Source organism: Oryza brachyantha, chromosome 2 (assembly GCF_000231095.2).
Source record: "Oryza brachyantha chromosome 2, ObraRS2, whole genome shotgun sequence".
Taxonomy (NCBI): Eukaryota; Viridiplantae; Streptophyta; class Magnoliopsida; order Poales; family Poaceae; genus Oryza; species Oryza brachyantha.
The window spans coordinates 25,103,836-25,240,683 of NC_023164.2; the positions used below are offsets into that span (position 1 = coordinate 25,103,836).

The 136,848-nt window shown below is 41.1% G+C and overlaps 18 protein-coding genes, 1 long non-coding RNA gene and 2 pseudogenes across 34 annotated transcripts; 15 read left to right on the forward strand and 6 right to left on the reverse strand.

Annotated features, from left to right (window-relative positions):
* Positions 1-1,148: 1,148 nt before the first annotated feature.
* Positions 1,149-12,235, forward strand: LOC102719934 (isoleucine--tRNA ligase, chloroplastic/mitochondrial). Its single transcript, XM_006649031.3, has 22 exons — positions 1,149-1,251; positions 1,349-1,514; positions 2,696-2,850; positions 2,931-3,032; positions 3,501-3,570; positions 3,739-3,851; positions 4,068-4,136; positions 4,490-4,597; positions 5,089-5,233; positions 5,824-6,055; positions 6,145-6,431; positions 6,528-6,664; positions 7,029-7,176; positions 7,972-8,103; positions 8,712-8,840; positions 9,207-9,334; positions 9,411-9,575; positions 9,910-10,035; positions 10,402-10,475; positions 10,610-10,859; positions 11,235-11,414; positions 11,697-12,235. Exons 1-22 carry the CDS (start codon positions 1,228-1,230, stop codon positions 11,937-11,939), a joined length of 3,183 nt encoding a protein of 1,060 aa, XP_006649094.3. The 5' UTR covers positions 1,149-1,227; the 3' UTR covers positions 11,940-12,235.
* Positions 12,236-12,413: 178 nt separating this feature from the next.
* LOC102720213 (protein FIP1-like) lies at positions 12,414-17,837 on the forward strand. Of its 3 annotated transcripts, none has more exons than XM_006649032.3 (15): positions 12,414-12,575; positions 12,712-12,863; positions 13,284-13,371; positions 13,589-13,697; positions 13,822-13,871; positions 13,960-14,026; positions 14,266-14,338; positions 14,561-14,616; positions 15,389-15,485; positions 15,735-15,816; positions 16,244-16,306; positions 16,449-16,508; positions 16,853-16,945; positions 17,065-17,127; positions 17,196-17,837. In XM_006649032.3, exons 2-15 carry the CDS (start codon positions 12,799-12,801, stop codon positions 17,292-17,294), a joined length of 1,065 nt encoding a protein of 354 aa, XP_006649095.1. In that variant the 5' UTR covers positions 12,414-12,575; positions 12,712-12,798; the 3' UTR covers positions 17,295-17,837. The 3 variants fall into 3 exon arrangements, with proteins under 3 accessions (XP_006649095.1, XP_015688872.1, XP_015688873.1); XM_015833386.2 differs by having other exon boundaries at positions 12,414-12,546; XM_015833387.2 differs by lacking the exons at positions 12,414-12,575; positions 12,712-12,863 and having other exon boundaries at positions 13,292-13,371; positions 13,593-13,697; positions 17,196-17,834.
* A 2,322-nt stretch (positions 17,838-20,159) lies between these two features.
* LOC102709434 (UMP-CMP kinase 4) lies at positions 20,160-23,976 on the forward strand. The gene is made up of 10 exons (XM_006647938.3): positions 20,160-20,347; positions 20,517-20,563; positions 21,281-21,335; positions 21,496-21,613; positions 21,761-21,917; positions 22,076-22,156; positions 22,261-22,368; positions 22,617-22,688; positions 22,794-22,851; positions 23,596-23,976. Exons 2-9 carry the CDS (start codon positions 20,519-20,521, stop codon positions 22,800-22,802), a joined length of 645 nt encoding a protein of 214 aa, XP_006648001.1. The 5' UTR covers positions 20,160-20,347; positions 20,517-20,518; the 3' UTR covers positions 22,803-22,851; positions 23,596-23,976.
* A 3,172-nt stretch (positions 23,977-27,148) lies between these two features.
* LOC102709712 (fatty-acid-binding protein 2-like) lies at positions 27,149-31,207 on the forward strand. Of its 3 annotated transcripts, none has more exons than XM_006647939.3 (11): positions 27,149-27,458; positions 28,030-28,597; positions 28,720-28,930; positions 29,112-29,187; positions 29,291-29,393; positions 29,916-29,984; positions 30,097-30,133; positions 30,217-30,291; positions 30,371-30,422; positions 30,508-30,552; positions 30,665-31,207. In XM_006647939.3, the coding sequence occupies exons 2-11, from the start codon at positions 28,116-28,118 to the stop codon at positions 30,763-30,765; spliced, it is 1,251 nt and encodes a 416-aa protein (XP_006648002.1). In that variant the 5' UTR covers positions 27,149-27,458; positions 28,030-28,115; the 3' UTR covers positions 30,766-31,207. The 3 variants fall into 3 exon arrangements, with proteins under 3 accessions (XP_006648002.1, XP_015688875.1, XP_015688876.1); XM_015833389.2 differs by having other exon boundaries at positions 27,149-27,361; XM_015833390.2 differs by lacking the exon at positions 27,149-27,458 and having other exon boundaries at positions 28,155-28,348; positions 28,422-28,597.
* A 1,118-nt stretch (positions 31,208-32,325) lies between these two features.
* LOC102709993 (endoglucanase 8) lies at positions 32,326-34,252 on the forward strand. Its single transcript, XM_006647940.3, has 4 exons — positions 32,326-32,617; positions 32,737-33,147; positions 33,235-33,312; positions 33,396-34,252. The coding sequence occupies exons 1-4, from the start codon at positions 32,375-32,377 to the stop codon at positions 34,161-34,163; spliced, it is 1,500 nt and encodes a 499-aa protein (XP_006648003.2). The 5' UTR covers positions 32,326-32,374; the 3' UTR covers positions 34,164-34,252.
* Positions 34,253-37,654: 3,402 nt separating this feature from the next.
* Positions 37,655-40,779, forward strand: LOC107303558. The gene is made up of 2 exons (XM_040520297.1): positions 37,655-38,090; positions 39,841-40,779. Exons 1-2 carry the CDS (start codon positions 37,816-37,818, stop codon positions 40,319-40,321), a joined length of 756 nt encoding a protein of 251 aa, XP_040376231.1. The 5' UTR covers positions 37,655-37,815; the 3' UTR covers positions 40,322-40,779.
* A 1,808-nt stretch (positions 40,780-42,587) lies between these two features.
* Positions 42,588-44,738, reverse strand: LOC107303559. Its single transcript, XM_015833266.1, has 3 exons — positions 44,712-44,738; positions 44,041-44,097; positions 42,588-43,423 (listed from the first exon to the last, which is right to left on the reverse strand). The coding sequence occupies exons 1-3, from the start codon at positions 44,736-44,738 to the stop codon at positions 42,845-42,847; spliced, it is 663 nt and encodes a 220-aa protein (XP_015688752.1). The 3' UTR covers positions 42,588-42,844.
* Positions 44,739-50,055: 5,317 nt separating this feature from the next.
* On the forward strand, positions 50,056-52,768 carry LOC102710273 (subtilisin-like protease SBT1.4). The gene has a single exon (XM_040520582.1). The coding sequence runs from the start codon at positions 50,190-50,192 to the stop codon at positions 52,629-52,631; it is 2,442 nt and encodes an 813-aa protein (XP_040376516.1). The 5' UTR covers positions 50,056-50,189; the 3' UTR covers positions 52,632-52,768.
* Positions 52,769-53,471: 703 nt separating this feature from the next.
* Positions 53,472-55,418, forward strand: LOC102720773 (annotated as a pseudogene).
* Positions 55,419-57,188: 1,770 nt separating this feature from the next.
* On the reverse strand, positions 57,189-59,834 carry LOC102710559 (subtilisin-like protease SBT1.4). Its single transcript, XM_015833758.2, has one exon. The coding sequence runs from the start codon at positions 59,778-59,780 to the stop codon at positions 57,456-57,458; it is 2,325 nt and encodes a 774-aa protein (XP_015689244.2). The 5' UTR covers positions 59,781-59,834; the 3' UTR covers positions 57,189-57,455.
* Positions 59,835-64,072: 4,238 nt separating this feature from the next.
* On the forward strand, positions 64,073-64,829 carry LOC102710847. The gene has a single exon (XM_006647942.3). The coding sequence runs from the start codon at positions 64,211-64,213 to the stop codon at positions 64,580-64,582; it is 372 nt and encodes a 123-aa protein (XP_006648005.2). The 5' UTR covers positions 64,073-64,210; the 3' UTR covers positions 64,583-64,829.
* Positions 64,830-67,917: 3,088 nt separating this feature from the next.
* LOC102711129 (protein SEMI-ROLLED LEAF 2-like) lies at positions 67,918-79,241 on the forward strand. 4 transcript variants are annotated; one of them, XM_006647943.2, is made up of 20 exons: positions 67,918-68,081; positions 68,411-68,628; positions 68,966-69,040; positions 69,474-69,589; positions 71,054-71,168; positions 71,294-71,422; positions 71,768-71,815; positions 72,824-73,026; positions 73,118-73,311; positions 73,464-73,753; positions 74,702-74,851; positions 74,925-75,353; positions 75,453-75,602; positions 76,110-76,182; positions 76,627-76,754; positions 77,439-77,624; positions 77,717-77,854; positions 77,933-78,058; positions 78,268-78,414; positions 78,810-79,241. In XM_006647943.2, the coding sequence occupies exons 2-20, from the start codon at positions 68,488-68,490 to the stop codon at positions 78,963-78,965; spliced, it is 2,994 nt and encodes a 997-aa protein (XP_006648006.1). In that variant the 5' UTR covers positions 67,918-68,081; positions 68,411-68,487; the 3' UTR covers positions 78,966-79,241. The 4 variants fall into 4 exon arrangements, with proteins under 4 accessions (XP_006648006.1, XP_006648008.1, XP_015689588.1 ...); XM_006647945.3 differs by lacking the exons at positions 67,918-68,081; positions 68,411-68,628 and having other exon boundaries at positions 69,023-69,040; positions 69,481-69,589; XM_015834102.1 differs by lacking the exons at positions 67,918-68,081; positions 68,411-68,628; positions 68,966-69,040 and having other exon boundaries at positions 69,481-69,563.
* Positions 79,242-83,053: 3,812 nt separating this feature from the next.
* On the forward strand, positions 83,054-87,350 carry LOC102711777 (polyadenylate-binding protein-interacting protein 7-like). Of its 2 annotated transcripts, none has more exons than XM_015832879.2 (6): positions 83,054-83,412; positions 84,123-84,847; positions 85,543-85,912; positions 85,994-86,064; positions 86,348-86,472; positions 86,683-87,350. In XM_015832879.2, exons 2-6 carry the CDS (start codon positions 84,191-84,193, stop codon positions 86,876-86,878), a joined length of 1,419 nt encoding a protein of 472 aa, XP_015688365.1. In that variant the 5' UTR covers positions 83,054-83,412; positions 84,123-84,190; the 3' UTR covers positions 86,879-87,350. The 2 variants fall into 2 exon arrangements, with proteins under 2 accessions (XP_015688365.1, XP_015688364.1); XM_015832878.2 differs by having other exon boundaries at positions 83,054-83,296.
* A 2,635-nt stretch (positions 87,351-89,985) lies between these two features.
* Positions 89,986-93,203, forward strand: LOC102712055 (mRNA cap guanine-N7 methyltransferase 2). Of its 3 annotated transcripts, none has more exons than XM_015833364.2 (12): positions 89,986-90,172; positions 90,660-90,749; positions 90,856-90,934; positions 91,018-91,112; positions 91,211-91,282; positions 91,379-91,476; positions 91,831-91,947; positions 92,030-92,122; positions 92,235-92,303; positions 92,420-92,508; positions 92,584-92,681; positions 92,761-93,203. In XM_015833364.2, exons 2-12 carry the CDS (start codon positions 90,669-90,671, stop codon positions 92,884-92,886), a joined length of 1,017 nt encoding a protein of 338 aa, XP_015688850.1. In that variant the 5' UTR covers positions 89,986-90,172; positions 90,660-90,668; the 3' UTR covers positions 92,887-93,203. The 3 variants fall into 3 exon arrangements, with proteins under 3 accessions (XP_015688850.1, XP_006648009.1, XP_006648010.1); XM_006647946.3 differs by having other exon boundaries at positions 89,987-90,172; positions 91,367-91,476; XM_006647947.3 differs by having other exon boundaries at positions 89,991-90,172; positions 91,367-91,476; positions 92,764-93,203.
* Positions 93,204-94,480: 1,277 nt separating this feature from the next.
* LOC102721055 lies at positions 94,481-99,020 on the forward strand. Its single transcript, XM_040520377.1, has 8 exons — positions 94,481-94,871; positions 95,069-95,499; positions 96,056-96,253; positions 96,384-96,656; positions 96,792-96,894; positions 97,456-97,574; positions 97,874-98,050; positions 98,144-99,020. The coding sequence occupies exons 2-8, from the start codon at positions 95,188-95,190 to the stop codon at positions 98,948-98,950; spliced, it is 1,989 nt and encodes a 662-aa protein (XP_040376311.1). The 5' UTR covers positions 94,481-94,871; positions 95,069-95,187; the 3' UTR covers positions 98,951-99,020.
* A 51-nt stretch (positions 99,021-99,071) lies between these two features.
* LOC102721341 lies at positions 99,072-103,297 on the reverse strand (annotated as a pseudogene).
* Positions 103,298-103,694: 397 nt separating this feature from the next.
* Positions 103,695-112,245, reverse strand: LOC102721621 (ATP-dependent DNA helicase Q-like 3). Of its 2 annotated transcripts, none has more exons than XM_015833824.1 (20): positions 112,141-112,245; positions 111,337-111,500; positions 111,078-111,185; positions 110,961-110,968; positions 110,792-110,875; positions 110,430-110,570; positions 110,283-110,317; positions 110,056-110,139; positions 109,861-109,949; positions 109,481-109,633; positions 109,289-109,385; positions 108,545-108,548; positions 108,315-108,464; positions 108,155-108,247; positions 108,001-108,066; positions 107,783-107,910; positions 107,475-107,566; positions 107,265-107,395; positions 107,020-107,129; positions 103,695-104,656 (listed from the first exon to the last, which is right to left on the reverse strand). In XM_015833824.1, the coding sequence occupies exons 2-20, from the start codon at positions 111,491-111,493 to the stop codon at positions 104,116-104,118; spliced, it is 2,271 nt and encodes a 756-aa protein (XP_015689310.1). In that variant the 5' UTR covers positions 111,494-111,500; positions 112,141-112,245; the 3' UTR covers positions 103,695-104,115. The 2 variants fall into 2 exon arrangements, with proteins under 2 accessions (XP_015689310.1, XP_006649097.1); XM_006649034.2 differs by having other exon boundaries at positions 112,034-112,245.
* Positions 112,246-114,100: 1,855 nt separating this feature from the next.
* LOC102721904 (probable polygalacturonase) lies at positions 114,101-117,267 on the forward strand. Its single transcript, XM_006649035.3, has 5 exons — positions 114,101-114,786; positions 115,179-115,299; positions 115,744-115,992; positions 116,154-116,307; positions 116,503-117,267. Exons 1-5 carry the CDS (start codon positions 114,337-114,339, stop codon positions 117,026-117,028), a joined length of 1,500 nt encoding a protein of 499 aa, XP_006649098.1. The 5' UTR covers positions 114,101-114,336; the 3' UTR covers positions 117,029-117,267.
* A 496-nt stretch (positions 117,268-117,763) lies between these two features.
* On the forward strand, positions 117,764-120,373 carry LOC107303625. The gene is made up of 4 exons (XR_001549583.1): positions 117,764-117,902; positions 118,629-118,727; positions 118,855-119,052; positions 119,960-120,373. It is a non-coding gene; the product is annotated as an uncharacterized LOC107303625 (long non-coding RNA).
* Positions 120,374-122,958: 2,585 nt separating this feature from the next.
* Positions 122,959-134,015, reverse strand: LOC102722190 (20 kDa chaperonin, chloroplastic-like). Of its 5 annotated transcripts, XR_005811166.1 has the most exons (7): positions 133,750-134,015; positions 132,751-132,930; positions 132,131-132,286; positions 131,928-132,005; positions 131,613-131,793; positions 129,000-129,059; positions 128,698-128,893 (listed from the first exon to the last, which is right to left on the reverse strand). XR_005811166.1 is itself a non-coding variant. In XM_040521263.1 (6 exons), exons 1-5 carry the CDS (start codon positions 133,921-133,923, stop codon positions 131,620-131,622), a joined length of 762 nt encoding a protein of 253 aa, XP_040377197.1. In that variant the 5' UTR covers positions 133,924-134,015; the 3' UTR covers positions 122,959-123,183; positions 131,613-131,619. The 5 variants fall into 5 exon arrangements, 4 of the variants coding, with proteins under 4 accessions (XP_040377197.1, XP_040377193.1, XP_040377194.1 ...); XM_040521263.1 differs by lacking the exons at positions 128,698-128,893; positions 129,000-129,059 and adding an exon at positions 122,959-123,183; XM_040521259.1 differs by lacking the exons at positions 128,698-128,893; positions 129,000-129,059 and adding an exon at positions 129,518-129,910.
* On the reverse strand, positions 123,367-124,240 carry LOC121053526 (ethylene-responsive transcription factor ERF015-like). Its single transcript, XM_040520651.1, has one exon. It carries the CDS (start codon positions 124,238-124,240, stop codon positions 123,572-123,574), a length of 669 nt encoding a protein of 222 aa, XP_040376585.1. The 3' UTR covers positions 123,367-123,571.
* Positions 134,016-136,848: the final 2,833 nt, after the last annotated feature.

The window sequence follows — 136,848 nt, forward strand, 5'->3', positions numbered from 1 at the left end:
CCCCTTTAAATTTCTACTACACCTAATATTGTTGGTAGTATAACTTAATCACAGCCGTCCGATAAAAATACATCAACGGTGTGGATTAAATTCTACTAACAGTAATATGCACCAGAGTCGGCCGCAACTTTTATACATGTGTTTATAGCGATATAAAAACCAAAGCTGAAAAATAAACGCATTCGATGGAAAAACTCAAAACCAACTTCAAATTTAAGTTTAATAATTTAAATTTTGGCTTATATACATAAGCAAAAGCTAAATGATATGGGTGACCATCTTTTGACTTGTTGGTAAAAAACCAAATAACATATTTACGAGATGTATAAAAGTTTATTTACCAATTTTGGTTTTTAAACCGTTATGAACATATATATATATATATAAATTTTATTTGTAAATTATTTTTATTTATAAATATGTCATTTGCTGTTTTGTTTTAAAAACCCAAAAGATAACACCAGAGGACAAGTGTATTGGAGTTTTGAACTACGAACTCCTTTCATTGGCACCATCTTTGTTACAAAAATACTTTATTTTTAACTCTTTCTACAAATACTTTATTTTTTGAGTAATTTTTGCATTGAGGTTTGGTAAAATAAGAGATAAGTGCATTAGAATTCGAAAAGAGAGTACTTGTTTTTTTTGTTAAATGTTTGATAGACTCGTAAAAGAAAAAAAAGTTCAAGGTTTAGAGAGGTCGGTGCTTTAGTCTCGGAACCCCCTTGAGTTCGGTATATCATTTTTGATAGCTCCGAAATGAAAAAGCAAGACCAAAGGTGGGGGTAGTATACCTTTCAGCTATAGAAGATGGACAAAGCGTTAGACATGGGCTGCGTCCAACCCAGCCCAGTAATTCCCGACCAAATCGTCATCTGCTGTGCAGCAATTCAGCCCACTTCATTGAGCACCGGCCCATGGCAGCATCGGCAGCTTGAGCGGCCGCGCCAAGTGTTCGCGGCCCAGCCACGAGTCCCTCGATGTCACTGAACAGAGGGCCCCACGGCGACCACGCGCTCAGGGCCCCACCCTGCAGCGTCTCCGGCCCCCGCGAGCGACGCAGGCAGCGAACCCTCCTCCCCACACTCCCCCACTCCTCGCTTCTTCTCCGGTGGTTCTCTTCTCTTCTCCCCTCGCCGACCTTATCCCCCGGAGATGCCGCTGCCGCGCGTATAAAACCCTTCCTCGCCGTCGACCGCGTGGGGCCTTCGGAGCTCGTCGCGTCGGATGGACGCCGCCTCCTGCTGCCGCGTAAGCTGCAGTTTTCGATCTCCATTCGCTTCTGGAACATTCTAGAGCCTTCTACGGAGGGGATCCGTGACCCGTCGTCGCTTTCTCTCGGTCGCAGGTCTTCTCGACGCAGAGATGTCGCTTCCCGCTGAGGAGGCTGGCGGGGCCGCCGCTGACGCGGCGGCCGTTCTGCGCTGAGTCGACGAGCGAGCCGTTCGCGGGGTCGTCGGCCTCGAAGAGGCGGTCCAGGGGGCCCGTCATGGCGGCGAAGAAGGCCGCGCAGGGTGAGTTGACTCGAGGACGTTGCTGTGTGCTGTTTGGTTTCAGTTGAGGGGTTTGGTGAGGGTTTTAGTTGGGGGGAATTGGTGGTGCCTCTGTTCGGTGATGCGAGTTTTGGTTGTGGAGTAGGCGCATTGGGCGTCCAAATTTGCTCCGTGGCTGTGGTCAATGTATACCGTGTTTGCTCTGTGGATTGTGGCGATGCCAGCCATTTCGTTCCGGTGAAGGATAGGAGATTGGAGTCTTGGAGCTGGTCTATTGTCTGGAGATTATCGTTTTTCTTATTCACGTTTTGATAGGATTCTGTGAGCACATTACAGACATGAACTTTTGTAATGTGCAGCTTAACCTGTTTGGTTGATTTTGGTTCAAATATGTCAATATATTGTATAGCTGCCACCTCTGCAATTTCTATTGATTATTTTTAGCTTAAGCACATACTCATTACTAAACGTGTTTTACTGCATGCTTGTTGCTATATCTGTGTAGTGATTATTAAGCTCAGTCTGCTTGGTTTAGCTTGAAGTATGTTATAACTTGAACTTTTGTATATGGTGTCCTTTTCAGATTTTTTAGAATTTAATTCTCATTTGGAATCACAACACATATGCACACACCTATTCAACTTCTGATCAAAATGCAAGCATTGGGCCTCAGATAGCATTGTTGATTCGTTGGAAGCTTATTCTCGTTTCTCCACTATAAGTAGAATCCGTTTGGCTTATTTAGATATTGGACAGTGCAATTAATGCTCAAACTTGATGCTTATGCCTGTGACAGTGAAAGCTGTTTTAAGCTTAATGCAGTTGATGTTTTATTCATTGTTTCAGAATGAAAATAAGTACTCCCTCTGTTATTTTAATTGATGTCGTTGACTTTTAAATCTACGTTTGACTATTTGTCTTATTCAAAAAAATTATATACTTATTGATTATTTTGTTATGATTTGATTTATTGCTAAAGTAACTTTAAGTATGATTTTTAATTTTGTATATTTGGACAAAAAATTTGAATAAGACGAAGGGTCAAACGTAAATCCAAAAGTCAACGACGTCAATTAAAAAAAAATTGCAGGGAGTAGTTGGTTGATGTTTGACAAGTCAAGTTCCAGTTTGACGTTCAGTACTGCTTGCAGAGTTAGATACACTGAGATAATCAATACATTTAGCTACTTGATTCTGGCTAGGTGCGAAACAAGAAGAGGGGAAATACAAGCACACGGTGGATCTACCAAAGACAAGTTTCAGCTTGAGAGCTAATTCTATTATGCGGGAGCCAGAGCTCCAGAAGTTGTGGGAGGAGAACCAGGTGCTCAAGAGGGTATCTGAAAGGAACACTGGGGTGAGTTTATTTCTTTGAGTAAAGCCAAAAATAAAAATTAACATAATGTGACTTTGCTGGTTTCTTGACTGTTTGATTAGGCTACATTTGTTCTCCATGATGGTCCTCCTTATGCTAATGGCGATCTTCATATGGGCCACGCACTGAATAAAATCCTTAAAGACATTATAAACCGTTACAAGGTATCATCTATCCTTCAATTTAATCTGAATGATAGGTTAATGCTTCTTTGGAAACTGTCGGTATATTCTTCTGGGTAATTACTGATGCAGTTTATAGTATGTTGTTGTCTTATTCAGTTCAATTCTTGTTTTTGAGTTCTACGTTCCTGTACGAATGATTGGTGTATATATTGTGCTGCCTTTTCAGATGCACTGCAATTTCTGTCAGTCTTTATCTTCACATGGTAGAGCCTCCTCAGTGTAGTTCATTATGTATGAGTTTGCATGATTAAAATGAACTTTTTGTTAATTCTTGTAGTTGTTCTTTTTCCTGATAACTATCTGTTGAAATGTTTTTAACTCATTTTTATTTGACAACTAGTGCTTTTTTACATTGGTCAATTAAATCTGCATCAATATTATCAATGATTGGTAATTTATATCAACCGACACAAGTCACACAACATTTTGCTTTTCTTCTGTATGCAGCTGCTTCAGAATCACAAAGTTTCTTTTATTCCTGGGTGGGATTGCCATGGCCTTCCAATAGAATTAAAAGGCAAGTTCATCTTTATATCCTATGAAAACACCTCCCATGTTTATTAGAAGTTAATGTAGTTATTGTCGTATGGTGGATGGGTGGATTTTGGTTTTAACACATTGCTTGCACTAGCCAAGTAACTGTTGAGTATCCCATAAAAATATAACCATTTACTATTTGCTGCAGTTCTGAAGTCTATGGACAAGGAAACATTGAATGCTCTGACACCTATCAAATTAAGGCAAAAGGCTGCAAAATTTGCCAAAGCGACGGTTACTACCCAAATGAATTCTTTCAAGGTAACATTTTCTTCATTTTGAAGTACTTTAGTGCCATCATGATCTAATTAGTGAGTTGCCGTTATCTATGTTTGTGGGTATTTCCTGCTGTGTTTGCAGTCATCTAATATCTGGAACTTAGGCTCATGTTTTTCTATTCACTGAAAGCTCTTGACACTTTTGGCCTTTAGTTTCATACTTGTGTAATTGTACTAACCAATGGCACTGTACCTGCAGCGGTTTGGTGTATGGGCAGATTGGGACAACCCTTACCTAACTCTGTCACCAGAGTATGAAGCTGCTCAGGTTTTCCTTCTGTTATCTGCTCATATTATTTGTGTTATGTAATTATGGCATTGCACTCAAAACTTATTTATCCATTTCACATGAATGAGAACTTGGAGTTATAGAATTACCTTACTCAGATCATCGGTATCTTCTTGGTCACATGAGCAGTTAGCTCTAATAAAAGAATAGAACAATTAACTTTGGAGTTCCTTTAGTCCATTTATCATTGTTGATATAAGATATGATGGGTGTATATTTTATGTTGTGAAAATAAATGCCATTAAATATTGATACTGTCCTTTTCATCCTTATGATATGTTCCTAATCAATGATTGGAGTAACAACTTCTGTTCACCATTTTGATGTGCCAGCTAGAAGTTTTTGGTCAAATGATTATGAAAGGATATATCTATCGGGGACGAAAGCCTGTCCATTGGAGTCCGTCATCACGTACTGCTTTAGCAGAAGCTGAGTTGGAGGTATGCTTGAACTTTCTACTTGGTGCTAGTAACTTTTAGGTGACTATTAAATATGCTAGTATTAAAAAGTTGAAAGTTCTACTCCCTCAGTCCCAAAATATGGCAGCCTTTCTAGTACAAATTTGAACTAGAAAGGTTGCTATATTTTGGGATGGAGGTTGTTTCCTGCTTAATTTCAATTATTTTTATTTATTGTGCTTTAGTATGCCTTCTCATTGAGAAGCCACTAGATTTGTTGCCTATTTCTTTTGGTTAACATTAGGCCTAGACTGCTTCAGATAAACTACTGAACTATTTTGTGAACTCCTTTCATGTTTAAGACTAGCACAATTGTTCATTAACAACCATAAGAGTGTTTTATGTCTTACTACATATAGGACATTACTTAATCTCTCACTTAATCCATGTGTGATTGTATCATTTGAATTCTTTGGGTTTATCCTTTGAATTTGCTTCCTCCTATCATCATGTGGACTCTTTTATTCTTCCAGTATTCGGAAAATCATATTTCCAAAAGCATATATGCAGCATTCAAGATCACCAATCTGTCTAAGCCTGGGTTGTTGGAGGAATTTCTCCCTAATTTGTGCCTAGCCATATGGACCACTACTCCATGGACGATTCCTGCTAATGCTGGTGAGGTGATGCCTTGATTGCTTTAATGTAAGGGAAACATCCACTAGTTTCACTCTTGTAATAGGATTTCATGGGAGCCAACATAATCAATTTCAGAACGATCCAATTGTGTTGGGTATAATAGCTAACTTTGAAGCTATATGTATCTGTACATGGAAAATAACTGATTAAGAATATGAAATGTCACATATGTTTTGTAGTTCCTAGAAAATTTGGTTACTGGTAATGAGGGTAAAGTAATATTAGTGTTATCAGTGCTATAACATAATTTGTTTGTAATAAATCATGGTACACATCTTGCCGCCAATGATAACACTTTCTCCATTTATCCCTTCATAGAAACAAGATGCTTAATTTCATGCATGGGTATGATGGAATAGTTGATACTGCTAAGCTGCACAGCATTTGAGGTTTTTGTTGCACAAGCAAGAAAAAATGTCTTATTGTCTCTGCTATTCTGAAATCGGAGTACATAGCATTACGTTCTCGCCTATTCTCGTGTGTCTGCTGCACATATTCTGGATTTGCTTGCAACTCATTGGATCCTCTATATATTAACTTGTCTAAGAAGCCCTTTCTTCTTTAACCAGCTGTTGCTGTGAACCCTGAGCTTACTTATGCAGTAGTTGAGCTGCAATCTGTACTAGAAAGTGAGTCAACATCTGGTGGAAATCAACGAAAGCATGGGAATATTTTGAGCCCTGGGAGTGAGAAACCATTTATCATTGTGGCTGCTGATCTTGTGTCTGCTCTTGAGTCCAAGTGGGGTACGAAGCTTGTAATCCAGAAATCATTTCCTGGGTCAGCATTGGAGCACTGCAGGTATTTGTTTGTCACTTCTCACTTCATGATTATTGTGATTGACCTGTTTCTTTTGGGGGGTTTATTTATGTTATAATTTGTGCTTTCAGGTATATTCATCCTGTGAATGGCAATGAATGTTCTGTTGTTCTTGGAGGAGATTACATAACAACTGAGTCTGGCACTGGCCTTGTTCATACTGCCCCTGGCCATGGTCAGGAAGACTACCTAACGGGTTTGAAATATGGGCTTCCTATTGTGTCTCCTGTGGATGATGAAGGAAACTTCACTGCTGAAGCTGGACAATTCAGCGGTTTATCTGTTCTGGGAGCTGGTAATGCTGCTGTTGTGAAGTATCTGGATGAACAGTGTTCGCTCATCTTAGAAGAGCCTTACAGTGAGTAGATTGACAATGATCTCCATAATCCTTGTTTCAACTTATGAATACAGAGGACCTTATTAAGTTTGTCTACCTTGTATCCCTTGTTGACAGAACACAAGTACCCCTATGACTGGAGGTCTAAAGAACCAACAATATTCCGAGCAACTGAACAGTGGTTTGCCTCGGTGGATGGTTTCCGTAATGCTGCAATGGATGCAATAAGGCGAGTATCTTGGATTCCTTCTCAGGTGTGTAACTGCTATACTTTATTTTCCTTCTCTTTTATTGTCTCACTGAACTTGTCTGTTTGAACTACCGTTTACAACTGCTTTCTAAGAGTGTTTAGAATTTTTGTTCAGTCCTATTTCTCTTCTGCTTTGAATCTTGGCAAGCTTTTGCTTGATTTCACATATTATGGTCTAGCAATGGCATATTTTCATGCATGGTTGATGTGATGTGATATGATGTTGTTGAGAGAAATCCTTTTGGATCCTTTAAAAATATATTTCATGCTAATATGTAATGACCTGATCATATTGTCTGGTAGTTAAGTTACAGCATCTTATGTTGCTTGATAAGAACTGTTGCTTGACTTTGTCTTAACATTCCCAGGCTGAAAACAGGATTGTGGCCATGACTTCAAGCCGTTCTGACTGGTGTATTTCACGGCAGAGAACTTGGGGGGTTCCTATTCCTGTTTTCTATCATGTTGACTCTCAGGAGCCTCTTATAACTGAAGAAACTATTGAACACATCAAGGGTATATCTATGCCTGTGACTTTTATTGGTTGAATACTTGAATGTTATCATGGTACAGTAGTTAAACCAAAATGTGATTAAAAGAGGCACGTTAAATAATGATTCCATAAATTAATCTTCTGATGTGCAAAGCATAAACTGAACATATGGAGAACACATAAATATGACAGAGAAGGATTCACAAGATTTAGTGATATAGATTGCATAAAGAGCATCAGGCAGCAGTTTTAGCTCTGTTAGAATTTAAGAGCTAAGCAGGAACATTCTTTCTTTGATTTGAACTTTGTTAGGGTAGATGCAAAATTTGCGTCCCACCTTTCTGCCAAACAAGCATCTAGTTGTAACATCGGAGTATCTAGTTCATGTCACTGTGTGTGTTTACAGCATGGATGCTTCCCAGCTGTTTAAGCAATATAACTCTATAAATTCTTGGATTGAATAAAACTAAAAAAAAAAAGAATGCCATCTTTTAAAGTTGTCTCATGTAAGCGTCTTTGCTGACCTGTATTTCCACAATACGTTCATTTTAGAAAACTTCTGTTCAAGGAAAGGCCAGAAGTTCTTGTATCCAATGTGTCTCTTAATATCATGATTCATGAAGCTGTGAACCATTTTTGCTTGCACCTTTTCTGAATGAGCATAGGATATGCTTGTGCTTGACAATGCTTCCCAAGTGTTTAATTTCGTTGGCCCTGTTACCCTTTTCTTTGTGTGTGTATAATAGTATTTAGGGGTTATTTGCTTGGGTTTTAGAATCCCAAAATGCCTGTTAATAATATACTTGCCTGTTATGCAGGCATAGTGTCAAAGAAAGGCAGTGATGCCTGGTGGTATATGACCATCGAGGAACTTCTTCCTGAAAAATATCGTGATAAAGCATCTGAGTATCGTAAGGGAACTGATACAATGGATGTTTGGTTTGACTCAGGTAGGATTATATTTTCATTCTTCCTCCATTAATAGTTTTTTTTTTTCTAAAACAAAACTCAAACGTATGATTCTGGTCACAATGCCTAAAATGGCAAAATCAATGTTCTTCTGAGAATTTTTCCATCAGAGATACTATCTTGCTCTGCTCTTCTCTCTCGTCAACGTTTGCAGTTTGCAGATGTTTGTACTTGTAATTGCTTTAACCTTCAAATTGAACCAAACTGCAAAAGACATTTGCCATAACCATCTCCTTTTTTACTGTGGTAGTGTACGGTGTACCGTCTGCTTTGGTTTTGGCCATAGGTATCACAATGTGGTATAGGAAATAAACGAATTTCAAGTGGTAGTAATGGACACTTTTAGTAGAGGCATAGGGTTGACTTTAAAATATCAGATAAAAAGACTGTAGGTAATTACTTGTTATGGAGCTGTCACGCACTGTTTTGTTTGTTATGTCAAATTTGTTTACAGACCGTAACTTCAGTTATTGACTTTATTAGGGGCTCAAGGATATAGCTTTTTTTACAGTGTTTTCTTTATTATTTTCCCATGTTTTCTTATTTCCTTGATTTTTTTTTTCACATCTGCATCTTTTTCCTAATTTAGGTTCTTCATGGGCTGCTGTTTTGGCAAAAAGAGATGGCCTCAATTTTCCAGCAGACATATACCTTGAAGGTTCAGACCAACACCGTGGATGGTTTCAGAGCTCATTGTTAACCAGCATTGCTACTACAGGTAATTGTGGGATAATATTTGCTACAGCTCTTTCTAGAAGCTTGAATGAAAATCCTTTTTTTTTGTAAAAACTAGTTTTTTCTGGCATTAACTGTGCAAGTCATGGTTCATCCATGATGTTGTTTATTCTACATATAGAACATACTTTTGAATGATATTTGGTTTGGTATCTGACATTTCAACCACCAGTTATGCAAATGGTGAAAAATTTTCCTTTGGCAATAATTCTGTATTGCTTGATTTTCTCATGATATAGTTGCATACTCTGGAACCACCTGTGCATTTTGTCTTGATATATTTGGAATATTCAATTCTGCTGGCTGACAATAGGTTAACTGTTCTTAACCTTTCCAATTGAAAAAACAGGAAAGGCTCCATATTCTAGTGTTATAACCCATGGTTTTGTACTGGATGAAAAGGGTTTCAAAATGAGCAAATCTCTTGGTAATGTGGTGGATCCTGAGAAAGTGATTGTTGGTGGGAAAAATTCGAGGGTATGTTCCTAGAAAAACTTCTATCCTTTCTAGACTTCTACTTTTGCCTAATGAAATATCAATCAACCTTTTGTAGCAAGAACCTGGTTATGGAGCAGATGTTCTTCGGTTATGGGTTTCTAGTGTTGATTATACTGGAGATGTGTTGGTTGGTCCTCAAATTTTGCGCCAGATGTCTGACATGTACCGAAAGCTACGAGGCACAATGCGATTCCTGTTGTCAAATCTCCATGATTGGAAAGTATGTGCAGTTGAACTACCATAATTCATTTAATTTCCTGATAAAAAGTATTTTATATGAATCTGCAGGTGTCGTTTCATATCTTTTTAATATTTCAATGCACTTTTTACTAGTTTTCATGTTGCATAACTTTCTCCTGGCTTTATTCTTCCCTTTATCAATGCAAAGTACTGAAGTTATCTCTGTTTGGAGAATACATTGTGGTGAATACTTTTACTGCACAGAATTTTAATCTCTTGTCTATGTTCTATCCCTACACTTTGTTTGAACATCTGTTTCTATGATCATTTAGTTCTCTTTGTTCTTATCACCCTTCTCTCTTTCCTGTCTGTAGCCAAAAAATTCTGTCCCCTACAGTGATCTACCAAAAATTGACAAGTATGCGCTTTTCCAACTGGAAAATGTTGTGACTTCCATGAAGGATAGCTACGAGAACTACCAATTCTACAAAATATACCAGGTGGGTTAACACTGTGCTATGCTTCTTTCCTTTTATTTTACAATATTAATTGTGATCTTTTTTTTTTTTTTTGAGATTGTGTGATTGAAGTTTACTGTATGTTAGCCATCTTTCTGATAAATGAAAAATGTGGTTATGATTATGATTTAGTAAACAGGAGTTTGATGATCAAAAGTGAGCTTGTAGCCTGAGAGTGCAAAGATTTTTCCAGTTACTCCCCCTTTTAGTTCTGCATGCTGGATCCTGAGTGAGATGCTTATTTGATTCTGAAATTACATGCACACGGAGAGATTATATTCTGCCATTTTATATGCTCAGAATGGTGTTATATACATACATATTTATGGACATATGTTTCTATTTCAGATCCTTCAAAGATTTGCTATTGTTGATCTCTCCAATTTCTATTTTGACGTTGCAAAGGATCGACTCTATGTTGGGTATGTCATATTGTCATTGATCTCTTCTTCATTGATTATCTTTTGTTAGATTGAAACTCACCCAGTGTTGTTTATTAATATTGCTTACCAGCTTCATAACTTTGATGATATCAATTTATCTGTCTTCTTATCAGTGGCCGAGTTAGCTTTACAAGGAAAAGTTGTCAGACAGTCCTCAGTGCGCATCTGCTCTATCTTGTTAGAGCAATCGCCCCCATTATGCCACATCTAGCTGAGGATGTATGGCAGAACCTACCCTTTCAACACACATTAGATGATGGATCTGTTGCCGAGTTTGTTTTTAATCTAAAATGGCCAGTTAAGAATGAAGAATGGCTCTCGGTTTCAAAGGATGATGTTGATTTTCTGAGTGTTATCCTCGAGGTACGCAAAAGTTTCAACATAACTTTGAAGCGATTCTTATAACAGGCTTCATAGGCTATATAGCTTTACAATTTTTTTTCTTTCAGTTGAATGTCTTTTTTTTTCCTACTTAAAAGTGAAACCCTTCCTTCAACTTGGAGAAATGCAACGCAGACTAGATTCATTGTATTGATGATCTGATACACAAGTAGCTACTTGTGATCTGAAATAGTACCATTTCTGATAAGTTACCTGATCCTATAGTTTATATGATATTGTAGCTATTATTAATTTCATGATGATCCTCTTTATTACATTTTTCATGAGCATACTTGCATTTATGCTTCATAGTGAGGTTGATTTCTATGATATAAAATCCCATTTACTTATCGACAGTTGAGATCGGAGGTGAACAAAATTTTGGAGAGTGCTCGAACAGGAAAGCTGATAGGCTCTAGCTTAGACGCAAAGGTCTATCTCCATGCGGAAAATGGTAACACAGTGTCCAAACTAAAGGATCTAGCTTCTGCAACCAATGATGCGGATGCTCTGCACCGCCTGTTTATCACATCTCAGGTAAACTCAAAATTAGAGATTGTTCTTCCGCATTCAAGTTTTTTTTACATTGGGGGTGGTTGTTTGGCTTTTTCACGGCATATTTATAAACTAAAAGTAATTTGTGAATAAAAAAAATTATGTATGTGTTCTTAGCGAGCTATAAGCCAAGATTGGAAAATAAACCATGATAAAAAAGCTCCATAATCAACTTTATATTTAAGATTGAAAATACAAATTTTGGCTTATAAATATAAACCAAAGTGAAAAGAAAAGGGTGATAATCTTTCTTTCTTTCTGCAGGTGGAGATCCTTCCGTCCGTAAGCGACGAAACCACATCTGGTGTGACGTACACTGGAACTTTTAGCAGTGAGCGCACCGGCAACATCTGGATCGGTGTGACTCGTGCTGATGGTGAAAAGTGTGAGCGGTGTTGGAACTACACCCGGGACGTTGGATCTTTCGTTGATCATCCTACTCTATGCGCCCGGTGCCACGGTGTCATTGATCTGCCACCAGTTCCTGCTGCTGCAGCTGTCAGCTGAGGCTGCTCAAGAGTCACAAGGACCCTGATCGAACTATCAGCTTCATTTGAAGATTATTGGTGGAGTTGATTGATTTTGTTCTACTTTTTTTTTCTTTGCTTTGTCCGATTATATACTATAGGAAGGGGGCAACTTGAAGGGGTTCTGAAACTTAGTTTCTAACTTCAATTTTTGCATGTACGACTACAATCAAGTCGTACCTTGATTCTGAAGTTTTGATTGAATGCTTTCTGGAGCTGTTAGTCTGTTACTGTATGGCAGAACTCACACAGATTATAGTTGAAAACAGTTTTGCACATGAACTCTTGGTGTACACATCTCCCAAATAGAACGTCAGCATTATGAAAAGTAACCAGCAATAAAGGGGCATTTATGCAAAAATCATGCTACTGTCAGCGTCTCAGCGATTCGAATCAGGGGTTATTATGAAAAGAAATTACCAGCAGACGGGGGACGTTTATGAAAGGGAAATCGTGGCCGTTGGATCTAAAACGCATCGGTGAAATCCCCCGTCCAGTCTATTACCACGGGAGGCCCGGTCGCCGGAGATCCACCCGCCGTCGCCCCCACTCCCCGGCACGCGAGAAACCACGCCGCCTTCTCCTCGGTGACCTCCCCTCGCCTCGTCTCCTCGTTGTCAGTTTGTCACCCACCTCCACGCAGGATCGGCGCCCGCTGCCTCTTCTCCGCCGCGGCGCCGCTCCCTTATCCCTCGCGAGAAACCCGCCGAGACTTGCACGCTTAAGCCTTAAGCTTCTACCATTTGGATCAGGAGACCGGAGAAGGTGGAGGGCGCGGACCCCTGAGGCGGAACCAGCGAGGTGCGATCCCCCCTACATCGGAGGCTGCGGCGGCGCTGATGGCGCATGAACGAGGTGGCGCTGCGTCGTCGGCTGCGGGTCCCGCCTCCGAGGAGGATGCGCTGTGAGTCTGTTGCCCAAATCCCTAGGTCTCGTGAGTGTGTACATTCCCTGACGCTTCAGACGTGCTTGTGGTGTAGTAATTTGATCTGAAGTCCGCGGCAATTGCAGCGGAATTTAGGTCATTCTCGTGTAGAGTGTTCGTGTGATGAGTTCAGTGGAGTCGAAAATTTGGTGGATCACTCTGGCTTTGGCATGCGCCCGCGATCTACTACCAAATTTCGTGTGGGTACGGTGAATTTGAGAGAAACGAAGAGCACAGTGCTGTTTGCTTGTGGTACAAGCAAGGGTGACATGAATACTAGGAGACTTAGTTGAGCTGACTTGGCATTTACATGATTTTTCTATGACATTGTTCAGTTTGTTCTACTTTTTTTTTCAATCTCGATATATCTTCAGGATGTATAATCCTTCTTCCATGTAGGTTTATTGACTTACTACATGAAGCTCCCCTATCCAGTCATCGAGAGCCTAGAAGCATTGTTGGTGGCACCTTATACTGTATCTTGTTGGTTAGTTCAAATTTCTTAATCACCCATCGTATTTATTGTGATTATACCTATGAAGATTACATTGAATATATGAGTTCATTCAATAAATATAATCTACAAAAGCTGAAACATACATATCTTTTCTATCTCTGCGCTATGTTACTGTCATTACCCATCAAGTCCTTGTTTTGCTTCATTTGTCCATTTTGTGGTAGCTGTATTTTATATTTCTCTCTAGGCAGGTTATGCAGCTGTGGCAGTGTCAGCTCCATGGATATTTTACCTTGTACCAGATATGATCCCTCCATTGCTATGCAGCTCCAACGTTATCCTTCTGGTTCTAACAGGTTTTCTTTCATATTAGCCGTGTCATGTTTCTGTTGCTGTTTTCTGTTTGGTACTCTATTTACTTATGTGTGTTAATTATTTGTCTCTTACTATGACTTGTTGTTTACATGGAACATAATGCAGGTATTTTTCAACAATATTGGGTTCACCAGGTCAGAAAAGTGAGATTGCAGGTGTTTAAATAAAACAATTATCTTTTCTTTTTACTTCAACAGGAATCTTATTTGAACTTTGCATATTAAGTTATCCTCTGTGATGCAGGGATATTATGATTTTAGTGAGAAACTGAAGCGTATTGCTCGACTTCCATTTGCCACCATTGCTAGTGGTAAGTAGTACCAAATAAATTTGCCTGATGCTGTAATACTAGCATCTTTTCCATTTTTTTAATGTTTATAGCAAGTATGTATTACTTAACTGCACTTTTTTTCAACATGATTATCCTATGGTCTTTGGTATTGATTTTTAAGGATCTGTTTAGGAATTGAGATTTTGAGATATTCATATGTAAAATATTTTGGTCATTGGAATGACCCATTATTCATGTTCTTTTTGTTCTTTTGGCAGGCATTGCTTCGATGCTCTTAATTGTAGTCTGGCAACCTCTTGTACAGATACTATCAGTTTCTCTATTGCTAAGGTATACCTTTGTAATTGCATGTAACCTCTGTATATTTGTCTGTTCTGTGTTGAACAGAAGTTGAGGTTTATCCAGCATCTTTTGTCACGAGGTTTGGTCATATACAATATGCACACTTTAGATGAATTCTACAGATTAACAATATTTGTTTCTCTTGTTTGGTAACATACATTAGTCTTTTTTTGGGTTCATTTCTCATTTCTTTCATTTGCTTTTGTGCAGGATTACTATTGTGGTTGAATCTGTGTGTGCTGGATGTTTTGTGAGCTTATACTTATGTGAGTCAAGTACTCAAGTTGTTTATGTGTCTTATTTTATTTTTAGATACTTCGTTTTGACTTCTAAAATTGCAGCAATTATGCTTTGTTTCTGCAAACGTTAGAATTCCACAATTTTGAGTTTTGTTTAAAATATTTATCTTGCATCCTGAATTGTATAAATTAAGCAAATTCCACCATTTGATAGGATATTCCGCTTGTTTCTTCATGAAATCTTCAGTTGATCTACTTAATGAGAATATGGTATAGTCACAGGAAATGGGTTGAATGCAACGTTCCTCGACCAGAATGTGGGGACATTTTTGTTCCCACCTTGTAAAAACCTCTCGCAAGTAGCGTGTTATAGAACAGTAGAACTGTTAGGGAACAATGCTATGGCCGCAAAGGCACAAGAAAACTCCTAAAGCCGGTAGTGATAAGACTAATCTTATTTTAGCATATATTTTTAGTGGTTTATGTGATTTTTATTATATCTTTATTTTATGTTACCAGCACATAATATATAATGGTAGAATCCTTATGTCAGGGATGTAATTAATAAATAAACTGTAAAAGGCCTTTTCCCAAACTGTAATCATCCAAGCAGATCCTTAGCCATGCAGGAGAAACCTTGCATGATGGAGGGTGCAAGGCCTTACTGACTTCTGTTTCAATCTCTTCTTTCTCTTGTGCTGCTACTAAGAGCATTGTTGTTTTTACCTTATAAATGAAAGTTTCAAGCCCCATTATTTATTTTTTCTAATATGAAATGTCCATTTGGTTCTTTTTACAGGGCACATCCACAAATACAACTCTTTGAATGGGCGCCCTGACATCTTGCGGTCTTTGTATTCTGCACTCCAACCATCTAGTACTTCGGAAGATCGAAGGTACAGCATTAAGGGCGTACAATAAATGCGTTGAACTCTTCCTTGATTACAATTGCCTATATAGTAGTCTGAAGACACATAGGTTGCTCATATCTCTCTATGAACATGTTCTATGTACAGTTTCTACGAACTCTTTGCTTCATGTTTATCAGAAAATAAGAAGAGTTACAAGTGTTGATATGTTGCCAAATATTCTTACTTGATGTACTCCCAGTATAGTTTCACAAGTGTTCTTTTTCTTTTCATCAGGTATTATGATGGTCGTCTTTCTGACCAGCAAATGGCACTGCTTCAGTACCAAAGGGAGAATATTCATTACCTGAGTGAGGAGGTACTTGGAAGATGAATGCAACTGTAAACTTGTAGTCCATTTAAGTTTTGCAAAATTATTTTTTAAAAAACAACCTGCAGCGTTCTTAGCAAATCCATTCTAAATGTTGATTATATTATATTGTGATAGTATTTGAAAATATTTGTACAAGACAAACAGCAGAATTACCAGCCTTACTACTTATTGGAGGAATTTGCTGATCCTTGTATCTAGTTCTACATTGGCTTACTTGGCTAGTTCAGTAGTCAGTGATGAAGGTCTCAACAATATGTGGTACTCCCTCTGTCCTAAAATAACATCATCTTTCTAATTCAAAATTTGAACGAGAAAGATGAACTTGGGACGGAGGAAGTATTTTGCATTAGTTGGAACTTCCAGAAAATTTCTCGCTGAATACAGAATAACCAAACCTTTACTTTCCTGGAAGGTGCTCCGCCTGCAAGAATGCTTAAGCAAATACCAGAGAACTGATGTTGGGAGCACTCCTCAGGTCTGCACAACACTGGTTGATTATTTTGCATGAATTAACTGACACTTCATAGGTTCAAAATTGGAGAGCGAATCTCTGTATTTGTTATGTGACTTCGTGGAACGATGGACTGCCATCAAATTACCCCCTCTTAATTCTGCAGGCCGATCTTGCCCATCTATTAGCATCACGTGATCAAGAACTGCGAGCACTCTCCGCCGAGGTAATTAAACCTATATTTTAGTGTTGTAATGCCTCTGATTACAAAACACAATTAATTTGCATACACTTCAGGCCTGCCTTGCGATTTTGACTGTGTTGTTAAGCTAGGCTGGTGTCCAAAATCTCTCCTCTCTCTGGCCCACTTTTTATGAACTCGTGCAAAAACTATTACTGTAGATGTTCATAGTATGGGAACTTTTGAAATTGTAACTCGACTTTGTAGCTGTAAATTATAATTTGAGAGCCATCTGTTTAGGTTGTTCATCTTTAGCGCCATAACTCAAGCTGTAAAGTTTTTATTAATTTTTTTATCTTGAAATAATACCATACTTATTGAATTCATAGATGAATCAAGTGCATTCAGAGCTTCAACTTGCACGTGGTCTGATTGATGAAAAGGATTCAGAAATCCAGCGCATTCGTGTGAGCAACAATCAGGTATTTTCACAAATAACAATCAAGGGATGTAGCTTAGCACGTGGATCAAGTCTTTTTTGCTTATGTCTTCTTCCAAGCTGTTCCTGCTTGATTTATGATTACAAACATGCTGGATGCAGTATATTGAAGAAAATGATAGACTCAGAGCTATTCTTGGAGAATGGAGCGCTCGAGCAGCAAAGGTACAGGCTAATGTTCTGTTGTGTGTTGACTTGTAGCATTATTTCATTGTTTTGCATTTGCTCAACAGCTTGAAAGAGCACTGGAGGCAGAGCGAATATCAAGCATCGAATTACGAAAGAACAATGCAAAATTACGAGGGCAGACTTACAAGGAGCAGAACACCTGATTTCCCTTGTTTTCAGGATATATTCATCTATTGTCATGAATGAGCAGGTTTATCAACTCTTCGACTGCTAAAGGTGCTACCTGTTACATCCTTCAATTCCGAACCTAAGAAGACAACAAAGTCCGGTTTCGCTAACAAAACAAGGTACAAGACCAGCGTAATCCGAGATGCATCAAGCAAAGGAAAATGCCGACTGCACCTCTCCTGTGAATGTACAGTTTGATGTTTGTAAATGTTGCAAGGGAGCATAGTGCAGCACTTGTTTTGTGTGCTTCTAGCTGATGCTTCTACAGTGACATCTTATCATGGAAAGAGTTTCGCACCACTTGCGAAATGAAAATTGACCCATTGCATTTGTGCTTAAGCCCACCCCCACCCTCCAAAAAAGGTATCAGACGGCAGACTTTGAGACAATCACTAAAAAATTCTCATGAGTTAAGTGTTTACTCCGATGAGAGACATGGGCAATGATATCTTTTTATCTCCTGGGTATTGTATTTGGCTGGTTATCCATTTTTTTTAAAAAAAATGCGTGATATGCGAGATCGTACGGCAATCAGAAATGCTTTGCTCTCAGATCTAGTACTGCATACGTACCCTTATATTTTCACTTTTTATTATGCTTATAAGACCAAATTTGAATTCTTAATTTTAAATTTAAAATCGATTTTAAATTTTTTTTATTTATTAGTTTTTCACCTTTTGCTTTTAGATTACTAAGGACACGTATATAAAAGTTTTATTTATAAATTATTTTTTGTTTGTAAATATGTTGTTTGACTTAAAAAAACAAACAATGACCCGAGCTTTATATTACATATTCATCGGAGATTGCACTGAAAAGTGGAGTTTGCAAAATAGTACTCCCTCCTATCTTTAATATTTGACGTTAGGAAAAGTTAGTTTATTTCATTGTCCAAAACTTCATGTATTAGTAACCGGAGGGAGTATTGCAATCTGAGATTCTTTATTCTTAGATTCAGTATGCCTTTTTTTCACTTACACTTTAGTACCTTTATAGTATTACATATGTATATTTCTTTTAGTTGTATTGCATGTGTATCGGAGATTGTGCGCCTCATGACCAGCACCCAATGTGCAAAGGTAGCGAATAAATTGGTCGAGTTTTTCTCCCTCCTTTTCCTATCGGACAACTGGTTGGAGGAGAAAGTTAACACCGATAAGTTCATACAGCAACCAAGGAATGTTCCTGATAATAATTTGGTTAAAATTCTATCCCCGCCATTTGGCTCATTATTTATCTACTTGCAAGTTGTAAGGTGGAATATCACATGCCATTAGGCCCCATTTTTTACTTCTACTGACACTGCCATGCATGATGCTGCCTTCTTTGATCTCCACAAAGAAACTTGTGGGGGCCTTTGGTTGTTGAAAATGCAACAACAAACGATCCTGAACTAGACCAGGTGCTTCAAATAAATTAATACCCGCGAGAAATTAAAAACACGACGAAACCTGGCTATGGTTTATAATGGCATATTCTTTTGGTACGTATTATGTATTACTACATACATATTCTTCTAACTCCTAAACTATATATCATCCCCATCTTTCTGCTTCTGTTTATACTTATAAGCCAAATTTTAAATTTTTCAACTTTAAATTTAGAGTTGATTTTGAGGTTTTTTATTGAAATTTATTTTTTTGTCTTGACTTTTAGATTAATAAGAACATGTATATAAATGTTGTTATTCACAAATTATTTTCGTTTGTAAATATGGCGTTTGTTTCTCCATAAAAAGGACCAAACAATCACCCCCATATGTTCATAAACTGAGTTTTATCGCTCACAAGTCTAAAATATACATGTGTTATCATTTGCCTTTTCAGGAAAAAGTCAAATAACATATTTTTTTAAAAAAAATATGAATACATTTATATATATTTTTTCTTAGAGATCTAAAAGTAAGTGTAAAAAAATAAACTATGATAAAAATAGCCCAAAATTAACTATATATTTAAAGTTAAAAAAATAAAATTTGACTTATGAGCGTAATCATAAGAGAAACGTGTGCCTGATATCCCATAGATTAATCAAATGGATCTATATAAGAATATCAGTTAAGGGTACGTTTGAAGTGCACTGTACACACCTTTAGTTTAGTTTCACAAGTTTTACCGATCCTGAAAATTTTTCATTCTTATCGTGAAAAAAAACCAAATGACATATTTGCAAAACAAAAATAATTTTGAGTAAAACTTTTATATACATATTCTTAGCAATTTAAAAAAAATATTGAAAAATAAACTACGAGAAACCTTATAATCTAATCCAAATCTAAGATTGAAAATTAAAATTTTGGCTTATAAACAAAAGGAAAAAAGATGAGAATATTTATAGTTCTCTATTATCACTTCCATTTCATAACATAAGCTTTTCTAATATTACCTACACATGAGCTGCACTCACGTGGATGTTAATGACTTTTTATTTCATATTTTTTAAGATACTAATAAATCTAGATATATATATAAACAACATATATTAATTATTAGATAAATCTACACGTACAGCTACCTCAAAAGTCCAATAAATGGAGAGAGTATGGAATTCTGAAGTTGCCTTTTCAAACTCGCGGTAGCATTGACCTCATTTGCACCGTCCGACGGGATCTACCGGCTGACCATCCATCCTTCCGGGGGAAAAAAAGCGCGTTGGGTTCCAACCGTACGAACCACGAAACATTTCTCTTTCCCGGCCACCTTCCTCTCGCGTTCCCTTTGCTTCCTCGAGTCGAAGCCCCCCTCCCTCCGCCCGCTGCGCCGACGACTCCGGCCGCCACCGCCGACCGCAAGCGGCGGCAGCCTCGCGTACCGGATCTTCCACCACCCACCCACCCGCCCGCCCGAACCCGCGAACCCGGGCGGAGCGCACCCCCGCTTGGAATTCCTTCCTTCCGGTGCGCGCGCATTAAAGCGGCAAGCCACCTCCCTCCTCCTCCTCCTCGCTCACCGCACGGCACACGCGCCCAGGAATTGCGATTTCAGATCTCGCCTCCCTCGCGGCCCGCCAGATCTCGCCCTCCGGTGAGGTGCGTATCCCGTGATCGCTCTGCCGAGTTTCGAAATGTCGCGGCTGCGGCTGCGGCTAACCAGCACCGGATCTGTTGGTTGCCCTGCGGGTTTGGGGCTTTGTTTTGTTGCGCAATGTTGCGAGTGTGAGAGTACTCGTAGAAACTGATTTTTGCGATGGTTTTGCAGCCATGGGTTCGGTTGTGGAAGCTCCAACAGTTGTGGCTGGGCAGGAGGTACGCATAATGCTCTTGCTGTGCTAATTTAGTAACTTTTCCCTACTATTTTTGTTGGTTGAACTTAACGACTGTTAGATAGTTTCCCAGATTAATTGAGTACGTTTTAGTATAAAAATGTTACGTGGTATTTGAGAATGTGTAACATGTTTTCCATAAGGCATAAGAGCACGTACTAAAGCGATTATTAGCTGACTTTCGTCATCGCCACACAAACAAATATATGATAACAGTCGACTCTTACTATTTATTTATTGAGAGAAATTTAGTTGTACGGGGACGGATAAAAAAGAAAGGATGATATTAAAAAAATATTTTGTTGTATTCTACGTTTGTACATGTCGTTATAAGATGACTTCTTGTTACTGATGTGGATCAGAGAAGAGTCGATCTTAGGTTTTACCATTTGAACATGCCTTAAGAGGTTATATCATTAGATGGGCTTTTAGTTTCACTACTGTCAGTTTCTGGAGCCTGATATCTTGCTTCTTTTTGTCTATAAATTTCGAAACCATTTATTTATGCTAAAATGCTTCGATGTCTTTCTGTTGCGTATGATTCATTTAATCTTCGTGATTATTGTTATAATTATTACTCCTACCAATATAAATTTGACTCCTTCCGTCACAACTCACAACCTACAACTCATGTATTTGTTCATTTAGTTTACATCTTTGCCTCGTGCTTGTCTTATGGGTAAATTTGCCCTTCATGCAGGAGGTCACTGACAACATGTTGGGTGACAAGAAAGTTACAGTTGTATTTGTTCTAGGTAATTTCTTAACTTTGACTTTATGTTTGATTATGCTGTAAGTCTCATGTGACAGGAAAATGATCTTATAGGTAGCTTTAGATATGCAATGAATTCATATGAAAATTTGAGTATTTAAATAGATGTTTTTGCTTCTGTTTGTAACCAAGAATTTACACAGGTGGTCCTGGAAGTGGAAAGGGTACACAGTGTGCCAACATTGTTGAACACTTTGGATTCACCCATCTTAGTGCTGGAGACCTTCTGCGTGCAGAGATCAAATCTGGCTCTGAAAATGGGTATATAAGTTTTATTCCATAAGAAACTCGATTGTTTCCTTTTCCTTTGGAACAAGTATTTCCAAAATTTAATTTGGTTGTGTTTCCTTCTTTGTTCAACGTCTATCTGTTACTAAGTATTTGTGATTACACTTCCATGTGTTACAGAACTATGATCGAGAACATGATAAAGGAGGGAAAGATAGTTCCATCAGAGGTGACTATAAAACTTTTGCAGGAAGCCATGATTAGAAGTGGAAATGATAAGTTCCTTATCGATGGATTCCCACGGAATGAAGAGAATCGTGCTGCATTTGAGAACGTTGTAAGCACATTTTCTCCTTGCACTTCAAATTCTCTACTCTTTAGTAGGTGAACAGTCATGACTCATTACTAGAGTGTTTCCATCAGGGGCCATTAGCGACTTGTGTACTCACACACAATGACCATAATCTAATAGTGTTGATATGTCAATTGTTTCAGACAAAAATATCTCCTGCATTTGTGCTATTCTTCGATTGTTCTGAGGAAGAGATGGAAAGACGTCTTTTGGGACGCAATCAGGTTTTCTTCATCACTTAAGTGTATTCTACATGCCATTTGAAGCCTTGCCACCTTATTGCCACATGAATAACATGTTCCTTGCTTTCAACTTCTTTCTTTTCTAGGGAAGAGTTGACGATAACATTGAGACCATCAGGAAAAGGTTCAAAGTTTTTGTTGAATCCAGTTTGCCAGTCATTGAGTACTATAATGCAAAGGACAAGGTTAAAAAGGTACTAGTGCTTTTGATGATGCAAAACAACAAAGTATGGATAGCAATAGGGTATTATATGCTATACATATGAAGTGGAAATACTAGGAGTATAATAATATGAAAGACTATTCTACCAAGACATTAATGTTTCCCATGATCATTATGAGTTTCAGACCATAGTTTTCTTTGTGCACTTACATAAATTACAGCCTACTTTTATCTTCGAATGGCTTTTGACACCTATTGAAAATCTTGCTATCTGAACAGATTGATGCTGCAAAACCAATTTCTGAGGTGTTTGAAGATGTCAAAGTCATTTTTGCTCCATATGCGCCAAATGTATGTTTCCACTTTTCTGGTTTGGCCTTATGTTTCTTTTGTGTGTATCACATAGTCAATTAATCATTTGCATTTTGCATCTCACATTATGGCCTTATCTATCAGGCCGCTTAGAGCAACAGAAAGGACCATAAAGGTGATTCGTGCTAGAACTTCAAAGAAGGTATATCTTTTCTCTATGCACCTCTATGTCAGTTAGAATACCTGATTAAAGAATGCGCGAAATAAAGTAATGAGAAGTACAAACCATGCCTGTTAGACCCTATGTCGATTCTTTTCCTAGTGCTTTTGGTCAAAATAATAAATTTGTGGATTGCTTGCCCTTAGGTCTTGTTTAGTTTCCAAAAAATTTTCTCAAAAACATCACATCGAATCTTTGGATATCTAAATGAAGCATTAAACATAGATGAACAAAAAAACTAATTGCACAGTTACGAGAGAAATCGTGAGACGAATTTTTTGAGACTAATTAGTCCATGATTAGCCATAAGTACTATAGTAACCAATATGTGCTAATAGCGGCATAATTAGGCTCAAAAGATCCGTCCAACGGTTTCCAGACGAGCTGTGAAATTCGTTTTTTCATTCGTCTCTAAAAACCCCTTTCGGCATCTGGTCAAACGTCCAATGTGACATTTCTACCAAAAATTTTTGCCATCTAAACACCCCCTTAATCAATTGATAAAACTTAGAGTCAGAGACGTTCAAACGAACCCTTGCATTACCTTTGCAGTCAGAATATGTCAATGTGACTGTGAGGCCGTCATTAAAAGATGTAATAGAGAACTTCTGCTGGCTTCACCAATGAACGAGCTCTTGTGCTATGCAAATTCTTCACCGCATTCAATATTCCCCTGCTCTGTTGTTACTTGCACCATGTATTTTATCTTTTTCTGGCTTTGCGCAGGTGTGACTACAGATCTGTGATTATGAAACCGTTAATACAGAAGAGTTTTGGCTCATCCGATCTACCTGCATACCCGTAGACAATTTGATTTGTTACCTGCAATAATTAGTTTTGATCCCCATTTTCTGCTAGAGTAACTTCCACCAGCTTTGGTGTATCCTATGTAATGCTGTACTTGTACCAATGTATCATTTACTGCATGGACAATCAAACCTTGTCCTCCCACCAGTTTCCGGTGGTATATATTAAAGAAAGCAAAACTTGTATCCTTTTTTGGACGTTTTTATTAACACAATGCTCACGAACGAATGATGATCATTCAATTTGTTCTAACAAACCTTTGCAGACTATGCTAACTTGATTGCAAGCACATTGTAGTATGAATATGATAGCAGCAATATTTCCTTGTTTGAAATTTTGGTGGTATAAGATTTTTCTTTACTATTCTGTTTGATCAGTTTGATGAGTAAGATTTTTTCTGTTCGGTGTATGCCATGTAACTGTTCTCCCCTTTTTTTCTGAGGTCAACGTAAATTAACTTATTTTTTCACCTCATAATCAGTTGCGGCATACCAAAAGAAAATGACTCCTTTATTGTCCTTTTATGGTGCCCATTGCACCATCCCGCTATTTGGAGTTTTTAGGCCAGGTTCAATGAATATAGTTCTTTGGTACGAGACGAAGCAAATCATGTCTTCTACCTCTTGGGCCCCTCTACAGCGATTCATCTGAAATTAGATATGCATCGAGTGAACGAAACCTGCAACTGCATGTCACATTGGCTTGATTAATAGTAAGGCTTGAAGCATTCATGTTGATATGTGAACAGCCCAAGAGAAGGAAATGGGCAGCGGTGCCAATTTGCCGAACACTAAGGCCAATGCAACCACTGTTCTTTTATGTGTATTCTTTATTTTGCTTGAAAGAAAGAAAAAAATCCTAGCGACGACAGTTTCATGTCCAGGGAGACAGGGAAGAATAAAGCAATGAAGCGTCCCATTGTGCATTCCCTTTCTTTCTCTTCTCATACGTGGCCCTGGATACGTCACAATCATAGGCTTCAACGAGATTATGGTAAGCATGTGGCACTGCGACATGGTAGGCAAGCAATCCATGTGAGCGGCAATGAACCACGAGATGTCATACTCCAATCACACCGCTAGCCAGGCCAGGCCAGCATTACCGGCACACCGGCCGTCCTGATTCCGCCGGCGTCCACCCTTCCTACCTACCGGCTACCGGCGCTGTCTCGCCGTCCGGCCAAGGCGCCAAGAACGCCAAGGCCACGAGATTACAGGGTTCCATCGGTTGGCCGGTTACTCATGTACGCCACAAAATATGGCTAAAACATTTATCTTTGTACGGTTATTGATGTATGCCACAAAATATGGTTAAAAGTTTCATACATACATACATACATACATATATATATATATATATCCTTAGTGACTTCGTCAATATTAAAAAGAAGAGCAATTTTAAATACATCTTGATACCTAGATATCAGTAGGTATCAAATTTTATATTAAAATTTTGGTATCTTTTGGTACCTACCTAAGGACTATAAAATTGTTCTAAAAAGAAATCTTGATGAGAAAAACTCTAAAGCAATTTTAAAAATAAATTTGAGAATTTAAATTTTGACAGTACATACGTTGCAAAAGATGGGGCCCATAGTCTCCTCCAGTCCATATTTCAGCATGAAAATTCACATGATCATCAGAGGTTGCGTGCATTTTCATCTTCTTGAGTTGGTTGCTACGAGGTCCCAGTTTGCATCCAGTGGTCACACTGTACTCTACTGTACGTTGGGCACGCGACATCAGAAAGTCGGAACAGTATGAGTCGAATCATGGATTCATGGATTACCCCACAAGCCCGTCCAACGTGCATGCCACCAACAAGAAGAAACCTAATTAGTGCAGTTCTAGATTTGCCAGACAAGGGCCCTTTCAGCATCTTGTTCCTAATCTCTGCATCAGACATTCACATCTTTATATCGTAATCAGACGGTTCAGATGGGATTGCAATTACCAGTTTAGTTATTTTGCATGGATACTCATGTCTATGCTTCATTTAGTTGATATTATAAGTTACGTTGGTTTTATCACAAGTTAATTCAGAAAAAAACAAGCAAGTTTATAAAAAAATAATAACATTCTCAATACAAAATTAACATACTATAAAAATATATTTAATAATGGATTTAATAAAACTAATTTAATATAGATGTTAATATATTTTTATACTCCTGTAAAAAGAAGCTGTGATGGTGGTGGGTGAATAAAAGTTCTATTTTTTCGCTTCTGTTTATACTTATGAATCAAAATTCGAATTTTTAACTATAAATTGGAGTAGATTTTTGAAACTTTTTTTATCATAGTTTATTTTTCAGCCTTTACTTTTAGATCACTAAAAACACATATATAAAATTTTCTTACGAATTATTTTTCATTCGCAAATAAGTCATCCACGTACCCACCATCAACTCCTATTTTTTTAAAAAAAAATAACCATGGAACCCAAATGTTAACCATCCCACTGATTATCTACTTTTTTAAAAAGAAAGAAAGATGTGAAATGAAACTAATAAACTAATAGACTGATTATGTAGAAAATAATGCAAATACCATGTTAATGATAGTTTCCAAATCCGGTTGCACTGTTACAATTTGTATACAGCTGGTTAAACTTAAGATTTAGGACAAACTTTTATAATATATGAATATGAGGGAATAGTTGGTCGTGTTGACAAAGAATTCTCCGACCAGGCCACCATTAACAGTTTGACACAGTTATAATCATTCTTCATGTTGGGTTTGACTGGAAGCGTGAAGCATGGTTAAGCCGCGAAAATGCGGATGGATCGTACATAGTGCGTAGAAAATAGTGAGGATGAAGAAAAATCAGAGTTTGGCCGCCGGCGGCCGTGCGCTCTCGTCAACGTACCGTCCGTGGTCGGCGGCGAGCATCCGCACGATTCTCGGAATCTGTCGAACCAACGGCCGGTAGAGCTCCACGTCCGACCAAAGCAGCATATTCCATGGTTCCCCCGGTTGAAGATTCCCTGCTCAAATCACAACTCGGCCTATTTGCACAACACATTTGCATTTCTTTTGAACACGTCGTTGTCTTTTCCCTTTTCACATATGTTCTTGTCAAATCTGATGAACGCAAACACATGCTTGTCCGTTTCAAAATATAAATAGTTTTATAGAAATTAAAAAAAATACATGATAACTTGTTAAGAATAAATAAATAAATTAAATAAGTAATGTTGGTGTTTGGTTGGGAATATGGTAAAATAGCTTTATATTAATACAGCAACTCATTTGTGAACAACGGAGTACCGATAATATAGCAACAGTAGATGCAAACAATGCACACAACATTCTAACATATAAAGATTTTGTGTTTATTATCCGTAATGCTCATCTTAACTGGGTTTATAATTCGTCAAGGTCTGAGGACTTTGGATGAAAAAGGCGTCCAAAATTACCCAGCCTTTCCGCCGGGGAGCCATAAATCGGCGCACGTGTTGCTCGCCTCGCACCGTCGCACGGGCGGAAAGGAGAGAGAGCGGCATTGTAGTTGTGGCTTGTTGTGTGGGGGAGAGGAGTAAATACGGAAACGAAGCCGCTTGCTTTCGGTTTCCTTCCTTCCTTTCACCACCTCCCTCCCTCCCCCCATTTCCTTGGATTTTGCGGGGTTTCCTCTTCCTCCACGCTCGAATCCAACGAGAAGGGGGGAAAGCACGGAACCCTAGGTAGGCACGCGCTCCCTTTCGTGCTGCCGCTGCTTGCCATCGCGGCTGCATCGTCGTCCCCCCCGGCCCGATCCGCGGCCCACCCCCGAGAGGCGAGGTGAGGCGCTTTCGCGTTCTGTTGTGGGTGTGGGTTCGTGGTTTGGTGGTGGGGATCGCGAATGCGGGTGGGTTTTGGGTTTTTTTTTTTTTTTTGGCCGAGGGAGGTGGGATAGGTTTCGGGGAATTTGGGTGCTGTTCCGAGAGGTAAGGTGGGCGGTGGGCGGCATTGGGGTTGGTTGGTGCTCTGCGTGAATCTGGTGGGAGTAGTGAGATCATGGTGTGCTTGGTGCTAATTTGGGAGTTTTTGGGTTGTGATTTTCAGATGGTTTGCTAAGGTGAGGTGAGGTTTTGATCGAAGTATAACCACTCGGTGTATTCGGCCTTATTGGCGAGCTTCAGTTTGTGAACGATTTAGAGCTGTTAAGGTTACTTTCAGATGATTATTTACTGCGTCATTACATGAACAAATGTGAATGTGTTGGTAGAAATCAGGATTTATGTAGAGGGATTGGCTTGTTCATACTTGTCCCAGTAGGAAACGTCTCCAGGAGTAAGTCATTATGGATGTAACCACTATCTAGTACTAATTAATACTGTCTTCTTATTCAGTTCCTTTCTTCTATTGACAGGTTATACTAGATTCTCCACCTGATAAGCTCTGCAGATCGTTTTAAAGACGTTTGGTGTTGCCAATAGTTTGCCAAGTGAAATCATCATGAAACCTGACTGGTCAATTAAACTCCCAATAGATTCTCCAATCTCTCATGATATTGGACTAGGACTGATAGCACATTTCGGAACCTTAGTCGAGAGTTCCTTTCAGCATCCCAGGCATATATGTTCTACAGGGAATGGAGCAGTTCAGGAAACATTCAGTTGCTTCAACAAGTTTGCTGGTGCTTTCTATTTCTGGCTTTCCAGAGCATCAAATCCCAAGATTTTCCACAGGTTGTCAGCTATTGCAGTTTCAAGTTCTAGAGCCTGCCGTTCGCAAATAAAGCAAGTGACCTCCTGCATGCAGCATTTGGCTGGAGTGCGGTTTGGTTCTCAAGTAAGAGAAGAGCATGCTATACAAATGCTTTTAGCAAGGCTTGCTAACGCAACTTTTGGGCGATTACGGAACGAGGTGGAGGAGCGCCATGCCTGTAACATTCTTATGTTAGCTGCGGCTACTGTAATACCACCATTTGAAAACATGTAAGATTCTTCTATTTATTTTGTTCTTGGATTTCCAGTGCCTCTTGCATTTGTTTTATTCCTGTCTTTTGGTTTTCATTCAATTTTAACTTTGTTGACTGCTCATTTCTCGCATGCACAAGATCGCCGAAGATGCTTGCAGACTCAATGGCATTGGGACGAGATGGTGGTCATACTAGACAGCCACAAGATCGACATCCTTTGGAGGAAACACGTTCAGGCTGTGCTTGTGTTGCTGTGCCAAGAATAGTCTTACCAGGAGACGCGACTGAACCAAAAACTGGGATAAAGTTCCCTACTCTTCTTGAGGATAATTCCAATCCAACTGCAGAGGTATTTTCCAATTTTTTATATAATTGTTCTGCTCCATTTTATTTCCTTATTCTTGAGTGTTGATAAAAAAAATTGACATTGTCTTAGCAATGTAGTCTTGAAAATAGTATCACAATGTTTTTGCCATCTTGACCCCCTTAAGCCCTTATTTAGTGAATTCAACTAACGGTTAAATTTACAGGTTCTTGTTGGGATGGGTTTCAGAAGCATGCGAATAATGAGGGTCAAAAACTTGAACCTCTATGCCTTTGGATTATGTGAGTATACTTAATTGTCATTTTTAACATTATTTACCTATGAACCTCTTAGTGTACCACATAAAGGATGTTTTTTTAGGTTACTGATGTTTTATTACTGTAGATATACAGCCAGATTCTATTTGCAAAAGGCTGGGCCCGAAGTATGCTTCTGTTCCAGAGTCTGAACTGAAGGACCACCCAGATTTCTATGAAGATCTTTTGAGGTGTGTATGCTCTATTTGTCATTTACCTGTCTTCAAATTCTTGTGTCAAGATCTTTCTCAAGTTCTGGTACTTCACATATACTCCCTCCGTTTCATATTATAAGATGTTTTATACCTATCTAGATTCATCCATGGATCAATGAATATAGTTTAGATATGTGTCCAGATTCATTAGCACTTATATGAATATAGGGAAAACTAGAACATCTTATAATATAAAATTCAGGTAATATGTGGTATCTGTGTTAGCCAGGTTCTTATTGAGTAATTTGGCAGAAACTGTGGATCATTATAATTATTGGTTGTATTATGCTTGAGGGTTAATGGAACTATTCCGAACCTGCAATCATTTGATGTGGTTTTGAGGACATCGTTTGTGTAGTTATTTTTTTTAAAAAAAAAAAACTGCATAGGATAGTGCAAGAGCAATCTTAGTTCCCCCCCCCCCCTCCCCAACACACACACACACCTGCATTCGGTTTGCTCTGATACTAATAGATTTATTCCTATCATCTTGTGCAGAGAAAATATTCATATGACAGTCAGGCTGGTAGTTAGCTACAATGGTCTTAGCATTGGCACAGTGCGAGAGTATGTTTTTTTTTTCTTGTGCTAACATCAACACACACTTATCTTTAGCTATAGTTCAGAAGATGCAACCTCTGCAATGTGAGCTAATAGTTTTCTTTAACATTCTTTTCAGTGCATTTGAGAAGTCCCTTTGCTTCCGATTACAAAAGGTACTTGTTAATTCATGAGCTAGTCTTATATTCTTGGCTAACTATACAAGCCTAAAAGAACTCTGTTTACCCTCTCAAACCAGATGAATCCTAATACTGACTATCATTGCTTGAAGACGTTCGGTTCTTATTTTAGTGAAGATATCTGTATACCTGCAGTAAGTTCCTATATTTTGTCTGGCCTATATAACTTGCTACTTTGAACCATATAAGCTATTGAAGTCAATATAATTGCAGGGCACAAAGATTGACTTCCGGCAAACCTCTGATGGCCAGCTCATAACTGAAAGTTAGTGTCATGACTGATTGATTGGTTTGGTATGGTTAGAATTTTCACGCTGCAATATATATTGACAAGGAATATCTTTGTGCAGTTGATGGCAAACAAATTGGTGCTGTTCGGAGCAAAGATCTTTGCAGTAAGTATATCCTGAGTCCAAGGCATTGTGCGTTCATCCAATGTACCCGAAAGGGAAAAAAACAGAATTACTATGATCTGTCAGTGTTTATTAAAACTGTCTTTGTGAACAGGGGCTTTCTTCGATATGTATATTGGTGATCCACCTGTTTCGTTGGAGACCAAACAAGACATTGCACAGAATGTGGGTGGACTCATTAGAAGATGCTATTGAAAGTCAGCATTAAATGACAGACTGGTCACAATTACTTCATTCTTCGATACAAGGATACATGGGAAGGGGGGAGCATATACAGACAGGAATAGGAGAGGATGAACTTTGGACTGTATGTATAGTAATAGATCTGTAACTTGTAAACTAAAAAGAGCCTTAGCATCTTTCTCCTGAGCAAATTGCCTCCATGCTTTTCTTATGGATTGGCTTTGGCTATTTCCTGTGTCATGTGCAACGATTGCTAGAATGTAAAATAATGCTTCTTTCCCAGCTTTCGTAGTGTAGATTAATCCTTACTAGTGCTATTTCAATAATCTGCCATTCTAGGTTAGTACTGTTCAATACAAATTGTGTACCTCCATATAACTATGTCGATGAGATTAAACAGCAAGAATTGTTCTTTTGCTTGAACATCTCGGTTGAAGAAAGAACATTAGTTTCGCGAGAACCCCTTTTGCCTGTATTCACCGAGTTCTTTCCTGCTGTTTCTAAGAGGTCAGTAGGATTACATGGTACTTCCTTGTTTCGTATTGTACCTGGATAAATTTTAGCGTATTGTAGCTAGATAATGTATAATGAAATAACCTTAAAATCAAGACTAAATTTAAGATTAAAAATTTAAATTTTGACTTATAAGTATAAATAGAAACGAAAGTATTGGGTGATCATATTTAGACCTTACTGTGGTCTACGTGACAGCAACACTTGCCCTAAATACATTAGTAGAGAATCCCATCACTATTTCAACATAACCATTTAACAAAACTACACTATAGACAGGCAGACAGGTGGTTTTATGTTACAAACTTCATTTTAGAGGGAAATGCACTCACCGCTTACTGAATCACTGTATTTAAATACAAATCATATGTTTGGCATCATCTTCGTTCTAAAATAACTTTATTTTTAGTTTGTCTTCTTTGTGCCATAAGGATTTTTGTCTTCGTGAAATTTTTGTATTAAAATTTGGTAGAAATAAATTTCAAAAAAAAATTGGTAGAAATAGAAGACACGCATTGGGATTATCAAAGAGTGAAAACCTGTAGTAGACGTGTATTGGGATTATGAAAAGTGAGGATATTTTAGTTTTTATAGACTTATACAAATATAAATGAGAAATGTCAAAAATATTTTTTTTGGAAAGGGAAAAGATTATAATATTATTGATGTAAAATATGCACTTCCCACGATGTATTATTACTCCGCCAGCCACATTGGCAACGAATTATGCTAAATATTCTAGCACCAAATTGGCACATTAACTCGAAGATAAAATGGGAAAAGTACAAACATCACATCAACAATAGCAATCACTTTACAAAAATACGCCAAATCTCGTTAACCCTGGCTGTTTTTTTTGCCGTGCGTGACAGAACACAACGACAGCTTATTATTACCTGCATAGTATCTCCTAACCTGAAACTGAAGAGCATTCTGGGCCGAACACTTCGCCACCTCCTCCCTGTCTCCTGAATCCAAGCGCGTCCTTCCCTTTTCGTCGCTCCTCCACCTCGTCCGCGATTTCCATACCCCCTGCCTGCTGCTTGCTCGCATTTGCCTTTCTCCGTCGCGTTGCTCCCCGGCCGGGTCTCCCTGCCTGCCAAACGCCATGAAGCCCCGCTCGCCGCGCGGCCACGGCGCCACCGCCGCCGCCGCGCTCCTCCTCGCGGCGCTGGTCCTCTCCGGCGACGTCCTGCCAGCGGTGGGGGCCGGAGGCCCATCGTTCAACTACAAGGACGCGCTCACCAAGTCCATCATGTTCCTCGAGGCGCAGCGCTCCGGCAAGCTGCCGCCCAACAACCGCATCAAGTGGCGCGGCGACTCCGGCATGGAAGACGGCAAGCTCGCCCACGTATGTTCCGCGAGCGAGCTTTGATTTCGCTGCATGCCTGCGTGCGTGCGTGCTCATTAATTTGATTAAAGTGACATCACTTGATGCTAAATCTGTCAAATGGTTTGGAGCGAGCTCAGGTGGATTTGACCGGCGGGTACTACGACGCCGGCGACAACGTCAAGTACGGGCTTCCGCTGGCGTTCACGGTGACGACCCTCGCGTGGACGGCGATGGCGTTCGAGCACGAGCTGAAGGCGGCGGGTGAGCTTGACAACGTGCACGCCGCCATCCGGTGGGGCACCGACTTCTTCCTCAAGGCCTCCGCGAAGAAGAACCACCTCTGGGTCCAGGTCGGCGATCCCAACGCCGACCACCAGTGCTGGGTCCGCCCGGAGAACATGCCCACGCCGCGCACGCTCTACGAGATCAACGAGAAGACCCCCGGCTCCGAGATCGCCGCCGAGACCGCCGCCGCCATGGCCGCCTCCTCCATCGTCTTCCGCAAGGACAAGTCCTACTCCCGCCGCCTCCTCAACAAGGCCAAGCTGGTAACAAAAACAAATTAACCACATCTCCAAATCCCAACCACGTTTCTTGCTCAAATCTAACGATCCAATCCGGAAATTTTTCACCAGCTGTTCCAGTTCGCCAAGACGCACCAGGGAACGTACGACGGCGAGTGCCCGTTCTACTGCTCCTACTCCGGCTACAACGTACGTACACACGCACGCATGCATGGGGCAGCCAAGCCGGCCACGTGGACTGACACGTGGCGATGATGTGATATGCACTGCAGGATGAGTTGCTGTGGGCGGCGACGTGGCTGTACCTGGCGACGAAGAGGCAGGTGTACGCGGACTTCATCGGGCACGAGGCGATCTCGTCGAGCGTGGCGGAGTTCAGCTGGGATCTCAAGTTCCCGGGGGCGCAGGTGCTGCTCGCCGAGCTCAACATGACGTCCAATGGCGGGCTCCAGAGCTTCAAGGCGCAGGCCGACAACTTCGTGTGCGCCGTGCTGCCGGACACGCCGTTCCACCAGGTGTTCATCACACCGGGCGGGATGATCCACCTCCGCGACGGCGCCAACTCCCAGTACGTGACCAGCACCGCCTTCCTGTTCGTCGTCTACAGCGACGTGCTGAGGCGGATCAACCAGCCGGTGATGTGCGGCGCGCAGGCCGTGCCGCCGGCGCGCCTCCTCGAGTTCGCCAAGCAGCAGATGGACTACCTCCTCGGCGCCAACCCGCGCGGCCGATCCTACGTCGTCGGCTTCGGCGCCAACCCGCCGACGCAGCCGCACCACCGCGGGGCCTCCACCCCGGTTCTCCCGCCGGGGTACCAGGTGAACTGCGGCATGAGCTTCAGCGAGTGGTTCACACCCGACCGGCCCAACCCCAACGAGCTCACCGGCGCCATCATGGGCGGCCCCGACGGCGGCGACAACTTCTCCGACAAGCGCGGCAACTCCTCCTGCACCGAGCCCTGCACCTACATCAACTCCCTCTCCATCGGCCCCCTCGCCGCCCTCGCCATCCGCGGCGCCAACCTTCTCGCCACCCACTAATTAATCACTATTAATTACTAATCACTCAATTACTGTAATTAATTACTCTTCTGCATCAATACGGACGATAAAATATGGATCCATTTCAATCGAAATTATTAACGATTTTTTAGGGCGGAGGTAGAGTGTTGGCCCCGAGATTTATACCGCAATTTGCAATAGTCAAGTCAAAGCCGACTATTGAAGCTGTAGAATCTCAAATAAAATTAGACAAGTCAGATTATCTCTCCTTAGCGGTATCTCCCTATTTAAAAAAAACATTGATAAACCAAAAAACCTATAATATTTTAATAAATTTGATAAAAAAAGTTTGAATTGTTGTTTAGCTTGGCAAAAAAAAAAAAACACGTATCAATCCAGTCCCAAAAAGTTCGGATTTCATGAAGCCCATACCTATTTCCATCAATTTTGTAAACCCTGAAACTTGTCATAACTGCATATACCATCTCTCAATTACTACTTGGATTTGAATATAAAATATGACCTATTATTCACATAGTTTTTTATTATCACAAAAAGTAAAGTTTGTGAGAGTTGCTAACGTACGGGTCTTATTTTTTAAAAAGAAAAATAGTGATTTCTGGAAGGGTGGTAATATATTTAACACTCATCAACACCATTATTTTTTATAATAGTATGAAAAAAGCAGATAGCTAATGATAGGGTGAGTGACAGATTTAACACCGATCATCCTTGCTTTTTATAAAGTGACTTACTCGTGACAAACGAGATACCCAACTTATCGCGAAGTAGATGTAACTCAGTTGGTTAGATTTCTTACCGTGGAACCTGTCTAGATAGATAAAAATTATAGATTTAACAAGTGTGTTCGTATTTAGCGACTTTGATATACCCTTGGACATACCCCTCAAAAACGAGGTGCACATGCATGCCTTTGTTAATCTCAAGATGTGGCCGGCTCAGCATCGCACGTGTGTTTATAGAGTTAGCGTACGCGCGTTATGATCACATACGTTCCTACATACGGAATATTATGTTTAGTAAAAAAACCTACTCTACATTAATCTGAACCATGCGATTTCTCTACTAATGCATCAATCGGAACCTAAATTACTCCACGAACAGTTTCTTTGGGCGGAGGCGGCGGAAAGCGTAGTACGTGTATGGCGTTGCATGGACACGTGACAGGATCGGGGGCCGGCGCACACGATCGATTGGAACAATAATGCGCGGCGTGTGGAAAAGGTTCGCGGTTCGCGCGATCGAGTTGGTTGGGGTAGGTTTCGGTTGGCTGTTAGGTTTTGGCCCAGCTTCTTTCTGGTTGCGCGCACGCGCGTACCGGATCGCAGCCGTGCGACCGATCGATCGATCGAGCGGTGCGCGCGACGCGAGCGCACGTACCGATCGATGTCGTGTACGAGCCCTTTTTTTTTCCTTCAAAGTGATGATGTGATCACGACATCACACGTACGCGGTACGCCGCGGTAGTACGCGCTCGCGGCTTTTTCGGTGGCGTACGACGTGTTGGTTTCATTGGATCCAACATAAACACGGGTGTTTAGTTGGTGAAATGAAAATTTTTGTATATCATATCAGATGTTTGATCGGATGTCAGAAATAGTTTTCGGACACGAATGAAAAAACGAATTTCACGGTTGGCGTGGAAACCGCGAGACGAATCTTTTGAGCCTAATTAATCCGTCATTAGCGCATGTGGGTTACTGTAGCACTTATGGCTAATCATGTACTAATTAGGCTCAAAAGATTCGTCTCACGATTTCTCACATAACTATATAATTACATAACTGTGTAATTAGTTTTTTGATTTATTTATATTTAATAGTCTATTTAGGTTCGAAAGATTTAATGTGATGTTTTTGCGTGAAAATTTTTGGGAACTAAACTGGGGCTAAGTACGAGCCGGGAGTCGATCTGCGCCGTTTAATTAATGCATGCATACGGTTCCTGCAGTGTTCGTATTAGTTTGATTAATGTAAAGTGTACTATCTTTTGGATTGTACGAAGAACATCGCTGCAGCTGTATCCTGTGTTGTATACTAGCTACGAGTGTTGATCACAAAAACGCACAATTATTATGCATTCCCTTTCGAGAATTTAAAAAAAAACGCATGCATATAGCTTGGGCAAATTATTTCCATGAATTACAAAAAAGGGTCCATGTACAGATGTCCGAACTAACCCCATCTGCAACCCTTTATATTTTTTCTTATTAATTCCAGGTACTTGTCTAACAAGTTGCCTAATATAACTGCCATACTTAACATAAAGATGCATTTCTTGTGCTGATGGTCTCAACAGATATTGCGTGTGTTCTCGCACAACACTTCCACAAAACTTTAAATTTTCTAGAAAAAAAAACATTGACGTTCCACTAATATCGTGATAGACAGATGAAATAAACTTAAACTAAAAGTGCCACACAAAATAAACACCACCAGACAATGTCTCAAAAAGGGAAAAAGAAAAGCCGGCAGACATGCCTAGCTATTTCATCAACACCACTTGCAAAACAATTAGAGGAACAGGTACACTCATGGTAAATATGGTGGTTATGTTGCGCAAAGGTAAAAACCTATTCATTTATGACAAAAGTTAAAATTATAGAGGTAGTGACCTTAATGAACATCAGGTAATGGGAACATCAGTCCAGTTAGATGCAAAAAAAGGGTTAACATCGTATTATTTGTTGTGATTGGATCAATTATACTCTCCCACGGAAAATGCCAAGCGACATCCTTTCCCGTCGTCCATTTATCATCTACTACTGGGAGTGCATAAAGCAGAATAAGCTTAATAGTTTCTAGTAGCTGAAAGTAGTCCACTATGTTTGTTATAACTTATATGCAACAAAACAAAAAACATTCGATTTTTATTGAGATATAATTATATTTCCCCAATCAAGATTGGCTATGGCATTCATCGAGATATAAACGACTCGATTTGTTTTATACCTAATCGTCTGGAACTAGATTGGTCATGTTGGTAACTTATTTATTACGTTGAATCAAGAATCTATTGTCTTCTTCTATGATCATATTGAGCGGTTATACTAGCCTTTGTCGTAATTCACTATTGAAGTCATCTCTTGTCGGCTATTGGCACTAGCTAATCCGGACCGTGAATTTAGTTAGCCAATGTGATGCATAATGTCTCCGATAGAAATGTGCATTATTTTTTATGTAAAGATTATCCAAATATATGAAATATTGTCTTTGAAGTTATGGGTGGAATTTCGCATTATACATTTTTAAAATCCAGGGGAACATTTAATATTATTACCTTTGTTTTAGTTATGAAACTTTTTAATCCTCCATATATTAATATAAATACTAATAATCTAAACACATATATATACAACATTGATTTATCAATAAATAAACCAAAATAACTAATAATATAAAAAATAGAGTCTTTCTTTGGACATTTCCAAATTCATGCAGAAAAGGGAAATAGAAAAGGAAACCGCCAAACCGGCGTGCCCCCCTTTGGCAGGATAAATACCACGCGAACCCAACGCAACCCGTCACTCCATAACAAACGCCACTGCTCCCCGAGTCTTTCGGTGCGCGTGCGCGTGTGAAGGCGAGCGAAAGAGAAGCAAGAGGCGGCCTCCTTTGCATGTGAGCCGAGAGGAGGGGGGGCAGCGGGAGCGGGAGCGGGAGCGGGGGCCATGTCGATCGCACTGGAGAGCGGGCCAGGGCTAGGCAGCGGTGGTGGCGGGGGACCCCGGTTCGGCCGCGTCACCCGCTGCGCCTACGCCGCCTCGCCGCCGGCGTCGGTGGGGCGCAGCTCGTCGTCGGTGGGGCGGGACAGCGACAGCCCCGCAGCGGCGGCCAAGTGGGAGTGGGACGGCGAGGAGGTGGAGGGCGGCGACGGCGAGGTGCAGAGCTCCTACAGGGGGCCCTTCGACACCATGGACGCGCTCCAGGAGGCCCTGCCCTTCAGGTAGGCTCCCCAATTCGTCACGGCCCACGGATCTTGATCGGTCCCGAGGTGTTCTTGCGTTTCGTTTGGGTGATTTGGGGGTAATGCGTCTAGAACTAGCGGGTGTTCTTGATCTCGGTGCGCGGGTTTCTCTAGGGAGTTTTCGGGGATTTCTTGGCACGTTTGGGTTGGGCCAATGCAGTGGAAAAGATTGGTTCTTGATCGGCTTTAGTTGGCGAATGTAGGCAAGATTCTTGATTCTTTGTGGAAGTCTAGTAGTCGTGGAGTAATTTGAGTGGAGCGGTTTGGTCCTCTATCCTTGTGTCGACGCTCCTTGGAAATTTGGGAATTTGTTGGTCGGTCTGAAGTCAACTGTAGAAACTTGGGGTAACTTGGGGTTCTAGGTGATTCTTTGTGGTGCCTTGCATCCAATGTGGTGACTAATTTATGAAGACGGGTTTCCATCGATTCCTGAAGTTGGGATGTTTGAGGTTGAGAGAAGACAATGAAGTCACTGGATACCTGGATTCAGCTGCGTATGGTTTGATCATACTTGCTTATTATTCTGAAACCTAATACTTCTGATCATGTTTTAGTTATACTTGCTTAGAGGTCGATTTTATTTTTATATGTAGTCATTAATGTTCATGTCATGCCCATGATTCTCGATGCTGAATTTTGTGAACGCGAAAAGTTCTGATTAGGCCTTTTCTAAGGCGTTTGTAAGGCCTTAGAACAACTTGTGATTATTACTATTTTGTTAGCGTCAGTTCATACTTACACTGAGGAATCAAGTATCCTAGCACCTGAATATTTCATCTGATAAGTCATGCAATCTTGTAATTTCAGAATGATCCATTAGTTGTACTTCCACAGAAAGATCGAATCTCCATGATTCATTGTTCCAAATGTATGTGTTGAATTAATTATATGGCAGCAGTATTTTGGGATGCAAGATTGGCTTTATCAGAATTTTGGAAGTTTTGTGGTTCTTTGTTAATGAGCAATGCAATAGCTGGTGTAAATTGCAGATATATGCATCTTTGACAAGAGTAACGAATAATCCTTCACTCGCAGTAATGAAGAGAGTTTGTTTGTTTGTGTTGCAACCTGACTTTTGTATACAAGGGGTAAGCATAGCTCTGAGAGCGGTGGATGGATAAATCTTCAGGAATTTTTGGTTTCACTGAAAACAATGTGTCATGATTCATGAATCGTCATAGTTTTTGCATGGAAACATTTTTTTTTTAATCTTTTGAGCATGGACAACTATTGTTGAATTTCACTATTGGTATTCTTTCATTACTAGTGTACAACTAGTCTAATGCAACTACTACTAGTAGCTGTGTGTCTTTGTAGTTCATACTAACCCAGTACCGGTTATTGGCTCTTGTCACTTGTAGTGGCATAGAATGGTGCATTCGAGCCATATGATAGATTGGATAATGTGAACTTTACATCTTGAACACATTAAATAAAGCTACATGCGATATAAGCAGGAACAGGATCAGTCAGACACCACAATCTTTTTGACATGTTTTTTGTTAGCTAGCTTATAGCAGGTGTAATAATTTGTTGATCTGCAACATTAAAATATTCAGTGGCCTGTCCCTGTCGTTGATCTGGCAAACTTGATTGTCTGTTCCTTGTGAACAGCATGTATACTGATGATCTTTGTCGAATTTTTGCTTAAGCATCTTACAATCTTCTGTTTTATTGAGTAGTTTCATGCGAGGGTTTTATTGAGTAATTTTGTTCTTACCCATGGCAGGAAAGGGGTGTCCAAGTTGTACAATGGCAAGTCTGGATCTTTTGCAAAGCATGAAGATTCGATGATCCCATCTCCACCTGAGAAAGGCCTTCCTAAACCAGAAAACCCATCCCCTAGGAAGCGGAAAGGCCTTCTTCCGTTCAGTTTCAAGTGGGGCAAGCCACAGAACAAAGAGGTGTTCCCTGAAGATGTGGTCATCAGCCCTACGAATTGCAGGAGAATGACATTGTCACCAGCTGCTACAAGTAGTTCGGGGAGCAACAGCGGCAGTGACGATGAACAGTACCGCTCTCCGAAGCTGCATACCCGTCAGCCACTCCGAAGGCCCAGCAATGCCTTGGGTGTCTTTGCATCTCCACCAGCACCTCGTCCACCTCAGGTGTTATCAGCTCATATGAGATCACACTCGATGCTTGATCTGCAGGATGTGACGGAGTCGACCGCAATGTTTTCTCCGAGGGACAAGCGGCGGAAGAATTAGGAAGGTTGGATCTTGATGCATTGTCGGTCCAACTGCTGGTGCCCATTTTAGACTGCGGAATCCAGTGGCGAATGCCGTCATGGTAGGGCGCGCGATGCTATAGGGTGTCTTTTGCGAGGTCAAATGGACTCGTATTCATAGAGCATGCTATTCTCCTTATACTTGGATGTTCTGGGTTATATACAGAGAAACTTGAGAAGCTGAGTGTCGTTACCTGAGTAATCTGTGGGTAGCATGCGTTGATTACATGTTGACTTGTAAATGCTGAACTCTGCTTTTCTCGATTAATTCAACCATGTTACCCACTCTATCTGCACATTTTGCTCTCTGTTTTGAAGTGTAACTGTAGCCTGTAGGCATGAATGCCCCTGGTTGTTATTTTGTTGTTAGCTGCATTTCCTTCCGGTGAACTTGTTGACCACACAACTTTGGATTCAATGGTTTTGAATTACTGGTGTGCAAGCAGGAGCTAGATTTTTTTATAAAAGGCACTCTTATATTTTTGCTTATGTTTACGCTTATAAGCTAAAATTGAATTTTCAATCTTAAATTTGATTTTAGTTTTTTCATCATAATTTATTTTTCAGCCTGCTAAGAATAGGTATGTCAAAGTTTTATTATAAATTATCTTTTGTTCTCAAATGTGTTGCTTTGTTTATTCATCGAAAAAGTCAAAATGACATGTGAGAAGGAAAAGGAAAAGGTCACAGTGCAGTGTGCAGGTAAGCTGTGTGAACGCCTTTGCTAGATCCTGGACCTAGATAATAAAACCTATATTAATTTAACGACAGATTAGCTATAATGTTACTACAATATTTATTTCCTATCTTTTTTCTCTCACTTACGTATTTAATATATTAGAGTACTTTGGATTAGAGCCGACCCTATTTTATTTTTTAAGTTCACTCAGGTTTATAATTGGCTTACGGACTGCTGCTGTACTTGCTTTTCTGCCCGGAGACTTTTCCGTTTACTGGCACACGTTTGTTGCTGTAGTTCGAGCTAAAGAAATCTGGCATCTCAACCCTGTGAGCGAAGGCTGACAACTCCAAACAGTGGTGATCTGCTCGCAGATGTCAATCATATCCTCTGATATTCTGATAAGCAATGCGATGATGCGAGTGCAGTGCAGTGCAGCTCCAGTTCAGGCACATTGATTCATCTGTAAACAAAGCAGACATACGGACGGACAGCGATGACACAGGGCACGCGAGTCACGAGTAATTTGGCCCAAAGAAGAGCCAGATCGAGTGACCAAGGCCATTTTCATGAGGTGGATGGAAGAGTCCATTACGGACGGACATCACCGGCCCACGGAAGTACGGCAAGCCGCCGACGCCACCGGATCATCACATCCACATACGTTTGGCGTTGCACTCGCATCATCGCACTGTTACTTTGGACTACACTGGAACTACACTACACTGCACCAGCATCATCGCATTGTTTATCAGAATATCAGAGAATATGATTGGCATCTGCCAGCAGATCACCACTGTTTGGAGTTGTCAGCCTTCGTTCCCAGGGTTGGGATGCCAGATTTCTTTAGCTCGAAGCCTCGAACTACAGCAACAAACGTGCGCCAGCGCACGGAGAAGTCTTCGGGCACAAAAGCAAGTACAGTAGCAGTCCGTAAGCCGATTATAAACCTAAGTGAACTTAAAAAAATAAATAGGGTCGGTTCTAATCCAAAGTACTCTGATATATTAAATACGTAAGCTAAAGAAAAGATAGGAAATAAATATTGTAGTAACATTATAGCTAATCTATTGTTAACTTTAATATAGGTTTTATTACCTGGGTTCAGGGTTTGGCAAAGGCGTTCACACATCTTACCTGCACACTGCACTATGACCTTTCCCTTTTTCTTCTCACGTGTCATTTTTGACTTTTTCAGTGAAGAAAACAAAACAACATATTTGTAAACAAAATTTAATATATAAATAAAACATTGATATATATGTTTCTAGCAAAGTAAAAGTTAAAATATAAATTATGCGAAAAAACAAAAATCAACTCTGAATTTAAAATTAAAAGTTCAAATTTTGACTTATAAGTATAAGCAAACAAGATAAGGGTCCCCTTTTTAAAAAAAAATTCTAGTTCCTGCTTGCAACATCAGTAATCCAGAACCATTGAATCCAAGGTTATGTGGTCAACAAGTTCAGCGGAAGGAAATGCTGCTAGCAACAAAATAACAACCCGGGGCATCCATGCCGACAGGCTACACTTACACTTCAAAACAGAGAGCAAAAGGTGCAGACAGAGTAGGTAAGATGGTTGAATTAATCGACAAAAGCAGAGTTCAGCATTTACAAGTCAACCTGTAATCAACGCAGGCTACCCACAGATTACTCAGCTAACGACACTCAGCTTCTCAAGTTTCTCGGCATATAACCCAGTACATCCAAGTATAAGGAGAATAGCATGCTCTATGAATACGAGTCCATTTGACCTCGCAAAAGACACCCTACAGCATCGCGCGCCCCTACCACGACGGCGTTCGCCACTGGATTCCGCAGTCTAAAATGGGCACCAGCAGTTGGACCGACAATGCATCAAGATCCAACCTTCCGAATTCTTCTGCCGCTTGTCCCTCGGAGAAAACATTGCGGTCGACTCCGTCACGTCCTGCAGATCAAGCATCGAGTGTGATCTCGTGTGAGCTGATAACACCTGAGGCGGACGAGGTGCAGGTGGAGATGCAAAGACACCCAAGGCATTGCTGGGCCTTCGGAGTGGCCGACGGGTATGCAGCTTCGGGGAGCGGCGCTGTTCATCGTCACTGCCGCTGTTGCTCCCCGAACTGCTTGCAGCAGCTGGTGACCATGTCATTCTCCTGCAATTCGTAGGGCAGATGACCACATCTTCAGGGAACACCTCTTTGTTCTGTGGCTTGCCCCACTTGAAACTGAACGGAAGAAGGCCTTTCCGCTTCCTAGGGGATGGGTTTTCTGGTTTAGGAAGGCCTTTCTCAGGTGGAGATGGGATCATCGAATCTTCATGCTTTGCAAAAGATCCAGACTTGCCATTGTACAACTTGGACACCCCTTTCCTGCCATGGGTAAGAACAAAATTACTCAATAAAACCCTCGCATGAAACTACTCAATAAAACAGAAGATTGTAAGATGCTTAAGCAAAAATTCGACAAAGATCATCAGTATACATGCTGTTCACAAGGAACAGACAATCAAGTTTGCCAGATCAACGACAGGGACAGGCCACTGAATATTTTAATGTTGCAGATCAACAAATTATTACACCTGCTATAAGCTAGCTAACAAAAAACATGTCAAAAAGATTGTGGTGTCTGACTGATCCTGTTCCTGCTTATATCGCATGTAGCTTTATTTAATGTGTTCAAGATGTAAAGTTCACATTATCCAATCTATCATATGGCTCGAATGCACCATTCTATGCCACTACAAGTGTCAAGAGCCAATAACCGGTACTGGGTGGCGTGAACTAGAAAGACACACAGCTACTAGTAGTAGTTGCATTAGTCTAGTGGTACATCCCAATAGTGAAATTCAACAATAGTTGTCCATGCTCAAAAGATTAAAAAAATGTTTCCATGCAAAAACTATGACGATTCATGAATCATGACACATTGTTTTCAGTGAAACCAAAAATTCCTGAAGAAATATCCATCCACCGCTCTCAGAGCTATGCTTACCCCTTGTATACAAAAGTCAGGTTGCAACACAAACAAACAAACTCTCTTCATTACTGCGAGTGAAGGATTATTCGTTACTCTTGTCAATGCTGCATATACCTGCAATTTACACCAGCTATTGCATTGCTCATTAACAAAGAACCACAAAACTTCCACAATTCTTGTAAAGCATATCTTGCATCCCACAATACTGCTGTCATATAATTAATTCAACACATACATTTGGAACTATGGATCATGGAGATTCGATCTTTCTGTGGAAGTACAACTAATGGACCATTCTGAAATTATAAGATTGCATGACTTATCAGATGAAATATTCAGGTGCTAGGATACTTGATTCCTCAATGTAAGTATGAACTGACGCTAACAAAATATTAATAATCACAAGTTGTTCTCCTTAAGCCTATAAAAACGCCTTAGAAAAGGCCTAATCAGAACTTTTCGTGTTCACGACATTCAGCATCGAGAATCATGGGCATGACATGAACATTAATGACTACATAAAAAATAAAAAATATTATATATATATAATTATAATTTATGTAACTTGGAAAACATGCTCATTAACTCATTCATCCATTAAAAAATAAATTTAGGATTTTACAGTACATCATGTAGCTCTTTTGGTGTTGCTCAACTATCTTCCTGGTTCTCTCTCATGCTGAATGATAGGTGAAATTGGCGCTAAATCTTTTCTCTCAGTTTTTTACCTCCAAAACGCAGCTGCCAGAGGTCATGCCGTCACTATCGTGACTTCACCGGATCTTGATCCCTCCCTTCATTCCTCACTAATTTCTTTTTTGTCACAAGTATATTTCTACTAATTAAAAATGGAGTCCTCCTCACTATAAACGTTAAAAAAAAGTTATACGAAAAAAAAATCACGCACTCACACATGAAAAAAAGAAAAAGAAAAAAAAAACCGCACGCAACGCACCCCACCCGCTCACCATGTCTTCATCCCACCCGCCGCATGACGCCCCGGTCGCCCCCACCACCAACGGTAGCCGCCGGTGCCACCGCCGCCGCTCTCGCTTTGCTTGGCAACCCGTAGCCGATCTGCCGTCGCCCCCACCGCCAACGCTAGCCTATCCGTCGCCAGCGCTAGCCGCCGGTGCCGCCGCCGCCAGTGCTAGAGAGTGTACTTGTAATTAAAGTTGCGAGGATGAGCCAGGGGCAGGGGAGGAGGCCGTCGGGGCAGGTGGTCGGTGGTGCGACCAGAGCATCATCTACAGCGACGTCTTCCCGGTGAGCGGCAGCCTAGGGGGCAAGCCCATCGCACCGCGAGACGCGGCCAAGATGCAGTCGGCGGATACCCTCATGTTGGGACAGATTCCCAAGGGTGGCACCGCCTCGACCATGGAGCCGACGGCTATGCGCGGCAACGAGAAGATGGGCGTCATCGACCATGACCAGGCCACGGACGCCACCGCCGGGCAGGGCGTCACCGTCTCTGAGACCCACGTCCCCGGTGGCCGCATCATCACCGAGTTCGTCGCCGGCCAGGTTAATCACACGGTTACAACTTACACATGGTAGTTGTGTCCCGTGCAGCACGAACAGAACAGCACATGGCGCATGAGCGATTCGATTGGTCCTGTTCGTCTCTGTGTTTGCGGGCAGTAGGCATATTATGTCTGTAGATGATTAATTTCAGATCCTGGACTGATTTTGTCCATGTTTTTATCCAATTATGGTGGTTTGAGTGTCTATCAGCTGCTTTGGGTCTTCCATGAAATCTGAAGATGTGTGCAGTTGATTGCCATGCTCATGTAATCTTGTAATCTGGTAAAGAAGGATTCTGGGATGCCCTTTATGAAATGTGTCCTACGCTAGGGGAAAAGAGAAAATCGCAATTTTATAATTATATGACACGAAACATTATCTTCGTAAAAATAACCCTCGATAAATGTATTTGCTTAGCATATTTCCCATATTACCCTTCCACTGTATTTCTCTAACCTTATATTGTTTCATCGTATCTCGTTTTTCCATAGATCGGTTCGTGACGTTCGTCTCCCTCTCCTGAGAACGACGATCGCGTACGCCATCCACGGCGCCACGGCTGGCGGCGGTCGACCCTGCCTGTCCCGTGGCCGGGCCGCCCTGCCCGTCCCGAGTGCAACGACGGAGACAAATCAGGTACTAGGTACAGTGTGCTCAATTCGTAACTGACACACGCATGACACGAGGAAACATGGAAGCTCCCCTACCTCCACCACGAGTGTTGCGTATCCAATCATATCAGTGAGCAGTTCGAATTTAGCAACATGGAAATATCTAATGCACATCTGGAGATTCCAAATATCTATTTGAAACTAAGAAAGCTAAATATTTAATGGTAGAATATCCTGATTAAAAATTATCATATGACATAGTCAAAGGTAGAAGCTATAACCGACTCTTCTCTGATCTGCATCAATAGCCATGAAGATATGTATAAAGGTATAATCATATATGATTTCTTAATCAATACAACAAAACAACTTTTTATTACTCGCATTTCCTTTTTATCCATTACCTGCAACATAATTTTCTTCAATACATACTAAGAGTCTCTACCCTAGGCCATTATCATATATAACAACAACTTTTTCTCCACGTCATCATATCTATTTGTAGATCAAAAATGATTTTTGCATATCCTACAAAAATGATCTTGCGTATTAATTTGTAGATGTATATTTAAGGCCATGATCTATAGTATTTGTTCTTCATATTTTTTAAATTGTTTAGACTGCAATGAACAAAATCCACCTCCAAATAATGGAACCATACATCACTACATAAATAGTTTTCGAACACGTGAATACAATTACGATGACAATTATGATATTCATTGGTCCAGATACAAGGTCTACCTCCTAAACCTACCACACCAACCACTATTAGGTATTTTTTTATTTTGTGATTATATATATGGTGGACACGTACATACGGATATATCCTCTAACACACACTCAAAGGTAGAGACCAGATATATTTTTGCCCTCACTAAATACATATTGAGATCACACTTACTTGTATATAATATTCGTGGGTATCAAGATTTAAACCTTGGTGGATGGAGTCATGCACCCATGCCTCGACAAAGGGGTCAAAATTCCTGTTTCGGTCATTATTTTGAATAAATTCCCATTTGAATAAATTTTACTAAATTAAAAAATGAAAAATTCAGCCAAAATAGTTTCCTGCTGGGAGGAGGTGAGTGGGGTGAAATTTTATTCTGAATAGATCAACGACCACACAACAGTGCTGCTTCCCACAATTATGTGTGTTTTCATCGCTTCAGCTAGACCTAGTGACCCAATGACCCATTCATTTTAGAACCCAGTTAGAACATGTACGAATTGTTTATGCCACGTTTCAAAAAAATAAAATTTATTAAAAAAAACCTTCTAATTTAGTGTTTATTAGGTAACTTGTTCCGAATTATTTGTAGCTTTATAATAATTTAATATTTAATTCAACACTATAGGTAATTGTCCAGAACCCGTCAAATCGTCAATCCATTTCAAACGCCCTAAATGATCATAACGACATATATAAAGTCGGAAAAAAAAAGCTGTATTCCTGGAATAGACATGCCTAGATATTAATACAGCCGTTTCTATTGAAAATACAGCTATATGTAACTCTTTGCTTAGTTGTAAGAATACAAGCTCCAAGAGCGCTCTCTCTAGTGTGTGTACATTAAATGAAGCTATATTACTATAAATAGAAATACCAAGATCAATCGTGTAAAATTTTCTCAACATGTTATTTTTAGGGATCCCTTAGTTTTATCCTTTGAGGACGAATGTTTTTTTATAATGGAAATTGCTTTATAGTACTCCATCCCAATATATAACTATTTTAGCATTTATTCGGTTCAGAGAAATTTCAACCAATAACAACAGGAAAAGTAAAGTAATATGATTGCATGTCTATATTAATATATAGGAATTTTTTCAATAGGTTTGGGTGGATGAAAATTTTCATATATTTTATCACCACAGCTTGTAGGGAAGAAAATTTTCTTTGGTTTTTTTATATTTCGTCACTGCCAACCGAATGACTTTAAAAGAAATGAAATCCTTTGTTTTTGCTTCAAACTGAATAGAGTTGGGCATGATGATTAAAAAAAAGTTAGTGAAAATGATTGAAAAAACTATTATGACTGGTTAATAAAAAATATATGTGAGAAAATTAAATAAAATTGGTTATGATTGGTTAAAACAATGAGGTAGGTGAACAAATAGCTAGCTTTTATTTTGAAAACTTTATTGAAAAAGGGTTGACGGTAGGAATAACTTCATTTTGCAAAAGAAATTAGTATGTTCAGTCTCTGCGCTAACTGACACGTAAAAAAATGAGATGCTAAAGTTAATAATGAAAAAAGAGGTTATAGGACAAACGCATCTCCCCATCTCCCATTACTACGTAGGACCACAAGTAGTTGGTACGTAGGCAACGGAAACATTTAAAGTCAGTGGCCATGTTCTTCTTCAACCAAGATAAAAGACACAGAATTAGGGCATGTATAACTATTCAGATGACTGCTGTCTATAAAATATACCACATCACAAATAAAGACGGCAAAAAGACATATAATACAATGGTGGTTGATTAGTCGTTGGCGTGCTCCACTTGCCAACGCCTGCACCATCGCTGTCACCATCCATCCCGCCAGCGCAAGGCAGCACAAAGCTCTCGAGTTGTCCCGTAGATAAACGAGACGATGGCAGGCAGCAGCCTCTTTCTTCATTTAATAAGGGCCACATCATCCGAATTTGCTGAGGTGTACTCAAATAGACGGTTGCTGGCTGTCTTATCTGATTTTTATAGTTATTTAATATTATAAATATTAGAATTAACTAGTAAAAAATTAAAAATCTATTTAATAAAGCTAAGATGAAGAACTTATAGAATTGTTTTTGCAAAAGAATACTGTTTTGTATTGTGAAAAGTGTGCAAGAAAAAAGTCTAAGAATAATCAGGAGAAAAACAACATAGCCAGCTAGTGTGATCGAATGAACAAATTTGAACGATTTATCTATTTTAGACGAATCTAAATGTAAAGTTGAAGCTGCACATTACCCTAGGCCAGTCGTTCGTTACGTCAGGCTTAAATTACGAACGACTGGATCGATCGGTTCATGCATTATTCGGAGCAGTGCGGACCATACGCGAACGTTAGTATAAGAGGCTCCGTTTAGTTCTAAAAGTTTTTTCTATAAACATCACATTGAATCTTTAGATACGTAAATAAAGCATTAAATATGAGCAATTTTATCATTTTTAAGGAGATATCACTGTTTTCTATGTAAAATTTGGTACCTTTTGGTATCTTAGGTATTAGAAGGTACCTACAAGGTACCAAATTTTAGATAGAAAAGAGTGATACCTCATGGTACCTTCTCAAGGATAGGAAAAAAGCTCATTAAATATACATGAATATTAAAATTAGTTACACAGTTATAAGAAAAATCGTGACACGAATCTTTTGCGCCTAATTAGTACATGATTAGCCATAAGTGCTACATTAATCAACATGTGCTAACGTATTGCGGTTTCCAGGTGGAGTCTGAAATTTGTTTTGTAATTAGACTAGACTATATTTAATACTTCAAATATGTGACCGTAAGCGTCGTTATGACCTCTCTCCTAAAAAATTTTGGGAACTGAACGTAACCTAAGTACTGGCTTGACTCTGTATTTTAATAGGTTGATGACATTTAACATACGATTTGATTATTCATCTTATTTAAAAATTTTGTGCAAATATATGAAAAATTAAGTTATAGTAAAAATATATTTAATAAATATGATAATAATAAAATAAATAATATATACAATGATAATAAAATAAATAATAATTAAGTACATTTTTTAAAATGAATGATTAAACATATGTAAAAAATTAACGACGTCATCTATCGAAATACCAAGAGATTACATCATTACATGCACAGGGGTGTTACTGGATTTGTCTTGCATGCCTATAGAAGTAACTTTTTAGATATGGATTAAAAACCGGCCTCTACATCCATTGGGATGTACACAGCCAGCCTATAGAAATAGCTAGAGTAAAATTTTTATGTCAAGATAATTGTATCAGGAAATAACATGTTTTTGCACTTAAAAAAATATTTTACCTCGAGGTACGTACCTTCTAACGAACGGTGAGAAAGCTCGTTAGTCTATAAATGCAGTGCCTTCGCCTCTCCATTGATCTCCACACACAACTCAGCAAACCTAGCTTAATTGCAAACACTAGTCTCATGATCATAACGATGGGTAAGCAGCCCGTAATCATCGTACTCTTGTCATGCTGCCTACTCGCCGTTGCTGCAGCTGCAGCTGCAGCCGCAGCCGCGCCGTCATCAGCTGCAGGCCATGACGAGGAAGCCGACGAAGGCATGTCCACCTACATCGTGCACGTCATGCCGGCGCACGCACCGCTCCGCGGGGCCCGTGTTCGCCTTGCCCGCACCCACTACTCCTCGTTCGTCCGCGAGCTCCTCCCCCCGCACATCGCTCGCCCGGCACCGCGCCTCCTCTACTCCTACGCACACGCCATGACAGGGTTCGCGGCGCGGCTGACGGCGCAGCAGGCCGCTCACCTTGCGGCGCAGCCTTCGATCGCCGCCGTCGTCCGCGGCACGGTCTATAAGCTCCACACCACCCTCTCCTCCACGTTCCTCCACCTCTCGCCGTCCTCCGGGCTACAGGCGGAGTCCAACGGCGCCACCGACGCGGTGATCGCTGTCCTAGACACGGGCATCTACCCAAAGGACCGTGCCTCCTTTGCCCCTCTCCCGTCCCTGCCCCCAACGCCACCCCCAACCTTTCGTGGTGGATGTGTTTCAGGTCCCAACTTTGATGCTAGAGTCTACTGCAACAACAAACTTGTGGGAGCGAAGATGTTTTATCGGGGATACGAGTTTGCAAAGGGGCCAATGAATGAGACGGTGGAGTCCAAGTCACCACTGGACACTGATGGTCACGGCACTCATTGTGCTTCCATTGCAGCTGGGTCTCCGGTTCCCGATGCCAACCTCTTGGGCTTTGCCACTGGCGTTGCCAAGGGCACGGCCCCAGCTGCACGCATTGCCGTGTACAAAGTATGTTGGAAAGGCGGATGCTTCACCGCTGACATTGTGGCGGCAATCGACGCGGCGATTGCCGACGGCGTTGATGTCATCTCCATGTCATTGGGTGCCGTCCAAAAGACTCTTTTGGACCCCGAAGCTATTGCCTCATTCAATGCTGCCCGTCAAGGTATAGTTGTTGTCGCAGCCGCTGGTAACGACGGCCCCGGGGGTTCAACTCTCTCCAACGTGCCACCGTGGATGCTGACCGTTGGTTCATCGAGCATGAACCGACAGTTCCCGGCGATAGTTGTTCTTGGCGATGGCCAGACCTTTGTTGGCAGCTCGCTCTATCCCGGTGACCCACACAGTTTCATGAAATCACTGATCCTTGCTGATTCTGCCGGTTCCGCTTATTGCGAAATCGGGAAACTTGATGCTAGTAAAGTGGCTGGCAAGATCGTCCTGTGCAGGGGAGGAAAGGTTGGTTCTGCGGACAAAGGAGTTGCCGTTGATAAGGCCGGTGGATCAGGTGTCATTATCGTTGGCCAAGAACATGATGGTGAGTATGTCAGGGCCATTGCCCATCTTATCCCTGGAACGATCGTTCCTTTTGCAGCTGGCAAAGAGATCATAGGATACGTGGGCTCAACTCCATATCCAGTTTGTAAGATCCTCTTCTTTGGCACACTTGTTGGCGGCTCATCACCGCCCGCGCCGAGGATCGCGACCACCTCAAGCCGTGGCCCCAGCATCCCCGCACCGGGCATCCTCAAGCCCGACCTAATCGCCCCCGGCGTCAACATACTCGCCGCATGGAGCGGCGTCAGCTCGCCGACGAAGCTCGCTGCTGACACGAGACGTGTCGAGTTCAACATCATTTCAGGTACATCCATGGCGTGCCCGCACGTGAGCGGCATCGCCGCCCTACTCAAGAAGGCGCGGCCAAGCTGGAGCCCTGCAATGATCATGTCGGCTCTGATGACTACGGCCTATGGCACGGACAACGCCGGCGATGAAATCGGGGATATGGCCACAGGCAAGGCGGCCGGGCCGTTCGAGCTCGGGGCCGGCCACGTCGACCCAAACAGCGCCCTTGACCCCGGCCTCGTCTACGACGCCGGCGAGGATGACTACATCGACTTCATGTGCTCGATCAAGGCCTCCTCGCCGTACAACTGCTCCACGCGGGTGAGCATCACGGGGGCAGAGCTGAACCGCCCATCCTTCTCGGTGAAGTTCAAAGCATACGGCGAGAACATCACGCTGCAGCGCACCGTGCGCAACGTCGGCAGCAACGTCGACGCCGTGTACACCGTCGGCAAGAGGACTGGCTTCCCGCCCGGCACGCGGCTCATCATCTCGCCGGGCAAGCTGGTGTTCGACGCCGAGCACCAGACAAGAACCTACACCATCGTCTTCCAATCCACGCTGCCCCCCGGCAACTTCACCGAGTACACGCACGGATCCATCGTTTGGAGTGACGGCGTGCACAACGTGAGGAGCCCAATTGCTGTCACTTGGCCATTTCCGACCGCCGCACTCTCGGTCATGTGAGCTGCAGCTCTAGCCCTCTCGATCGCCATGCATAATCCAGCTTCCAGTATAACAATATCCCGCTGTGATTGTACTACTAATGTATTGTCGCTCATGCACGGTGATAAATAAAATCGGTTGTCTTGTGGTTTATTTCATGAGATTTGTTTCCGTCGAATAAAAAGTAACTCAAGATAATAGTATCTCGCGATACCAAATTATTTTTAATCGTTGAATCTAACCGTACATGAGTTTTACTCACATCTTTTCTTTTGTATCTTGAGGTACATCACACATCATACTCAGCTAGATTCAATGGTGTTCAACAAAAAGTATCTCGAGGTACCGGTATCTCAAGATACCAAATCATTTTCTACCATTAGATCTAGCGGAGTAGGATGTGTACGGTTAGATCTAACGATCAAAAACGATTTGGTACCACAAAGAGATTTGCTCCGATCTAACAAAAAGTAACTCGAGGTACCAAACCGTTTCCCACTATTAGATCTAGCTGAGTAGGATGTGTATTGTTATATCAACGATCAGAAATGATTTGGTACCGTACTGGTAACTCGAGTTATTTTTTTATTATTTTTATTGGACTGAAGCGAATCTTTTTTCGAAAGACAAAGACGGTAAAAAAACTCTTACCAATAAGCTTTCTGTTGTTTTTTGCATAGCTCCTGCTTCAGTCCTGCAAACAACTCTGTTTACTACGCACGTTACACACAGCACCACCATTACTTGTCTTGTTAGCCAGCCAAGGCCTGTAAGCTGTATAAATATGCTTCGCCCTCGCCTCCCACTCATCACACAACAACTCACTAATTAAACCGCTTAACATTTTGCATGGTCACACCGATGGTCAGATCACCTGTAACAGTACTGTTTCTATGCTCCCTCCTCGCTGCGTCTGCAGCAGCGACACCGATTGGACACGAGCAACACGGTGTGTCCACCTACATCGTGCACGTCATGCCCGAGCATGCACCGCCTCACCCGTGGGCGTGACCACCACCACTACTCGTCGTTCGTCCGCGAGCACCTCCTCCCTCGCACGTCGCCCACCCGGCGCCGCGCCTTCTCTGCTCCTACGCGCACGCCGCGACGGGGTTCGCGGCGCGGCTGACGGCGCCGCAGGCTGCGCACCTCAGGGCGCAGCCCTGCATCGCCGCCGTCGTCCCAGACACGGCGTCCACACCATCCTGTCCTCCTCGTTCCTCCACCTCTCGCCGTCCTCCGGGCTGCAGGCGGAGTCGAACAGCGTCACGGACGCGGTGATCGCCGTCCTGGACACGGGCGTCTACCCGAAGGACCGTGCCTCTTTCGCCGCAGACCCGTCTCTGTCCCCAACGCCGCCTCCCACCTTCCGTGGCGAATGCGTGTCGACTCCTGAGCTCAATGCCAGCGCTTACTGCAACAACAAGCTTGTGGGTGCGAAGATGTTCTACGAGGGGTACGAGTTTGCGACCGGGAAACCGGTTAACGAGACGGAGGAGTCCAAGTCACCGCTAGACACGTCCGGTCATGGCACTCCCACTGCTTCCACTGCAGCTAGCTGGCTCTCCTGTCCCAGATATGCCAACCTCTTCGGCTTGGCGTTGCCAAGGGCACGGCTCCAGGTGCACGCATCGCCGTCTACAAGGTGTGTTGGAATGCCTTTGGCTCCGATGTCCTTGCCGGCATCGATGAGGCGATCGCCGACGGTGTTGACGTCATCTCCCTCTCACTCGGTGCCCCAAAAAAGACACTTCTTAACGATGCCACGGCCACTGGCGGGTTCAGTGCTATCCGTAAGGGCATAGTTGTTGTAGCATCCGCTGGTAACAACGGTCCCGCAGAAACGACCGTCGCCAACGGGGCGCCATGGGTGCTGACAGTTGGTGCATCGAGCATGAACCGCCAATTCCAGGCGATCGTTGTCCTCGGCGATGGCCAGACCTTCTCTGGCACCTCGCTCTATGCCGGTGACGTAGATGGTGGCATGAAATCGCTGGTCTTTGGTGGTTTCGCCGGCTCTTCCGTTTGCGAAATTGGGAAACTTGATGCTAGTAAAGTGACCGGCAAGATTGTATTGTGTGAGAAAGGACAGGTCACTGATGCGGCGAAAGGAGTTGCCGTTGATCGGGCTGGTGGGTTTGGTGTCATCATCGCTAGTCGCAGTGACCTTGGTGAGTTTGCTAGCGCCACCGCCCACCTCATCGACGGTGCCGCACGCCGCCGGCCTGGAGATCTTGCGATACATGCTCAAGACACCATACCCAGTTGGTAAGATCCTCTTCTTCGGCACGGTGCTCAGCTCGTCACCCTCCGCGCCGAGGATCGGGTCCTTCTCAGGCCACGGCCCGAACCTCGCCGCACCGGTCACCGGAGATCGTCAAGCCCGACCTGGTCGCACCCGGCGTCAGCATCCTCGCCGCGTGGAGCGGCTTGATCTCACCAACGGAACTCAGCGTCGACACGAGGCGCGTCGAGTTCAACGTCTTGTCAGGTACATCCATGGCGTGCCCGCACGTGAGCGGCATCGCTGCGCTGCTCAAGAAGGCACGGCCAAACTGGAGCCCCGCAATGATCATGTCGGCCCTGACGACGACGGCGTACGATAAGGACAGCAACGGTGATGCCATCAAGGACATGGCCACCGGCAAGGCGGCTGGGCCGTTCGAGCTCGGTGCAGGCCACGTCGACCCGAACAGCGCCCTTGACCCTGGCCTCGTCTACGACGCCGGCGACGACGACTACCTCGACTTCATGTGTGAGCTCGGCTACTCCGATATGAAGACATCGTCCGCGTCGGCATCTTCTTGAGAGACGGCACCGTGACCAAGTGCTCGACGCGGGCGAGCACCACCGCGGCGGACCTGAACCGCGCCTCCTTCTCGGTGGTGGTCAAGGCGTACGGCGACAACATCACGCTGCAGCGCACCGTCCGCAACGTCGGCGCCTTGTAGTCGTGTACACCGTCGGTGGAGTTCCCCCGCCCGGCACGCAGCTCCGCGTCAGGCCGTCCGAGCTGGTGTTCGACGAGGAGCACCAGACAAGGACGTACACCGTCGTCATCCGCACAGTGTCCTCCGGCAGCTTCGACAAGTACACGCACGGGTCCATCGTCTGGAGCGACGGCGTGCACAGGGTGAAGAGCCCCATCGCCATCACCTGGCCGTCTCAGAGCGCCGCCGTTGCGGCCATGTGAGCAGCTCTAGTTACCCCTCGCCATCAGTATGCATGATCAAGCTACGATGCCCATCTAGCACTTAGCTTCATCAGTGTGCAGTATGAATAAGAAACCTGTTCTGCTTCCTCGCTACAAAAATTCCGGCGTGATGTACTATACTTCTGTATCGCGGATGCATGATAAATAAAATTCTGCGAGAATATATATGGAGTATTGCACTGAATTATACTATTTTAGTAACTATTCCAACAGTGTGTTTGGAATGTTTGCACTGAATTATACTGTTTTAGTAACTATTCCAACAGAGTGTTTGTTATGTTTGCACTGAATTATCTGTAGAATATAATGAAGTCCGCGCGCTTCCTTGCTAAAAATACAAAATGAGCTCTTTTACACCACTATACCTGTAGGTGCTCAGAACGACCCTAAAAAGGTGATACACCAAAAATCATAATTTTTATGATCAAAAATTTATATAACCGTATAAGCTTTTGGGGGACCAACTCCAATATAGAAATCCATACATTTTTATTCCATTATATGCTTGGGGAGAAATTCATGCAATTTACAATTTAAAACTTTCGTGCTAAGATAGACGAAAGTTATTTTTCTAAAAACAATCTAGATATACGTAACTTTAAAACGGAAGGAATCCCAATACGCTTGTTCTGGTATAAGCTTGCACATTTTTCAAGAGATTTACGCAATTAACAACTCGCGGAAAATAAAGCATTAAATGAAATTAAGAAGAAGAAAAAAACATTGTTCAATCTGAAAATGGGGGGTACCTGCTCAATCTCTTGCAAGGATAAACGAAGTAAACTGAACCAATGAAATGAATCGACGCCCAGAAGAAACTGCTCAATCTCTTGCAAGGATAAACAAAGTAACCTGAAACAAAGAAATGAATCGACGCCCAGAATAAACAGCGATAATGGCAGCCTACCCAACCATTTATTGATCAGATAAACCATACACTCGTGCACCGTGCGTCTTAATAAAGAAGAAAACACTACCAACATGTTCCGTAATAAATGATGGTAGAATAGATTGGAGTGCAGGTGGGGTAAAATAAGAAAAAGTAAATAAATTATAAAGTGACTGATGAAATAAGCAATACCATAAATAGTTATGGAAACATTTATAATCTTTTATAGTATTGCAACGTCATAAATAATTTTATTTTAGAACAGATAAATGCCATAAATATTCAACTTTGGAATAGAGAAATACATAAATGTTTTTATTTTAGAACAAAGAGTACACATATTAAACATAAAAAATGGAACATATGAATAAAGATGTACTTACTGAAATTATCTAAAGAAAGATACTTGTTATAACTGTGAAGATCAATTACATGCGCATCATTCAGTATTCCTATCTCATAAGTACGTGTCTAATTTTATTTAGCCTGGATATGGAGCTAGTTTAGGATATAAGAAATTATTCATCATTCGATGGAGTAAGTTACACAGGTGCATAGAAGTAATCAGGCGACCAATCCAACCATGATCAGATAAATGAAACCATGGGATCACTAAGCTCCAGTGGTAGCTGGACCAGGGAAGGATGCAGTCTCACGCGTGGAGATCTCTGTCCAAAAAGGACCTATACAAGCTGCCCCCATTGCCACCCATACCACAGACAGATCAATTTCCATCACTACTCTACATGGATGCTGCTCCGCCGTTCGACGGCCATGTCACGGCGATGGGGCTAGTGACGTCGTGCACGCCGTCGCTCCAGGTGACCGACCCGAAGGTGTACTTCGAATCGACGATCACCGGGTTGCCCGACACGGCGACGGTGATGTCGTAGGACAGGCTCTGCTGCTTCTCGTCGAACACCAGCTTGCTTGGGCTCACCGTAACATCCACGCCGGACGGGCTGTCGATCTTGGCTTCGTAGACTGCGTTCGTGTTGCTGCCGACGTTGCGCACCACCCTGTGGTAGGTGACTGAATCTTTGTAGGAGGAGAGGACGACGGCGAAGGCGGGGTAGTTGAGGTCGCCGGTCCGGGGGAATTTCGTCGAACAGTTGGCGACGGAGCCGTCTGTTGTGAAGAGGGAGATCATGGAGGGGGAGTAGCCGAGCGTGCAGAGGAAGGAGATGTAGTCGTCGGTGCCGGCGTCGTACACGAGGCCAGGGTCGAGCGCGCGGTTGGGGTCGACGTGGCCGGCGCCACGGACGAACGGCGTCGACTCGAGCCCGGTAGCCAGGTCCGTGATGGTCGCGCCGGAGTTGTCCACGTTGTACGCGGTGGTCATCAACGCCGACTTGATCGCCGCGGGGCTCCAGTCCGGCTGCGCCTGGCGGAGCAGCGCAGCGAGGCCGCTCACATGCGGGCACGACATGGACGTCCCGGAGATAATGTTGAACTCCACGCGCCTCGGGTCGATGTCGAGGTCGGTGGGAGCAGCCTCACCGGTCCAGGCCGCGAGGATGTTGACGCCGGGAGCGATGACGTCTGGCTTGAGGATTTCCGGCGCGCGGTAGTTGGGACCCCGGCTCGAGAACGCCGCGACGCGCGGCGCGGACGGCGACTCCCCGATGACCGTGCCGCGGAACACGATTGTCGCCGTCGGCGACGGATCGCTCTGGACGTAGTACTTGATCTTGTCGCCGAATTTCTCCCCCACCATTGTCGCCGGGACGAGGTGGGAATCAGCCACAAGCTCCTCGCCGCTCTCCGCCGTGTTGACGAGAATCATGCCGGCACCGCCGGCCACCTTCACCGCCCCACCTTTCGCGACACGGGCGTTGCTCCCACGCTCACAAAGAACGATCTTGCCGGACACCTTCGCCGGATCGAGCTCGCCGATTATGCAGAGCCGGGAGCCACAGTCCCCGGCGTACACCACCGGCAGCTGTGTGGAGTTCAGTGGTTCCCCGGAGTACAGGGACACGCCACCGTAGACCTGGCCGTTGCCTAGAACCACATCGGCCGGGAATTCGCGGTCGATGGTAGACGCGCCGACGGTCAGTATCCATGGCGCGATGTTAGTTGAGGTGTACTCGCCGGGGCCGGAGTTGCCGGCCGATGCAGACACCACGACCCCCTTGCTAACGGCATGGAAGGAGCCGATGGCTATGGAGTCGCGGAAGAAGCTTGGGGCGTATCCGCTGGCGCCAACAGAGAGGGAGATGACGTCGACGCCGTCCGCGACTGCCTCGTCCATGGCGGCGAGGATGTCGGAGTCATAGCAGCCGGACTTCCAGCAGATCTTGTACGCCGCGATGTGCGCGGCGGGGGACATGCCCACCGCCTGGCCACGCGCGTAGTCAAAGAATCCAGCGCCGGTGACCGGCGACCCCGCGGCGGTGGAGGCGGTGTGAGTCCCGTGGCCCTCGGTGTCCAGTGGCGACTTGGACTCCTCCGTCTCATCGATGGGGTGGCCAAGAGCAGCCTCGTATCCCTTGTAGAAGAACTTGGCGCCGACGAGCTTGTTGTTGCAGTAGGCGGAGGCGTTGAAGGAGGCGGTGGAGACGCATCCACCGGAGAAGGACGCGGGGGGCGGGCCGAGCCCGGCGGTGGGCAAGAAGGAGCCACGGCCGATGGGGTAGATCCCAGTGTCGAGCACCCCGACGACAGGTGACGACGAGCCGCCGGAGGCGGCGGCGGGCAGGAGCCCAGAAGCCTGGTTGAGGTGGAGGAACGCCGGGGTGTGGGTGGTGTGCAGGTGCCGCGCCTGGTCGGGGTGGACGGCGAGCACGCCGGGCTGCGCCTCGACGTGCGCCGCCTGGTCGGGAGTGAGACGCGCCGCGAGCCCCGTCGCCGCGTGCGCGTAGGAGTAGAGCAGGCTCGGCCGCGGCGCGCGTAGATGGCGCGGAATCAGGCGGCCGAGGACCCCGCCGCCGCCGCGAGTGGCCTTGAGCGCAGGGTGCTCGGGCGCAAGGTGGATGATGTACGTCGACTGCTCCGTCGCGGAGGCCGCCGCCACTGCGGTGGCGACGATGAGGAGCAGGACGGCGAGACGCCGGAGGCTAGCCATGGCGCAGTGGAAGCAGATTGGATTGGTCAATGAATGACTCGACGCCTATATGCGGCTGGACAGGTACTACTACCGTTACTCATTCCGTAAAAAAAAAAAAGTTAAACTCTCCAAAAAAAACTTAGGCCTTGTTTAATTTCTAAAACTTTTTCCTAAAACATCATATCGAATTTTTTAACACCTAAATAAAGCATTAAATATAGATGAAAAAAACTAATTACATAGTTATGGAAGAAATATTGAGACGAATCTTTTGAGACTAATTAGTCTATGATTAGCCATAAGTGCTACAGTAATCAACATATGTTAATGATGGATTAATGGCTCAAAAGATTCATCTCACGGTTTCTAGCCTAGCCATGAAATTCATTTTTTCATTCGTGTCCAAAACCCTTTCCGTTCCGACATTCGATCAAATTTTTGATGTAATGTTTATGCCAAAAATTTTTTGTCAACTAAACCCCACCAACTCTTACATGGTAAACTACGAAAAGATACTGGACAAATCACAGCGAATATGGACATAATTTTGTCCAGATTCGCTGCATTATCGCTCCTACATTAAGTTTTTAAGACGAAGGGAGTACTAATTAAGTGGTGGGCCCGTGAGTAGTCCGGAATCTGGATCGGGATTGGCCAATGGCGATGCTGGCGTGAGCTCGTGCGACACACCTTCCCTTTTGCGCGAGAAATATCGCGGCGTTCGATTGGACACGTCGGGCCCTCTCAACTCTCGACCTGTCTATCTCATTTTTATCGACTTTTTTTTCTCCAGTTTCTTCGCGACCGCTGCCTCAGTTGGCATTGGTTTTGTTCTCGTTTTCAGGGTGTAGTACGTGAGTACTTCAGCTGTTGCACTGCAAAGCAAGAGATTTTGGTGGTGTTAGAAAATTTTTGGGAGAAGTATCACATCAAATATTTGATCGAATATCGGAAGAGGTTTTCGGACATGAATGAAAAAACGAATTTCACGGCTAGCATATAAACCGCGAGACGAATCTTTTGAGTCTAATTAATCCGTCATTACCACATGTTGTTTACTGTAGCACTTATGTCTACTCATCGGCTAATTAGGCTCAGAAGATTCGTCTCAAGATTTCTTTTATAACTGTGCAATTAGTTTTTTGTTTCATCTATATTTAATGCTTTATTAGGTGTCTAAAAATTCGATGTGATGTTTTTGGAGAAAAATTTTGGGAACTAAACAAAGGCCTTGGTGATGCAAATCTGTTGACACGCTAGATGGATTTTCTTGTTGTCAAGCGCATCCACGTCCATGTACATGTGCTATGCCAATATGGTGTCACGGGGCACCCTACCGTCACCTGCCATCAACATTCCAAGCATAGCGGGGAAGAAACACCGGACGTCGAGCTCAGACAATAGTTGACACGCAACAGGGTTTTCCTCCTCACCCCCAAGCAAAATCCGTGCGCCACATACTTCGCCGTCGTGCACGATAACATCTCCGCGAGGACGCATGATGCTTTACAATGAGTAGGCCGTGCTCTTCGGTAGAGTAAGTAGCCGACGCATAAAACGTATTATCGAATTAGCATATGATTAATTTATTATTAGTTATAAAAATGTGAATAATTGATGGGTATGATCGGGAGCCTAATCGGTCCAGTCTAGGCCTGCTAATAGGTTGGATGGAAATGAGTTAAATGGGTTGGTTTTAATTTGAATTGTGTTTGGTTGGGTGTAAATAAATTGTAACTTCAAATGGTCTGGATTGGATTGAGTTAAAGAGACAAGTGGATTGACATGGACTGGATTTGGTTAGATTATTTTAGGTTCTAAATGGATTTAAACCGTAGAGGGTAAATGGATCTTTTAATTGAATAGCTAATGGATAAAATAATAGACATACGTGGGGTCCACATGTAGAAATCGACCAAATTTTGCATAAAGTTGCTTTTATACATAACAGATCATTCCACTAAATTTCAGTCAAATTTGATAAACTTTTATAGTGTGAACGCGAGTTTTAAAATTTTAGGTCCGAGTTTATACATATCAAATGGTGCATCCATTTTGCAAGAGTGAGTTGAATCCATTTTAACCAAATGGGTTGGTGCGGATTGAGCTAAAATCAAAATTGGATTGATTTGGATTGGATCCTAATAAAGAATAATTGATGCGGGTTGGTTTGGTAAACTAATTAGAAAAAATGTATTAGAGCGGATTTAGGTTGGATTACAATCCACTTAGTACTCCAGCCCCGGTTTTGACCCAATATCTAGCCCTCCACGCAGCTGATCGATCCGCGTACGTGCAAAGACAATGTTGGGCAGAAACGGAGTCCTCTCACTTACCTGACCAAATTTTCCGTGAGAATACAATTTGGGCCAGATAGAATGGGATTCAAGTTAACGGGCCACCAGGTTGGACCGGTACGGGATTACGACGACTAAATTTAGAATAAGTCCACATAAGATCCCTCAACTTATCGCGTAGTTGTTTTTCGTCCTTGGACCGTAAAACCGGATACAACTGGTCCCTAAACTATCAAAACCGGTGCAAAATAGGTCCCTCGACGGTTTTGAAGGCGGTTTTGGCCGACTTGGCGCCAAAATGACTAGTTTGACTAGCTCTCCATCCCACGTTGCATTGACATGACGCTTACGTGAAAATTATATATCAAAAATACAGTGAGCCCACCTGTCAGCTGAGAGGAGAGAAGGAATAACATGTGGGACCCACGTGGGCCTCACTATATTTATTTCTTTGGGTTAGCTAACTGTGGGCATACGTGAGCCTGTTATTTTTAAATCATTTTTTGTGTGTAGCTGATAGGTGGGCCAACTGCTTTTTTGATATATAATTGCCACGTAAGTGCCATATCAATGCCACGTGGGACAGAAACTTAATCAAACTAGCCATGTAGGCGCCAAGTCAGCCCAAACTGCCTTCAAAACCGCAGAGGGACCTCTTCTGCGCCAGTTTTGACAGTTCAGGGACTGATTGTATCCGGTATTGCGATCTAAGGACGAAAAATAGACTGGATGATAAGTTGAGGGACCTCAAGTGGACTTATTCCACTAAATTTTCCAAAGTGATGGGCTCTTCAATGCCTCTGGATTTAGTACCTAAATCGGCTAATCCTTTCTTGGCCTGATGTTTTCAATAATACTGGTATGCTCCAATTAATGATTTGTAGGACAGTATCACTGAAATTGCAAACCATAGAAGATGTCAGATTAGGAAAATGGAGTAATACAACAGTTCTATATTTTTGCTCCCTAAACTATGCTGCAGGTAACAGCACATGGATGCGTATCTCACCCACGCCAACGTCTCGGCCATGTGTTTCTTATTATGTAGGAGTACTACTCCAAAGTCCAAATACATCAAGCCTGTGATTCTCTCGAGAGAATGGCCAGTATTCTCTTGATAATATTATATAGTCATCAAGTACGATAGTAGCAACAATGCAAGTTGACGATCTGCCATGCCCGGCTGAGGTAAGCTCTGACGCATACATGGCCATTTCTTTATATCCATGAGCTTTCCTGTGCTGATTGCCCTAAGATGAGTTAAGATAAGTCGATCAGGACACGAGTGCAGAACAGATAGCAGCGGAATCTCATCTCTCCCGGCTTCCCATGGAGCCCGATAAGCTTTGACCCCTGTATGCTTGTTGCTCACGTAGCTGTGCAGACAATAAGTGAGAAGATAACCTTACACAAATTAACTAGCAGCTCGTGGATACGTCCATGGAGTGTCATATTTGTTCACTACTGAAGCATATTCTGATCAGCATGTGGTGCTCATGAATGGTCGGCAAAATACAATCGACTAGTTTTGTCACTGTCAGTATGTCAGTCTATCAAGCGGTTAGGGGGTGGCTAGGATGAGCCAGCATAAATTAGCGCCCATGCTCTTCTTCTTCGTGGATGGAATTCTCAGTTTTGTCAGCCTGTCACGATCAGTGAACGAACAAATCTGAACTGCTGAAGTCCACTTCCCCTTTCCACAGGCAAGCATACGTATCACCGCAATAACTGAAACACCGATGCACCGGTAATTATTAGTTCTAACTAAGTAAAAGACATTTTAACTTAAACTCCACAAGAGTATAGTAGCTTACTGATTAACTAGGATGTCCAGAATATTTCTGTGTGTACTGTACAGGTAGCTTAATTAGCATGTCAACTTCTCTGACCAATCACCATTCCCCAAGAGAGATCGCTATCACGCTCTCTCATAACCACTTCTCGAGCTCTTGTATTAAAAGAAAAGCAAGGACAGATGCCTACAAGCTTAATATTTTGTTATCTAGTCGACCTTAATCACGGGGTTTAACAACTCTCACATTCTCATCGGTATTCGGCAAGCAAAGAGCAGGAGAGAAGAGAGAGCCACACTTGACACAGGGCCACCGTCTCCTTGGCATCCTCCCCAAGGGCAGGCGATCGAGGAGGGAGATGACGGATGTGCAGCACACGGCGGCCGGCCACGCCGCGAGGCGAGTCAAGCTGTTCCGGATGCCGCGGCGGCCGGCTGCGACTGCGGGGCCGCTGGTGCCGGCCGGTGGGCGGAAGAAGAGGAAGATGGCGGTGGCGAGGCTCGGCGGCGCCGGCGGGAGGAGGCGGCTGTTCGGGGCGTTCCGGCGGCTGCGGATACGGTGGCTGGCGGCGCTGTACCGTCGCTCGCTGCGGCGGCTGCGCGCGTACTACGCCAACGCCGTCCGGGACCTCCTAGAGGGCGCGGCGGCCATGAGCACGCTGCGCGCGCAGGCCGCCGCCGACTGCTCGTTCGGCACCGCGTTCGCGCCGGTGGTCACCGTCGGCTACTGATCGATGTCCGCTCCCGCCGGTGCAGGAGCAGGAGCGCCCTGTGTATAGACGCTTTTAATTGTCTATGATAATTCAAGTGCTCTTTTTTTTTGCGTTGTTGCATTTCTTCTGGTGATCATTGACCTCAGCGATCAGTGTTCATCGTGTTCGTAATCACCTAGCTTGTACTACAACTTTCTTGAACTGAAAAAAAATTGAAATTGATTTCACGTTAAAGTAGAGGAGATAGAGAGAAAAGATGCGATCTTTGCTTCGGATTAATTAGTCTGTTCAATGAAGTGATTAGTACTTAAAGTAGTATGGTCTTCCGAATTTTGCTCCTTGCACATGTCTTACAGTAGAGTTCAGACAATCTGGCCCATTTTAGTTATGATCGAATAATTAGCACCTTACTTTGTCGAGATTCTGTGCCTCACGTCGCAACTGCTGTCTGCTGGAACTAACATAAACGCTAGTAGTAGTTGGCCTGCATAATCATGACTATATCACTTCGCTTCTCTTTTGTAACAAGCAGTTATATGCAATAACTCACTGAAGCCATTACAAAACACTCCTAATTAAGTAGACTTAAGATGGAGAGAGCGACAAGATTTCAGTCTAAAATGATATATTCCCATCAGATGAGACATCCTACAGTTCAGGCGTTAGCCCAACAACGCCTCCAGACCTGCATGATTTTGTTGCTTATGCGTAGATCCGGGGAAACTGTTTTAAGGTCTCGAGGATGATCCACTCGTCTATTGTATGCTATTTAAATAGTAATAAAAAATATAAAAAATTTATAAAGATAAATTAATATGTGATATATCACTACACAAACATGCAAGTTAAAATATGACTTTTACAATCTGTAGAAAAAAATAAGAAATATATGATTGTGAGTATGTGTATGTTATTTATAGTTTAATTTGTTATTTTTATTATGAATTGTGGAAGTCATATTTTAACTTCTATGTTTGTGCAGTGATATATCACACATTAATCTATCTTCACAAAGTTTTTCATATTTTCTTGATAACTATTTAGATATCATATAATAGACGAGAAGTCAATGAGAGAATGTCCCATCGAGAGCTTAGAATCCACTCTCCCCAGATGTAGTCTACTCTCTAGACTGGACTGATGCTGCACTGTTGAGTTGGAGTAACAATTTTCGAGCTGGGCCACGAGCCCGCGACTCCTGGAATGGTCACGGTTCGTGCATTCCGTCGTTTGGCTCATCCGGTGGCTGGCTCGGCTAACCAGCCGCGTCAACTCCGGGATCGGTCGGTGTCTGAACTCTGAATTCTGGTGGAATTGGCGAGTCAAAGTTTGAGATTTTGAGTAGATCGAAATAAGCAACTCGGAGCATGAACGCATGATTCATGCAGAGCTGCTCAGTGCTGCAACTACACCTGACCTCACGAGTCACACCTGCACAGTACTACTACCCCAACTGCTACGGCTAACGCGAGTTCAGTTCTATTAGCATGTTATTATCTCTAGACCAACTCGTATGGAGATCATGCTTCAATATGTCGCAGCTGCAGTTGGGCGAGGCCAGCCAAGCAGAGGAGCTTTTTGTTTGACTGTTTCAGCAAAGCTAGAGACGAGAGTGTAGTAGTACTCTGGAGCAAATGGCCGGCAACGTGGTGGCGCCACGGCGAGAAGCTGCGTTACGCGCGGCGCGGCGGACGGTGACGATTCTTCGTCGAAGCAGCAGGAGGAGGAGGATGGCGGTGGTGATGCTCGGGGATGGCAGGAGGCCGCGGCTGTATCTGGCGACGCTTGGGAGGCTGCGGCTGCGGTGGGCGGCGGCGATGTACAGGCGGGCGCTGCGGCGGCTGCGCGCGTGCTATGCCAAGGCCATCAAGGACGTCGTCGAGGGCGCCGCGCTCGTCGGCGCTGTGCGCGCGGACGCCGGCGTTTGAATTATACAGTCTTACTGTCTTACGTATCTCATTTTCATCAAACATCCGGAAACAGTTTTTCATATAAGTGTATAAATCTAAATAGTCATAAAAAATATAAAAAAAATTTAAGAAAGATAGATTAATATAAGTTATATCACTTCATAAACATGAAAGTTTAAATTCAACTTCTACAAATTATAGAAAAAAACAAACAAAACTGAAACTAAGTATAAGCATATTCATAATTGTTTTTGTTATTTTTGCTACAACTTGTAGAAGTTGAATTTAAACTTGCATGTTGGTGGAGTGATATAACTCATATTAAATTATCTCATCAAAATTTTTCATATTTTTAATGACTATTTAGATGACATGCAAGATATCTGTGTATAAAAAACTGTTTCCTCAAACATTCTCCGTATATCATAATTCATAAGAACTAGGACGATGTCATGCTCATATGGTACGGTAGCATCGTTATAAATTGTGTCTATATAAGGTCACTTTTATCTTGATAATAATTACTTTTTAATTATTAATTCAATTTAAAAATTTTCTAAATTATATTCCTATATGGAATCTCGTTTACCTGTATTCTAAACAGTACTGGTACATAAACTCTTTTCTGCATGATATTTAACTTGTAATATTATTTGAGATACTTCTAAATTGTATTCATATGTTGACTCTTTCTCTTATTTTTTCTATTTTAACCAGAATTTTAGATCTTTCTTATTTGTATTTATAGACGGATTTCCCCCTCAATATCAATTATTTTAAATTTTTGATCCACGATTTAGATTTTTCATTTACACCGAGGCACTTTTATTTTTCTTTATTTTTTCTAGAATAGTAAAACTTGAGCAATGAAATATGGTCTAAACTATAATTTACTAAAAATAATATGGTATATTAGTTGATATTTTCACCGAATAATTAACCAAAGAGTATTTATTACTGCCTCCGTCCCATAATAATCTTATTTTTTGTTTTTCCGTGTCCAATGTTTGACCATTCGTCTTATTTGAAATCTTTGCTGAGTTAAATATTAAAGCAACGTAATCCGTCAAGTTACTTATTAATCTTACTCGATCGGACGAGCTCCTGTAACTAAATCAAACGAAACAGATCGGACTTAACCTCGAACACGATATAATTATAATTATAGAAACAATATTACCATTCTCTATGTACACGGAGAGAGTTGCAAACTGTAATTCCAAAACCCAATTTCGTTTTCATTAAATCTTTTCTCTGTTTCGTGTTAGTGCCTGAGCCTGGCCCATCGGCCAGTGACTCACATCCGGAGACGTGGGCACAGCAACGCGAAGGGTATAAAAGCTCCTCCCCGGAAAACGCTGCCCCGCCCCGCCTCGCCTCCTTCCCAAATATAGATAACCCACGCCACCGCCGCGAGCGCGAAGCAACAAAGGCGCGCGCGAGGAGACGACGCGCGGAGGAGGAGGAGGAGGAGGAGGAGAGAGAGGAAGAGGAGGAGCCCTCCGTGCCCTTGCCTTCTTCCCCCTTTCCCTCCACCCGTTCGTCCGATCGGTCGCCCCGGATCGCCAGCCAGAATCTCCGCCCGGTGCGCCCCCGGGGAAGATCAGGTATTGGCCAGATTCGAGGAGATCGCGGCAGCTTTAGATGATTTTTATGTTTTTTTTTGGGTGAGGGATAAGGAGGGGGATCGATCGATTCATCATTCATGAGCTGCTGCGTGTTGCCCAAATCCATGCCATTTTGAATTTTGTTGGAATTATTAGTGTTGCTTTGGCTGTTGACGTGAGCGATTTGGGTGTGACGATAGACTTCGATCGTTTCCATGGTGGCCGCGGGAGACTGCCTTTGATTTGGTTAATTGTTTAGACAATTCTGATGCATGCTTGCGAAATGTAGTTGATGCAACAATGTTTGGATAACTCTCTTGCAATGTCAGAGTCGGCCTGGGTTTGGAGCGATGGTGCATCATATTCGCTTTGCGGAATGAGTAATGGTGGAGCCTAAGAAATCCCGATGACGATGGGTGTGGTGTCAAGGGAGGTATTGCCTGCATGCGAGAGGCTCTGTTTCCTTTGCCCGTCACTGCGAACGAGGTCTCGGCATCCGGTCAAGCGGTACAAGAAGTTGCTCTCCGAAATCTTCCCTAAGTCACAGGTGACACCCGTCGTAGATGTTCATGGATAAATTAGGTTTTGTTTAGCTGTAGTATACGTGTGCGCATCACGGATAATATACTGTATTTTGAGCTCGCTTATTTCAGATTCATCAATCTGTTAGTTTTCTTCTGTATCATAATCCAAATTAACACTAGTTGATTATTTTAGCACCTCTCTTTGTATTAGCATACATTGAAACTATCATGATTACAAAAAGTTCTGTCATGCAAGTTTCTACTGTTGTATATAAGTTTCTGCGCACACTTAAAAGCACACCTATAAAAACGCATCAGGGGAAACTGTTAAACCTGTAAATGCTTTGTTGTTCTCTTTAGGATGAAGAACCCAATGACCGAAAGATCGGCAAATTGTGCGAATATATTTCGAGGAATCCTTTGCGTGTTCCAAAGGTGTACTTCTCTTTTCATCTCATATATATTATTCTTGTTGTCGTAACATTCAAAAAAAAAATTCTTGTTGTCATGGTTCACCATTTTGGAAATTGAATTCTTATCGAGTGCTTAATTATTTAATCATCAGAGGAAGCTGCAGTGCATGACATTGTTTCTGTTCATAACTATGTCCCTCCCAAGTTAATCAAATGCACAACATGCTGACTTTCTTGGTTAAAACAAGTGGGTTGTTTCCATTCAAAACATTTTAGCGTGCTTTTTTTTTTTACAAATCTAACTTTACTCTGCTGGTTAATTTATGTTCAACCTAACGCAAGATATATCCTACTTTGAAACTATCAGGAAGTATTTTATATTTGGGATAACTTCTTTTCCCTATTCGTGAATTTGATCCTTCTATCATTGAAAATTTTTCCTTGCACTTTGGTAGATTACAGTTTATTTAGAGCAAAAATTCTACAAGGAATTGAGAGCTGAGCATTTTGGGTCAGTGAAGGTCGTCATGGCAATTTACCGAAAGGTGATATGTTCTTGTCAGGAGCAATTGTAAGTTATTTTTGCTTATAAATATAGTTACATGTGCTCCATTGAATATGCTGAAGGTTATAGAGGAGTCTTATTGTTTTGTCAACTTATAAGAAAAAATTGAATTTCAAAACTTAATATTTGTGTTGGATTTCTGTATTACCTGTCTCTAAAAATTTCATCATACTGCCACTAAATTATAATTTTGTTTTATTTGCATATATTATTTTCTATGTGGTAATCGGTCAGTGACCGTCTGTCCCATTTGAACCGTACTTCCATTGTATTTCCTGGCAACAGGATAATTAGTTTTAAATTATCACTTCATCACATATAATAACTCCATATGTTAACAGGTTCAAAGAATATATAAAGAATTTTTCTCATCATTATGTACTACATTAGAGAGTATGCAAATGCTTTAAAGTTTCTTTTAGAAAAAAGGAAATTTTGGGTATACTTGAGAAACACTACCAATCTACCATACATCTAAACGAATGAGATAATGTGGAAATTCAACAAGAGAACTGTATATTGGACATTACTGTTGCTCTAATGCAATTATCGATGACATAATTTTCTTTCTGAAATATAATCTATTAGTGGTTTGATAGTAGGTTTTTTGGAATATAGTTTGCAGAAAGAACTTATCCACTAATGAAAATGTAATAGGATATACTTAACACATTTCTAGGACAACATTGTTTATTTTCCGTTTGCATTTGCATATAATAGAAAAACAATTACCGCAGAGAACTCATGCATTATTACGTTTTAATCATTGTAGAAATTGCAACATCGGATCGCAGCAACCCATACTTCGTAGAACTATTCTAGCTGCTTTCTATGTTTGTAGCCAATCACTACATATCAATCTTAGTTGCTTTAGTAAGTCAGTACTATAATTTACATACAACTCCTTTACACCTATATTAATATACTTATATACAACCACTAGGCTATTTTTACGAGAAATTTTATGATACTTGAGAAAGTAGTATCTCAAGGTACCATTTTTATGTAAATTTTTGGTATCTTGAGATGCCTAGTACCTAGAGGTACCTCAAGCTAACATTTCAAAAATCATAAAAACAAAGCTCTTTATTTGCACTTATGTTACTTTGCAAAGACTAAGTGGTACACTTATATATTAATAATCCCAATTATATATTTGGTGTAAGCTATTTAGATGTTTTTCTGAAGTCACCTATTTGGGTAAATTTTCCTCACTGGCAACCATTGAAGTTTACAATATGAGTTCTTTTATCATTGTTGAAATGATGCTTTAAGATGTCATATTTTCTAGTGTAAAAATTTGATAACTCTAGATAATGGGTACCTCGAGATACATAAATTTTATACTAAAAATTTGGTACATCGAGGTATTTTCTCAAGGGCTGTAAAATCCTCCTTACAAGATATATTGTTGCAATTCTTTTACTTAGCGTGAATAATTGCTATAGTAACTGGACCACTGTTTTGCAGGCCACTTTTTGCCAATAGCTTGCTAAACATCATAGAAGCCCTATTGGAACAGAACAGACATGATGATTTGCGGACAATAGCGTGTCAAACACTTTTTTACTTTGTAAACAACCAGGTATTTAAACATTCGGGTAGGCATCAGTTTACAAGGTGAAATGGTCTTGAGATTTGCATGCTTCTTCCAATAAAACTCCTTTTTCAGTCAATTTTGAGTTGTCTGTTACATCTTTCTCATCGCAGGTTGATAGCACATACATGTTCAATTTAGAAAGCCAAATTCCCAAACTATGTCATCTGGCCCAAGAGATTGGTGAGAATGAGAAGACATCTATTGTTCATGCAGCTGGCCTCCAAGCCCTTTCATCCATGGTACCTCTCCTGTTATGGCTTGTGGTGCTGTAGGTTCATGTTTACTTTGTTCTGCATGGCGTTTTTTTTGTTGCCAACCAAACAGATGCTTGCCAATACCATCCTGGATCTCTTCAAAATGTTTCTCTTATCCGTATATCGTACCATTCAAGATAATCCATTTTATCCCTTCAACATACAATGGACCTTGCATCATGCTGCCTAGGGTTGGATTTATCTATATTCCCTCTGAAAATTCCTGCAGGACCCAGAATTTTTTTTTAATTTTCTTATCTGATACATATTTGTCTCTTGCTATTTTCGCCCAGATTTTTCATGCCTAATATACATTGGTGTGGATTGCAGGTGTGGTTTATGGGTGAGCATTCCCATATATCTTCAGAGCTCGACAATGTAAGTGTGGTATTTCCAGTTTTCTAAGCTGCTGGTGGGTAAAGGATAATCAGTTCAAAACAAGCTTTTAATTTTCATGAACTTTTAATTCATATTATAAGGTGTTTTAGTTTTGTCCTATGTCAATTCATATTGTAAGTTGTTTTAGTTGTCATGTGCCAAAGTTCTTTAAAATTGATCCAGTTTATAAAAAATAATTAGCACCAATATTACCAAATGTTGGAGTGTATAAAGTGAATTGTCTGCCTTTCCCTATCAGCTTAGACCTTTAGGTGTAACTGGCTGGTGCATGCAATTTAACATGGTATTAGAACCAGAGGTCTCGAGTTCGAATCTTGATTGTAGCCCACTCCAATATTTCACGCTTGAGACTTGAGGAGGTCTTGCATGAGGGGGAGTGTTGGAGTGTATAAAGTGAATTGTCCACTTTTTCCTATCAGTTTAGGCTTTTAGGTGTAACTAATCGGTGCATGCAACTTAACACCAAATAAATACACTATCAAGATATATTTCATGGTATGTGTGTGTTTTGGCTTTCTTGGTGTTCATCCTATGGGAGATTTACTTGAAAGGTTTCCTTCTTGTTAATACAAAGATACACATCTCTCATGTGTGCTCGAGAAAAGAAAAGATATATATCATGATAAATTCTAATTAAACTAATTTGATGTTGTAGATGCTGGTGCATTTTTTCTGTAAATTTCATCAAAATTAGATAAGTTTAACTTGGGATGAAACTAAAACACCTTCCAATATGGAAATGTGGGAATATAAGTTTAAGAAATATCTGAGCAAGAAACCTAATACCTTATGGTCTGGCTTGCACATGGCTTTGGTACCTGCTAGTTGTCTTCCTTCAAAACCACGTAACACACAAGTTCTACTTATGTCAATTAGTCGTTAGCTCTTCTCAGACCACATGGCCTAAGGTCCAGAATTATGTGACCAGAATTACTGCCATTCTGCCAACCCACCTCTGTTCTCAGCCATCATAATTTGATTCCACAGGTTGTCTCTGCAGTTTTGGAGAACTACGAGAGCCCGTATGCAAATTCTCACAATGATGGCGCTGCTATTGAGGTTACGAGGACTCGGTGGGTGAGTGAAGTTCTGGAAACTGAACGTCATGAGCCTCCCAGTGTTACCATTTTGACAAGGGTTCCTTCATGGAAAGATATTAGATCTTCCCGCAGTTTATTAAACCTAACAATGTAAGTAAGTTTAGTCGTGGAATACATTTATTTTTCATGTTATATAAGCTTCTCTATATCTTATCTCTTTTAAATTATTTGCCCAACACAGTGAAGAATCAGAAAGTCCAAATTTTTGGTCAGGGATCTGTCTGCACAACCTTGCTAGGATATCCAGGGAAGCAACAACAGTCCGACGAGTTCTGGAAGCTATATTTCGTTATTTTGATAACAATCTGTGGTCACCTTCTAAAGGACTTGCACTGTGTGTCCTTCTGGATATGCAAATTGTGATAGAGAAATCTGGTATTCAGTGCTTCCTGAATCTTCTGTTTTTTATTTCTTTTCATATTTGTTCCTCTTATTTATTTTAATACATTTTATGGTTCTATGAGATATTACAAGCCCTATTATCTTGAATAATTGCTTATGCTGATAGACAAATTATTGGCTGACAGGACAGAATTCACATATATTGTTATCCATGTTAGTCAAGCATCTTGAACACAAGAATGTATTGAAGCAGCCAGATAAGATTCTGGACATCATTGAGGTCACAACACGCCTTGCTGAGCACTCCAAAGCTCAATCTTCTACTGCACTAATGTCTGCAATAAGTGATATGGTCAGGCATTTGAGTAAAAACATGCAATCCTTGGTCGGTGATCTAGGTTCTGGAGATGGCATGGTTATGAATGAAAAATATGGGAAATCAGTGAATGAATGTCTCGTTCAGTTGTCTAGAAAGGTCAGTTTCCCGTAAATGTGTTTTACCAGCGTAAGTGCATTGCTTTTTTCATTTTACCTACACTAGTAAAGTGTCTGTACGTAAGTACGAGACTATAACTATCACATAGGTACATAAAAATTCTATTTTGAAATTCACAGCTAATTAGAGGTGTTTTTTAAGCGTGTGATGAGCGGTCCACTTGTTTGAATTTGGAGGGAGTTTGTTGGGTGGTGGGTGACAAGATTCACCATCCGCCACTAATATTATCTTCTAGAGCTATTTTACAGTCCTTAAGAAGTTACCTAGAGGTACTAAAATTTTAGTGTAAGTGTCCTAAAATTTTAGTACTTTACACTAAAATTTTGGTATCTCTCGGTATCTACTTAAGGACTGTAAAATTGTTCTATCTTCTATATTAGTTAGAAGTATACTATATACTATTATATTACCTATGTGTTGCAAGTGATCCTATTAAAGAAAATTATCATTATCATATTATTACTATTATCTTTTGCATATACTATCTCATAATAACATAATTGCTACATATATTTGTTACTGAGATGTGGTCCCACAATTATCTTTTTCTTTCCAAGAGTTAATGTGAGTTGTTGACATGCGAGTCAAGGGGTTGATTGTTTGGTTTTTTATGAAAAAGTCAAATGACATATTTACAATAAAAAAATAATTTATGAATAAAACTTTGATGTATGTATTTTTAGCAATCCAAAAACCAAGGTTGAAAAATAAATTTTGGTGAAAAAAAAATCCTAAAATCAAGTTTAAATTTAAAGTTAAAAATTCCAATTTTGACTTATAAGCATAAGCAAAAGCGAAAAGATAAGAGTGCACATGATATTTTTTTTTCTTTTTAATAAATAGGAGGGATTTGGTGGTGGGATGGGTGACACATTAGCAACCACCATCTATGCATGTGCTCCTTCAATTGATCTATATTCTCTTCAGGTAGGCGATGCTGGTCCTATCCTTGATACGTTGGCTGTTGTTCTGGAGAACATTTCAAGTACTACACCTGTTGCACGTTCCACTATTGCTGCAACATATCGTACAGCTCAAATAATTGCATCATTACCAAACCTATCATACCAGAGTAAAGTAAGTTTACAATATTTGTATTCTTACCTTTAAACTATGCAAATTGTTCAACGATATGTACTACACGTTGTAGGCATTTCCTGAGGCATTGTTTCATCAATTGCTTTTGGCAATGGTCTATCCAGATTGTGAGACACATTTAGGGGCACATCGGATTTTCTCTGTCGTTCTTGTTCCTTCTTCTGTATCTCCATGCTCATTTCCAGGCTCTTCACAAACAAGCAAGATTGATCTTAAAAGGACATTGTCTAGGACTACATCTGTTTTTTCATCTTCTGCTGCTTTGTTTGGGAAATTAAAAAGAGAAGTGTTTTCATTTCGTGAAAATCCACGCCTGGATGGCACTAATCTAATCCCCATCAGTGAGGATTCAGATCAAATAAGCGGGAATGATCCAAAACTATTCAAATCACAGACAATTCAAAGGATGGCTAGTACAAAAGATACTTCTTTAACATCCTCATCAGAGATAAGCAGTTCGAGTGGTCCAACTCAAGAAACAGTATGTGTTAAAGACTCTAATTTCTTGTAGCTGATAGGCTTATTTATTAGTTATTTCTTTCTTTGTGGGAAAAAATAATTTTTATTCATTTATACGCAGGATCCAGTCACCCTCATGTTGAGTGGTCGTCAGGCGAACCTTCTCCTTTCCTCCTTGTGGACTCAGGCACTTTCACCTGAAAATGTTCCACGAAATTATGAAGCAATTTCTCATACCTATAGCTTGATGCTACTGTTTTCTGAAGCCAAGGTGAGAGGACAATTGGCACAGAATTTTGTGTTATCGTTTCTATTGTCTTCTTTCTTTATGTATAGATAGACCTTCGTATTAGGGATTATGTAGGATTCACATATAGACATCATTTGCAAAGCTCGACTAAACAAGCAATCCATCTAACACAGGAAATGCCAGCATAACGACAATAAATTAGCATGCTATAGTACCCTGCATGTAATGTTGGGTTTTATACATTGCCACTTGCTAATTAAATAATAAATCAGGGTAACTTTGCAGTTTTTTGCACTTGGCGTTAAAACTCCTCTAGTCTTAATACATAGATGTGTAAATCTTACCCCTATTCTAAAAAAATTAATTTAATTTAATTTAATAAATCAGCTATTTTTTTTCTTTCTGATGTGAATCTTTAAGTTTTTATCACATTAATTTTTTAATTTATTGATCGAGATATGCAATATTTTGTTTGATTTTTTATTGCATCAGTCTTTGTGGTTTCACTTAATTGCCACCCTATTGCAGAAATCATGTCTTGACCTTCTTGTTAGCAGCTTTCAGCTTGCCTTCTCTTTGCAAAACATTTCAATACAAGCAGGTATGTACCAGAATTTTATTCCCACCACAATATTGTTATCCCAGTAAATTATACTTAGGCCCCGTTCGGCAGGTAAGATAAGTTATATTATCTCCCTCGTTTTCCGCGCGCACGTTTCCCAAACTGCTAAACGGTGTATTTTTTACAAAAATTTTCTATAAGAAAGATGTTTTAAAAAATCATATTAGTCTATTTCATATTTTTTTTAATAATTAATAATTAATTAATCATATACTAATCTATTACTACGTTTTCCGCACCAAATAAGTTACCTTATCCACCTTCGTAACGAACGCAGCCTTAATCAAACAAGTACATTTTTGTTCATTTACTCTGTGATGATTGTTCTGCTTACGCCATGATTGTTATCATAGACTTTCCATGCCACTTATCTTCCTTCAGAAGTTATATATTCATAATGACTTCAATCAACATGTTTTTCAGGTTTTTTGCCACCATCACGCAGGCGCTCACTCTTTACTTTGGCAACTTCTATGCTTGTGTTTTTTTCAAAAGCCTTTAGCGTTCCATCTCTCATTCCTCCCATGAAAGATTTGTTGACTGAAAGCACAGTAAGTAAAATTCTAGTGCCTCCGTCCCAACATAAGTGCTCTCTTATAGTTCAAATTTGAACTAAGAGAGCAATTATTTTGGGATGGATGGAGTAGTTGCTTAGCTCATTATGATGCACATGGTGATTTGCTGAGCATTTTTACCATCTATGATAGCACTCGAAAAGGATATCTTTCCAAAAACACAAGATAAACAAATTAACATAGACAAATGTCTACTCATTTGTGAACATAGTTTATGTACTTTCTTAATGCAAATTCTTTTAAAAGAATAATTGAAGTTATTAACTAAATGGTTAGCATCCTGTCTTAGTGAAAAGAATGTAGCATGTGGCCTGAAGTTACTGATGGCACATTGGCACCTGAGTTCTAGTGTACTAAAGATGTTTTCTAGTCATTACCAGATCAATTCTAACACTGTAATGCCATAAAATATCTATTGCTTTTACAGTTGTCACATGTAGATTAATCTCTAGACTGTACTGTTAAATAGTGAGTTGACTTTTAAGTGGAGTTGTTGATACTTAGAATATCTTAATACAAAGATGCACAACCCTCTTGCATATTCTCAAAATTGATGCCTATATTATTAATTTCACTTTTTCCTTTTCACGTGTTGTGTGGTTATCCTTTTATTTAAGATCTCATGTTGTGGTGCTATTTGATAAGTGATGTGTTTACCAGGTTGATCCATTTCTTCGCCTGGTTGAAGACTGCAAATTGCAGGTTGTTGAATCTTGCTCGATAATTTATGGTTCAAAAGACGATGATGATCTTGCTTTGAAATCTCTCTCAAACATCAACATGAATGATCAGTCACAACAGGCATCAATTTCTCTTATTCTTAGTAGCTTGAAAGATTTACCTGAGGTATCACAATAATAATTTGGATTATATTTGTCTTCATACTTTTTTGTTGTGGAAATTGCTAATTTTCGCACTATTGGTGGCCGGTACTGCAGGTTGAATTGTCTACTATAAGAAAGCAATTGCTTGAGGAGTTCTCTGCAGATGATGCCTGTCCTTTGGGTTCTCATTTGGTTGAATCTGCTTCAATATCTCCAACATATAATGCTAAGTTGCACCAAAAATCTTTGGAGGTGATAAACCTTGTTTACAAGCACCTGTCTATCTTTTTATTCTTGTTTTCTTATATTACTTCAGTACTTATTATGCAGGTCATTCCTGTTGGCTTTATTTTCGAGGATGATACCTTAGTTGAAGCAGCTGACAGCTTAGCAGAACCTCAATCGCAACATTCTTTGGACAATAGCCTTCTTGATGTGAATCAGCTTCTTGAATCAGTATGTACTTATCTCGCATCTTGAAGCTTTACTCCGCTTAAAATATTATTAATGGAATATGCTATCCCCCATAATTGAGCATAACTGGGGGAATTCATAGGGCCCCATCATAACTTGCAATATTAGTGTGGGATTTTACTCGATACTAAAATTGAACAATTTGAAGATGTACTGATATATATGCTAAAAAGAGGCTATAACTTTTGCAGATTGGGGAAACATCTCGGCATGTTGGAAGACTATCAGTGTCAACAAACCATGCTTTGCCTTTTAAGGAGGTAGCAAACCAATGTGAAGCTCTTTCGGTTGGAAAGCAACAAAAGCTATCTGTCTGTATGAGTGTCCACGAAAAACAGGTTAGTTCCATCTAGAAAGATCACAAACAATTTGAGAGGTCTATAGTTCAACAGATGAAAAATTATTTTTGGAATGCGATGTTTAGGCTACGTCGAACCAAAAATTGGTGCATTTTTAAACCTCATGAAGCAAAGCAAGCACTTCCCCTTTGTATGCAATACTAAAAAAAAGTTTTACTTAATGATGCTTTATATTTGCTATTTTAGTGGGTCTGAATAAAATACCGCTAGGCTTTCAATGTCCTAATACAATAAGACCTTTTTAGCTTCTTATTGTGGGAACCTATACCGCACATGGTTCTCTCTAATTAGTTTGATCAAGGTCATAACATATCTAAGTTTACTTTAGTCTATCTTCTCGAGTTTACACTGACAAGAATCTTGGGACTTTGCAGGATGGTGGATCACTCACAGAGAATCTTGAGTCACCACAGCATATTTCTGCACTGACTGGGTTTGTATCAACAAATGATGAGCAATGTCACTCCGATTTTTGTAAGTTGCCGGTCTTAAGTCCCTATGATAAATTCCTCGCGGGCACCGGCTGCTAAGATAAATGCTATGGTGGGAAGAACATATTGTTGAACCAATATCTATTGACCAACAAAAGAGAGGATACCTTGACAACTCAGATATTCCAAGAGGACACCTTGACACCTCGAATATTCCTGTTTTAATCATTTGGCGGTTTCTAGCTTCATGTATGTATCCTTGTTATTATGCAAGATAAGATAATTGTTTGTATTTGGGCTCACCAGTTTGTGTCATGTTGATTCATACATGGCAGTAAGTTCATTTGCTCAATCCGGCAACCCTTTCTTTTCCAATGAGAAGGAACAACAATCTTGGTAAACCAGCAAGATTTTCCTGTTACAGATAGAACATCTAACAATTAGGCCCTATTTGGTTTAGGTGACTAATCCATTAGTCCCTCCATTTTAGTCTCCTTTAGTCTCTAAAAATCCAAACAGGAGGGACTAAAAGGGACTAAAATTGTATTAGTCTATTAGTCCTTCCATAAGTACTTATTGGGACTAAAACTTCCTTTTACACTTGTCTCCTAACAAAAATGTCTATATATGATATACTTTTAGTCTATTTTAGTCACTCTAACCAAACAGTAGGGACTAAAGATTTTAATACATAGACTAATTTTTAGTTTTAGGACTAAAAAATCAAACACCACCTTAGTGGTAATAAGAAGCTACGGCGATTTCACCAGAGCCTAAAATCTGGAAGCTGGTTTCTTCTGTTTTATTCTCATTTTAATTCATCTAGCCAAAATATTTGACAGTTAGTATAAGATTCAATTAAACAAATATGTATCATCAATAATGACCATATACTTAATTAAAAATAATAATGTATATAGATTTGTCTAAAAAGGGCTATGATAATATCGTATTTATAAACTTGTTCTAATTAAAATAAATAAGAAATTCCAATAAATACCATTGACTAGTAACCTATTTCAAGAAATCGTGTTTAGTATTGCCACTTGCACTCCATGGGACACTGTGCATAGACACTGTCGTCCCTAGCTGGACGAGCGGTTATAGTAGGATGCGTAGCACGCCCCCTTCTCATCTCACTGCTAGAAGACTAGGTCATCCACTAACTAACGAGTGCGGAAGCTTTTCTCGTTATCGTCACACTGAAAGTGAAGGAGATGGATGAAAAATAAAAAAGATATGATGACAATGGAACGGTTCCAATTTTGCAAAATTTTAGTGCCATGTAGTCGATATCATGAATGATAATGATATACTTTTTAATTTGGCAAATTTACAGTGGTAGGATCCAATTAAATATTTTTAAAAAATAGTGTTTGTTGATGGTATTTTCTTAGAATAATGCGCTTGTTAATGACATTTCTCGATAGTCTCAAAATGAATTATACGTATAGTTTTCAGACGTGTTTATAGGGATAAGTTGCGAGGTATACATTCGTAACTATGCATATACATGCTTGCATAAAAACAGTTAGCGTTTGTGCTTTGTTTCAAATAATAATAAATTATCAAAATTTAGGACACTATTGTTGTCCCAAAAAATAAGGAAATATTTGGTTAGGATGCAAGGTAGGTTGGAACGAGACCGTCCTTGTTTTGGGATGGGATGAATGACATTTCCAGCTACCATTTGTCCATCTGCTTCCCGATGGTGAACTTGAGCTTGGCTTAGAGGCAGGCGCGCAGAGGAACTCAATGGCGGGCAGAAGAGCTCGGCGGCAGGTGCAGGAGGGCTTGACACCGAGCAGATGGAGGCGAGTGCAGGGCTCAATGGTGGATATCTAGAGGCAGGAATAAGAGCTCAATGGCATGTACGGCAGGAGGCTGTCACAGGGCTGGACGGCGGGAGACAGGTGTAGCCGTGTAGGACGAGGGCTTGACGGCAGGCGACTGGAGAAGGGCACAGTGCATGATGGGAGCCGGGCATAACCATGTTTACGAAACCATTAATGGAGTAATTATCACTGCTCGTCGGTAGCCACTGTTACCGTGCGGTGAGGTAACCGTAGAAACCACAATAAAATCATTTAAAAAAAATTGAATTCAAACTCCACGGTCTCTGTGGCTTCTCCATGGTTTAGGCACAAAAACCGAACAGTGTTGGATGATTATCACGTGGTTTGTGCTCAAAACCATAGTATATTTGGCACGAGAAAAATAAAAATGAGAAAAATCCTTAAAAGTTTTAAAAATACGAAGAAATAGGAAATATGATATATTTGGAACATTCTGGACATATTAGTTGGTAAATAGAAAATTCAGCATGACCTTTGCTAAAGATATTTGAATAACTATAAATAAAAGTTTATAATTCACCAATAAATATACCGTGTAATAAAATTTAAAATTCAGGCATGTATAATTAATAGAAGGTTTATAGTGTCCATTATGCAATGCAAATATTATATTGTCCATGATTGAATCATAAATGGTACCCCCAAATATTATCCATAATCTAAATATAAATATATATCCGTGAGACCATGACGCACCAGTGGTCTCGTTAAATGTTTAGAAATTATTAAAAAACAGGAAGTAAGTATTATGGGAAAAAATATGATATAGTCTTGTTAAACATTTATTCATTTCTCCTATTTGGTTGATTTTGGTTTAGAATTTGATCGTAGAATTGTTATTTTTAGAAAATTTTAACACCAAACTACTTTACAAATACATATCTATTCCAAAAAAAATTGTGTTTTTTCTACAAATATTTTAATTTTTTTTAAATTTAGTCAAAATTTATAGAGATGCAACTGACGGTAACCATTGTGAAAGTAGTCCATGTAAAACGAATAGCAAAAGCTACTCATAGCACTATGAATAACTCATAAGACAAAAAAAAAATTATTTGCACGGTACAGCTAACACATCGTAGTAAATACACATACACATTATGGACATGATTTTTTATTTCACCCTAGAAGCCACTCCAATAGACAGCTTTGCCCGAATACATTGTACCCTATAATTTAACTACTGACACCTGACTTAGAGCAAGTTCAATAGTATAGTCAGCTACTAGCTCTAATTCATGTATAGCCAATTTATACAATAGTTACCTACAAAACATATACTACTATGTCCCACTTGTCATATACCTTGGAGTCCGTGCTGTAGCTGGCTACAAATTAGTAGCACACATCTTTTCTTTCTCCCATCTTATATCTTTAAAATATACTTAGGACAGTCTTAATGGCGCATTAATGGTGATTTATATCATTATTAAATAGCTTTCCACGTAAGCAAAATGATAACATGACAACGTAATTAATGAAGAAAGAGAGGGAAAAGTTAGAAATGGATTTCTCACGAAGAAACCAAGTCTTCTTTTCACCCAATACACATAGAAACCATAAATTCACCATTAGGGAGAAACCACTAGTTTATAGGGAACATATGTCATGCTCACCATTGGTGTAATATATAAAATTTGGAAAGAGAAAAAGAAAACCATTATTACTCAAAGACATCTCCATTGTAAAAATGGTTTCTATGAATGATTTCTTATACTATGATAATCGTGTCGGTTTTTTCTATTGGGACTGACCTTATAGCTGGCTTATAGCATGCTATTGTAACTGCTTTATGGGGTTGTTTGGATTCATGGACTTTTTTATACTCCTTTATCACATCAGATGTTTAAACTTTAATTAGGAGTATTAAATATAGACCGATAACAAAACTAATTGCATAAATAAATGCTATTTTATTAGACAAAATTTTTAAGCCTAATTAAGTCACGATTAGCAAATGTTTATTGTAGTATCACATTTACTAATCATGGACTAATTAGACTCAATAGATTATAGGCTAATTAGACTCAATAGATTCGTCTCGTGAAATAGTTCAGAGTATGAGATGAGTTTTATTAATAGTCTATATTTAATACTTCTAATTAGTATTAAATATTTAATTTGACAGGGAAAAAAAAATCCGGGATAACAAAACAGACTCTATGGACTGGTTGGGCTGTGGTTGCTCTGAGATCAGAACCGCAACCAGACCGTACCCTGCAGGCGGAAGGCAAACCAATCCTGACCCGCCCCGCCACCCAGGTGCATTCAACACCCCGCTGACGAGAAGACGTCACGTCACTGGCTCACTGCACGCGCGCTCCACTCCACTACCGCTCTGCGCACTCCCAGGCTCCCCTCATCCAAATCCTCCTTCCTCCCGATCCCGTCCTCCTCTCCTCCCCCCTCTCTCCTCTCTTCTCCTGCACGCACGCGATCAACCAAGCAAACCCCCGCCCCCGCCGCCGCCGCTTCCGCTTGCCCATCCCGAGTCCGACCGTGCCCCGTCGGAGGCTCGCCATCCTATGGGCCGGCCGCCTCCGGCCGCACTCCAGCTAATCGGCCGCCGGAAAGGTGCGGAGTCCCGTTTGGACGGTGTGGCGTCGGCTCGTCGTTTTCCCCTTCCGCCTAGATCTGGCTTCGCTTCCTATTTTGCCCTGGGCGATGCACCGGCTTGCCCCGGTGGGTGGGTGGGTGTTCGTTCCCGTGCGAAAGGTCACCTTTTAGTTTTTCCCTTTTAGAGGAGTAGCTCTGCACTCTTGTCTTTGTCCACCTACACTGGAAAAAAATCGTTTGTGTTTTCTAGTAGTAGCTATTTGCAGATCTGCATAAAATTGTTTACTTATTCTGTTGAAACAATAAATAGAATTGGAGTGCATACTTGGGCGAAGAATTGGAGTGAGACTGGATGCTTGCTAGTTGCTTGTTTCTTGCATTTCTGGCTACCATTGTGGTAAGCCTCACTGAATTCGTGGCTCTGACAAATACATCGTTTGGCTTGTGAGATGTGAGAATGGGGAAACCGGCCCAAAAAAAGGCCTGCAATTGTGCCACAGTTGTGGTGGCAACCCTGTTTAGTAGTATTCCTCTGGCAGTCTAAGTTTAGTTGTATTACCGAAGGTGGATTGCTTTGTAGCTTTGAAATTTCTGGACATTGTATGCTTGTATTCTGATCTAGTTGTGAGGTCATATTTTTTTTTTCTCTTCTTTCCTTTCTATTCTTCTTATATGCTGCCAAACTGTGATAAGCCATATCTCTGAGACTCTGTATAGTGCATATAATTGGCTCTTTGTTAGAATGTTTTTCTTCAGTTGTAATTTTAGTGTTCCTAGAGTAGGAAATGGCTGTTGCCACTATGTTCTTTGTTTCCTTCTTACCGCTGAAACCTTTTTTTTTCAGGACTTGGCTAAATTCTCACCTGGACCTATTAGTTTGTACTGGTGACATTGCACAGAATCTGCAAGAATATGAGTTCATATGGATTTTCTCCAAAAGACAGAGACTCAGGGTCAGCATTATCAAGTACGGTTACCACCCTAAATCCAAATGCAGCGGAATTTGTCCCTTCAACTTTTAGATCAACTTTTGGAAGTAGAATAGTTGCAGATGCATGCAAGCCAAATTTCAGGGGGTCCTCTGGGAAAACAATCCTGGATAGGTCAGAGTCATCGAAATCTAATAACTCAGATGATGAAACACATCAGTTTTGGCGTAGGCAGCTTCCTGATGATATTATTCCAGATTTCAGTGACATGGAGAATGCTGAGCAACCACATGGAGAATTGTCACTTTCTAGATTGTCATTAAACGCACCCCCTTTTGTTGGGACAGCAACCAGCAACTTCTCAAGAGACTGTCATAGTTTATTGTCTCAAACAGGCAAGAATGTTGAGCTGGGCAGTATTTTGTATTATGATGAGAATTCAAGTTCAAACAGCGGGGAGCAAAATCATGCAGATAACCTATGTTACACTAATGGAAAGCATGACCTCCTTTATGATCATGATCCACTTGAGAATTTAGCATCTCAGTTTCCTGGTTATTCTATGGAGAGCCTTGCTGAGTTGTACCATGCTAATGGTTGCGATTTTGACCTTACTGTTGAAATTCTCACTCATCTAGAGGTGATCGCCTAATTTCTAGTCCTTACACTCAAATGTTAATACAAGAAAAAAAGTGTAACCTTCTTGTCTTGATAACTAGTTGTGGCACCAATCATTCAAAACATTGTAGGGTAATATAAATTGCTTTACTGGGAAGCAGCTTCGGTATTTTAATGTAGTGTTCTGTTACTTTAATTTGACTGGTGTTAATGACTTGGATATCTTCCGAAAGGCTTTTTTTATCACAATGACCAAAACTAGTGTAATGTTTGATACACTTGTTCAGACAATTATAATTTTCACTCAATCTCCCTTTTGTTCATCTATTAGCTGATGCAATAGGCTTTCAGTACAAAGCACGAACTGTATGTTATAAATAATTGTTATGCCTTAGTATTAAAGCTATTTGTTGCTATCTTTGCTCTAGGCTCTTTTGAGCCGGAAGGCAGATTATTTTGTTTTAAAGCTTTTCTTTTTGATGTAAAAGCTTTAAAACTTCTTTTCGGTACTTAAGGATGGGGCATCACATTTTGTGTGCAACTGTACCTCTTCTTCTTCTTCTTCTTCTTCTTAACTATACAAATTTTACACCTTAAAGATGGACCATTTCTATAAACTGTACATTATTTTCCTTTGTGCATGTTATGTTGTGGAGCTTTTGTAGCATATATATGCAGTACTTGCATGCAAATCTGACCTTTTTGTTTGGATTGCAGATGCAAGTTGATGTTAGTTCCTGTCAGAATCTGAACCTGGCCCCAAACACACCAAACACTGGCACAGGGAACTTCCCTGTACTGCCTGGAACAGAAAATCCTAATTGTTTGTTTGAAGGTAGTGTAGGTGCCCATGGAAAAACAAACGGACACAACTCTTCAACAATGTCTACGACTGGAGATTTTGTTTCTGCTATTCGAAGATTTGTGTGGCAGGATCCTGTCGGCATGAAGTTTGAAAAGGGAAGTCCCAGGGATGCTAATGGTCTTTCAAGTATTGTTGCTCAGAAACAGTATAGCTGTAATACAAGGTCTTCCTTTGGAAACAAGTTCTATAAGGCTGGTAATGTTCAGTCAACCCCAGTCACAGGTAATATTCTCATTCTAACATTTTGAGCACTAACCATGCTTCAGTTAAGGATTGATTGTCTGCATTCTTGCTACTGTCCAGCAAGCATGTTCTCAGAATCAACAGGGGAAGCTGATGATTTTGCCCGTGTACGGAATACATGTTTTGAACAAGTAAGCAATCGTTGTCAGCATTTGAATTTGAAAATTTTCGTTTGAATTTTCTGAAAAAAAGACCAAATTTTCTGGTAACAGGGACCCCCCCACCCCCTGTGCGGTTATAGAAGTGCATACCGAAATTTAAACCCTGTTCTTAAATAATGTACTCCCTTGCAGAATGTATTCATGGCATCATTTTGTTTACTTGCATTGAGTTTTGTCAGTGCTGATTACCTCCTTTTATTGGACCATTGCCCTTTGAGCTAGTGGAATGTTCATTGGAATATTTTCTGGGCAGGCTACACAAGCTTATATGTTGGGAAACAAAGCATTAGCAAAGGAACTGAGCATGAAGGGACAGTTGTACAATCTACATATGAAGGCAGCTCATGAGAAAACTAGGGAAGCTATGTATCAGCAAAGGTGGATTAACTCCCTAGTTACCAATTGACATGACCTCAACCTTTTAGAAGTAAAAGAGTATTTTCAGCCTGCCAGCTTATTAACTAAATTACAAAATACCAGGACCTCGAGTGCACATTGTATTCAGCTTCTATCCTCTTGCATAACAAGTATCTTTGCCCATTTTAAAGATACATCTAGTTTCTTTACCTTCTGCTTAATTTGTTGCAGGACGGGCCAGGACCGTCTGACCGACTTGCACGAGCTTCAGGTGAGCGAAGCCATCCGTGTTCTGAAGGCTGAGCTCGCGCTCATGATGAGTGCTGCTGCTGCAAGGTCAGCTGGAGAAGGCACAAATCCTGAACCGTATTGGAACAGGCCACCGCACCAAGGGCTCTGGCGAGACAAGGTTGCCGGACGCCCTTGAGCAGCTCCTCCTGGATTGAAGGGCCTCCATTACACGCAGCCTCAGACAGTGCCTGTCTGCCTGATGCATGTTGCCCTTCACTAACATCCTCTTCTAGCTTAGACAACCTGGGAGAAGAAAAGGAGGCAACGAAAATAAGGTGAGTGATAACCTGACAATGTAAAGCATGTCTATATATACCTGTTATTTAGTACTAATTAGTCAGTCGAGGGATAGAGAAAATGGTACGAAACATTATGTTGTATTGCTGTCTCTATGTACATGTCGCCTGTATATGTCAAAGTATAAGTTAGTTAATGTCCCTAGGTAGTAGCCATCTCAAGTTCTCAACCATATCGGAATACATGTATTGCGGATAAATTTGGGGCGGAGGTATGCAAGCGAAAGGAGCCTTCCCATTTTGAAGGCACAACGATGTGATCGAAAGTCTGGGTTTGGAACCCATCTTTGCGCGCATAAAATGGAGCAGCGAATTTAGTGTATGATAAATTAAGTATAGACTTAAAACTTAAAATATATTAATTTTAGAGTAACCAATTTTTTTATAGAAAATATTTACAAAAGTTAGACCATTTAACTGTTCTTGGGAAGTGTGCGTGTGTGAAAAACAAGAGAGCGGAGTATTGGAATTGACAGAAATGAACATTGTCTAATAGACTAGCCAAATCACACTCTCTAGTTAGTGTCTTTTTTTTTTTTGAAACATAGTACAAATGATGACGCTAATATCATACATATACTTACCTACCATTGAATGAAAGAATAATTAGTCGTAAATTGGGTGGATAAGTTCCGCTACAAGAAACCTAACTAGTTTGAGCCATACCCGTTTTCCTTGTTCATGTCATTTGGTAGGCTAGTCCCTGGGTAGTTTGTCTTTAGGAAAGTTCTTTTTTACCATAAATGTCAAATTTTCGGTTGAAGAGTAAGGTACCTATAATTCCTGGGTTCCAAAAGAATAGTTGTTTAGATTTATAACCAGAAATTAGTTCTTATAATCAGAGATGCTCTAGAGCAATTTCAATGAGCCAGTCCACTTAAAATTATGTGGGGAAACAGTTTTTTCCGTTCATGGCCCAGAAGGCTAGCACGGGTCCAGATTTGGCAGGTGTGCTGAAAAGGAAAACTGCTATCAACATGGGGTAAAGAAAAATGAGGGGAAATGAATAAAATAGGGGAAACAGAAAAACAGTTCTGCTACTAGAAGGTGGAGTCATCCGTAACACCTACAAAAGTCATCATTCCCAAAAAAAATAATAAATTAAGTGATTTGTTAGAAAAACCATCTCTTTTTCAGTGAACATGTCTAGTGCACCATTAGAGCAGGACAATAGGAGACTATAAGCCAGCTATAAATATATTTTAAAGAGATAAGAGGGAAAAAGAAGAGATGTGGGCTACTAATTTGTAGCCAGCTACACACGAGCTCCAAGACAAAATGTATGTATGACATGTGGGACCATGTATTGATGTTTTGTAGTTAACTATTGTATGAATTGGCTATAGATGAATTGAAGCTAGTAGTTGGCTTATACTATTGAACTTGCTCTTAGTTGTTTGATATAAGAATATTGCAATGTACGTGTATATTTCTTATAGGAAAATAGCGAGGCATGGGAAAAAGTTGAGGGAATAGTAGGCCGTGCTGGCCCATAGGGTAAGGCTCTGGCACAGGTAAGAGCATTCCCAACAGCTCATTTATTCCATCCTCTATCCTGAAAATAAAGGATGAAGACTATAAATTGAGCTCCAATAAAACGGCTATCCTATCATCTATTTTTAGATGTCATCCATATTAGAAGAGAGAACCTTCATATTTGGGTGATCTCTCTCCATCCTCTAAAGAAATATAGAGGATGTCATATATGGATGATCCAGTAGAGTGTAAAGAGATATAAAGAATGAAACTGATCATCCAAATGAAGATATAGATGACCAAATTTAGATAAGCTGTTGGGGGTGTTCTAAACCCGGGCCATGCCGTGCCGCGTCTAGGCCAGTCTACAGCAATGCTTGTGCTGCCGGCATGTAATTTGGGCAGCTATACCGCAGTGGCATTTTCTGTCATCCCGCATGCTCGCCTCCCGCAGTGGTGCGCCCCCTCCCGATCTCATCCAGTCGTGTATCGCTCTCGCTTTGCCTCCCGAACCGCACCGTGCAAGCCTTCCCCTCCTTGTTCACCGTGTGGTCGATGTGCCAGGGAACATGCGGGTGTGTGTGCCTCGCTCCTTGGCCACCCTCTTGCCCGACCAGGCGCAACGCGAAGGGGTGGGGCTAGCGGTGGCGGCTCGTCGGGCAGAGGTTGGCGGTGCGACCGACTCAACCCTGGTTCCCTTCTGACTCTGCGTTTGCACTCTTTTGCTGCTCGCCGCTGAGTTAGCTCCGGCAGGCGGGTGGTACTTTCTTTTTCTTCTTCCAATCGCCGCACCACCATGTAGCGTACTATATTACATTCCCTACTACATCGCGCGTCGTAACGTGGCCCTATTAAATGGGTTTCATTTTGCGAGGATTAGTTGCTGCTGTTGTAATTTCTAGCTGGGGAGCTCTAGAAACTAGGGTTATCAGCATCCCATCAGAGCAAGGTCAATAGTAGTTGTTGGATGTAAAAAATAGCTACATCACTATCTTATAGCCAGCCAGAAAAGTTAATGCATACAGTAGGTGCATACTCTTTTGTGTATAGATGATTTCCACTGATGATTATCTATTTCTTTTATCTTTAGTATATACCTCTCACTTGGACCTACAATCACATCATCCGATCGCGTGTGTAGTCGATGATAAAGTAGTCGCCCGCTCACCTCTCTTCCTTCCCGCTCATCCACAGATCCAATATGGCAGTGCTGTCGCCGGTCAGAGTAGCCCATTGTACTTGCTCTCAGGGGCTGAGGCCAGGGCAAAAAATTCCCCCGCGGGGCTTTGGGTCAGGGGCCCCTGATTTTTGAAGGCCGGGGATGGGGGAGACGTTTCACCCGCAGGTTCCCCGTGGGGCCTAGGGTCTGTAGAAAATTATAGAAAAGGTAGAAAATGGGCCATTACCATTGAATATTGGGCCTTTGGCCCATTTAAAAATAAACCCTTCACTACTCTGTCTCTCTCTCTCTCTCACCTCACCCTGTCAGGCTGCGGCCGGCGCCGCCCTCCTCGCCGTCGCCCTCCTCCCCGCCGCCGACCCGCAGACTCCAGGCGCGCGCGGCAGCCGTCCTCCTCGACGCCGCCGCCGCCCGCTTCTGGAGTCTACGCCGGCGCCTGCTCGCGCCGCGGCCGCCGCCGTCCGTCCCTCGCCATCAGGTAAGCACACCTTCTGTGATTTGTGACATCGAACTTTCGGGGCTTTCGGGGCCCGTTCGGGGCCGGGATCTGACGGGGACGGGGACGGGGCTACATTCGCCCAGGATTTGTGTTCGGGGCCGAGGCCGCTCTTGCCATACCCGGCCCTGACCTGCCCCGTTGCCAACCCTAGCCGCGTAGGAACTCTATTCCTTTGTTAATTGTATCCTGAGTGAGAGCACGGTAGATTGGCATTAGAGCAGGAATCACCATAATTAATGCACAGTTTATTCTTATTCAACCATAAACCCTAAACCCGATACGTTGATTGTGCCCTTCTAAGGAAACATGATATTAGCAGTCGAGTATGCTATTATCTGAATTAGTAAGAAAAAGTCGTTCAATTTTAGTTTTACAATTGATTTTTAGTATGAGCTCAACGATACCAATACAGCATTTATAGAAATATTCTCATCATATGATCATGTCCTACTGTCTGTAATTGCAGGGTTAGTGCATGGCAGTCACACCACATCATCGGCTATATGAATTCGCCAAGACCGCCCTTATCAAAATATTTGCATTCCCTTATGCCACGGTCTGCTATCTGCTCCACTCTTTCTTGATCTTTGATTTTGTTCCAAATCAGCATGAAACTCAGAAACAGAAATCTGATACTTCTTGTTGCTTGTAAAATGTAAAAGGTCTGTGATCTGTATTGCGATGGTGGGGTCGATACAGACAAGTGGGGAGATGCCCAAATTGGTCAATACATAGGGATCGGTAGGACACTTTGCATTAAGCTGAGCCTCTCCATGGTTACATTGTCTTGTCTGCTGTGTTAATTGGATGATTTTCTACAACAGATGCCTCTGCATTGGGTGTCAATGATGCTCGTGAGCTGTGGGAGAGCAAAAGGAAACCTTTCACTGCTGAGTTTATCAAGCTAGACCCTTCTGCCGTATGCCCTCCTTGCCTGTTTTCATGCTTGCAACTAAACACACCGGCGTTCTAGCATGGGTAGTTCATAACTGACATTCGTGGTGGTTTGTATAACAGGATGACTTTGAAGCTCAAATGCAAGAGAAGGGCATTCAAGCAGATATAGTTTGCTGTATGCAGCATTTGCAGGCAAGTTGGTTGTTCTCTGTTGCTGTAATAATGTTTACTTGTGAACTTTGCTAATCTTTGCTGTTAATCGATGTTGAAAGACAGTCATGTTTCCAGAGTGAGGAACATGCACAAAAGCTTCTGAATAATGTATCATCATTACTCAAACCTGGAGGCTATTTTGTTGGCATAATTCCTGATTCATCTACAATATGGTATGGCAGCTCATGAATTCTGCTCTTCTGTCTAGCGACTAGCGTTATAAAACAAAGCCTACAGGTTGCATACAGGGAATGGGTTGGGCACCTTGTAGTGCTTAGATGGCATAAGCAGTCCTGTATGCCGCATAAGCACTACAAGGTGGGTGACTGCATGAATACCACTTATGCCTTCTGTAAATGTCTTAATGTATTTCTTCTAAGTTAGAAAGAATATAAAAAAAGCCAATGGTCGTACATTTGCAGTTTATAAGATAAGATACTAGAGTTTTACAAAGAAGAATAACATCCATACCTCAATTGTCCTAACTGTTAGATGTTTCTGATTTGCATGACATTTCTTATTTGTAGGACAAAATATCAAAAGAATGTTGAGGCGTCACATGGTAAGGTTCAGGGTCTGAAGGCAGTTCCAAATAGCATTCGCTCAGAGAACTATGTCATCACGTTTGAAATTGAGGAAGAAAAGTATGACTTGAGCTTTTGTATTTTAAATAGATATGAAATTCCTGGTTTGTTGTGTTTAGGGATTCTATGCAAAATGGTGCAGGTTTCCGTTCTTTGGAAAGAAGTACCAACTCAAATTTGCAAATGAATCAATATTTGAGAATCACTGCCTGGTCCACTTCCCTAGCCTTATGAGGTAATACTTTCCTCATGTGTCTTCAACAATTGTTGTACAACCTCATCATAGAACTCAAATTCCAGCTACTTGTGTCATTAGGGTATCACAATGTTAGATTATGTTGAAACAGATTAGCAAGGGAGGCAGGGCTTGAATATGTGGAGATCCAGAATTTAACTGAGTTTTATGACGACAACAGGTGCCAATATTTTATGCCCAAGGTCTATATCATTATGTTCCAATCATTTTTATGTTCATTCCAGCTGATCGTTACTTTTTTTCTTTTTTCCTTTTTTTGGTTCTGACCGACTCCAGAACTCAGTTTGCTCCATTGCTTGGTAGTTTTAGTGCCAGTTTGGTGGATCCACGTGGAAAGCTTGTTGCTCGTTCATATGATATTTTAGGTGATGTAACCATTTTCCTTCAGGATTCACTCTGAAGGCCCCAATTTAGTCATTTACCTGATATGATTTCTGCAGGTTTGTATTCAACTTTTGTTTTCCAGAAGCCTGACCCAGATGCAATACCACCAATTGTAACACCGGAAGTGCATGATCCTGAGAATGCTCAAGAAGAGGTCTGTTCTTCTGCATCTAACAGCTTTTGATGTTGCCTTTACGTATTACTGATATTTGGGTTAATTGTGAGTGAAATAGCAGGAATGGCACTGGACGCAGCAGGCACCAATGGACGATGGAAGGGTCTCACGTACTGATGTGCTTCCTCCCATGGATAATGAGAAAGGTATCCTTGGTCCCGGACCTGCAGATATGAGGCTTTAGTTCACTGGATTTTCGCAGATAGAAGCATAGGCGGACTTGGAGCAACGAAGCTCCTGCAACGGTGGTTTATGTATGCTTGATGTACACGTAGTTTCAAATGCATAGGTATTTATTTAGAGCTCTAGTTATGATAACACTTTTAGTTATCCTTGCAAAGGTAGAATTAACATCAATATTAGAAGATACTTTTGTAGAGTAGCTTTGCAGAGAACCCTTTAAATATTCTTCATTCTGTTGACTGGAGTATTACCATCTACGACTGACTCGGTCCTACCAAGCTTATATTATTCATCAGTACATAATTCATTTCTTTTGTGTTATACATATATTATGTGGTAGCCATTGCGGATTTCTTCCGTCTCGGGGCTCTGGGCTCACACAGTCGCACATCAACGCGGCATATTTGAAGAAATCTCGTGTCTCTGCACAAGAAGGATAGGGGAAAAAAATAAAACTTTTGTAGGCCGTAGCTGATGCCGCGATGCGTCCTGCACCGGCGACGTCCGCCAGCCGAAAGCGACCAGGTGGGCGTGGACCTGGACGGCACAAACGCGCGCACGCAGGGTGGGTGGAGGCGATGATGGATCGTACTCCTCGCGGAGGGAGGGGTTGGTACTTGGCGGGGCGCCGGGGCTTCCTGCCTGCCCACCGCATGCTTTGGTTGGCCACGGGCCGGGAAGGTCAGGGGACTGATGACCCGCTTCACCTGCACGGCACCATTGCCGGACTTTCCCCCGGTTACCCCTCGCGAAGCACACTGGAATCAGATATCTTGTAATCCTATTCCTACCCATTGACAAATGGGTTCGAGAGCACGTACGATTTACATGTTAATAAAATTGTGCTAGATGTGAGACTCCACACCTGAGAACAGTGTCCCACGAAAAATACGTCCATTTGTTTGAACCGTTTATGTTGGATTGACGATAAAACTCGATTATCATACTAATTGAGTCGGCATGAATCAATAAACCGTTCGGTTCACTGGTCAGGTTAAAAACAAGTTAAGCTCACGTTCATATTTTCACACGATTTATTCAAATTTCATCGGTAACTAAATACTCTTTTTTCCCAAAATAATTTTGTTGTACATCATCCTATTCGTTAAAAAAAACTTCTTCTTAACAACCGTTGCATTGGATTTGTGAATATGAAAAAAAAGGAAATGATCAAATAAGAATAATGATATTGGATATAATAAGAGCAAATTTAATATTAAAATCAATTACTAGTATATATTTATATTATAGTTAACATGTAGTATATAATAAATTAGCTATAAGTTTAGATGGCATAAGCAATCAAATCTGAAGAAAAAATAAAATTGTTATACTTAAGACTCAACCATTACGACTCAATCATCAAACGACTCCTTGCCTAACCAACGCTGAGTCATTCGTATAACAGCGCTGAAAAAAAAAAAAAACTGTACCCGCTTGGCCGCGAAGTAACCGGTTTTGCAGGCTGCAATGCAAACACGCACTAGTAGTTGGGTCTCCTTGGCTTGCCCGGCCCACCACCGCACGCAACGCATCGAAGTCGAGAGCACTTGACTTCGCGGGGCGGCACCGGCAACCGCTTCCCGGAAAAGGCATAAACAAAAGAGAAAAAAGAAAAGAAAAAAGAAATAGAAAAAAAGAGAAGAGCCGCCTCCCTCGGCTCCCACCGAAATCCCTCCTCCCCGTTCTCCGGCCGCGGGGCTCGACGCGGACTCGGCGGCCGCCTCCGCCGCCTCTCCTCAACCAGCGATTCCACCCGGAGGAACGAGCCGCCCCACTCCTCCTCCTCCTCCCTCGCCCAAAACCCTAGCAGGGACCGCCACCGCGAGTTCGAGGCCCAATCCCCGATCGAGTCCGCCCAAGTCGCATTGCTTTTCCGGGCAATCTCTTCCTCCGCGTTTGGTTTTGACGAGCGTTAACGTCTTCCTCGTCTAGGGATTATTTTTTTTCCTTCTCTGCGTGAGTGATTTGGCGGTGATTTTCGAGGTAATTCGTTGCTTCCGCGCGTTTGCTGCTCTGGTTTGATGTATTACGCGTTTTTGGAGTATGTTACTGGCTGCTGTATGTTGGGGTTGGGATAATTAGGGTTTATTTTTCTGTTTGTAACTGCTAGTAATTATCTTATTATCTCGGTGACAAATTAATGGCCTCACTGGATTTAAGGCTCGAATTCTATCTACCAGGTTTGACTTTGCACTGCCCAATATTGCATCTCCAGTGGAAGAATCAGAGTGAATTAAATTAACGCTGTCTGGCTGCGTAATTAATATCTTGGGTGGTGGTGCTCCACTGAGTGGAGGCTATGGCGACGGCAACAATGGCAACGGCAGCTGGTGCGGCCGCACTTCTATACTACACGCTGAACCGCCGGCTTCAGGTGGAGAAGCTGAATCAGGAAGGTGATTGTGGCAATGGCAGGGATGCCGCAGCGAGGGGGGCCGTCAGTACTACCAGCAGGAGCCGGGTGTCGAGGAGGGATGTTCGTGCTCCCGCCACATGGCTGGAGACGATCTCCACTCTGTCGGAGACACTGCGGTTCACTTACTCGGAGACCCTTGGGAAGTGGCCCATCGGTGACCTCGCTTTCGGGATTAGCTTCCTCCTCAAGAGGCAGGTTGGTAACCAATCCTTTGTTACTAATAAATGTGCATTTGCACTTTGTACTTCTTCAAAGTTAGTTTAGATTTGTACTGATTAGTTGATTACGGTATTATATTAACTTCAGTAGCATAATGCGAGCTCTTTAATCTTGTTAAACTAGAAGTTAGATAATTGTCAAAAAACTTCATCTTAATTTATAAATTGATTCGATCATATGAACAGTTTGCAGATTCATTTATGTTATATTATTCAATATATGTATCATTGTCTTAATTACCTGATGTAAATAAGGGGAGAAACTGCTCCATAGAATCCTGACAAATCATACCCTTCTCCTAAGCAACAATTTCTAATTAAGTAGGGATTGGAACAAGCCATTTCTGTACCTGTCGTTTCCCTCCATTAAGTTTACCCCCATTGCTTTTGTAGATTACCATCCACAATGTTACCCATCGCATACAACTCAAAGCACCTTTTCTTTTCCAGATTAAGCGAAATTTTAGGGCACACTTACGCTGCTAGTAACTTCAGAAGAGTTTCTGATGTACGAGTTGTGACATTTGTTCCAGGGGAATGTACCTGTAGCAAGCATATATGCTGGAGAAGATAGTGTGGAGCTCAAAGGAGCTGCAGTAATTGCTGACTTAAAGCATCTTTTGAATTTGTTGACACTGTGTTGGCATTTCTCCAAGAAGCCATTCCCATTGTTTTTGGAGGCGACTGGCTATTCTTCGGAGGATGTTCTGATGCAAGAACCTAAAGCAGGAGTGAGTGAATTTTACCTATCTTTTTTTACGGGTATATGTTCTCTTGCTCATTTTGTATTCCTGTAATTTATCACAAGGAAAAATGTGCCTACTTTGCATTGATTTGGGATTTTTCTTGGGATCCTTGCAGATTTTGAAGCCAGCCTTCACCATTATACTTGATAGAGACAAGAAATGTATACTTCTATTAATTAGGGGAACCCACAGCATCAGGGACACCCTAACAGCGGCCACTGGTGCTGTGGTTCCATTCCACCATACTATTGTACAGGAAGGTGGTGTTAGCGATTTAGTTTTAGGGTATGCACACTTTGGGATGGTTGCAGCAGCTAGATGGATTGCAAAGCTTGCAGCTCCTTGTCTTGCACACGCGTTACATATTCATCCAGATTATAAAATAAAGGTACAACGCTTTGCACCGATTTTATTTACATCTCTTCTCCCCACTTCTCTGTAATAGTGTTGAAAATTATATTGGTACAACCATTTAGAGACAAATGCACTTATTCTTTGTTGTATTCATGGCAAATCTATATAGGTTGTTGGACATTCACTTGGTGGTGGTACAGCAGCTCTGTTGACATACGTCCTACGAGAGCAGCAGGAGTTTGCCTCTACTACTTGTGTGGCATTTGCTCCAGGTATGCATGCAATGGTGCTTCTGAAGGTTATCTTACTGCAAATTGAAAATACTGTTTTTGTCTTTTTTTCCTTGTTCCACTGATTGTCTCTGTTAACCATGACCTGCATCTGATGTAGTAGATATTATAGGATATTGGACTAGTTGTTTTCTTTGAAGAATTAGTTCCATTCTTTGTATTTTGGCCAGGAGCAAATGTGCATGTTAATATTTTGAAGCAGGAAAATAACCCATGCATTTTTTGCTTTTGTGTACCATGGTTCTAACTTAAGATTGGAACTGCCAATATTTGGAGCTATCCTAATTCCTAAACATAGTGCTGCCTGACTAGAATCTTTAGATAAACTTCAAACTTACCTTTCATTCTCCTAATAGTTAGGCCTGTCAAATCTAATAGATGACTTATGCACTTTTGGGTCTTAAGAACATTAATTTTTTTCCCTGCAAACCACCCTAAGGCCCTAACAAAATGTTGATTGACTACCATCTCTTCAATATATAGTTGCAACATTGGGATTTAGCATGTTCTATTTCTGATATATTGGTGTGCTCTATTTTGCAGCTGCTTGTATGACATGGGATCTGGCAGAATCAGGAGTGCATTTTATCACTACAGTCATCAATGGAGCTGATTTGGTTCCAACTTTCTCAGCTGCTTCAGTAGACGATCTTCGTTCAGAGGTTTTTATTCGCATTCTATTGATCTATTCTCGTCAGTGGAACATAGTATAGTTAAGACTCATCAGCTCATTTTTATGATTTGTTATTAGGATTGTCATAATTGATATGAGTTCTTTATTCTTGTTGAAGAACATCTAGTGATAGGGTGATAATAGTCATAATTAGGTTGCATATGTTTTATTTTTGCATGCTTCTACAGGATGTATGTAGATTGTCATAGCTCACAATAATGCCATTTGTTGTAATAAATTAAATTTTTCTGTCTTAAATATATAAAATAAAAAAATCAATGCATGCAGGTGACTGCATCTGCCTGGTTAAATGATCTGCGCCACCAAATAGAGCAAACCAGAATTCTGAGCACTTTCTACCGATCTGCATCAGCGTTGGGATCAAAACTGCCTTCTATAGCAAATGCCAAAGCAAGAGTAGCTGGTGCTGGTGCCATCCTAAGACCTGTATCTACTGGGACACAGGTTGCCTCCATAGCGTTGTCCCTTGCAAAGTTCAAATGCATATATGTTATCCTTGACTAACGAGATGTTGGCAATGTTTATCCCTATGTTCAGGTTGTAATGAGGAGAGCTCGTAGTGTAGCACAGGCAGCTTGGACAAGACCGGCACTTCAGCTATCCTCATGGACATGTATCGGGCCAAGGAGGCGGACTAATACTGTATCCTCTTCAACAATCACATCAGAAGAAATAAGAACTTCTACAAATGATGCCTCTGAGTCCACTTCTCTGTTGACTGAGAACACGCTGGAAACCACACAGATAGTTCAAACTGAAACCATGCAATTTGCTGCATCAGAAGAGGTTCAGAGTTCAACTGAGGTGTCAGATGCTGTTGGAATGATGGATGAGAAGGTAGATAGTGACGGCGAGGACATCATTGATCACCATGTGGATGAGGACAGGATGACTGATGTAGAGCTGTGGCAACAACTTGAAAATGAGTTGTATCGAAGGGGAGAAGATGACGAGATAGTAGAGGAGGATTTGACTGAAAGTGCTATTACTGAAGAGGTGGGTGGTACAGCTGAAGATGTGCTCAGTGAGACCAATGACAAGGAGGTACATAGATTTTATCCTCCAGGAAAAATCATGCATATATTAACTTCAAACAGAGTGGAAACAGTCAATGCCGAAGAGTCGAACGTGCCTCAGGAAGATGATACGGCTGCGGATTTGGATACCAGAATAGGGATCTTCTTGACGCCAAGATCATTATATGGCAAGCTAAGGCTTTCGAAAATGATGATTAACGATCATTACATGCCTATATATAGAAGAAATGTTGAGCAGTTGATCGCTGAGCTTGAGAAGGATTCGTCTTTCCAAGTCAGTGACTGCCCTGATAGTGAACTTCCCTAGTTCGAAACATACTCACATGTAGTTCCAGCTGTTGTAAACGCTGATGCAATAGAATGATAGTTTCGTTAAACATTTTCTGAATAACACCACAGTGATCAACACAACTCTCCCAGGCCCCTCATTACGCAGTATTCGGTATTCATAAGTATGCTACAGTGATCAACACAACTCTCTCAGGCCCCTCATGACAGCGTTGAACGAATCCAACTCTGACAAACTGAGGTTAAGATCTTTCGGCAAAGGATCGGTTCTTGCCGTTAATAGTTACAAGACTGAGGTTAAGTAGTTTGACTGGTGAAGATGCATTCGTAGTGATTGTGTGATACACTGAAGGTTTATCATACGCCTTGACAGCAGCTGTTGGCCTATTGGCCTTACGTAATTCAGAGGTTACGTAATTTAGAGGGTTAAATCGTACGCATAGTAATTTCTATTGATCTTGACCTCATCTGCCACTATTTATGGTATCTTATTGGACCCGCTCTAAGCAAGGAGATAGAAAATTAGCCCAGGTAGTAGTAGCATGCCCCTAGAATCGAAAACATATCATTTAACTTATTATGCTCTTAAATTTGAGTGACTAATACGTTAATTTCATACTTTATAGACCCTCTTATCAGTGGCTCCTCGGAACCAGTGGTCGAAGTCGAGGGAGGAGTGGGAGTCCTCTTCCACCTCCAGGTCCCGAGCTGCCTGTGGCTGGACGACAGCAACGGGACGGGCAAGAAGCGCCGCGCCATGAACCACGGCCTCCTCTGGCTCCACTCCCTTGCGACTGTTTGGGCGTCTGCCATGGAAGTAGTCCCTGAGGAGCCGACGAACCTTGGGGATCCTCGCGCTGCCGCCGACGACGACAATCTCGTCGACCATCTCCACCCGCCCCTTCACCACCTCCTCCACCAGCCCCAGAGCTCTGTGGAAGAGGTGGTGGTTGAGCTCCTCGAAGTCGGCCCGCGTGAGCGGCGCGGAGAAGACCACGCCGTCGTCGAGGAGCGAGTCGATCTGCACCAGGGTCTCCTGTTGCTCGCTCAACGCCCTCTTGGCCTGCTCGCACGCCACCTTGAGCCTCGCCATGGCCGCCTTGTCCTGCCGCACGTCTCTGCCGTGCTGCTTCTTGATGAGCTCGGCCAAGTGGTCCACGATCGTCGCCGTGAAGTCATCACCTGCGATGAAAAGAACTTTCGAGCGTCATCGAGAGACTAGGAGAAAACAATCAAGAAGCATCGATCGATCGATCCATTGGCTTGCCTCCGAGGAAATGATCAACTATCGTGTCGATGAGACGAGCCGTGCCGTCGACGAACTTGAAGATGGTTGCGTGGGAGGTGCGGCCGCCGAGATGGAAGACGAGGATGGCCTTGCGGTCCCCCTGCGTGGTGTGGTGGCCATACGCCGCGGCTGCCGCGATGTGCTGGTCGACGACCTTGACGGCACGGAAACCGGCGTGCCCCCTCGCCGCCAAGCTGAGGCTCTCCTTGCCATCGTCGGTGTAGCTGAGGCGACTTGGTGCGGTGACGACAGCATTGTTGATCTCGCTGCCCAGGTGCGCCTCCGCCATCTTCTTGAGGTGGGAGATGAGGATGCCGGCGATATGGGCGAGGGAGAATTCCTTCCAGCAGGATCGCCATGGGTGTCCTCCAGTTGGAGGGAAGGGGAGGCCCATCCAAGCATCTTGGTGAACTTGTACGGCACAAGCCCCATCTCTCTCTTCACCACGTCGTCCTCCACCCTGAAATCAGCATTGCAGACGAACCCAGATCGATCAGAAACGAACGAACCAAAACCAAGAAATAGCATTGCAAACGGCGGCGTGCCTTTGGTCTAGGAGGCGCATGAAGGCGGAGATGGCTGCCCTGGGGCTGGAGGCGGCGTGGTTCATGGCGGCCTCGCCGGATAGGATGGTGCCGTCCCCTGCGATGGCGACCCAGGAGAGGATGCAGAACTGGTAGTAGTTCGGCCTTGCCCCCGGCCCCGGCCCCGGCCCAGCATGGCCGTAGCCGGCGATGCAGGAGTTGGTGTTGCCGAGGTGGATGGCCGCGGCGGCGCCCAGCACGAAGGGGGGCATGGTCGTATCCGAGTCGTAGCACCGCAAGCAACCCTCCGGCGGCCACCCAGTTTTGACCCCGAACGCCGGCGCGGCTCTCGAGATCGGGAACGCCGCCCCCGCCGCTGCGAATTGAAAGAGACAGAAATTAACATTAGTACACAGCAGTACTGACTGGCTAACGAAGCTATGGATCTGTCTATCACGAAACGTTTGAAAATTTTAATTTCCCTAATCAAATCTGATCATTTTTAATAAATGATAATTTAAAGATACGTATGCAAATCAAAAATTTCATATATGTTCTTTCCTTAATCTCCGTATATATTGGTATTTGATAAAAAAATAAAAAAACAAACGTTTCAGCAAAAGTGGAAAAAGTGGAAAGTATCTCACCCATAAACAGGAGCAGTAGAGTCGCTAAGAGAAGACGACGCCACCCCATGCTCCACTCCTCTCTCGATCAATGACGATGTGTTCGTGTGTTCCTGTACCTGTTCGCTCGCGATCGGCTCTCTCCCTTTTTTCTCGACGGAATTAGCAATACGACATTACGACTCCGGTCTGGGTTTTTCGATCCTCATATGATGCCTATACATATATAAAGATACGACTCCTGGGTTTTTCGATCATTATACGATGCCTATACATATATACAGATATAGCAGTTTTTTTACTATTACTTAAAAAATATCTCGAACTTTCAAATTTTATAATACTAAAATTAGACTATATGTACACACATATACACACACTAAAGTTTACATAAAATTTATAATATCTTTTTAGTATCTTATTGAGGATGATAAAACTATTCATATAAAAAAAATAGAAATGGAAACACTGATGTGCCTGCGATGATGACGAGAAGACGTGGAGTGGACCTTAGCTACGTGTCACCGGGCAACTTAGGGCCGTCGGATCCATTTCACGCACCGCCACACCTGTCATCAAACCATCTCGAGGCGTTGGATTTAGGCACAACGGATGCATGCGATCCAATATATTTTTGCGAGGCTTCTTTACTTTCGCTACCCCACGAATAATTAATCCATCTATACAACTAATATGTAGTGTATATATAGTCCTTCGAGCCATAATAACTTGGTAACAAAAAGTTCGGTGACTAGGGTGATCGTTCGCTTCGAAAAAGACAAAGGACATATTTACAAACGAAAAATAATTTATAAATAAAAATTTTTATATCTGTATTACCAGTGATTTAAAAATCATTGCTGAAAAATAAATTTCAACGAAAATTTTAAAATCATCTTTAAATTTAAGGTTAAAATCGTAAATTTTGGCTTATGAGTATAACCCTAAGCCAAAATATATGAACGATTCTATTTTATGCAAGTACATACAAACAGAATTTTTCTCCTTCAATTGCATTATGTGTTCCAACTCCACACCATAGTTGCTACTCGAGGCCATGTTTGGCATACATAGCTCCAAATACATAGATACTTCTTTAAATGTATATATGATGCCTAGAAAGAAACCATGCATGCTACTGCTGCTACCTCACGTGTACAACTGACTCGGTTAAAAATATAAATATTTATAGGTTATTTAGTATATATTAAAATTATCTAAAAATCTTATAGCATGAACGGGTACAAAAAAATGGAAAAAAATGGTAGCATTGGTTATAATGGTTTTAAGTATATATACAACATGCCAGGCTAAATTCGATCTACAAGACTACAACTACCGAAACAAAAATTAATAAAACAAAATAGCAAACACTATCTGTGCTACACACACAAAAAAAATGATATTTTCTTTTTTTACATATAAATTGAATTTAGCTTTATTTTATGTAGTAGTTTATAGCATCATAATCCATTTTGTTAAATTATACAAAAGACTTATATAACTACTAAGGTTGTGTTCTTTTAGCTTGATTATTCCTCTTCTTTTACACACATGTTTTCAGAGCTGCTAAACGTCACACTTTTTCTAAAAAAAAAAATCTATATAGGATTCATCATCTCACAATTGTACAGTAGATTTTCAATTATATATAGTTAATTTTATCATTTATATTATTAAATAACTATTTAAAAAAAATCAAAGAACACAGCCTAAGCCGCATGCATTTAATATGTGATATTGCACGTTGGTTAAAGAAAGCCTTTCTGTTTACTGGACATCATAAGTGGTTAATTTGTTGTCAGCCTAAAATATATGCATCAGTAAATACGTTGATCAGTGCAGCTTTATTATCGTTCAGGCCTCAAGTGAATGACGTACGATGGCCTTCTCAAACGTCTGAGACTTACCTGCCTAGCTACACCCATCTCTGGAGTTTTTTAATACAACAGCTCAAATGAAACTAAACAGCGTTGTTGACTTGTTCGACTGGCTACTACTACCTCTGTTTTATATTATAAAACATTTTAGTCTTATCTAAATTCATTAATTAATAAGTATATATAATTTATATATATATTTATTAGCATTCGTACGAATCTAACCTACTAGAAAGCCTTACATGATAGATAAAACAAAGGGATTACTCGTCACTTGTGTGCCATTTGCTCCAGTTATGCGTGCATTCTAAAGGTTATCTTGCTGCAAACTGAAAATACTGTTTCGTCATTTTTTTCCTCGTTCCACTAGTTGTCTCGGTTAACCGTGACCTGTATCTGACGTAGTACATATTATAGGATATTGAACTAGATATTTTCTCGGGAGAATAAGTTTCATTCTTTATATTTGAGCCAGGAGAAAATGTGCATCTTATTATTTTGAGACAGGAGAATAACCCATGTATTTTCACTTTCGACTACTATGGCTCCAACTCAAGATTGGAGCTATCCTAATTCCTAAACATAACTTACATAATGCTCTCTGACTAGAATCTTAGACAAACTTCAAACTTGACTATTGATCTCCTAATAGTTAGGGCTGTTAAATCTAAGAGATACCACAAACGTTGCCCCTTTTTCTTGCAATCTTCAGGAAAGGGCGCAAAGAAATGTGTACCTTCTGATACAAAATTTTGAATAGAACGCAAAAATATTAAGACATCAGCAATGGAAAGAAATCACATTTCAGCTGAAAAATTCATCCGGTCGGATGTTGTGTGTAATATGTACAATAGGGATGTCACCGCTCATGATTTCATCCTCTTGGATGGTCCTGTCGTCCCTTGCTTCTCAGTGCTAGTCTTTCTACGAAAGGCGGAAGGGTGGCTCTCTACTTTGGAAGAACTCGTTGCACGATCCCTTCCTTTTTGGTTCATGAATTCTCTGAACGATGGTATTTTGGGAAGCTCTATATTTTCAGATGAAATCGCCGTCTTTGCAAACTCGCCAGAATGCTCTGTCGTTACAAACTCATCCGTGTTGTTCATCAGGGGTGTGTGTCGTGTGTCCTTAGTCTCGTTGCTACTAGCTTCTCCCGCGATTTTACAGACTGCATCAGGAGATGCTGGAGGAGACTCTAGGACGATGGAAGGGGAGCCTGCTGCAGCACCATGATCTGTGATTTCACCAGTAAGGGCATGGAGGCGATCCCGTATCTGGTCGAAGCTCGAAGATGACAGCCACCGAACTGTGGCAGCTATCTGCGAATTGTAGAACGTCTTGCCCACTTTCTCATACTTCTTGAAGCACTCTACTTCAAGGTGTGCCGCAGAAGGCTCCTCATCAAACCTGAAAGCACCCATTCAAAGAAACCATCATTAATCATATACACTTCGTAGTGCAAAAGAAGCATCACACATCTGAAAGAAAGAAACAATAGGTAGATCCTGTTATCTCTAATGTAATTTCGTGCGTAATGGGTTGAAGCTAATATTCACACATTTTTGGTCCATAGTTAATATTCTCCCTGTTTCATATTATAAACTACTTTGGGTTTGTCATAAGTCAAACACCTTTAAATATGACTTAGTTTATAGAAAAATAACAATATTTTCAATAAAAAATTAAAATATTATAAAAATATATTCAATGTTGGATTTAATCAAACTAATTTGGTGTTGTGGATTTTAGTACATTCACAAACTTGGTCAAACTTAAATAGATTAAACTAGTACATTTTTCCATAAACTTAGTCATAACTTAAATAGATTCGACTTAGTACAAACTAAAGTGACTAATAACAATATTAAATTAAACTAACAAAATAAAGTCTCATAGTATCTCAACCCTACAACATGATACTGCTGTCTGATACTACTCGGACAAAATCGATATTGCTTAGGATCACGATCCTAACAACCTTGGACCCAACATTAACACATCTATGAATTTTGGGCTAAAAGTTAAATACTCAACAAATTTTGGGTCAACAGTTAATTTGCATATGTTTTGGGTCATTGGCTAATATTCATGTCTTTTTGGGCACAAGGTTCATACTAATAAAATTTTTTTGGCTTAAAGAAATTATTAGCTCGCCTGTTTTTAGAACGAAGGCTAACATTCATGTGTTTTTTTGGACCAAGGGTTATTACTCATGCATTTTCGTGCCCAAGGTTAATATCAATCAATTTTTCAACCAAACGCCAATACTTGTTTATTTTGGGGGCGAAAGCAAATAATCAAGTGTTTTTGTCTCAAGGTTAATACTCATGCTTTAGAGGGGCAAAAGGCTAATACATATGCAATTAGCCCAAGACTAATACCAATACATCATTTGTCCAAACAACAATACTTTGTGTTCTTCCGGCCAAATGTTAATACTAATAAAATTTCTGCTGAAAGTTAACCTTGGATAGAAACACGACTATTTGCCTTCTATGGAAAAACAAATGAACTTTAGCTTTCAACACAAAATTTCCTTAATATTAACCTTCAGCCAAAGACTTCATGAGTACTAACTTTAGTTCTAAAAACACAATAATGTTAGACTTTGGCCTAAAATTCCATGAGTGCTAACCTTGGGACAAAATTCGTATCAGTATTGGCTTCGGCCCATTTATGCAAGAATTAGCTTTTCGCCCCAATACATGATCATTAGCCTTCAGCTAAATTTTCATGAGAATTTCTTTTTTTAGAGAAAAGGCCCCTATCCCTGCTTTTTACTAAAGCAAAGGATAAGCAAAACAAAGGCTATGCTGGGGACACCAGCTTACAAACACAGCACAGAAGTTTAGAACAGCACCAACTACAACTCGAACAGCAAAAGAGCAAAGCAAAGCAACAACCCTCAACCACCATTTTTCTACACCAGAAACACCCCCTATAACCTGCCAACAAAACTAAAGACAAACATCAACCTATCAATGATCTTGGACTTAACTTCTTGATGCCATCCAACAGCTTAGTCTTCATCGCTTCCAGTGATGTCATAACTATTAAACTTTGGCCCAAATTTTAATGGGTAATATACCCTTGAACCCCCCAAAAAATTGAATGTTAGCCTTGAGCCAAAAAAAAAAAAAAGCGAGCATTAGACTTTGGCCCAAAATTTCATGATATTAACCTTAGGCACAAAAACACGAGTATTATCCTTCAGGCCAAAAACACATGAATGTTATTCTCGTACAAAAATTTGGACAAAAGCTAATGGTCATGTGTTTGGGGGCCAAAGGTTAAGACAAATCTAAATGGGCGAAAGGCCATTGCTAATACTAATGTGTTATTTGGCCAAAGACCTTTTGGGCCCAAGGTTAGCAATGATGGAATTTTGAGCCAAAGGAAACTCATGTTTTTGGGCTAAAGGCTAACATTTATGAATTAGCTATTATGAACTTGAACAATGGATTTATTTAAATATTTTAATAAACTTCTACACAGTGAATTTGTTCTTTTAAAAAAAATTGCATGATGCTCGGGATGCATGTCTGTGATAATCTAGTAGCTAATGGGTAGAAAGGAGAAGTGACTAATATTCATGTGTTTTGGGACCCAACCCAAGGTTAATACTTATGAAATTTTGAACTGAAGAACTTGTAACCAAGCTTGAAGAAAATTGACCGTAGCATATTTTATAGAATCTAAATGACTCATCGCAGAGCAAACTCACAGAAAATGGCATATATGTAGAATATGTATGGATAAAGCAAACTCACGGTAGATTCCCAAGTCGCAGTTTTGCTTGTCCAAGGCCATTCAACAACCGTTTCCAGCTTGCATCTCGTAGTGTCTGAGATATGCTCTTCTTGTCAACAAGCTTCCCACCCTATTTATCACTAGTTGAAGTTTATGACTAGCTTAAGTAGGGAGATACTTTCTCGCAAAATGACTTATCGAATTTATAAGCACTTATTAACTCATCCTTGTTGTGAAAGAAACAAAAAGGTAACATTTGTATCACCTGCTGCTTGGTTTGACCTTTAGCTTGATAATAAGCATTTTCAGCACGCTCCAAGGCTTTAAATTTTGCATCTAGCCCTGCTTTTGAGGGAAGCTTTGAAATGGCAGCATTGCTTGCCACCTCCTTCCCATCTGCCATCACCCCAAAAATGTTAGTACACAGCCATCAATTTTTTCATATACATACAAAGAGGGGAAAAGTGAGCTGTACCATCAGAATCTGATATATCTTCAACCGATATGTTTTCATCATCTTCACGATTCCAAAATTCTGTGTCCATGTGTGATGGATTAACCAATGAGCTATCAAGCAAATGAATTATTAGTACAGAAAAAATCAGCGATAAATAAATCCACTTAGTCTGTCTTGAGTCTACAAATGCCATGTGACATTGCCTGATGAGAAAAGGTAGATTTTGTTGCCCCAAAATAAAAGAAATGTTTATGCAATGTGCATTCTCTCTAAAAGGAAAATAGCAAGAGTACATGAAGGAAAATTCAAGTTCACAGTTATCATACCTTTTGAAGACTGGAGATATCTTGTTATAGCGACAGGTGGCCACACGACGAAGTTCTTCCAAACGTGAGGACACTAGATTTGGGTGCTTGCAAGCATCACATGAGAGTTGACACAGAGTTGGTTGTACCTACTCATTTTAAACATTGACATGCAACGGTGGAAGTAGAAAACTAGAAAATACTGACATGCAATGGTGCAATCAGAATTAATGACACACCTTCTCCCCAAAGCTCTCAATGATCCTTTTTCTTCGACAGGTAGAACTTTCGCAGTAGTCAATTATCTGCATCAAGATATGCAAGTTAACTAGAATGAAATCTACTGCATGATGTAGTAGACCGAACCAACATTAGTGGAAAGATCGCACGAACCTGACTGAAGTCCGCTAAGCCTTTCTCTGAAAGCTCAGCTGAAGAAGATGATAACTGAGACTTTTTGTTATTGGTGTTTCTCAGAATAAATTCCTGTAAGACCACAGAAGCCTCAGTTTTCATGTTCAATGACAAAATGTACCATCTGACACCTAATTACCATTTTCTTTCGGTCATCTAATCCGTAATACAGAACACTTCTGGAAGGCTGTTGGTCACGACCAGCTCGTCCTGACTCCTGATAGAAGGCTTCCATGGACTTGGGCAGGTTATAGTGACACACAATACGCACATCCTGTCTATCAATACCCTGAAAAAATGAATCACCAATGTATTAGCAAAGCATTTCTTCAGAAAGACTAACAAACAAAACCAATGAGTATAATATACCATTCTTTGGAAGGAGCATCAACATATCAATGCAGACCAAGTCCCGTATTGAAAGAGGCAATGTACAGGAAAACAGAGTGAGAGCCTTGTTTAAAAACAAGTACAAGCAGTGGTACAAGCAAAAATCAATTATAAAGGTAATAAAATAACTGTCCTAGAGTAGTTACATGTGTACTGGAACTTATAGAATGGAATCAGCATGTCAAATGACAGAATTAATGTTTTCAGATTGTAAAGTTGAGGCTAGTTGTAAGGGGACCGATCAGACAATTAGTTGTGATTAGTCATCGATCAGGTTCAATTAGTTGGGGCTAGTCGGTGTCTAGTCGTCCTTCTACCAAGGGCATGTGTGTATATATTTATAGTTGTATACTACTAAGTACTATACTGTATAAGTGTATAATATTATAGAATGTTTACTTAAGTATAACTATACATTATATTACTACTATAGTAGACAAATGCATTGCAATAAATATGTGTAAATAAAGCAAGTTTCAAGCATTTTTTTGGTGGCTACTTTGAGGCCTCTTTCAAACTAGTCGTCCACCTCCTAATCACATGACTAACCATGATTTATCGATAACTAATCAGACGACTAGTTTCCTGATCGAGCTGATCGTCTCGATGTGCGTGATCAAGCCACAGGTTCCGATTAGGCTGACTTACCATGATTAATCGTGGCTAATCAGACGACTTAATAACACTGGACAGAATTACAGAAGATATGGAGAGAAGTTATACCCAAATGCTACAGTGGCAACGACGACTTGAGTTCTCGAGGAAAGCCAATCATCAAGAACAGAACTTCGCGCCTTGCTATTTAGGCCAGCATGATAAGCTGAGAAAGGAGCACATAGGACCGTAACAAAAATTCTCAAGTCAACAATTGTGTAGGGTCTTAGAGTTACAAACTGTGACCTTAAATTAACGTACCAGAAGAAGAGATACCCTGCTGCGACAAATGCATAGAAAGATCATCACAAGCCGCACGTTCAAGACAATATACAATTGAGCACACATTTCCACTGGACTTCAGCAAATTTGATATATCAGAATAAACGTCATCAAGGAGATCCTTGTAACGAACTGCAAAAAAGTTTATAATATGTAACAAATAAAGAACTGAACATAGGGGCCGAAAAGGGTATATAGGCATAGCAGTAAACAAACAGCAGGAACCATATGTTGGGAGATATATGAACTGAATACTACTGAATAACCATGGCAGAAGCTTGAAAACTAAAGAGCATTCAATATACCAAGAATACAAATGCCCCAGTCTAAAGAAAAATATCAGTGCACTCAACCCTTACCTTCATAGAATATATTAGGTCGATTAAATGATGCCCTAAGAATTACTGGGTTTCTCAAGCACAGTGATGATATAACATCTTTTTGGACTCTGGTGGAAAAATACAGAGAATGAAGCATGCAAAAAAAAACGCCAGATTAAAATATCAATAGAACTGAGGGTAGCAGGTAGTGCATCAAGGGGATAGTTGACTTACTTTGGAACAGCGGTTGCAGTCAAAGCTAATATAGGGATGTCTGGGAAATGATTCCTAAGCGATGAGAGCTTGCGGTAACTAGGTCTGTATTTCATTAAAACAGTAGAACGATTTACAGATTCTGTAACAAGAAGGAACGTTGCAATCCATTGTAACCAATGAAACATTTCAAAGTGACAACAGAGTAAAGGCAAGTAGTCAACCAAACAATAAAATTAAATGCATACCTGAAATCATGGCCCCAAGTTGAAATGCAATGAGCCTGCAGAGACAAAAGTGGAAAAGTAAGCCATAGAGGCTGTTTATCACACGGATAAAAGAACAACTGAGTATTCGTGTATTACTACAGGAGTAAAGGTGTTAGTTAATTATACCTCATCAATAGCAACAAGACCAAGGAGACCTCTATTGTAGAGCTTTGTTAACTTTGCCTTGAACCCAGGTGTTGCAACCAACTCAGGAGTAACATATAGCAATTTTAGAACGGGGTTACCAGAATCAAGGTCTTCATGTATCTGAGGAAAAAGCATATGTATAGCAAAATTGCAAAGCCATGGCCCCAAAATAATAATGATTGTCATAACAAAATAATAATGCACTTGTGTTAACTCAGCCAGTTATGAATTTATAGAATCGAAATTTCAGTTAAAACTAAAGAGAATAAAATTTTGATTAATAACTGATCATATCTCGGATAAGCCTTAATCTGCACAGTGCGGACACCGTACAGCCATACCTTCTGTTTATTGTAAGATGTTTGTGTTGAAGAGAGAAACTCAGCTGGAATACCTTTGCTTTTCAAGCTGGCTACCTGATTCTCCTGTAATTTCATATGGAAACCACATGATGATCCACGGTGTTTCAGGAACAATAATAAAAAGAGACCAACAGATAACAAAACTCACCATTAGTGCTATAAGAAGCAGATTTTTTTTCAACCATATCAAGAAACAATTAGTATATGCACATTTGTCAAGTACTATTTTTTTCTGGAAGTACTGAAGTTTGGTGGATCAGTTCACCTATCAAGGGTGAGATAACAAGAACAATGCCTGAATTCACTAGAGCAGGAATCTGGTAGCACATTGATTTCCCGCCTCCAGTTGGCATCAAACAAAAGCAATCCCTTCCTACAAATAAATTGCTTGATGCATTAGTACCACCAGTAATCAGCAACATAAGTTTTTTATTTTTTTTATTTTTGACCAGAAACATTCAGGAAACTTAAAAAGAAATAGAGAGAACAAGCACAAAGCCACAAACACAAAGAGAAAAAAGGACCTGAAAGAACAGCTTCTATGGCCTCTAGTTGCTTTCCTCGAAACCCTGAATATCCGAAATGTTGCTTCAAGACATTCTCCAGCTCCTGAGGAGCTTTCTTGCCATGCCCTAAGCCTGAGGCCCTTGAAGCACCTTTTATGGGAAGAGATCTCTTCATTTCTCAGCTGAGCCATTAAAATCATAAGAAGCAGATGAGCTTGTCATAGCCTTCATAGCGTGTCAAAATGATCACACCACAACCAATATGCTAAATATGAAGTTTAGTACTCCCTCTGTCCATATTATAAGACTTTCTCAGTTTATCCAGATTCATTCATGTATCAATGTATATGTTTTATATTTGTGTCTAGATTCATTAATACACATATGACCCTAACGAGGCTAGAAAGTCAGAACGGAGGGAATAATAGTTAACCAACACTACATTTGGTCCGACACAAAAATGATATTTCAAATAAGTAGTTGGTAAACAAAATCAATCATGAAAAAAACGAAACGGGTGATCACACCCGTCTCTCCCGAATCCCAATATGTATCAACTCAGGAGACATGACCCGATATTCCAAATTAACAGACAGAGAAACCACGGAAGCATAAGAGCCCCCTCGGCCCCATTGCCGAACCAACCGAGAAGCGTATGAACCCGCAGCCCGCTAACTTTCCTCGCAGCCAGTCAAATCGGGACCAAGCGCCATACCACTAAAGCGGACGGCATCCAGACTGACCATCGGCGCCGTGCCGTGATTGGGAGGGAGTCCCGTAGGTTCGGGGTATGGCGATGGAGACATCCAGATCGAGACGCACCTGCCGTTGGGCAGGGCACGGTGGAGGATTCCGGCGCCGCGCCGCTCCGGTGCGGTGGTGCGCGTGCTCCCTCCCGCTCGAGAGGCCCTGACGACGGAGGGGGAACCTGAGGCGACGGCAGGAAGGCGAAGTCGGCGAGCCGGGGAGGGAGAGAGACGAGGCTTGCGAGGCACACTTCCTCCTATGGGCCAAGGCCCAGCGGCCACTGTCCCAGCCCGCTCCCACATCTACGCACGCAGCCGCAAGTGGGCCTGAATCTGGGCTTTATAAATGGGCCGAAAAGGGAAATCGATCACATGCGGCCCAAAAAGGGATTGTCAGTTCCGTGCGCTAGGATTTCGGCTTGCATGCAGACGTTTCGCAACACCTATAAAAGATAATGTGACAAATAAGTTAATGAAGAAAAAGAAGAAAACCATATGTACACAACAACCGAGACATGATGAGAGAGGGGTAACACCAAATTTATATATGAATCAGAATTAGTAGTGTTTGTATTGTACGAGTGATGTCTAGTACTAATTTTTTTATAACATAAAGGATATGAAAACAATGGCCAGTGTCTTATGTAAGAATTACTCTAATGTCTTATGTAAGAATTACTCTAGATAATTCCTCGTTCTTGGTACAACAATCATAACAGTCTCCAAAAGACACGCACGCGTTTATGCAGCTGAGTGCTCCCACGTCGAACCAACAATTGTATCAGAATTGATGCAATTAGGTGCTCTGAATTATCAGAATCATCAGGTCAGGTCAGATCTTAATCCAAACTACATGCATCTGATCCCTGCAAAATACTGGTGGCACCGCTGCTACAACCGATGATGGATGATGAGCTAGCTAGCCCACCTTTATTCGCCTAACGAGAGACACCTCTCACCAAACGCGAGCTAACTCCGGCGAGAGAGATCGACCAGAAGGTGACGGAGCAGTGACCGCTACGCCAAAGCCGATCGGCTAGCTCCAGGAAGAATTCGTGACACTGCATGCTCATCTCGCCAGCTACCACACCTAACCATCGCCTCAACATGCTTTGAAAAAGGAGCGATGGGTTGTCTTCTTTTTTAGACGAAGACAAGACAAAATATGAAAAATTATATGATTTTTTATAATTATTGAATGTTGTAGATAATATAATAAAAACTAACCGTCTATTTTAAAAATATAAGATGATAAACTAATTTTTTTTTTACAAAACATGCACAACTTAATAATTCGAAAAACATGCGTTTAAAGCTGAGAAAAAATTGGATAAAGAATACGCCATCGGCCATGAGTAGTGTGTTTTAGTCCTAGCTACCAGCTCCTCGGTCACGTTCGGCTTGGATGGAAGGTAACTTGCCTCACTTGTTCCACGCGTACGTTTCTTAAACTATTAAACAAAACTATTAAACAGTGTATTTTTTATAAAAAAAATCTACAGGAAAGTTGTTTTAAAAATTATATTAATATATTTTATATTTTTTAAATAATTAATAATTAATTAATTAATTACTAATTTTTTCGTACCAAGACATAAGTTAACCTATGCCCATCAGTAGAACGCGGCCCTCGTAACCTAGTTAGCGGCCACTCGAGCAAAAGGGAAAAGAAACCAACAAAAAAAAAGCGGAATTATGTCTCCTTGCATACAAGAGCAAAGATGACCTGTCATCGCAAAGAGGAGAAACAAAAACATGTTTTTATAATGCGTCTTTCACGAAATAAAAAAAGAAAAAAAGGTAAATGTGTCATTTTCTCATGAATTTGTAACGCAGTAAAGTCCGGTGAAGTTTTTGCACGATAAATTTATCTGGATTATGGATGGTTAAATATGCATTAAGCTGATAAAGGAACAGCACCGTCCGATCTAAATCCTACGGCCTGTAGGAACCCACGTGGCGAATGGCAGTGTGGTAATTCTCACCATCTTCTTCGCTCAACTGCTCCCATGATCGAAGAGCGAGCACCGCGAAAGCGCAGAAAGGTCACATCTTTCTCGCTTCCACTTCACTCGAACGGCTCTCTCCAGTTATAAACCCCACCACCAACCCTCCAATGGCGGAAATCCCCGACCCGCCTTCGCCCAACCCCGCGGAATCCGTGCTCTCCGCGTCCTGCCCTACCGATTGATCTGAGCCGCGCCGCGCGCCGTGCCCTAGATCGGGAGATCTCGGGAGGGGGACCTCGCCTCCGTCTTCCGAGGACAGTACAATGGTGGAGACGTCCGGCGGGAGGCTGCACCCGCACGGGCAGCGGCGGGGCGTGGCCGCCTTCCTCGCGGCCAACAAGACGCTGCTCGTCGCCGCGTGGGTCATCGGGTTCGCGCTGGTGTTCCTGTGGCAGAGCACCTCGGTGTTGGTCGGCGGCGTCGGTGGGGGCGTCGGGTTCCTCAGGCTGCGCTCCGCGCCGCCGCCGCCGCCTCACCCGGCGCCGCTGCTGCGCCCCAAGGCGTACAACCTGACGGATTTTGGCGGCATCGGGGACGGACGGGCGGTGAACACCGCGGCGTTCGAGCGCGCCGTTATGGCCATCGCGGCGCTCGCGGAGCGTGGAGGAGGGCAGCTCAATGTGCCGCCCGGCCGTTGGCTTACTGCACCGTTCAACTTGACCAGCCACATGACGCTGTTCCTTGCCGAGGGCTCAGAAATTCTTGGTATTCCGGTGAGATACCTCGCTCTTCAAGGTGTAGCTCTAGGATAGGAATGGAGTAATGAACTAATGATGTTAATTATATATTGCATTTTGTGCTGTTCATAGTCTCTTCGGGAAGTAAGTTCAGTTAGTTCTTTTGAGTAGTTTTGATCGCAGGGGGTAAGCACATAGCTGAATAGAAGTGAATTTTGCTAGTTGACTCGACGGTTAAAATAAAAATTTTGTTTGAGCCTAGTGTGCAGCTGAGACTGAAGAGTGAAGTTATAAGTGATACCAATGTTATTGAAATTTTGGGAAAAGCGTGGAAATTAGGTGCTTAAGTTTTCACTTGTCCGCTAAATCTGCCATCGAAGATGCATGTGCAGAATTACATATATGGATTTCTGATGTTTCCATTGCAGGATGAGAAGTATTGGCCGCTCATGCCTGCGCTCCCGTCTTATGGGTATGGCAGGGAGCGGAAAGGACCTCGCTTTGGAAGTCTCATTCATGGACAAAATTTGGAAGATGTAGTCATTACAGGTTTGCAGTTTTATTCTGAATAAACTACCTCACCTAATAATGTAGTCATAGAATTGTCAATTAAGCAACACCAGTGAGAGAAGTGCATGTTAAGCAATATAACGATGGAAACTACTTAGCAGTATGTTTGTGGTGACATAAAACAACTACTTGGCCTAATTTTATCCTCTGGTCTAAAAGTGCTTTGTTTCAGTATGCATATTTGCACTTCCTGCTCATTTGTCAAAAAACAAAGTACTCTTGTTCTTTTGCTGTCATATTCTTTAGTGATGCTTTGCTAATAATATGCAAGTTCACTGAAATGGGAACTCCTGTACTTCAGTGATTCCAGTGTGCGCTCAGTCTTATACTATTAGAATAATGGCTGCTATTCATATCACTGCTTCACTTGATGGTATAGTTACTTAACTTATGCATGCTTTCTACTTTTCCTCTGTTGAATAGGACACAATGGCAGCATAAATGGACAGGGTGAAGCATGGTGGTTGAAGCATCGCAGAAGGATGTTGAATAACACAAGACCTCCTCTTTTGCAGTTGATGTGGTCCAAGGACATTGTTGTTGCAAATATAACATTGAAGAATTCACCTTTCTGGCACTTCCACCCATATGACTGCACAAATGTAACTGTTTCTAATGTTACTATCATAGCTCCTGTTTCTGGTGCTCCAAATACGGATGGCATAGATCCTGGTAACCATTATGAACCTTCCTTTGACAATTTCCAGTCATCCTGCACTTTTATCATTTAGCTATTACAGCAAGTGCCAGCGTATTTTCAGCCTTGCTGTTATACCATCTAGGTTTGTTGCTGTTATTAATGACAGTCCTGTGATACTGAGTTATGTTTGCAGATTCTTGTCAGGATGTGCTTATTGAGAATTGCTACATTTCGGTTGGTGATGATGCCATAGCGGTAAAGAGTGGGTGGGATCAATATGGGATTGCGTATGGGCGCCCATCTGGTAACATTGTAATACGCAATCTGACGGTTCGTTCATTGGTCAGGTAACAGTTGAGACATTTTTGGCTACATTTCTTCATCTAAAATAGTGAAATATATGTTTGCGTTATATTTTCCAAGTCCTGCTCAAGATAAAATGGTATGAGAACGGAGTATTAGACCATGAAAACTTTTAAATCTGTTTGGATTGAATATAGAGTATTGCAGGTAAGGTTTACAATAGTTGTCTTGGTATGCAGTGCTGGAATTTCAATTGGCAGTGAGATGTCTGGTGGAGTTGCAAATGTTACAGTAGAGGATGTTCGCATATGGGAGTCAAGGAGAGGCTTGAGAATAAAGACTGCCATAGGAAGAGGGGGCTACATTCGCAATATATCCTACCACAACATAACCTTCGACAATGTCCGTGCTGGTATTGTGATAAAGGTTGACTACAATGAACATGCTGATGATGGGTATGACCGGGATGCCTTCCCAGACATCACGAACATATCATTCAAGGAAATACATGGGCGGGGTGTCCGGGTACCGGTCCGTGCTCATGGTAGCAGCTCCATTCCCATAAAGGATATCAGCTTTCAGGACATGTCAATCGGCATCAGCTACAAGAAGAAATATATTTTCCAGTGTTCCTTCATTGAGGGACGTGTCATCGGGTCAGTGTTTCCAAAACCATGTGAAAACTTGGATCTATACGATGAGCAAGGGCAGCTTGTTAGGCGTGCAGCAATGCTGAATAGCACGGAAGTTGATTATGATATTTGATGCACATGCAGTATCATTTATAGGTGGCCAAGGCTAACAGCAGAACATGGGTGGCAGCCCCATTCTCATTTTACTCTTTTTAGTCTTTCTTTGTATTTTGAGTTTAGAATTGTATATACAGAGGAGATTCACCTCTTCATAGGTTTGAATGCGTGGCTAATTGTATCTTATGTTTCATTTGGCCACCAACATTTTGTTCTTGCTGCCAAGCATGTAATACAACCTTGCAATCTTACAAAGCTTACACTTAGCCATTCACTATCCCTCCACAATTTTGAGTACAGAATGTTAAGTATTGTTTATCGATGCTTTAGGATGTCAATTGTCAACATGGTATGAATTTTGAATATTTTGTACATTGCTCATTTTTGCACTTTCACCTCCGTCAAACCTGGACTCTTGGAGGAGTTACTCGGCAGGAAAGTAAAGAGTGTTAAGTTACATTTTTAAATATCCATTGTTACTACTGCCTCTACTTGTTTTATTTGACACTGTTAATTTTTGAGTCTATGGTCACCATTTGTCTTATTTTTTTTAAAAAATATATAATTATGATTTGATTTATTACTAAAGAACTTTAAGCATGACTTATAGTTTTGCATATTTGCACAAGAACTTTGAATAAGATGAGCATCCACACATTGATAAAAAGTTAACGGCATCAATAAAAAACGGAAGGAGTATCATTTATTTCATAAATTTACCTACCAATTCTCTTCCTTTTTTACAGTGGAAGCTGCACGGTTACATGACCAGGGGTTTAGGATTGGTTGGTAAAATGGAAGCATGAACAAGAAGCAGGATTGGACAAAGCTTGAGGAAGTGGTGAACTCTCTTTTCTGGGGGCAGGGGACCAATCTCTCCTCTCAGCCAAGTAAGTCACTCGTACCATCCTCATATCTACTTTTTGTCATTTGGTCGTTCCCAGTTTGTTCTGCTCTTGACAAGTAGACATATTTATCATTTGTGGAAGAGGAGCACTATGGATAGATATTAGTTGTTTTTGTGGCTCTGAGAGATTGATAGGCATTGTGTAGTGTAGCCAGTAACTTTCAGGGGCATTGATTCAGATAGCTGGGGATCTGCCAATCTTTTTAGTACAACAGATAAGGTCCTTCATGCCTATCGCTGTTATTGGATCCCACATATAAACAACCACAATTTACAAGCATGTGCTCTTATTCTTGTTGTCTTGTCACTGTTGTCGTTCTGATCATAAGATTGCCACTGCTGGTTCCTGCAGCTTATAGACTTGGTCCACGTATCAATTTACAGCAAATGCTTACTCTCTCTGGTTTCATAATGTAAGTCTTTCTAGTCTTGCCTAGATTCATATGGATGTTAATGAATCTAGATATATATATAAATTATATACATCCATCAATTGATAAATTTAAGTAAGACTAGAAAGACTTATAATATGAAATGGATGTAGCAGTAATTAAAAGTAGGCCCTTTGGTATATGTTGTTTCATAAATAACACCCAATATAATCTATGTACTGCCGTGTCATCATAAAGGTCATTTAAAAATATCTTAAGAGAAGTCGCCGTTGCGCTGTAAACATGACTTTCACTTACCTTATTTGCACTTTTTGCAGCTTTTGGAAAATCTTCCATGGTCTCTTCCGATGAGTCGAAGTTAGAGCCGGTGGATTAAACAGTTGTGAATCACGTTCCCTTGTGAGGTCAGATCACACGTAAGGTTTATTTTGCTGTCCAGTATCAAACTCGCTGGGAAGATCTGTGGCAGGACTGTATGCTCTTTAAGAAACCGAGTCGTCTCTGAACATATCAGCTGACTTTTTTTTTTCTGAACTTCTGAAGGAACAATGAAAGCAAATTGATTTCTTCCACAAGAAACTGGATCATGCTTGCTCATGCCGTGATGCAGCGTGGCTATTCATGTTGATCGAATCGCATTATGGTGTATGACAGTATGAGCAGGAAAAACAACACATTGTTAGCAATTAACACAAGCCTGATCAATCGGCGAAGCGAAGGGGCAGAAGAGAAGCTTCTGAGGTAGGTTGTTACGCATTGTGCATGCATGTGTGCTTGTGGTCCATAGAAAAAGTACAATATTTTATAGCCTATCCAAACGCGGTGTCGTGCAAATATTTCAAATCTGTCTTTTTTTTCCTTCTTTTTTGCTTAATGGGATCCTTCGGTTCTTTGGTTCAGGTCGTCAGGTGTGTTAGCTAAGTGTCACATTCATGAAATTTATGCCACTTGCTTAATTAATTAGAAGTAAGGAGATTTAGGTGAGTAAAACCAACAAATTTCTCGCCTGCCATAATTACTCAGTGAAAACTTTCACCTTTCGGTTCGTTATACGTCCACGTTTTTTTACCATGCTCGGATTTTATGGCACTGCCAAATTGGGAGCTCTTCATGTTGTTACAGTTTCTTTAAAAATGCATTAAGCACCTCTTCAGTTCTTCTCAAAAAGTTTTTTTTTAATCTAGGTGCAATGGCGATATGAATGTCACGAAAATAGTTATGAAAAATTTCATAAATTTTGATAAGGTAGAATATGATGCTATAAGAAAGAATAATTCCATCTGTTTGCAAGAATAGTTGTTCCGTATACTGGCACAGTGGCATCATATCCTGCAAGGAAAATCGTTTTAACAGGTTTTATATTTCTCGTTCTGGTAACAAGAAATCAAGCGCAATAAGAGCAAGTATAATAGCAGGCTATAAGCCGGCTAAATACTAAGGTGGGGGAGAGAGAGGAGAAGCGAGTTATAACTTAATAGCCAGCTCTGATTAAAAAACCAAGAATCTATGTGAGAGAAACGCATCAGTCTTATATTAATTATAAACAGTTAACTATTATATGAATAGGCTAAGGAAAAACTATAAGGATTCTTCTTGCTGATTATATTATTAATCTTGCTCTAATATTACATTAATTTGCTCATGCAAGGGAAGTAACTTTCCAAGCTGTACATTCGTGAGATAATGATCAGACGATGGCAAGTTGACAACTCTCACCTGAGAATTGACCCGTCAGAAAGAATTCTCCAAGCTGTAGCTGTTGTTTTCCTTGCAATTCACGAAGGACGAAGAATACTCAGTCCTAGGTCTTAGGCTCCGTGTTACAGTTACATGGCCAACCAAACAGGGACCACGCATTTATATTGCATGATATACTGCCCCAAGTCCCCAGAAGGTATTTTAAGACCTTGAGAACTTTCATAGGGGAGTATTTTCTATTAGCAAATTTAATATTAAAGTCAACTAATAGCTACAAATTTATATTAAAGCTAACATGTTATATTACAACATTGACTATAATATTTTGCCCATATCTCTCTCACCGGTGTATTTAATACATATATCTTGGAGCATAAGAGCATTCCCAAACCAGTGATTACGATGGTATCCATAGCATTAAATAAATGAGAAAAGAGAATGAAACCATGTCTTGCATGAGACATGGTTTCTACGTAACATCTAAGATATCATGTGAAATAAGTAACATTAAATTTAAGTGTGGAATAGTAGTGTTTGTATTGGAAAAGTAGTGTCTAGTACTAGTTTCTTAATGATTGGAAGTTTATAGAAACCATATCTAGTATTATGGGTTGAAAATGCCATAAGCAGAACTAGTTCTTGCATGAGAGTTAGCACTATTTATTTTTTATTTTCTCTCTCCTCCATATAGGTTTATAGTTGGCTTATAGATTGTTATTATACTTAGCTTTAGCTCTTGAATTGTTTGACAATATATAGGTCGTGTTTAAATCACATGATGATCTCGACTTATTGGCATCACGTAAAATGAGATAAGTCATTAACGCATGAATAATTGAATAATTTGATAATTGATTTATCTGACTTTGTAGAGCAACTTACATATAGATTTTTTTTAACAAGATACATATTGTTCGATAGATCGAGAAACGTGCTCATTGAAAAGGGGAATTAGCTCAGCGGTTTAGCTTGTTCAAACACAGTCATACTCGTATTATAGTGTGATCTATCTGGGTATAAATATATATGATTAAATTTAATTTACACATTGAGAAAAAAACAAACTATAAAAAGTTGTATAAGCAGTAGCAATTGGATTTGTTGTTTCTTTTTATTCTTCGTCTATAGATCGAAATGAGACATACCTCATTATTTGCCGGTCGGCTTATATATAAGCTATATATAGTTAGAATTTAAATTTTAAAATATAATTTTAGAGTTGAATTCAGGTCTAGAATTTAGGGTTGAACATAGTTTTAGACATACCTCATCCTTTTTGTTGATTTCTATTTTTCGAATTTGGTTTTTGATCATTAAAGAATATAAGTGCATAAGTCTTAATTACCCTAAAACACACTTGTTATGCATGTTTGCGACGTTAATGCACACGCCATTCACATGGTCGAGAAAATGGCAGTACAAAGTGCAGAGAAAAAAGTTTTATTGTTAGTCCGTTCACAGCCAGAAAGACGCACATCCTACTTTCTTTCTTTTTCTTTGAAAATTTTGCGTGCAATGTTTCCTCTTCCACGAACAATCTAACTAAACTCTGAACAAGTACCACCGAAAGTAGCTGTATTAATTATTGGATCCTTAACTTGCAGCACTCCGTACATGCATCGATTCGAAATCTTGGACGCTTGAATAGAATATACTCCATGTAGGAGTATTAGTATGTCCATGTGTAATTAATCGCGTGTTTGTTATAATTACACTTTGGCAGTGGGGTGAAGCGCCTTTGTATATTTATTAACATGTGTTTAATTATTTATCTTTATTAAAACTTGTAATTGTAGTTAGTTTTGTGGTTAAGTTATCATATTTTATCAAATATTTTTAATTATAACTTACATTTTTATATATTAGTTTAAACTTTCTAAATAAGAGGAAGGTCCGGGTATGTGATAAATGTCGTAATTATCCACGTGTCATGTACTGTGGCCACTGCCGTGACGAAGTAGATGAACATTAAGTTTGCAGGTTGTCATAATGTCATTTTTTTTTGGAGCATTTTTAGTGGGATCTCGAGAGAATCTGGATACTCCTTAATTCCATTTCTGCTCATATTTCACTGTCGGGCACCGATCCACTGTTGTTTCACTTGCATGTGGGCCCGTAGCATCTTTGCTAGCCAGAGTGCTAGGGCTTTTTCCTATTATCAACCATGTGGACATGTTCTTTTTCATGATCTATGATTGACGGATAAATCAAATATTAATATTATAGAATTAATAAATACCTTAGAAAAGGTTATCCAGGCATAGGTGTTCTAAAATACTTTCAACTTGTAGTAAAATTAATTTAGACCATTTATTTTTTTCTAATCCAATAAATCGAATCTATTTATACTATTGCATTAATTACTGGTGGTCCAATATTCTTTTCTATTGGTCGTAAAACTCTAAACTAAAGGTTGAGATTCTTTCTGCTGATACCGTAGTTGACGTCATCGAAGTAATGTTGACAAAATGACTCCTTTTGTCGCACAAAGATTTCAAATTTGAAACAAAACTAGCAAACTAGTGGTGAGAATAAAAAAGGCGATGTTTTTGTTTATTATAAAGTGGTAGAGAAGATGTATTAAAGGGATAAAACTTTCGACAAGCTGACTCAGGTAGGTAAGAAACAAAAATTAAAGTTGTTTTTAGAATAATTTGAAGAGATAAAAGAGAGTCTTAATGAGACTGAGAATATTGAGAGAATTGCACTTTCAGAGGTTCCGTTCGTTTACTCTTTTAGATTTTTATGGACACGCATCTAAGCTATTAAACGTTGTGTTTTATATTAAAATTTATATATGAAAGATTGTCATCTGATTTTTCTAAAACAAAACTTTACATTTAATTAGTTAATTAAATCGTTTATACTATGAATTTCATAGTTTATTATAAAATATATAATTAAAAAAAATCCAAAATCTTCGTAAGAAAAGAACATCGCCAAGTATTCCGCTTCATAATCCGGAGCAATAAGAAGTACTGTGTTGAATAAATCACATCACCGATTGGATTATATTCCAATCCCATCTTGCTAAATGTCACATGCTTGAAAATGACGTATTTAAAATTTTCCTATGTGACAAGTTGCTGATGGATGAATATGCACTTAGCTAGAAGATCGAACAGGTTGCTTTTTATCAAAGCTTTAGCTCGTGAAGTAGACACGCTAATAAACCTGCAGCATCAATTTGCAGTATTTAAACAAGTAATCAAGCACAAGCTCAACCCCCCCCCCCCAAAAACATTTTATTCGCGAAAAGGGGAGCTAAAAATACAATAAAAATTTCTGCATATATAATTTAAATGACCAAAATAGTCTTTAATTAATTCTCTACTTTTCGTACGATGAGTATTACTATTTATCCTAGTGCTTTGGATAAATTACCATTTAGCTTGCACAAGGCCATAGCAAATTATCGTTGATTCTTTGAAAAAAACGATTTTTGCACCTGTAGAAACGAAATTAATGGCCGTATATTCTAGTTAATTAAGTTGTATTTAGCGGCATGAAATCACCTATGCCATGCACAATGCATGCATTAATCATATCTAATGCATGTTAATTAGTATCGGAAGTAGGAGGAGTCTCGCGTGTCGAAGCTCCAAAGAGAAGCGCTTGCACCGTGGCTGCCCTCCTCTACGTCCATGTCCTCGTCGCACGCCGGCGCCGGCGGCGGAGCCTGCAAGAAGTCGTAGGCATTGGTGCCCCACCCGGGCGGCGAGTAGAGCGGCGGCGGGTGCGCCATGACCGGGCGCCAGTCGATGCTGCCGTCGTCTCGCACGGCCGGCGCCACCACCTCGTGTGTGGCGAACTCCGGCGACAGCGAGGGCGGGGAGTCCGCGTCCATGAGCGCCGCGGCCGCCTGCTGCGCCGTGACGGGGGCACGATTGGCGTGGGAGAGCGCGGCGGCCTGCACCTGCTGCGGGTCGCTGCTGCGGGCGTTGCACGACGGCGGCGAGTTCGGGAAGTTGAGGTCCGCGCCGGCGGCACCGTGGCCGCGGAGGGTGACGAAGGCGGCGTCGAAGGCGCGCGCGGCCTTCTCCGGCGAGTCGTAGGAGCCTAGCCAGATGCGGTCGCGGCTGTTGGGCAGCCGGATCTCCGACACCCACTTGCCCCACTTGCGCCGCCGCACGCCCTTGTACTTCTTGGCCCCCCTGTCACTAATGCCTGCGCCCTCCGTCTCCACGGCGCTCGCCGGAGACGAAGAAGACGACGACCACGATGACATCATGCCTAGTGACGTCCGTCGCGCCGGCCGTCGAGATCGATCGAGATGATGGTTGGTTGCTGGCTCTAGCTCGCCGGTGCAGAGTAGCTGGGCGCGGTTCGCGCGGCTACTTATACAGTCGCCATACGTCGTCGGGTGCGACGCGTTGACTCGCCATGGCGCGTCGGACGGCGACGTGCAAGGGGTCAGCCAGCAACCAAGGGGAGCTAGCTGAGGTTGATTTGGATGCTACTAGATATATCGGCCGGTGGGCCTGCCTCTTGTCTTATTCGAAGCGCTTTTTTTTTCTTTTTATATAAATTTGTGTACAAAGCACCATTTGTTATGTTTTAGAAAATGCTGTTATCGTCAACCATAGTGGCTCTGGTTTTCAATGTGGCATGGTATGTGACATGCTAATAGAGATGGAAAGACTTGGTGATATATGAAAACTCTCAAACGAAGGTACCTATAAATTATAATTTTAGTTACGTCGTACCATATTTTTTAGGATCATATGTTGACAACGTCAATGTATACCTATGAAATGATTGGCACCATAAACAGCCACCACTAAGCATGATCGATCTCCAAACAGCTAAAGCACTCATGGACTTTTCGACATCACCAAAGCAAAGGATAGTATATTATGAGGGTGAGGGAAAAGAAAGATGTATTTATCCCTTGCATAGACTCAATGTCATTCAACAACACTCTCCACACTATTTAAATGTGAGCTAGGCGATAACGAAACCTTATAAACAACACCTCTATAAAGGACACGACACCATATCTAGGGAACCTTAGATAAGATCTCCACTTGAAGCATCACGCGAGTGCGAGAGAGTGGCGCGTACACAATGATCTTAAAAGGCATTATAACCCGAAAGCATTATTGGCCAGTATAGCAAACTACTATGCTAAGTTTTCACATGTAGCCTAATATCATTGTATAATCGTAGCATCAAAGCTTAACACCACCTAACAACGGTAAGGCTATGTTATTTTTCCAATAGTTGACTTCATTCTTTATTCTATTAAATAACTTTAGAAAGTCAGAAAAATCTCACATCTCCATCTTCTAAACGGATGCAAAGGAGGATCAATATATATGGTCGTGGCTTGTTTTTTAAAGGGTAATTAGAACATTCGGGTAGAATGGAAAAAAAAAACTCTGGGTTTAAAATGAACAACACAAAATGTGTTTTCTCAAAATAATGGAGTGTACTAGTAAAAAAGGAACAGTGTCCTTTTACAGTTATTACTAGTAAACTTTCGGGTAAACAGAAAAATCAGGGGAAATTTAAATGTAAAGTTTAGTACAAGCTCTTAGACAATACAAAATTATTTAGAGACTATACTTTTACAATAGTTGAGACAACAAAGACTATAATTATTAACCTAAAAATTATTTTGTATTATCATATTCTTTTTTTACTCTCATACCAACTTTACATTTTATAGGGACTACAAGTTGCTCTTAAGACATGCCAATCTAAGCGTACCAACGATGTTTTGTCCCTTCTATTTCTCTCTTCCGTATCAACAAGTAGTTCTAATTACCAAGGCTAAGAGCACTTACTAATTACCGTTGTTGTACCGTTCTCTTACTCAATTGCTACTCAATCCGTTTCATTTATAAAATTTTTTAGATTTATCAATATATCAATGAATATATTTTATATATGCTTCTAATTTTATTAGCATATAGGTAAAACCAGAAAAACTAAACTGCTCACACGTCCATTCTTCTTTCCAAATTGGTAGAAAATGCTTGACGTGTGCTACCACTACAGGGAAAAAAAAAAGCTTTCCGTCAATCAATTCATCACCATTCATCCGGTGAATCTTCGAATGGTCAGCCCGCTCTCATTTGTTCCTCTTTAGTTGGGAGATCGTTTGTGGTTCCCAGATTTAGTTAAACCTATTTCATTCATACTTTTAAACAACTCCTCTAAAATGTATTTAAAAAACAAACGTTTTAGCAACATCACCTATGCTAATCAAATGTCGTTCGTCACATGGCAACACTAATTTGCCAATTGCCATATATCGCTTGCACCAAATTATTCTTGCCACGCCATTGCAAATTTTAACTAGTACGGTAGATTTGTATTACTGCTGATGAGGATGATATGGATGATATGTTGATTGCAAATATGTTTCAGTTTGTGTATTTTTAAACTTACTAGCATATTTTTGGGTATTGTAACATGATTTTAATTAAAGAAATTATCATTGACATATTATTATCATCATTGTATGCATATATCATCTCTTAAATATTACATAAATATAGAAATGATGAGACTGGCTACCCTATGGTCCCACAATCATTTTTTTTTTAGAAAAGACATAGGAAGTTTATGGTCGGGTGATGTCAGATTTATCCACCCATCATCACTGGCGCTCTATTTTATATAAGTATTGACTAGTAATTTATCCTCCTTCACGGATTAGATCATTCAATTGGGCTAAGTACCAGGGCAAACTCGTACGATTGCGAATGAACCGAAAGAACAAATTATGGATAAAAGATTGGATTGATCATAATACGTTATGTAGGAAAGGTGTTGAGCATACGGTGCGTTCTAGGCGAAGGCGCGAGAAGAATCCAGCGTATATTTTTCTAGATACTAAGTAAAACGCCGACTTCCATATATGCACGTCATCGAAAGGATACATCAAATTGCTAAAATTTAGTAACCCAGATGTCACATCATTAAAGACAGTTTTTTCAGTTTACCAGAAGAAGAGAGAGACGACAAGTTAGGATAACTAACTGTTAGAGTTGCTTGGAACCGATTAACTTCCATTTTTACATCTTTAAGGAGTTGAGATAACTTATACAAAATAAAACAAAAGAATCTTGTTCACGTGCGCCGGGTCCGTGGGCCCTCCAACACCGGTTTTTCTTTTAATACCGTGTGGTGTGGCTACAAGCCAACAACCCTGAGTTCCAACAGGTCGGAATGAAACCTCTAAAGAACAAAAGTGGATTCCCTGCTAGCAACTTTCTGGCAGTACACTGTGTGATGATTGGGCCAAGTAAACTCCATCCGTCGTCCCGTCAGCAGTAAGAATGGGTCAAATAGGTAAAGTGGCATATGATTAATTAGCTCATGTGACTAATATGATCTCCAGTTTATTTTACTCGATTGACTGGTTATAAGCTAACATAAATCGAATCTGATGTAAATCTTTTCTTTTGGGGAAATAAAGTATGGTGTAAAATTAGGGATATGATCCTATGGTTAATTCATGTCTGTCTCCCTTTCATCTAAATAAAGATGCATCCGATCACGGATTATTTATTGGATAACCTGCATATCCCTACAAAAAATTTCCACACATGTATGTTTACCTATTGCCTCAACATAGTCACTAGAAAGTGACACAATTTTTTCTTTCAAAGTTAATTTGGGCCACAAAACCTACTTGTCCTTTCTAAAGTTATAAAGCGGCATCATTACGAAAGTATCCACCGGAGATTTACCCGTGTCATTTTACAGTTACCAGACTATGCACCGATCCCTCCCCCCCCCCCCCCCCCCCCTCTCCAAAAAAAAAAAAATCAATATGGTTTGACTAAATCACATCGCTTTCTCCTTTATTTGCTACTCTCTTCGAATTTTTTTTATTTGACATGATTAATTTTTAGTTGCTATTCATTTTATTTAATTTTTTTTGCACAAACATATAAAATTATATATGACTCTTAAAGTTTATTTAATAATAAATTAAATTATAACAAAATAACTAATAATTATATAATTTTTTAAATAAAACAAATGATCAAACGTAAAAAAAACAACCGCATCAAATGAAATGGTCGAGGTAGTAACGTGATATGTCACTAAACAGTGCCAGTTTTGGCTATCAGTGGGAGATCCAAGATTTGGCCGCCGTAAAATAAAGTTCGATATAGATGGACTCGTTTGAAGTCAAGCGGTTGAATCATACAGTATACATCTATACTATCACGAATGAATTGGAGCTTAGCTTGCACAAACGGTCAGAGAGTCAAAGCACGGAAACAGTTCGATGGATGTGCATCACGCACAGACAGTCGTGTGTGGTGCAGGGCGGCCTCGCGGCTCGCGGCGCGGTCGGTCGGTCGGTCGGCTTCCCCAGCGCCAGCGGCAGTGAGAAACGGGTACGAGGAGACGGCTCGATCGGGAGACCATTCCGTCCCGGCCGGCTTGGCCGGCTCGCGTCAGACAGGATGGCGGACTGTGTCGCTCCGGCCGCCCGGGCGCGTGTGCCATCGGCTGCTGACACGTACGGCTACGGGCTGACGAGATGATCGACGATATATTTATAACCGAAAAATAATTTATAAAATAATATATATATTATTAGTGATTTAAAAGCTAAGAGCAGAAAATAAAGATCGATGAAAAAACACTAAAATCAACTTTAAATTTACTTAATGTTAAGAATTTTAATTAATTTATAAATAAAAATGAAAAGACAGGGAGGGTAGTTAGGAGTGGACGGGTAGGACAATCCGATGAAAAGAGGTAGGTTGAAATGCTGAACAGTTGACTTGTCACTTGTCAAGGGGGATCTATGTCGCGCCGTGGCGCTGGTGGTGTTTTATTTCTTGTCGAATAGTTGTCGTAGGACTGTAGCATCTCGGTCGGTCGAGACGTGTTGAGCTCGCGGTCGGAGTGCCTGAGGCCGCGCCGGAAGGAGAAAAACATGAGCGCGAGTCGAGTCATGGTGATGGCGAAGGGAAGATTGAGATCGGCTACAGTTTCAGAATATAATTGCATCTTACCGACAGCATGCGAGTTGCACCATCCAGGGGTGAAAATAAGTTGAATATTTTTGGATCCCCCTATCAAACCAAGGATATGGTAAGTATTTTAGGCCCGGATTAGTTCCCAAAAATTTTAGAACAAAGTAGCGTTGGTGCATACGGTCGCATATTTGAAGTACTAAACATAGTTTAATTACAAAATAAATTAGAGATTCCGTCTGAAAAACGCGAGACGAATCTTTGAGTCTAATTAATCCATCATTAGCACATGTTAATTACTGTATCACTTATGACTAATTATATACTAATTAGGCTTAAAAAATTCTTTTGATTACTGTATCACTTATGACTAATTATGCACTAATTAGGCTTAAAAGATTCTTTCTCACAATTTCCCCCATAACTGTATAATTAGTTTTAATTTTTATCAATATTTAATGCTCCATTTAAGTGTCCAAAGATTCAATACGATGTTTTTAGAAAATGATTTTGAAAACTAAACAGGACCTTACTGCCTTTGTCACAAAAATACTTTATTTTTTAGGTTTATGTGTTAACCTTTTGACCATCGTCTTATTAATTCTGGTTTATGCCCTCAAAGAGACGTTGATTTCTTTTTTTTACACGAACATCGTCGATTTTTCGATTCGATATCAACATTTGAATTTTGACCACCGCGTAACCCAACATTCCGATTGCAGTTAACATTCAATGTTCTACATGCCATTTGAATTTTCGCTGTCTCCTCACCTTTTTGCCAAAACCCTCACCCGACGCTCCTCTCAGCCGAGGACGGTCTCCGTCCTGCCCCGACGCTCCTCTCCGCCACCACCTCCGGCACTCCGTGTAGCTTCGCCGCTCTGTCTCCACTAGCAGCACAGGCGCTCCGTGACCCGACGCACAAGGCTCTTCCTCGAGCGCATGGGAGACTACGGATAATCACTTTGGTAAGTCTGAATAGAAATAATAATAAAAAAAGTGGCATTGTCAGCAACATGGTGTGGGGGTGAATGGCCCGATCAAGAAAAAAAAGTAACAATTCTTGCCTTGTTATCCGAGTTTAGGGTTTAGGGTTAAGTTTATTTTTCTTCAACTATATTCATATCAACATAAACTGGCAGTGGTGGATTTAGTTTTGCAATTGATATATATTATTAATTATTAAGTCAAGTGCTATATTATTAATTATTAAGTCTTAACAATCCCCAAACTCCTATGATTTATATACTGCATTCTAGTAACTAAACTGGAAAGGAAAAAACCAAGGATAATTCAATGACTATTGTGAGAAGGGTAAACAGACAAGGATAATTACTGAAAAGGATAAACGGACAAGGATAAAATACACGAGGATAATTCAACCCAAAAAAGAACTTAACCCTAAACCCTAAACTCGGATAACCAGTGCAAGAATTATTGATTTTTTTTTTCGATCGGGCCATCACCCCCACGTCATGTTGCTGGTAGTGCCAATTTTTTCTATTACTATTCAGATTTACCAAAATGATTATCAAGCGAAAAACCAGGCTCACCTGCTGAACGCACGCACCTTCGAGCACTACTAATAATAGAAATATCATGTGCATCCCAATTAATGTCAGATACACAGTGCCACAGAAGCTACCAGGGCCACTGCTGACTTGTCAGGACGCGATGCAAAGACACCTATCGTACTATATAATAATAATTAGTAGATATAGATATTTTATACATACATGTATTATTATATAAACAATTAAATTGTTTTTAGGAATAATATTTATATAGAAAATATTATACATGTTACATAAAAATTAAAATTTGCGAGTTCCACTGCATCGTTTCTATGCGTGGAACTAAATAATAAATTCATCCATCTCTCTTCCTCTTATTCGTTGATTTGTCTCTCGTTTTGTACCATTGACACCACTTTGAACACGGTTTTGCTTGTTTCTTGGTGTGTTGATTTCTGTACCTTGATAACGTATCATGCGAAACATGATTTATTTCTCTCGCTTCATAAAACTCTCTTGTCACATCAGATATGATCCTACGTGGCATGCTTGCAGACGATACCATTTGTAGTAATACTTTAGAGCAAATATTATTAGGCTTAGAGTCCTGCCCTACTAATGCCACTACAGATTTTGAGGACATGGAGAAGAGAAAGAGTGAGATAAGTTGCCCCTCGAGCAAAGGAGCAACCTCTACACAAGCTGATGTTGGAGCTGGAGAACGAAAGATAGTAGTCCATTGGATGAAAATAAATATAATAAAATTGATATGGGTGTTGGGGCTAATGTACTAGAGGTAGAGGTAGTATGTTTATGCATGTTACCTCTTAATTAATAAGATGACATGGATAAAATTAGAGGCAGTAACAGCCTGTACTATTAAACTTGCCCTTAGGTCTTAGGATCAATATCCTTCCATTTAAAAATGGCTAAAAAACTCAAAATAAAACATTGCCATTACATTATCATTTATCAGTACAAATAAAACTCATTAACTGGTAGTATGTAATAAAAGTATAAAAAGGAATTCCATGTAATTCGGGTTGCATTAATGTTTATGATCACCAGTAGCAATATTTTCCGAAAGTGATGGTTGCGAAAAAGCTTAGTAATGATGAATGGCATCAACTAGGCGCACCTGGTAATTAGGAGAGGATAGCCATTAGATCTGACACCCGCAACACAATGTAGGTCGTGCCATCAGCACCCTTGAACTCGCTGCCAGCATATTTGGAATATAGAACTGTGCTGCCTGCAGAGACCGACAATGGGATCCTCTTGCCTTCCTCATCCAGAGGACCAGGGCCAACAGCCACGACCTGTCTCCAATCAACAAACATATCATTAAATTTGATTTGATATGTGAAATCATAGGTCCAACATGAAGATTCAACCGTGCAATGGAGAAAAGACCACAAAATGCCCAGTAGAACCAACAAATTAAGTGACTGACCGTTCCAATAGATGGCTTCTCCTTTGTTGTTTCAGTCAGCAACAGACCACCAGGAGTTTTATCTTCAGCTTCAGCTACCTATAATATGAGGAAAGGATTGGAAAACAGGAAGAAATTATTACAACCAAAAGGTAGGGTGGCCTCAGCTTTAGTGCGACATGCCTTACACTGTTGGCAAGAACAAATATATAAGAAACTTCTACCTTGATAAGAACATGGTCACTAAGCGGCTTCATGTCCTTTGCATCATCAGTCTCCAGAATACCTATGATGTCATCCTCTTTAAGAATCAGATGGTTGGAATCATTCAACTCCACCTCTGTTCCAGCATATTTTGAATATACAACTTGGGCTCCAACCTATGCAAATCACATGTGCATGTTAGTATATTCTTTTGTGTGCCGATGGTAATAGTTTGCTTATATTCAAAATTATCATACTTCAAGAAAAAAACAACCAAGCAAGATAGGATCCTCCATAAAATGTGTAAGATCTCGAGTCAAAACAGGCAACATAAGTCCTTCAACTGCTTTATCATATCCAAATTTTCAGCATGCTCACTGCTAGATTATTAGTCACAAGTCCAGAGCTAAATCTGCTAGGTTCATTCTTTTTGTTTTGGGTCTGATCTTCATATTCATGAACCTGGAACATGCGGGTCCCACTATCCCACACCTTGTTCCAGGCTACGGGAAGAGACTGTTTTCTGATCCATGAATGGCTAGTGGAATAGCTGTACCAGCAAATCAGCAATGCTCATTGATTCTGTTAGAAAGTATCATAGGTAAAATAGGTATTTTTTTACTATCAAAGAGCAATATACCTGAATGCTGACTTCCACTTTGTTATCCCCAACGGTCCGTCCCTCTCCAATGGCAACTACTTCACCCCCTTGAGGTTTAGATTGAACAGCCGAAGGAAGCAAAATTCCACCAGTTGTCTTCTGCTCAGCAGACTTGATCTTTATAAGCACTCTATCAGCCAAGGGCTTAAGCGTTGTATACTGTATGGGAATATCAGAACATAACTTCATCACTGAAAAGCATAAAATATATATTTTCTGAAATGCGACTAAGCCCCCCCATTTTTTGGCTTGTGCTTATGCTTATAATCTAAAATTTGAATGTTAAAACTTAAATATAAAGTTGATTTTGAGGTTTTTCATCGTAGTTTATTTTCTAGCACTTGCTTTTAAATAGCTACGAACACGTATATAAAAGTTTTACCGATAAATTATTTTTTAATCGTTAATAAACCATTTCGTTTATGCTTAATTTCAGAGAAAAGATGGGGTTGTAAAATATTAAGCATAAACTGAATGCTTTCAAGTCCCTTATTGATATCTTCAGAGAATCCATAGTGTACCTGTAATTCACTATTTTATTTTATTGCTTATAGTAATTAAAATATTAACCATAGAGTACTTAAAATTCACTTCATGGCTCTTCTGTTGCAGCTAGATGTGATTCATTTTTCAAAACCGAGATATTCATTCATTTTTCATCGTAGTCTAATCAGTCTAACCATAGTTTGGTGGACAACCGTACCACCATCTTCAGACTTCCTAATCACCATGGTACACCAGACGGACTCGGATTTCCATCTAATACCATCACTCATAACATTCAACATAAATAAATCAGTTATACCAGCGAACTCGTCATCGATTTCATCGCTATCCTAATAGCATTGACCATCTGACAGTGACACATCGCCCACAATACCCAATTCAACGATTCACTAACCAACCATCTTTGCAGAACTTGAACACCGAACGGCAGAAACAGAGTGCCCACCATGGTACATTGCACGGGAAACGCACCTTCGGGGCGACGACGGTGGCGGCCCTGACGAAGAGGCCGCGGGACGGCCGCCGCGCCTGGCGGAGCACCCCGACGGCTGCCGCCGGTGCCGGGAGGCAGAGCCCGTGAGCCGGCCCCTTCCTAGCAAAAGCCACCGCACCAACCGCAGCGCCGGAGAACTGCACCGACGCCATCCACCCCGTGGATTGCTCGCCGCCAAACCCCAACGGCAGCAGGAGGTAAAACCCTAGAGCAGCGGAAGCGCAGCGCAGCGCACACGGAGAGTAGCAGCCGCACCCGAGACGACGCGGAAGAGGAAGCAAACGCCTTATCAATAGCTGGCCAAACGGGCCAACGGACCAAGCACGGCCCGATTAGGCACGGCCCGTTAAGCACGAATACTGTAGCGGGCCGTGCCATACTAGCCCACGTGTTGCTTCCTCGGTCCAAGCACGGCCCAAGAAAAAACCAGGCCATGTCGTGCCGGCACGAGCCCGTCAGTGGCACGTGGGCCAGCGGCTGGCCCGTCAGCACGCGCTAGCCCAGCGTCTTAGCCATGGGCTAACGCAATAGTGCCAGCACACGCGTGCAACCAAGCAAAAGCAGCAAGCTGCATGCCTGCATGCAGATTAAAAAGCCATGCATTGATGCATACATTAACTGATTAGCAGATAGCCAGCTAATGGTCGGACGGCACGTTTTGGGCCCTGGGGGGTTTGGAATTTGAAAACAAGCGCAGCCGCTTATTAGCCGCAGCCCGTGTGCGCATCTGGAGTCTGAACCGTGGAGGGATGGAGCATGCCAGCATGGAGGGAAAAAAAGAGAGAAATAAAAAGATAAAAAAAATTTGTTCTCCAAAATATGTTAAAAATATAGTTGGATTAAAAAAGAGTTCTGACCTTTATTGATATTAACAGGATACATGGCTGCCTCATTAAAAACTTTGTCATGTAAAAACTCATATTTGAGAAAACCATGACAAAGAAAAAAGAGTACAGCTGCACAGCCTAAAGATTAAAAAAAACTCAAAAATAAAAACAACGGCTACTCCATTAGTCTATGTTTTCCTTATCTAGATATAGATTCTCGAACTGAGCAGCTAAGTCCGAGTTCTCCACATTATATTGGGCATTTTCTTTAGCGAGCTCCCAGTCTTTAACAGATAGTATTATCTCTACCATCTCTGGACCTAAACTAGTTCGTCTGTCCTCAATAATTCTTCCACAAAGGCTGAAAGCTGATTCCGAAGATATTGTCGATACAAGCACCGTCAACACATCTCGTGCTAGTTTCGAAAGCACCGGATATGTTAGCTTGTGATCATTCCACCATCAAAGCACGTTGAAGTCCGGTGCTTCATGTCTGATGGCATCGCTGTCAAGATAGTTCGTCAACTCTTCATCAACTTGAGAAGTGGCTACACCACTTGATGCTTGCGAGCTGCGACTGCCACCACCGCTACTCGATGGCGAACCCCCCCCAAATTTTGCTCCATTGTAATTTCTTTTTACCCGCAACAGGAACAGGTGGCGGTCTTTGCAAGCGAACTCCCTGAAATTTCTCACCATACTTTCGAAATACTTCATACAGTTGAGTCTTAACCTCATGAAAAAAGTTAGAATAATCAATATTTAAAGTATCCCCAATAAGTGATAAAAGATTTTGGAAGCCTCGCATTTTACCCCTAGGATCAAGAATAAATGCAAAAGCATATAACATAGGGATATCTTTCCAATACTTAAGATATTTTTGTTTCATATGAAATACTGCTTGTGCAAACAATTGGTCATTTTCATATTCCCGCAGTAAAGTAGCAATATCCAGAAGATTATGTAAAATTAAATTAGAAGTTGGATAATAAACTCCCGAAAAAGTAACAGTGCATTCATAAAATGTTTCAAGAAATGCATGGAACTTTTCAACAACATACCAATTTTGATCTGTAAGCAACGGTTGCCCATCAGTTGTCACAACATTATCTGCGTTCAAAAAAACAGTAAGTATACTGGAGTAAGGCAACACATGCTTTAACATTAGATATGTAGCATTCCACCTGTGCTCCGGATCGGTTGCAAACAAACGAGGACGTAAATTTGATGCAATACAATACCTTTTCCAACTCGCAATCCGAGGGTTAGAAGCATTCAACCAGGAGATTGCCTCACGAACGGCATTGATGTGTGCAGATATTCTCTTGAATCCACATTTAAGTATTAGGTTAACAATATGACATGCACAACGTTGATGCAGCAGAAATGATTGAGCATAAACACTGAATAATGGTTTTAAAATCTCCATGGCCCTAGAATTTGCAGCTGCATTATCTAAAGTGACAGAAAAAATTGTATCCACCAAATTGTACTCATTAACAACCTGGGTAATTCTCTCTGCAATATTTTCAGCATTGTGTGAAACATCAATTAACCTTAGCCCTACAACTTTTTTTTGTATCCGCCAATTATCATCAACATAATGAGCAACAACACTGAGATAGTCTTGTTTAGCCCTACCACTCCATATGTCAGATGTGATACTAACACTAAATGTGCATGTAGCAAATAATTCCTTCAAGTCATCACGAGCTTGATTATAAATTCTTTCCAAATCACGAGTGGTAGTTTGTCTACTAACAGACTGAAACCTTGGGTTATGAGCAGTTCTAATATAATTTTCAAAAGCAGGGCTCTCGCCAAAATTTAGTGGTAAATCTTGCCTAGCAACTAATCGGGCAAGAGATTCTCGGGCTACCTGAGGATCGTACTCCCATGTACGAACCGAACCATCGGGATTTAGTAGAAGTTGTTGTTGTCGCAGTTGGAGTCCTTGCTTTTTTGCACAAGCCTCTGCATGTCGCTTCAAATGTCCTGTTCCACCTGATGACTTTGCAGATAACTTATTCTTACAAAATTTACACATCGCATACTGTACCTGCCTTCCGTCAGCAGCTTGCTCATTCACCACATCAAAATGCTGCCAAACCTCAGAGGTTCTTGATCTCTTAGGCCCGGTGTTTGTCGACGTACTCCCGCTCACTGTGCCTGAAGCTTCCGAACTAACGTGTACTTCATCTTGTGATGTTGGTGTCGGTGCAGACCCGCTGGCATGTTCATCAACATTTG

Coding starts and splice junctions, on each gene's coding strand:
- LOC102719934 (XM_006649031.3), top strand. CDS start 1,228: ATGGACGCCGCCTCCTGCTGCCGC. Junction 3,852..4,067: donor CCCAAATGAATTCTTTCAAG/GTAACATTTTCT, acceptor CTGTACCTGCAG/CGGTTTGGTGTATGGGCAGA. Junction 11,415..11,696: donor GCCTGTTTATCACATCTCAG/GTAAACTCAAAA, acceptor TTCTTTCTGCAG/GTGGAGATCCTTCCGTCCGT.
- LOC102720213 (XM_006649032.3), top strand. CDS start 12,799: ATGGCGCATGAACGAGGTGGCGCTGCGTCGTCGGCTGCGGGTCCCGCC. Junction 13,372..13,588: donor CCTTATACTGTATCTTGTTG/GTTAGTTCAAAT, acceptor ATTTCTCTCTAG/GCAGGTTATGCAGCTGTGGC. Junction 14,617..15,388: donor TTTTGTGAGCTTATACTTAT/GTGAGTCAAGTA, acceptor TTCTTTTTACAG/GGCACATCCACAAATACAAC.
- LOC102709434 (XM_006647938.3), top strand. CDS start 20,519: ATGGGTTCGGTTGTGGAAGCTCCAACAGTTGTGGCTGGGCAGGAG. Junction 21,336..21,495: donor TACAGTTGTATTTGTTCTAG/GTAATTTCTTAA, acceptor GAATTTACACAG/GTGGTCCTGGAAGTGGAAAG. Junction 21,918..22,075: donor GTGCTGCATTTGAGAACGTT/GTAAGCACATTT, acceptor CAATTGTTTCAG/ACAAAAATATCTCCTGCATT.
- LOC102709712 (XM_006647939.3), top strand. CDS start 28,116: ATGAAACCTGACTGGTCAATTAAACTCCCAATAGATTCTCCAATCTCT. Junction 28,931..29,111: donor ATTCCAATCCAACTGCAGAG/GTATTTTCCAAT, acceptor TTAAATTTACAG/GTTCTTGTTGGGATGGGTTT. Junction 29,985..30,096: donor AGCATTGGCACAGTGCGAGA/GTATGTTTTTTT, acceptor CATTCTTTTCAG/TGCATTTGAGAAGTCCCTTT.
- LOC102709993 (XM_006647940.3), top strand. CDS start 32,375: ATGAAGCCCCGCTCGCCGCGCGGCCACGGCGCCACCGCCGCCGCCGCG. Junction 32,618..32,736: donor AAGACGGCAAGCTCGCCCAC/GTATGTTCCGCG, acceptor GAGCGAGCTCAG/GTGGATTTGACCGGCGGGTA. Junction 33,313..33,395: donor GCTCCTACTCCGGCTACAAC/GTACGTACACAC, acceptor TATGCACTGCAG/GATGAGTTGCTGTGGGCGGC.
- LOC107303558 (XM_040520297.1), top strand. CDS start 37,816: ATGTCGATCGCACTGGAGAGCGGGCCAGGGCTAGGCAGCGGTGGTGGC. Junction 38,091..39,840: donor CAGGAGGCCCTGCCCTTCAG/GTAGGCTCCCCA, acceptor TACCCATGGCAG/GAAAGGGGTGTCCAAGTTGT.
- LOC107303559 (XM_015833266.1), bottom strand. CDS start 44,738: ATGACCTCTGGCAGCTGCGTTTTGGAG. Junction 44,098..44,711: donor CTGGCAGCTGCGTTTTGGAG/GTAAAAAACTGA, acceptor TGTAAATTGCAG/GTATATGCAGCATTGACAAG. Junction 43,424..44,040: donor CACTCGCAGTAATGAAGAGA/GTTTGTTTGTTT, acceptor TTTATTGAGTAG/TTTCATGCGAGGGTTTTATT.
- LOC102710273 (XM_040520582.1), top strand. CDS start 50,190: ATGCAGTGCCTTCGCCTCTCCATTGATCTCCACACACAACTCAGCAAA.
- LOC102710559 (XM_015833758.2), bottom strand. CDS start 59,780: ATGGCTAGCCTCCGGCGTCTCGCCGTCCTGCTCCTCATCGTCGCCACC.
- LOC102710847 (XM_006647942.3), top strand. CDS start 64,211: ATGACGGATGTGCAGCACACGGCGGCCGGCCACGCCGCGAGGCGAGTC.
- LOC102711129 (XM_006647943.2), top strand. CDS start 68,488: ATGACGATGGGTGTGGTGTCAAGGGAGGTATTGCCTGCATGCGAGAGG. Junction 71,423..71,767: donor TCCAAGCCCTTTCATCCATG/GTACCTCTCCTG, acceptor TGTGGATTGCAG/GTGTGGTTTATGGGTGAGCA. Junction 73,027..73,117: donor AGTTTATTAAACCTAACAAT/GTAAGTAAGTTT, acceptor TGCCCAACACAG/TGAAGAATCAGAAAGTCCAA.
- LOC102711777 (XM_015832879.2), top strand. CDS start 84,191: ATGAGTTCATATGGATTTTCTCCAAAAGACAGAGACTCAGGGTCAGCA. Junction 85,913..85,993: donor TCAGTCAACCCCAGTCACAG/GTAATATTCTCA, acceptor GCTACTGTCCAG/CAAGCATGTTCTCAGAATCA. Junction 86,065..86,347: donor GGAATACATGTTTTGAACAA/GTAAGCAATCGT, acceptor TTTTCTGGGCAG/GCTACACAAGCTTATATGTT.
- LOC102712055 (XM_006647946.3), top strand. CDS start 90,669: ATGGCAGTCACACCACATCATCGGCTATATGAATTCGCCAAGACCGCC. Junction 90,935..91,017: donor TGGTCAATACATAGGGATCG/GTAGGACACTTT, acceptor TTTCTACAACAG/ATGCCTCTGCATTGGGTGTC. Junction 92,304..92,419: donor GAGTTTTATGACGACAACAG/GTGCCAATATTT, acceptor GACCGACTCCAG/AACTCAGTTTGCTCCATTGC.
- LOC102721055 (XM_040520377.1), top strand. CDS start 95,188: ATGGCGACGGCAACAATGGCAACGGCAGCTGGTGCGGCCGCACTTCTA. Junction 95,500..96,055: donor GCTTCCTCCTCAAGAGGCAG/GTTGGTAACCAA, acceptor CATTTGTTCCAG/GGGAATGTACCTGTAGCAAG. Junction 96,895..97,455: donor TTGTGTGGCATTTGCTCCAG/GTATGCATGCAA, acceptor TCTATTTTGCAG/CTGCTTGTATGACATGGGAT.
- LOC102721621 (XM_015833824.1), bottom strand. CDS start 111,493: ATGAAGAGATCTCTTCCCATAAAAGGTGCTTCAAGGGCCTCAGGCTTA. Junction 110,318..110,429: donor GTCTTGTTGCTATTGATGAG/GTATAATTAACT, acceptor TTGTCTCTGCAG/GCTCATTGCATTTCAACTTG. Junction 107,911..108,000: donor TTGAGAGCTTTGGGGAGAAG/GTGTGTCATTAA, acceptor TAAAATGAGTAG/GTACAACCAACTCTGTGTCA.
- LOC102721904 (XM_006649035.3), top strand. CDS start 114,337: ATGGTGGAGACGTCCGGCGGGAGGCTGCACCCGCACGGGCAGCGGCGG. Junction 115,993..116,153: donor TACGGATGGCATAGATCCTG/GTAACCATTATG, acceptor TTATGTTTGCAG/ATTCTTGTCAGGATGTGCTT. Junction 116,308..116,502: donor ACGGTTCGTTCATTGGTCAG/GTAACAGTTGAG, acceptor CTTGGTATGCAG/TGCTGGAATTTCAATTGGCA.
- LOC121053526 (XM_040520651.1), bottom strand. CDS start 124,240: ATGATGTCATCGTGGTCGTCGTCTTCTTCGTCTCCGGCGAGCGCCGTG.
- LOC102722190 (XM_040521263.1), bottom strand. CDS start 133,923: ATGGCGTCGGTGCAGTTCTCCGGCGCTGCGGTTGGTGCGGTGGCTTTT. Junction 132,006..132,130: donor GTGACCATGTTCTTATCAAG/GTAGAAGTTTCT, acceptor CTCATATTATAG/GTAGCTGAAGCTGAAGATAA. Junction 131,794..131,927: donor AGAAGCCATCTATTGGAACG/GTCAGTCACTTA, acceptor GATTGGAGACAG/GTCGTGGCTGTTGGCCCTGG.